The sequence below is a fragment of the Silene latifolia genome, chromosome X (genome assembly GCF_048544455.1).
Source record: "Silene latifolia isolate original U9 population chromosome X, ASM4854445v1, whole genome shotgun sequence".
Lineage (NCBI taxonomy): Eukaryota > Viridiplantae > Streptophyta > Magnoliopsida > Caryophyllales > Caryophyllaceae > Silene > Silene latifolia.
In genome coordinates, this window is record NC_133537.1 from 2,754,678 (window position 1) to 2,898,474 (window position 143,797).

The following is a 143,797-nucleotide window of genomic DNA, read 5'->3' on the forward strand; positions in this document are numbered from 1 at the left end:
TGCATTTACGAGGCAAGCCTTTGACTTTAATATTTACAAAAAAATATTTGTTCAAAAAATATAAAAATTGTACCATTAAACTCCTTACGAAAAACTCTTTCATATGAGTATACATATCATAATATTAATCTTCCGGATTCGTTAATATCGACGACGTTTTAGTAAACGTCGACGACGTTTTTCATAAAAAAGACGCTCACTGCGCCTCATCTCTCACTAGCCATTCTCCCTATTCTCTCTATTCTCTCTACTCAACCTCCAACTTCCACCAACACTCAACACCACCACCACACTGCCACCACAACCACACCGCCACCACACTGCTGCCACCACCACGCCGACCTTGCCGCCTCCACCGCCACCACACTGCTGCCTCCCACGTTGCCAAGTAAGTGTGGTTTTTTTTTTTTTTTTTTTTTTTTTTTTGTTAAATTAGTTTAGAAATTGAAACTAATTGAATTAAACTATGAAATTAAATAGTTTTATTTCCTTTATTGTTATTGTTGATTGATTAAATTGATTGGATTTTGTTTTAGAATTGAATTAGTTAGTAAATTAGGTTATGTGTTAGCTTTTTATTTAAATTAATTGAATTAGTGTAGAATTTGTTAGTTTTTCGATTAAAATTCATGTTAATTAGTTGTTATTATGTAAATTTTGGTATTGTTATATGTTGTTTGCGAAATATAGTTGATTGGGATTGATTTTTGAGTCGAAATTTGTTGTTGTTAATTGGATTGGGAGTGAATTTGTACGGTTTTAGAAGCGAAACCGCGCCAAACGTTGGAAATGGTTGTTGGCCGTGGGTTTAACGTTGGAATGCAACGTTCATCCGTGGTAACGTGGGAATTGGTTGTTTGGCCACGGAGAATTTTTTTATTTTTTATTTTTTAAAAAAAAAAAAAAAAAAAAAATTCTCCGTCTGTAAACAAACGTGGATTCCAACGTTTGGACCACGGCCAACGTTGGTTTCCACGTTTGACACGCAGCAACGTTGATTTCAACGTTTGGTCCATGGTTGAACGTTAGATCTCAAAGTTTGGTCTATGGTTCAATCTTGGGGGTAAAAATTTCAGATTTACGCAAACAATTAACAATATGTTATTTACAAAATTAATGTCATGAACTAATTAGGCTGACATATTGTTAATTGTTGTTGTTGTTTTTTGTTTTTAATTTAGTTGAGTTTGAGAGAAATTTTTTTAGAGAGAGAAAGTCAAAAGGGCAGTCATCGTCTTTTTTATGAAAAACGTCGTCGATATTTACTAAAACGTCGTCGATATAAATCAGCCCCCTTAATCTTATATTTTAAGAGATATTGAAGAGAGAAGGGAATATCTCAAAATATGAGAAAGTCATATATAAAAAAATAGAGGGAGTAATAATTATCTTTTGACGAAGAGATAGAAAGAACACAAAGAATCCAATCCAACCCACATGTTGGTGGCATGATTGTCAAAAATACTCTTAAAAAAATCCCATTAAATAAACAACTACACCTTCCTTCTCCTTCTCCTCATCCTCACTACCGACACTCCCCTTCTCCACTCCTTAAAACAACTTTCCCGCTACATCTCCTTCACATTTCCAACCACCACCCCCAAAACAATTAAATAATAAAATAAAATGTACGGCCGAGATCCATGGGGTGGAGCAATGGAAATCAACGGCGGAGATTCCGCAACAGACGACGACCGTAGTCGTAACCTCCACGAATACGACAGAGCAGCGCTGACGTCATCTCGCCAGCTAGACGAAACACAGCAGAGCTGGCTGCTGGGCCCCAGTGAACAGAAGAAGAAGACGAAGTACGTGGATCTAGGGTGTTTGGTTGTTAGTCGGAAGATATTTGTATGGACAGTTGGATCGATTTTGGGCGTTGGTTTGATTATAGGGTTTATTGCTCTTATTGTTAAGCTTGCGCCTAAACATCATCCTAAAGCGCCGCCGCCGGATAATTATACGATTGCGTTGAGGAAAGCGCTTATGTTCTTCAATGCTCAGAAATGTAAGGTTTTGTTTGATTTGATTTTGTGTGAATTTTGGTGGATTTGATGAGTTTTTTTATTTTTGTTAGGTTTGATCTGATAATTGGAGTTTGAATTGCGAATTTATCTATGAATTTGTTGAATTATAGTTGTAGTTGTAGTGATCGACTGATCGGAGTTGATTTGATGAGTTTAGTTAGGTTTGATCTGGTAATTGGAGTTTGATTGCGGTTTGAATTGCGAAAGGATTGGTGAATTTAATAATTTGTAGTTGTTGTAGACTTGTAGTGCTTGGAGTTGAGCTGATGAATTAGATGAGTTTGTTGATTTTAGTTAGATTTGGAAGTGGTGGTAAAGTTTGATCTGGTGATTGTTGTTGTTTGAGTGTTTGGAGTGATTTGATTGCGATTTTATTTACGTAAGAATTAATGAATTTGAGATTAGGTGAGTTTTAGCTGTAGGATGCTTGGAGTGATTTAATTGTGATTTTATTTGCGAAAGAATTGATGAATTTGATTGATCTGGTGGATCTTAGTTGCTAGGGAACTTGGAGTGTTCAATTGTGAATTTATTTGCGAAGAATTGATGAATTTGATTGATCTGGTGGATTTTAGTTGCTAGGAGCCTAGGATGCTTAGAGTGATTCAATTTTGATTTTATTCGCGGAAGAATAGATGAATTTGATTGATCTGGAGCTACTAGTGAAGTTTGATCTGGTGAATTGTTCTTGTTAGAGGGATTCAAATTGTGATTTGATTAGCAAACAAATTGACGAAGCTGATTGATCTGGAGCTACTTTGATTTTGTGAACTTTGTGTTGGACGTGATGGCTGTAAAGCCAAGTTGGATTGTTCAACTATTCATTAGTTGTCCCACATTGGTAGAATAGTGTGGTTTTCTTGTGTTTATATTAGCTAGTGTACTCCACTAGTTAATTGTGTGGGTCATGGGAGGCTTTTGTAGAAGCTTTGCGAGGTGCTTAATTCGGCTCTTTGCACAGCTGTGCGCGTGCCGAGCCCGAGCCCGGCCCGGCCGGATCCGTGATCGGGATTTGGGATTTGGCAATCGCTGCGGCGGGCTTTGCCTATCTTTTTGGGCGGACCCGTTTGGTTTTGATTTGAAGAGTACAAGAGCTTAGTCTATATGCGATGGGGTTCTTTGTGGGAGTGGTAATGATGCACTTATGCTTCGGTGGAAGTGTTAATCTGCTGGCTCCCCTCCACTTCGTGTTAATCTTTGTTGGCTCCTCTCCACTTTGCTCTTGTGGACTGCTTGGCTCTATTTCTGCTATAAATAGAGCATTACTCTTCGACTTAAACACACAACAAACACTCTCCCTTCTCTCTATTCTCATCTCATCTTCTCTTCTTTCGTCTATAATTTTCGGGTAAAGAAATACATTCGATTGTTCCAAGTCTCACGGTTCGAGTGGGCGGCGAGTTGGAGGCGTAGTGTTATCCTTGGGGAACTACGGCACTAGCCGATCGCCACCACGGTCGCATTGGGAATATAGTTTTCAAGGCGGTGGCTTCCATACCACGTCACTACTATTCGGGTTATCTCTATACTTTTCATTCATTATTCTGCAATTTTCGACTAACAATTTGAAAACTATATTATTTGTTGTTGTAACAATGTCGATTATGTCTAAAAATGCTCCTGATTTGTCTAAAGTCGAACCCTTAGCGGTCATAATTATAACGTTGGGCTCAAAAATTACTAATGTTTTTTGAAAGTATGAAATTGATTACGTTCTATTTTCGACCACTTTGCACACTGTAAACGAAATTACGATGATGTCTGTCGCTTACACCTCGCTATTTACGTAGTAAAGTCAAATGCGAGAGGCTATTGCAAAACATGATAAGGATAATAAAATGTTAGGTTTCACCTCCTTAATCTTATGCATAATACCCTATTTGACTTGTTTATGGTTTACAAATCTGCTAAAACCATGTGGGAATTACTAGAGAAAAAATATGGGGCTGATGATGCTGGTAAAAAGAAGTATGTCGTTGGGAAATGGTGGGGTTCAGGATGGTAGATGACAAACCTATAATGGAACAAGTACATGTTTATGAGAATTTATGTCGACGTAGTGAATGAAGGGATGAAGCTAGATGAGATTTTTCTAGCTAATGTGTTATTGGAAAAATTCCCCCTTCCCGGTCCGACTATAGAAACCATCTTAAGCATAAGAAAAAAGACTTGTCTCTCCAAGAACTTGTAGGACACATGAGGACCGAAGAGGCAAATCGCCTTAAGGACAAACCTATTAGTCAATCTGTTAAATCTTCTAATGTTGATGCTAATTTGGTTGAGTCTGGTGGTCCGTCCTATTTCGAGAAGTTCAAGGGTAAGGGTAAGGCTAAATTGGGTCGGGGGTAAGAACCAGGGTCGGCCAAGAAGAATGGTCCGGGAAAGCACTCCAAACCGGTTCCTAAGATTGAAAACTGCTAAAGGTCCTTTTGTCCGCTATGTTTGCGGAAAACACGGGCACAAAGCCTACCAATGCTCTCGAAAAGAAAACTACCGAAGCCAATGTCAGAATCGATGACATCATTCTTCTTTGTGGTTGTGGAAGCTAATATGGTGGGTAATCTTCTTTGAATGGGTCTTGAATCGGCGCTTCCGACACCTCTGTCTTCAATAAGGGGTTATTTCTTGAGTTCGAGGAAGTAGGCGATGGGGGTTGCGTTTTTATGGGTAACTCTTCATCCGCACCGATCAATGGCAAAGGCAAGATCTTTCTCAAACTCACCTCAGGGAAAACACTTGCTTTAAATAATGTTTTGTATGTTCCCTCGTTACGTCGAAACCTTGTCCTGGAGCCTTATTAAACAAAGTGGGTTGAAGCTTGTGTTTGAGGCCGACAAGGTGGTAATGTCGCGTAATGGGGAATTTGTGGGCAAGGGTTATCTTCTTTGGGGTCTTTTTGTGTTGAACTCGATTCGGTTTTTAATAATATTGCATCTACTTCGCTTATATCGTGAGTCTATTGATATTTGGCATGGTAGATTAGGTCATGTGAATGTTGACTATATTAAAAAACTTAGAACTATGAGTTTAATTCCAAGTTTGACAAGTCAAGAATTCTCTAAATGTGTTAGCGGTGTTGAAGCTAAATTCACAAAGAAACCTAGTAAACCTGTCACAACTAGGAATACGAGTCTTCTTGAGTTAATTCACTCCGACCTGGCTGACTTCAAAAATATTGCAAGTAGAGGTGGAAAGAATTATTATGTCACCTTTATAGACGATTGTTCAAGGTACACCGTGTCTATCTCGCTTAAGACTAAAGATGAAGCGGAACAATCGTTTATAAACTTTAAAAATGAAGTCGAAAATCAACTCGACGGGAAAATTAAAAGGGTAAGGTCTGATAGAGGTGGTGAGTATAAATCTAGTTATCTAGCCGACTTTTGTGCCGCTAACGGTTTAATACATGAGACTAGTCCACCTTACTTACCTCAGTCTAACGGTGTAGTGAACGTAAAAATAGAACCTTAAAAGAGATGATGAATGCTATGCTTTTAAGTTCTGGCCTATCTGACGACATGTGGGGGAAGCAATACTTTACGCTTGTCACATTCTTAACCGTGTACCTCATAAGAAAATTGACAAGACACCCTATGAGATGTGGAAGGGCTATCCTCCTAACCTAAGTTACCTTAGAGTCTGGGGGTGTTTGGCTAAAGTGGGCTTACCTGACTTCAGGAGACCTACCGTTGGATCAAAGACCTATGATTGTGTTTTTATAGGTTATGCTCAAAATAGTTCTGCTTATAGATTCATGTCTTTAAGTGATCGTTCTATATCCGAAGCTAGAGATCTTTGTGTTTTTTGAGCATGTTTTTCCATTACAAAAGAATGTTGATTCATCTCCTAGTTTACCTGTTACATCTATTGATATCTCTTCACTTGCTAGTAGTAGCACTTCTACCGATCATGATCTTTGAACCTAGAAGGAGTAAGAGACCTAGATGTCCAAAGAACTTTGGAGCTGATTTTGTTTCAACTTTCTTTGTCGAACATGGATACACTTGTTTGTGCTAGTGATGAATTTGTTTGACCTTTTTAATAGAAGATGACCCAAAAACGTATAGTGAGGCAATGAAATCCATTGATGCTAATTTTTGGAAAGATGCTATTAAAAATGAACTTGACTCTATTATGTCAAATCAAACTTGGAAGTTGACTGACTTACCTAAAGGTAGTAAACCCATTACAAGTAAATGGATCTTTAAAAGAAAATGAGACTGTGACGGTACAATAGAGAGGTTCAAAGCTAGACTTGTAGTTAGAGGCTTTACACAAAAGAAGGGTATTGATTATTTTGATACTTACTCTCCTGTGACCAAAATCTCGACTATTAGGACTCTTGTCGCCTTAGTCGCTATTCATAACCTTATTATACATCGGATGGATGTTAAAAGCGCTTTTTGAATGGTGAACTAAGGGAAGAGATCTACATGTCTCAACCTGAAGGGTTTGTGATTGAGGGTCAAGAGAGTAAAGTGTGTAAACTGAACAAGTCTCTTTATGGACTGAAACAAGCACCTAAACAGTGGTATGAGAAATTTAACAACACTTTAATAAGTAATGGATATGAGGTTAACCATTCTGATTCATGTGTTTATTCAAAGGTAATAGAATCTGATTGTGTGCTCATATGCCTTTATGTTGATGACATGTTAATACTTGGTACTAATTTAGAGGTAATTATTAGAACCAAAGATTTTTTGTCATCACATTTTGAGATGAAGGACTTAGGAGAAGCTGATGTTATCCTAGGAGTTAAGGTCATCAGAAACTCTAATGGAATCTATCTAAGTCAATCTCATTATGTTGAAAAAGTGTTGAAAAAGTTTAATCGCTTTGATGATGTGCTGCAGAACACCCTATGATTCTAGTGTAGCATTGTGTAAAAACTTGGGCAAGAGTGTTTCCCAAGAAGAGTATGCTAAAATCCTAGGTAGTGTGATGTTTTTAATGAAGCGTACTCGACCGGATATTGCTTATGCGAGTTAGTAGATCGAGTCGTTATACACATAACCCTAGCAATGAACACTGGAATGCTCTTCGTCGTTTACTAAAATACCTGAAGGGAACATTTGACTTATGTTTGCATTATAGTAATTTTCTTTGTGTTAGAGGGATCTTTGTGATGCTCGGGTTGCGGTAACGATGAGATCTGTTCTACTAGTGGTTATGTCTTTACCATGGGTGGAGGTGCTATATCATGGAAGTCTTCTAAACAGACTTGTATTGCACGCTCTACCATGGAATATGAGTTCATAGCTCTTGAGTTGGCGGGCAAGAGGTGAATGGTTGAAAAACCTTTTAGCGATATACCAAGTATGGGGCGGACGGCTAACACCGGTCTCCCGCCTTTGTGACTCATGTGACAATTGGTGTTGCAAAGAACAATGTCTATAATTCGAAAAAGAGACATATTCGAATAAGACACGCTGCAGTTAAACAACTCCAAAACAATGGAGTGATTGCTTTGGACTATGTGAAGTCTGAAAACAATCTTGCTGATCCCTTTACTAAAGGGCTGGCTAGGAGACTAGTCGTTGATACGTCGAGAGGAATGGGGCTTAAGTCCTTAGGTCAAGAGTGAGACTTGACTAGGTCTAAAGCTTCTATTCATATGACGTTGTATGATTCATAAGCCTTAATGGTGGTGCTTTTGAGACGCACTTGATGAATCATACACTAGGTTGGACTTAGATCCTTAATGACTCATGTGAGAAGTGCTATTGAGAAGCACTTGAGTCACCTACGTAGGTGTAACAATCATTAGACTATGAGAAGTCTTCTGAACACATCTATCAGTACCGAGGTAAACGCATAACTCTAAAAGAACGCGTTGCACTTTCGCGGAACGATCATAATCTGAAGGTATGATATGTGTTGTGGGGGGTATCGACCGAAGCTCAGCTAGGAATTCAAATCGCAAGATATTCTCTCGCTGTAAGTAAGTTGTTTCCTCATTTCACTAAAGTGTCAATTCAAATCGAAAGATATTGATACCTAAGTATCCAATCCTTCCTTTACCCAGGAATTTCTCCTCCTTGCTTTTCTTTGCCATCTGTGGGGGATTGTTGGACGTGATGGCTGTAAAGCCAAGTTGGATTGTTCAACTATTCATTAGTTGTCCCACATTGGTAGAATAGTGTGGTTTTCTTGTGTTTATATTAGCTAGTGTACTCCACTAGTTAATTGTGTGGGTCATGGGAGGCTTTTGTAGAAGCTTTGCGAGGTGCTTAATTCAGCTCGCACACGCGCGCGCGCGCGAGCCCGAGCCCGAGCCCGGCCCGGCCCGGATCCGGATCCGTGATCCGGGATTTGGGATTTGGCAATCGCCTGCGGCGGGCTTTGCCTATCTTTTTGGGCCAGACCCGTTTGGTTTTGGACTGAAGAGTACAAGAGCTTAGTCTATATGCAGTGGGGTTGCTGTGGAGCTGGTAATGATGCACTTATGCTTCAGTGGAAGTGTTAATGCTGCTGGCTCCCCTCCACTTCTGTGTTAATGCTGTTGGCTCCTCTCCACTGCTGCTCTTGTGGACCTGCTGCTGGCTCTATTTCTGCTATAAATAGAGCATTACTCTTCAGCTTAAACACACAACAAACACTCTCCCTTCTCTCTATTCTCATCTCATCTTCTCTTCTTTCTGTCTATAATTTCTGGGTAAAGAAATACATTCTGATTGTTCCAAGTCTCACGGTTCGAGTGGGCTAAACCGAGTTGAGAGGCGTAGTGTTATCCTTGGGGAACTACCGGCACTAGCTGATCGCCACCACGGTCGTACCGGAATATAGTTTTCAAGGCAGTGGCTTCCATACCACGTCACTACTATTCGGGTTATCTCTATACTTTCTCATTGTTACTGCAATTTTCGACTAACACTTTGATCTGGTGAATTGTTGTTGTTAGTGTGTTTGGAGTGATTCAATAGCGAAATTGATGAATATGATGGCTTGTAGTTGTAGTGGTCGGAGTTAAAGTTGATAAAATTTTGACGTAGTTTGTTGATTAATACTTGAATTAGAAATTAGTTTTCTAAAATATTACTGTAATTTAATTTAATTTAATCGTAGTCTATTTTAAACTGATGAATTTAATGACTGGTAGTTGTAGTGATTTGAGTTTATTTTAATGAAACTTATCGAGTTTGTTGATTTTATTAAGATTTGATCTATAGCTCACTCTTGATTTTCATTTAGAAAGTAATTTTTAAAATAATAATTTTTAAAATATTCATCTTTTCTTCTTACTAACAATTAAGGATATCCGTAATTCAGGTTTGAAATTGATCCCTTTTAGCAATTGACATTTGCAAGGAGTTGCTAATCATCATTCTAATGGTTATAATTAGTAAATTCCATTGAATCGGGAAAGCTTAGTACACTAGTTGCCTTTTTGCTATATTCATCTGAAATTTGACAAAAAGTATTAATTTGATGGGAAAATTGTCTAAACAAGTTGATTATGTAATTACGTTAATATGTTGGTGGAAATTCTGTTGCTGACGAGGTTGAATTTCTTTTTTAAACAGCGGGTAAATTACCGAAACATAACAATGTTTCATGGAGGGGTAATTCATGTATGAATGACGGCAAATCTGATACTGGTACTATTTTCAAGGATCTGAAGGGCGGATTCTATGATGCTGGGGATGCGATCAAGTTCAATTTTCCTGCCTCTTTTGCTATGACCATGTTGAGTTGGAGTGTGATCGAGTACAGTGCCAAGTATGAGGCAGCTGGAGAGCTCAATCATGTTAAGGAAACTATTAAGTGGGGAACGGATTTCTTTCTCAAGACCTTTAATTCGTCTGCGGATACTATTGATAAGCTTGTAGCACAGGTGCCACCTTGTCATTAATCGCCTTCCTTTTTTCTTTTGGTATCATGATTGTTATTCTTGAACTGAATTGTAGTTTCTCCGTCTGCTCTCTTTATGTAGGATGAGCGGATATATTATTAAAATATTGCTTTCTCTATCCCTTTTTCATTGTCCTCATTTGAGTTTGTAGGTCAAATAATTTGAACTTTAACCAACATTTTTTCATAGTATACACTGTTCAACTCTTAAAAAGTTAAAATATGAAAACCAAATAAAATCAAAAGAACGGTCAAATGGGATAAAGGTGGTAATGTTTGGCCCACAGAGAACAGTCTAGGTGTCATGTTAGGCACACAACACTTAGGTAAATGGTGTGTCGAAGTAATATGGGTCTCGGCTATAGCAACATGATAGATTTCGATTTTGTAGGTGTCTTCTGGTTATAGAATTAATTTTTTTTTGTCAACCTGTTGTCACAGGTTGGGGTTGGTGATACGTCCCATGGGAGCACAACTCCTAACGATCATTACTGTTGGATGCGCCCCGAAGATATTGACTACACACGCCCTGTAACAGAATGTAGCAGTTGCTCAGACCTTGCTGCTGAAATGGCTGCTGCCTTGGCCGCGGCCTCTATCGTTTTCAAGGAGGACAAGCCGTATTCTCTGAAACTTGTGCATGGAGCTAAGACACTATTTGATTTCGGAAGAAGGCAAAGGGGTAGATACAGTGAACGTGGTTCAGATGCTGAAATTTTTTATAATTCTACTATGTACTGGGATGAATTCGTTTGGGGTGGGGCTTGGTTGTATTATGCTACGGGAAACAATACATACCTTTCGCTTGCAACTCATCCAACAATGGCTAAGCATGCTGGTGCATTCTGGGGAGGTCCAGATTATGGTGTGCTAAGCTGGGATAACAAGCTTGCTGGCGCTCAAGTAAGTTTTAATTGCTAGTTACTTCCTTCTATTGCAAGATATTTATAATCGCTTCTTCCTATATCTGGTTTTATTAATTTAGTCTGACTTTCTGAAATCCTTTGGGCGTTGGATGCATATTGTTGATATTTTCTCTTCATTACAACAACTGCCCTCCTCACTGTTAACATATAGCGTTCCCTGTAATGATGCATATGATGGTAAAGACATTGAGGAGTGATACTCATAATATGGGTTTGTATTTGTACCCGTTGGCACAATTGCCCTTGTGGCTATCCCTTAACTGAAAAAGAAAAGCATCATCTGTGGCACGGAGTGTAATTTTTTTATAGATCATAACATAATTCATCCTTGTTACCCGTGGGCATGCTTTCATTGCTCTATAGATATGCTATAGCCAATTTCAGTGTGTGGAAATAAACTTGAATTTTAAGATGTTACGGGAGTAATATTTTGGTTTAGCACTTTCTGGTTCTATAAGCTCTGAGATACACATTGTGTAATGAGTATCATTGTCTCTATTTCAGGTGCTTATGAGTCGTCTGAGATTGTTCTTGAGTCCGGGTTATCCCTACGAAGAAATGCTTCAAGCCTACCACAACCAAACTGGAATTATTATGTGTTCCTACTTGCCGTATTTCAATAGCTTTAACAGAACAAAAGGTTAGTTTTTTCCTCGCTTCAATAGTTGGCCTATTTGTTATTTTGTTCATACAGTCAGTTCATCTATTTTCCTCGAACATTTACAGGGGGTTTGATCCAGCTGAATCATGGGCGACCACAACCTCTTCAGTATGTAGTAAATGCCGCTTTCCTGGCTACCCTGTTCAGTGATTATCTTGATACTTCTGATACGCCGGGCTGGAGATGTGGTCCCAATTTCTATACAAGTGATGTCTTGCGTGAATTTGCTCGGACTCAGGTACTTTAATTTTACTTTTGCTGCAATCATACTCCTTCCATTCATTCGAGTTCACTAAATTTGCTTTTAGACCAAGAGATTTAAATGTATGTGAGAAAAATGGGGCCCACATTTCATGGGAACATTACATGGGAGCTGTGCGTGTTACTCCATATTCATTACCGTTATATCTGTCAAATGGCTTCGTTAAATCGATGACATGGATGTATATGTTGTTTATATTATAATTAAACTATAAACTATGATTAACCAACTCTAATTTCACCTAATCTCCTTCTACACTTCCTTCAACCTAACCTCTTAACCTCCATTACCCAAGGTTTCAATAATCCAATTCACCACTACAATAGACCTTATTTCCTATAAATCAACCACACTACTCATTCGTTCCATTTTCAACCTACAATCTACATTTTAGTAACCAAACTCCAACTCAATCTAGCACCAACCTCCGCTAAATCGTTCGCTTTTAAACCTAAAAAGCACCACAAAAACTTTAATTCGCAACCCAATCAACCATTAATACAAGTTAAAGATAGAGAGGGAAAAATTTGAGAAAAACTAAATAGGGTTTGGTGGAGATGGAAAATTATGGTGTTGAAAAGATTGATGTGATAGAGTTGTCATAGGTAGGAGAAGGATATGGCACTATTACCATGGCGGCTGTTTATAGAGGTAAGGGTTGGGGGTGGGATATTGTTGGTTGGAGATGGAGTGCCATAAGCATATGTCAACAATAATTTTAAGTTTAATTGGTAAGTTAATCATGTGCTTAAATTAAAAGAAAAACTATAAAATCCATGTCATCGCCAACTCATCGTCACGTAAGCTAAAACGATGCCAAATATGCAACCATGTCAGCAATTAACGGCACAAGTTGACAGATATAAGGGTTAGGGTTACGTCTAGTTTTATTAGTAAAAAGTTAGGGGTACTACGGAACTTTTAAAAAGTGAAGGGGCACCATGTAGAAAACGGAAAAACAGAGGGATACTATGTAGAAAAAACCCATTGATTTATTTATCCCAATCATCATGAGAGTGAACCATATTAATGGGTAGTTAATTGCTTATTTGAAGATTTTTGGGTTTTTGGTGGGTAAATGTGTGTATGAATTTGTCTCCCATCATATTGGAACGAGACTCTCTCACAGAGACTAATTGGTTGATTCAAAATTTTATATGTACCAAAAAAAAGAAAATATAGGGAATCCAAATGTGGGAGTATCAGTTTGTCTATTCCAGTGTCGGTTTTCCTAATACATTTATCCTTGACCATCCTGGCAGATCGATTACATTCTCGGCAAGAATCCTAAGAAGATGAGTTATTTGGTTGGCTTTGGTAATCACTATCCAAAGCAGGTGCACCACAGAGGAGCATCTATTCCAAAGAACAAGATCAAGTACAACTGCAAGGGAGGGTGGAAATGGAGGGACAGTAAGAAGTCAAACCCTAACAACATAATTGGAGCCATGGTTGCAGGTCCAGACAATCACGACGGCTTCCATGACGTGCGTATGAACTACAATTACACGGAGCCTACCATTGCTGGAAATGCAGGTTTAGTAGCTTCTCTTGTTGCACTTTCTGGTGATAAAAGTCTCGGAATTGATAAGAATACTATGTTCTCCTCCGTGCCTCCTATGTTCCCAAACCCTCCACCTCCTCCCGCTCCTTGGAAACCTTGATCGGCATGGAATGTTGAAACCTTGATCTTCAGATCATGAAGATACTCAAAAGGAGAAAAGCAATGGTAATGCCGGACTAGAAATGCCCATATTGTTGTAGAAAGTACACGGCTTCACTGCTCCAAGTTAATTGTGACGGAGTGACCTAGGTTTTTTGGGAAGTTCTTTTTTTGATGTTGTAACTTGTAATACTTCAGTGTATATGTACGATATATTCGTTATGTATTCTTTGTAAACAAAAATACTGAACAACTTTAAAGCGATCAACTGATAAAAATTATGGCTGCTCACTGAAAGAAACAAAGTTACTCTTGCTCTTCTGCTGTTGACTTGCTTTTTCCAGATTGAAATTGGTGGGTTTATCTTTCGATTCATTTGAAATGAAGATCAATCGGATTCGTTGGCATGGGTTGACATAGAATTAACCACTGAACTTAAGCTTCCTTGGCCAATTTGCGAGGGTGCGATTTATTTACTACAAGCACCTCGATTTAACCACTAAACTTAAACTTCCTTGGTGAAGACCATTTTGTTACTCAAGTGCCTTTTTACCTGTCTAGGTTATGATTCTTATCTGGGGCATGCGTAATGGCCACGACGACAGACTCACGGTTAATCAATTTGATCACCATGACATTCACCTTCGACGCAGGTATTATACCAATCAATATGGCATAAAACAACGCACACTATTCATCTTAAATTCAACTTGATTCTGTTTGAAAGTGTCTAAAATATGTCCAAATACAATGGACACATGTTCGAGACGTGTCCAAATATCATCGACACGTGCCCAAATAAATGAAAAAAAGTTAAACATGACTTTGTAGGTATCCGAAACGTTTAAGCGTGTGTTCTACGGGTGACGGTGTCTAACACGAGACAGATGATTAAAAGGAGTGTCCGTGCTACCTAGCCTCCCAACAAGTCAACAACTAGTAACACACTCCCACTAGTCCACCACCCCATCCCCCCTACTACTAAGAGAATAAAATTCTCTTAGTATTTTCCCGCCAAAGTGTTTTCTCACTTTGATGAGTCTGCCTTGTGGATTGTAAACAGTACAAAACACGTTCTAATTTGGGCCCTCGACTTAAATTAATTGATTGCATTGATTTGGCATCATTACTAAAATTCTAACGTGATAATTCTTGGAATTTTATACATGGAAAAAAATTATGCTTTGACTTTTCTAATTATACAATCTTATAGAGAAATAAACTATAATTTGCCCTTAAACTATGCAATGCTAACAATATTATTTCGAAAATCTCAAATCACAATATCTCGAATCACAATAAATTACCCCCAATATACAATATCTTATATCAATTCATCAGAGATAAAATCCGAAAAAATAATCTCATATCATTTACTCCTAATATATTATGCAATCTTTATAACATATCAATCCACCTTTATCCCTTATATACTAAAAGATTAATACCCTTAGGAAAATCCCGCTCAACTATTCCCGCTCAACATGAATATTGCGCTCAAGTTGCAAATTATACGGTATATTTCTTTCTAATATTACGCTCAAGCTGCAGGGACCCGCTATTGTATTCTACCGCTCAAATCTTCTCACCACGGCACCACCGCTAATTAGCTATATTAATTTGAAAAAAGAAGTGAAAATGTAATTTAATAATTTGTAAACGTCTTTTAACATCCGTAGTATATCGTTTTTTACCGGTTTACTTTATAAGATTAATACGCGTTTTATTTAGAGATCTGATATCTTACTTAATGTATTATTAATGTACTAAATTAGATGCATGTAATTATTTAACATTATAGGATATTATTAACAGTTTAAGACAAAACAACGTAATTTAATGTGTTCTTTGATGGTAAGTAAACTTTTTTTTTCTATCTCTTAATAATATTACGGAAAATTCATGTGGTACCCTCGAACTTTGCCATTTTGCACGTGGTACCCAACTTTTTAAGTTTGTGTACATGATACCCTCTATGTTTGATTTTCGTGTACAACATGCCATTTTTGTCGCTATAAAAAAACTCAATTGCGCATAACTCCTAGACCGGAATTCAGAATCGGACAATTTTTTTTTCCTAAAATGATTATCTCTTCATAATCTACGAGTTGAGGAAAAAAAAAATTGTCGACTGACATTTTATAGGGTTTTTTAAACGAAAATCTCAAATCAAACATATTTTCGATCTTAAATTTCCGAATGACCATTTTCGTTTTATCAATCTATAGATCGCGAAGAGATAATCAATTTGAAAAAAAAAATTATTCAATTCCGATTTCTGGTCTATGATTTATGCTCAATTAAAAATTTTAAAAACGATAAAATGAGTACATTGTGCTTCAAAATGAAATCTCAAGGATAACATGTGCACAAACTTAAAAAGTTGGGTATCACGTGTAAAATGCCAAAGTTTGAGAGTACCGCGTGAATTTTCCGATAATATTATACTTAATACATTATAACATTAATTAAAAGTACAGTCAAGTTATACAAATAATCTTATTCCAATCTAATAAATACCGTACTATAGTACGGGAACTATACTAGTAAAAAGACAAAAAAAATAAAATCCCCCGTAATGTACGGTCGAGATCTATAGGGAGGAGCAATGGAGATCAACGGCGGAGATTCAGCCACAGACGACGACCGAAGTCATAAACTCTACCAATACGACCAAGCAGCGCTGACGTCATCACGCCAGCTAGACGAAACACCGCAGAGGTGGCTACTGGGCCCCAGTGAACAGAAAAAGAAAATATTTATATGGACAGTTGGATCAATCTTGGCCGTTGGTTTGATTATAGGATTTATTGCGCCGCCACCGGATAATGATACTGTTGCGCTTATTGTTAAGCTTGCGCCGAAACATCATCCTAATGCGCCGCCGCCGGATAATTATACTGTTGCTCTTAGGAAAGCGCTTATGTTCTTCAATGCTCAGAAATGTAAGGTTTTGTTGATTTTGTGTGAATTTTGGTGGATTTGATGAGTTTGTTGCTTTTTGTTACTTTTGATGTGATAATTGGAGTTTGAATTGCGAAATAATCTATGAATTTGATGTTTTTGTTTTTGTTGTTTTGGTTTGATTTGTGAAAATGTTGTTGTTTGAGTGTTTGAAGTGATTCGGTTGCGATTTTGTTTAAGTAGGAAATTGAGGAGTTTGATTGATTTGGAGCTGACTGTGAAGTTTAATCTGGTGAATTGTTGTTGTTTTAATGTTTGGAGTGATTTAATTGTGATTTTATTTGTGAAATAATTGATGAAGTTGATTGATCTAAGGATTTTAGTTGCTAGGGAGCTCGGAGTGTTCATTCGCGGTTTATTTACAAAGGAATCGATGAATTCGATTGATCTGGTGAATTTTAGTTGTTGTTAGAGTGTTTGGAGTGATTCAATTGCGATTTTATTTACTAAAACATTGATGAATTTGATTGATCCGGTGGATTTTAGTTGTAAGAGTGTTTGCTGTGATTTAATTGCGATTTTATTTGAGTAGGAATTGATGAATTTGATTGATCTGGTGAATTGGTTTTGTTAGGGTGCTTGGAGTGATTCAGTTGTGAATTGTGATTGTATTTGCGGAGAATAGATGAATTTGATTGATCTGGAGCTACTAGTGAAGTTTGATATGGTGAATTATTCTTGTTAGAGTAATTCAATTGTGAACATATTGATGAAAATAGGCAATTGATTGATCTGGAGCTACTTGTTAACTTTGACCTGGTGAATTGTTGTTGTTAAGAGTGTTTGGAGTGATTCAATTGCGATTTTATTTGCGAAGGAAATTGATGAATTTGATGTTTGTTGATTTTATTAAGATTTGATTTGTAGGTTACTCGTGATTTTCATTGAGAAAGTAATTTTAAAGTATAAATTTTAATCATATTCAATTTTTCTACTTACTATAGTTAAGGATATCCATTATTCAGGTTTGAAATTTAGACTAATTGATTGCTTTGAACAGATCAGGCAAATGATGTTTGGAAATTGTCTAAAAATGTTGATTATGTATTTACGTTAATGATGTTAGTGGAAATTTGTTGCTGACGAGGTTGAATTTGTTTTTTTTAGTGGGTAAATTGCCGAAGCACAACAATGTTTCATGGAGGGGTAATTCATGTATGAATGACGGCAAATCTGATGCTGGTACTATTTTCAAGGATCTGAAGGGCGGGTTCTATGATGCTGGGGATGCGATTAAGTTCAATTTCCCTGCCTCTTTTGCCATGACCATGTTGAGTTGGAGTGTGATCGAGTACAGTGCCAAGTACGAGGCAGCTGGAGAGCTCAATCATGTTAAGGAAACTATCAAGTGGGGGACGGATTTCTTTCTCAAGACCTTTAATTCGTCTGCCGATACTATTGATAAGCTTGTAGCACAGGTACCACCTTGTCATTAATCGCCTTCGTTTTTTCTTTTGGTATTATGATTGTTATTGTTGAACTGAATTGTCGTTTCTGCATGTGCTCTCTTTATGTAGGAGGATTGGATATATTATTAAATTATTACTTTCTCTATCCCGTTTTCATTGTCCTCATTGAGTTTGTAGGCAAAAAAATATGAACTTTAAACAACATTTTTCATAATATACACTGTGTTCAGCTTTAAAAAGTTAAAACCAGCTGGAATTAAAAAATTAAATGCGAGTAATTTTATGTTGTCTCTATATAAATTGAGTTTCCAATGGGACCAAGTCAAATGGGATGAAGGTGGTAATGTTTTGGCCTCAACTATAGCGACATGATAGATCTCGATTTTGTCGTTGTCTTTTGGTTTTAGTTTTTTTGTCAACTTGTTGTCACAGGTTGGGGTTGGTGATACGTCCCGTGGGAGCACAAATCCTAACGATCATTACTGTTGGATGCGCCCTGAAGATATTGACTACGCACGCCCTGTATCAGAATGTAGCAATTGCTCAGACCTTGCTGCTGAAATGGCTGCTGCTTTGGCCGCGGCCTCTATCGTTTTCAAGGACAACAAGCCATATTCTCTGAAACTTGTGCATGGAGCTAAGACACTATTTGATTTCGGAAGAAGGCGAAGGGGTAGATACAGTAAACGTGGTTCAGATGCTGAAATTTTTTATAATTCTACTATGTACTGGGATGAATTCGTTTGGGGTGGGGCTTGGTTGTATTATGCTACGGGAAACAATACATACCTTTCGCTAGCAACTCATCCTTCAATGGCTAAGCATGCTGGTGCATTCCGGGGAGATCCAGATTATGGTGTGCTAAGCTGGGATAACAAGCTTGCTGGCGCTCAAGTAAGTTTTAATTGCTAGTTACTTCCTTCTATTGCAAGATATTTATAATCGCTTCTTCCTATTTCTGGTTTTATTAATTTATTCTGACTTTCTGAAATCCTTTGGGCGTTGGATGCATATTGGCGACTTTTTTGGCCTTCATTACAACAATTGCCCTCCTCACTGTTAACATATAGCGTTCCCTGTAATGATGCATATGACTCTTTGATGGTAAAGACATTGAGGAGTGATACTCATAATATACGTAGGTTTGTATTTGTACCCGGTTGCACAATTGCCCTTGTGGCTATCCCTTAACTGAAAAAGAAAAACATCATCTGTGGCACCGGAGTGTAAATTTTTTATAGATCATAAGTCATAACATAATTCATCCCTGTTACCCGTGGGCATGCTTTCATTGCTCTATAGTTATACTATAGCCAATTTCACTCGTGTGTGGAAATAAACCTGAATTTTAAGATGTTACGGGAGTAATATTTTGGTTTAGCACTTTCTGGTTCTATAAGCTCTCAGATACACATTGTGTAATGAGTATCATTGTCTCTACTTCAGGTGCTTATGAGTCGTCTGAAATTGTTCTTGAATCCGGGTTATCCCTACGAAGAAATGCTTCAAGCCTACCACAACCAAACTGCAATTATTATGTGTTCCTACTTGCCGTATTTCAATATCTTTAAAAGAACAAAAGGTTAGTTTTTTTCCTCGCTTCAATAGTTGGCCTATTTATTATTTTGTTCATACAGTCAATTCATTTATTTTCCTCAAACATGTACAGGGGGTTTGATCCAGCTGAATCACGGACGACCTCAACCTCTTCAGTATGTAGTAAATGCCGCTTTCCTGGCTACCCTGTTCAGTGATTATCTTGATACTTCTGATACGCCGGGCTGGAGATGTGGTCCCAATTTCTATACAAGCGATGTCTTGCGTGAATTTGCTCGGACTCAGGTACTTGTCTATTTTACTTGGTGCTGATATCATACTCCCTCCATTGAGTTGAGTTCACTACTTTTGCTTTTAGACCAAGAGATTTAGGCTCCGTTTGGCAAGGCATTTCAGATACCTGATTTGGTCAAAGTAGCTTATTTGACCAAAATTTCAGGTACCTTATGTTTTTGAAGGTTTCCGTTTTTTTGGTGGGTAAATGTGTGCATGAATCTGTCTCCCATTATATTGGAACATACTCTCTGACAGAGACTAATGGGTGTGTAAAATTTTATATATACCGGAAAAAAAAAAAAAAATTATAGGGAATCCAAATGTGGGAGTATCAGTTTGTCTACTCCAGTGTCGGTTTTCCTAATACATTTATCCTTGACCATCCTGGCAGATTGATTACATTCTCGGCAAGAATCCTAAGAAGATGAGTTATTTGGTTGGCTTTGGTAATCACTATCCAAAGCAGGTGCACCACAGAGGGGCATCTATTCCAAAGAACAAGATCAAGTACAACTGCAAGGGAGGGTGGAAATGGAGGGACAGTAAGAAGTCAAACCCTAACAACATAATTGGAGCCATGGTTGCAGGTCCAGACAATCACGACGGCTTCCATGACGTGCGTACGAACTACAATTACACGGAGCCTACCATTGCTGGAAATGCAGGTTTAGTAGCTTCTCTTGTTGCACTTTCTGGTGATAAAAGTCTCGGAATTGATAAGAATACCATGTTTTCCTCGGTTCCTCCTTTGTTCCCAAACCCTCCACCTCCTCCCGCTCCTTGGAAACCTTGATTGGCATAGAAGGTTGAAACCTTGATCCGCGGATCATGAAGATACCCAAAGCAGAAAAGCAATGGTTGACATAGAATTAACTCTGAAGTCCGAACTTGCGCGACCTTGGCCAATTCGCGAGGAAATGTACAATTTATTGTACTACAACCTTTTCGATTTAACCACTAAGCTTAAACTTCCTTGGCGAAAGACCATTTGTCACATAAGCGCCTTTTTACCATCTAGATTACGATTCTTTTGTTTGGCACGTGTAATGGCCACGACGACAGACTCTCGATCAATCAATATGTGATACCATGGCATTCACCTTTGACACAGTAATAGAAGAAACAGCAAAATTATAGTTACTTGGGAACTTTGAAGCATTTATACAATCTATTACGGTCTTTCGTACATATACGTATATCTACAGTATTTAGGAGGATCAAATCAAATATGATCTCTCTAATTTGTGTAATTACAACATGAAATGAATATACAGTAGAAAGTGGAAGACCGATGCCAAACCGCGCCAGGGCAAAGGTATTCTATACAGCCTTATACATACATTCCTTTCAGATGACCAGAACTGTATGTATTTACTGTCAGAAGAAGAAAAGCGGCCATAACATACCTGCAGGCTGCAGGGGTTTACCTATAAATCGAAACTATGGCTGTTGAAGTGGAATATCGGATGGTTTTGTTTCCTTCTTAGACTGTGTGACCTGATTTCATGGGCAACGCTCGACTGAAGTGCACCAGGTCCACATACTAAGACACCAACATCAACTGCTCCCCAACGCTCCGACACCATTTCAAATGTTTCTGCAGCAGGAATCAAAAATAGCAGGAATTTCAAATGTTTCTGAAGCAGGAATCAAATACTACGACATAAATTACGGAAGAATCAGACCTACCTTTAAAATCTGGCCTGCAGCCATATCGGACAGTACTCGCATTGACAATAAAATCATCATCTGAAGTTTTTTGTTCCACAGCAACATCATGGAGTGCTGTGTTTGTTTTCTTAGTCTCATGGGCATGGTTTTCCGACTGTGAAGCTGACATTCTTCGCTCCCATAAATGCCACAAGGCTACTGTAAGACCTCCAAAGACGACAACACCAGCGACCATACACACCACCAAGACGAGCCCTTTGTACCACCAAACCTTGATACCATTAGGGTTTATATGATACACATCAAACAGTCCCTGGAAGATTATGAAGCCTATTGTAGAAACAATAATATATATTCCGGCCCATATGTTATCTCCGGTGCCAACCAAACCAGATATTTCTGATCTTTTCGAGATGGGATAGTTGCAGGAGTTCATTGTCCCAAATGTCTTCCCCTCTTCCTGCAAGGAAAATCGACATTAATAAATTATTATGAGACCGTCTCCCTGGAAATTTTCTGACTGTATATTAAGGGAGGTGACAAGTTCAGGACAACTAACCAATTCAGGTTCAGATTGTCGAGTAACATATATCTGAATATCAAGATTAAGGCAATCATACAGAACCGGATCCATGGATTCTGCGTTTATCATCGTCAGAAGGGGCAGCTCATCCGACTTTTTTATGGCCCAAACTATTAAGATATTTCTTGGGATGCAGGGTTTTCCTTCCTTTAGACGATGCATGATATCGCTTAGGATTGCAAGGAAGGGAGAAATCCCGATGCCACCCGCCACTAAAACCAGGTGCTTGTACCTAAGAAAGAGCAGACTATAGGTCAGAAATCGAATATTGAGTATTACAAGATCGACAGAAAACATACAAGTCGTATGATATGGATGCATAAATCAGAGTTTAGGACGTACGTCAAGTGATACGGTGATTCATGTCCATAAGGGCCTTCCACAGAAGCAGTAATAAGAGACTGAAGTTGAGATTGGGACAGTTCCTGGCGTTCTTCATCACGATTGTTCGAGATTTTCCCTTTAAGTTTGTTTGTCCATTTTCCAAGAACTTTGATGAGAACTGACATATGGTTTTTACCATCCATAGGACTAGATGATACACTGAAAGGATGCCACTGCAACCACGACAATTCCCGAATTTGAAGGAAGATAAAGCTCAGAGCATTATACCTGAGACCTGTTGTAATTGAATTGGTGAGACTAGCATATACACCTCCGACATACATACATTCGAGATCATTTGGGTCGGGTCAGTTTAGGTCGGGCCATTTCAGGTCTGTCACATATTTCGGGCCGGGTCGGGTCACTTTCGGATTTCGGGTCACTTTCGGGTAACCTGTTGTCGGGTCATTTCGGGTCGGGTCATTTTCAGGTATGGGTCATTTTGGGTCGGGTTGCTTTTGAGTTAATGGTAAGCACTTAAGTTAGTACTATTTTGATTAAGAAATACTCCCTCCTATTCTACATAAACTTCCCTCTTTCCTTTTTCATTTATTCACAATATCTTCCCTATTTCCTTATTTAGTAAAGTTTTATACTTATTTTAATCATCTTACCCTACAACAATACCCCCATCTCACCCCACAACAATACTTATTTTAATCAACTTACCCCACAACAATACTTATTTTAATCACCACACCCACAATAATACCCCACAATACCTTCACTCTCTCCAATTACCAAACCACACTACAATACTTTATCTTATTTTAATCCATCTCCTTAATTCTAGTGCCCCCATGAATATGGAGGTTTATCTAGAATAGGAGGGAGTACTATTTTGCAAATTTAACTATTTATTAGGGACTGTTGTAACCAATGAAACTTTATTTTGATATATATGTAATATTAATATGACTTAGTACTAGTCGTTTCAGGTCACTTCAAGTCATTTGGGATCGGGTCAATTATGAGTCGGGTTTTTTCGGGTTGGGTCACCTCAGGTCGGGTCAACATTGGGCCAGACAATGCTCGGGTCGGGTCTGGGTCGGGTCAAGCAAGTTCAGGTAATTTTCGGGTCTCGGGTCAGCCTTTCGGGCCGGGTCTAACCCATTTTGCCAGGTCTACATTCGACCCCTTGCTGAATAAGAAGCTACAAAGTTGATTTACTTACTAGCAGGCTTGGATATTACAAGCTCCAGAGTTCCACAAGGAAGAGAGGTAGCGGAAATTATATCAACAGTCTTTCGAGATTGAATAAATCTCAAAAAACGATCAAGCATGAAGAGAAAGATGCCTCCAGCAGCCATGCTGAATACAAAGTCACCAGCATGCAAGGCCAGAAAGACGACAAAGACTACGTAGAGCTGATGGGTGTAGAAAAACAGCTCGAAACTCCATGTTCGTACTCCAGGGAGCGATGTAACCCACATCAGTAATCCCGCTGTAAGGCTTATCACGCCTGCTAGATTTGCTACGCCAATGTCTTTCCATTCCAGTATCTGCAGAAACAATTCCATTAAATATTTAAATTAATTAGAGACAGCACGAGTCGTAGTAAAACTGAGAAAGTTGATTCTGATTTTTAAGCAGGGAGTTACTTCTTTGATAAGTCGGCCCTCCATCGCCCAAGGAATAACATAGAACAGTCCATGGAGAGTGAATAGGACCATCGTAATATGTCCCAACCAGACGTGATATCTGGTAGCATGCTCAAAAGGGATGTCAATGAGACGGAGAAGAATAGAACCCCTCGCAATTGGGAGAAACAGAAGTGCTAAGCAGAATAATCCAATCAGTCCAAGTTTAGCTCCTGTCTCTTCAAGCATGAAACAGCTGAAATTTTCAAATGTAAAGTTATCAGCTTAGCAACTACAGCTGTAAGAGGGCAAAAAATGTACTCCCTCCGTTCTGGTCAATTGTTGTCTTTTGGTTTTGGCACAAAAACCAAGGAAAGAGGAGGGGGCCAATTACTAAATGACAAGTGGACCAAATTGCTCATCAAGTTCATTCTTAAAATAGAAAGGACAACAAATGACCGAGACACCCTAAAAATGGAAAAGGACAACAAATGACCGGGACAGAGGGAGTATACTTTAATTTCTGGAGAATAAGAATAGTACGTTTTGCGGAAGGACGGGAGTTCGAGCCTGGAGGTCAAATCCCAGTTGCTGACAGTGTATTTAGCAGAAGCCCAGAAAATGAAAACAGCTAAGATAAGTATGCCAAGGCATTCTGCAGCTGTGACCACTCCAAATGGTCCGTCCACCAGAACAGGAAATGTCCAGAGCCGGAAACTTGGCCTTTTCGGTATCTTTTTCCTGCAGGTGAATATATCATATTTACTACTCGTTAATCAGCTCATGAACACCATAACTAATATACTGCAGACAACCAGTGTCGGAGCCACATTTTCAACGGGAGCGAAAGGGAAATATTATAAGGGGGTCTTGAAAAAATTCGAAAATTTTAACTAAAAATTTCAAAATTTTCAAACTTCAGCGGCGGCGACCTGCAGACAGCCTTATCAAATCTAACCCATTAAATTATATACTCCGAAATGAATAATTAGGATAATAACCAATAATAACCTAAATTGTGTATTGAAGGAGAATTGAAGTACATACTCTTGAACATCTTCATCCTCTGAGAGGATAAGATACGGAATAGCGAGAAATGCAAGGATAAGAACTGGTCCAGTGAAGACTACAAATAGACTACCTGCAGATTTCGAAACACAAAAACTTTGAACTTATGTTCATCATTTAATCATTGCTGACTTATACACATTGCATAATTCTCACGTTTTCCCATGAAAAAGTGTCAATATGATGCTGACGAGTTTTGAACCCAGGTCATGAGTACCCACCACTCATGACTTTACCATTTAAGCTAACTGACATCTGCCAGTTCATATTTCACACATTTTCCAGCAATCAGGGAAGAATGAAACTACAAGCTAAGTTAATTCAAATTCAACAAACCTGCTATGCCAAAAATCGATCCCTGACTCGCGTAAATCCAACGAGTAACCAAATGATTTACGTAATCCGAAGGATAAAAGAACATCAGAGCAATCCATGCAATGAAAATAACCCACATCAACAATTTCAAAACCCATTTTGCAGTAAATTTTAACAATGATGTTTTCTTATTTTCATAACTTAAGTCTTCAGTTTTTAGTAAAGGTATGTCACCAGAATAATATTCACCCATAATAAATAAATTAAGAACAAATTCTTAGAAGTTTATATTTTATTTTAATTTAAGAACATACAAATTTCAATCCTCCTTTTATAAAAGGAAAAATTGATTCCAGAATTAATGAAGTGAAAATGAACATTGGTGGACCCTACATTTGCTAGCTTAAACCAAGAAAATCTGGTAATGACCACTACAAATTCAACAACCATGTTAATTGTGTGAATTACTATATTGTACTAGGAAAATAAGAACCATAGATGTCTTTGTACAATTGTACATCAAAGGTTGAATAATTGTGGTGATGGGAAAATGCAAACAAAATATGCAATACAATAGGGAACCACAAATTGATTAAAAACAAAACGGTAAGTCTCTCTTAGGATGACAGTATCCGAATTAAGATGAAAATAGGTTATTAAATATGCTCGCACTTGCAGTATACATATGATAAAACTTTTGTTAATATCTAAACATCTTTCTTTTGTCTAATCTATTATAATTTGACCGTTTTAAGTTTAAGACAGATATTACCGTCTTAAATAAAAATTTGGGAAGAACTATAGGATATGAAGGGAATTTGTGTGGTGTTTTTTACAGTTGTGTAGACACCACACAAATTCAACAATCATGTTAATTATGTTGTACTAGAAACATATGAACCATAGATGTCTTTGTACAATTGTACATCAAATGTTAAATACAAACACATGAGTACATGACTACATGAGCAAGTTTAGCACAATAGGGAGCCACATATTGACTAAAAACTTATGTATCTCAAAATAGAGTTGGGCTCTGTTTGGTAAAAATTAACTGAAAAGCTATCTGAAACCTGAAAAGATATTTAAAAACTAAAAAGTTAATTGAAACCTGAAAAGGTAACTGATAAGATAGCTGAAAATTAGTAACTGATAAGGTATCTGATTATATAAAAAAAAATGTTTGGCAAATAAACTGAAAAGATAACTGATCTTGATGAAATGATCTAAAACGATATGATAATTATTTAATAGTATAGATTTAAAGGGTAAAAACGGAAAATCAAACCAAATCAGGTACCTGAAATCTCAAATGCTACTCTAGCTAGCATTTCATTTCAGGTAGCTTATTTGGACAAATAAGCTACCTGTCAAACGCTTACAAAAAAAATAAGGTACCTGAAATTTTGGTCAAATAAGCTACTTTGACCAAATCAGATACCTAAAATGCCTTGTTAAACGGAGCCGTAGCATAAATAATGTAGTCATTGCAGTCCATTTGTTTATTTGGATTCATTGGTTTTTTATTCCAGGTCGTTCGAACCAATTTACTACTCCATTTTTGGTGTATATAAAAATTAAAATATACCATAAAATTTATGAAATGTTTTATATTTGTATGACATGCAAGATTTCCAAGAAATGTACAATTATATGTTAGATTTATGCCTCGAATTTATTTGTCGTCACTTTGAACGACTAGTCTGATCGATTAGGGGTTTCTTAATTTCTAACTGGGCTAGGGTTTCTGTTTGGCCTATCTAAGTGTTCTGTATTGGTCTTAGAAGATATTATATAAATTTCTAAAACGTACTATATCAGTTATGTAGACGTAGCTATCACATTGTTAATAAACCATGTAAATTGTGCGTTGTTTTCTCTCCGTTTTTTTATCTTTCTTGCTTATGTTTTGACAATCGCGTTTATATAAAAGGGACACTCATTTATTGCTATTGATACATTAGTGTTTTTCTTTATACCAACGGGACATCTCACAACATGAGATCGTAATAATTCTATAATTTATTTTAACAAAAACCATTGTAAGGTAGGTAGTAAAATGTACTTTTCTTCTCCATTATTTCTCAACGGTCTATATATTACCCTGAAATGATCTAATGGTCACAACATTAAGTAATGTTTGGTGATATATAGAAGAAATAACATATTAAAATGAACCTATTAAAGATAACACAAAATCTCATTGAAGACGGCACGTATCCGTCACTTTGACCCAAATAGAGGAGAGAGGGAAGCACATGGGGGGTACCTCCACCTTGTCCTCCCTATCCGTTTTGTGAGTGGCATAACCCGTCACTTGTTCCGACCCGTCTTCAGCAAGACTAACTGTAAAGATAATAGACCATTCATTAGTTTTGAGATAATAAAGAAGATCCTAAGTCCTAACTCGAAGTATATGCAAGAAAACATCATGGTCACAAGAAAGTGATACTATAGACTATAGGGGAATTTGTGTGGTGTATAGTCTATTACTTTAGGTATCAGGAAATAAAGTTTTGGTTTCGTGTTAATTAATACAAGAGTGACATATTTTTTTTTTTTGAAAAGACAAGAGTGACATATTATGCATAATACAAAAAGAATAATTGCTATAAGACTGAGGATATTAACACCGTACTTGACTACTTGCTACGGCATATGAGTAGTGAGTCGGTGTGGACTTAGAACCAAAATTTTGGAGTAGCGAATTTTGCTCATGCTGTTTTATACTTATGTTAAGGTTTTATGTTTAAGACTTTTTAGGTAGCAAAAATCGATAATTTTAAATATTTTTTGAAAGTTTGAGGGCAGCGAGTGTTATCCCTAGTTTGGTTCCCCGGCACATATATATTTTCTTTTTGTGATATTCTATGGTGTATCCTCAAGTTTTTCGGTTTTCTATGGTCCCCTATATTTTTGAAATTTTGTGGTGTAACTCTGAACTTTATACATTAATCTATACAATAACCTTTATGATCTATTAAATCATTTATTCAACATTCCAATTACTCGATAGCCTACTCATTTTCTTATTAATTCGCCGAATTACCTATTAACCCACCAAATAGTATACGAATTTAACTAAAAATTAATCAAATCTCCATTATTATTTCCTGAATCATAACTGAGGTTTTTAATAGTAACTTGTGCTTATTAAAAGTGATTCCTAATGTTTTTCACATAGAATGGTGATACGACATTAATGAGTCAAAATAAATGTCAAAATACGAATTATTGATAGTGATAAAGTTAACGGAGATCATGATAGAGAAATAAGTAAGAAATTTAGGGGTATAATGTAGAATATAAAAAATGTAAGGGTATAACATAAAAAACCGAAAAACGTAAGGATACACGGTAGAATATCCCTTCTCTTTTTTTTTTTTTTTTTTGAAAGAAAGCGAAAAATCCCTTAAATTATCAACCACATAAGTGAAATAAGAGGATAATGGGGTCATTATATTAGAAGTGATATTCGAGGGACGACCACAAGTAAATGGGTATCTTGTACGTGAGCTTCACAATTCCACGTTTAGCTGTATATTACCGTAAGCAAATGGGTCAGTTGTAATTGCAAGCGTTAGACAAGCTTCTAATTAATAATTGGATTGCAATTGCTATTTAAGTAATGAAATTTATTCTTTTATGGGATGTAGACTTTCAACTTTTTCATTTTCATGATATCTTTCTTTAAAAAAAAAAACTTTGATCAATAATAAGCTCTTTTCTGTTTTAAGAATACGATAAACTTTTTTTCCAAATTGACCGTTTTTAAGAGGTGTTCTGTTTGAAAAAAAATTCACCGACGTCTCAACTTGTAGACGGGAATTATGGTCGGTCAAAGTTTATTCGTTAAAAAATGTTTGACCAACCATAACTACCGGGTAAGAGTTCAAAAAGCGGTGATTTTTTTTTTTCAAATTGAAGGCCTTGACGAGATAATTGGTTTGAAAAAAAAAATAACCGTTTTCTGAACTCATAACAGAGAATTATTGTCGGTCAAAGTTTTTTTGCGAAAAACGAGGGGTACACCATAGAAAACGAAAAAGTTCAGGGGTACACGGGAGAATATCCCTTCTTTTATTAAAAGGGTGAAAAATGATCGAGTGAGAGTTGAGTTGAATCGAATAGAGCTGAACTGAAATGGAGTAAGCTGAAAATAAACAGCGGCAAAACATGGCCTAAGTTGTTTAACTGTTTAAGTTAGAGGTAAAAGTCGGATTATCTTTCTTAAGTCAGGGGTAATAAAGTCGGACTATCGACGGTCTGTAACAGCTCCCTAATTGGATAAAGTACGAAGTAACAAGGCCCAAGTTCTGTTCAATAACCAAGAAGCCTCAACGTTGTGGGCTTTGATTTGCTTTTGTATCCCCCGCAAGCGTCAAATGACTTTCTTTGTCCGGCCATTGAAATCGGTATCTTTTCGGCCCAACCGCTATTTTCAGCTTAAAAGTTACTCCCTTCGTCTCGGTCAATAGTTATCTATTTCTATTTTGGGGTATATCATTGAATAGTTATCTATTTCCATTTTTGGTAACCTTTTGTAGACTATTTTCCACGTGCACGTGGAGTTAAGTGATTTGTGTGATCCAAATTCATCCATAGTTGTTTTCTTAATTTTTGTGTCAAAAACAATAGATAACTATTGATTGAGACGGAGTACTTTCCTCCAAATAATTTTATATAGAATCGTTGTAAATTGCAAAGAAAAGAAATACAATACCATTCATGTTAAATGCGCCGATAACCTAAGTATATTACGGGGATTAACTATATATAATATGGGCCAATAAATTAGCTTAATGAAGACAACTAGAGATGTCGGACATCTTTGGAAATTTTGAACAAGAGCTTCAGAGTATCGATTATTGAAAGTCACTCGAACTTATTAGTTTGGTGTTAGATTTTTGTTACAACATGTAACTAATTAAATTATGCAGATGTTAATTAGCATAGTTGGTTAAATTATAAGATGTCGTGTTCATGATCTAGTTTCAAATCTCGTCAGCATTACTAAGTTCAAGCTTTACGCATTGCTTTGCATGGAAGAATTACATACTCCCTCCTATTCATTATATTCTTCCCCTTTTTTTTTTGCACAAGAAATAAGAAAGTGAATTTGGACCACACAAAACACACTACCCCACATGCAATTTAATTTGGACCATACAAATCAACCCAAAAAAGGAAATAGGAAAGAAAACCCGAATAATCCGAATAAGGAAATAGGGAAGAAAACCCGAATAATCCGAATAAGGAAATAGGGAAGAATATAGTGAATAGGAGGGAGTACTTATTACATTAGTTCATGGTAGAGTTGTCCATCAGCACGGCCCAACCCGCCTTGTCCCATTATTTTATGCAACTTGGCCCGCGGCTCTGGTCTGGCCCGAATCCTAAAATTTCAGCCCGGGCCGCCCTTGCCCCCCTAAGGCCCTGGCCCGGGTCAAGCATATCCCACTTCGGCCCGACCAAGCTCGCCCCCCTGTCTCGACCTGAGAGAGCGGCCTAGCCCTAGCCCGGCCCGAGTACAGGTCTAGTTCATGGTATCAACCGAGGATTTTCTCATGTGATCATATTGGGGTTTAATAAAGGCAAGTTTCCTAATCTATGACAAATTCTAGCTGATGTTGTATACTTTTTTTCATAATTAATTAACTTAGAAATTAATTTTAATTTCCAAATCTCTGATGGCAGGATGATGATATATAACTCTCCCTAACAATGTATATATATATAACTCTAGAAAATCCGCGATAAAAGCCAAGGAAAAATAGAGATATGATCATGGAGAATAATGAGCAGAACTTGAAAACCCTTCCATTGGAACTGCAATTCGATATACTATCAAGGTTACCGCTTAAACAACTGCTTCGTCTCAAGTGCCTATCAAGGTGGTGGAATGTTGAAATCAGTAGCTCGCGTTTCAGCAAACTCTACCAACAACATCGTAAATGTCTTGATGGTGGCTGCATTATACTGGTGAACCACGCGGTGGCCTTTTGTTTCGACTTTCATTCAAAGATCCTTACAGAGCTGCCTCCTCCTCCTAACATTGATTCAGCCTACATCTTTGGCTCTTCCAATGGTTTGTTATTGTTTGTTGAACCAGACGTTGAAACCCCGGTCTGTGTCCTTTATAACCCGGTGACAGGTGCTTCTGCCCTCTTACCTCCCTTAGTTATTAATCTACCTGATCATCTTGGTCCCAACGTCGCTGTAAGTTATGGGCTACATGTGGGATTTGGTTATGATTCTCAGAGTACGGAAGGTGAAGATTACAAAATACTGAGGTTAATTTCTTATCGTAAACAAGATGAACATCATGTGGTAGCTTACCTTTACAGCACGAAGATGAATTCGTGGAAAAAAATAAAACCAGACGTTCCTAATCAACGTCTGTTTGGCAGTTCTCCGTCAAATGGTTTGGTATATTGTAATAATGCATTTCATTGGATTTCGAAGAACCTCACAGACAGGGTTGGTGAAATAATTATATCAGCATTAAATGTTAGTAGTAGTAGCGGAAGGTATTACGTGTTGCCTGAACCTGATAATGAGGGAGTTTGTTTTGGGAGCCTGGTTGTTTTGAAAGAGCGTTTGCATCTCGTCAATGAAAAATCATTCCATAACTATGATATATGGATAATGAAAGAGTATGGGGTTCAGAATTCTTGGACAAAGTTACTGCATTACACAGAGGATGAACTTCAACAAATTTGTTGTAAGAGTGTCGTCAGTGGATACATAAGGCCGTGGCCATATGCGTATTCAGCTGATGAACAGGAATTACTGGTGGGAATAGAGATATATCATATGATCTTTGTCTGCTATAATTTACAGACTCGAGTAATGCGAAAGGTTCAAGTCACTAATCCCCGGCTTCAAACCTATCTCAACACTATTTCATCTTCAGTGATACCTTGGATGCCTTCACTTGCTTACCCTTATAGCTAATTATATTAGGACAGTAGTATCACGAAATACTAATAAAAGGGTACGGAATGAAGGCTCAATAACTTATTGAAAGACCGTCTCTCCCAAGTTTTTGCGCACTATGAATATGCGTCTCTTGTATTCTAACTGTTCTTGAGGTCTAATGTTATATTATATCTAATAGATATACTGGAATCAGCTATGAAAACTCTTTTATATACTGGAATCATTGTTCAACCGTTTGATTTGACAATAGACAGTAAAGGTAATACTACTAATTACAAGACAAAATTAAGCGATTACGAACAACATTAAGCCAGACAGGCAGACATAGCACTTGGTTTCAACACAAAATATAGACATATCATGTACCATACAGAGTACTTTGCTTCAGCAGAATAGAATCTAGCATTCTGATATCAGTACCAGTTATCACCTCAGCATCTCGCTCCATGTTTGAATCGAGTATTCCCTCGTAAAGCCTTAAGAGTTCCTACTGTTTTGACATAGACAGTAAAGGTAATACTAATTACAAGACAAAATTAAGCCATCACAAGACAACAGTAAGTCAGACAGGCAGAGACCCGACTTAAGAGTACTTTGCTTCAGCAGGATAGAATCTAGCAGCCTGATTTCAGAATGGATAACTTTGCTCCAGGTTTGAATCAAGTATACCCTGACAAAGACTTAAGAGTGCCTGAAGTTCAGTATCAAAGCGTGGGAAATTGTTACTCCTGAGAGATTTTTGTATTACCCTGTAACCAAGATAAGGAAGTGGATAAAAATCAAAGTTCAAGAACTTCTCTAGGCACTGTCCTGCCAGTAATTGCACCTCTCGGGTCCGATAAGACGTGAATATGTTGATCAACTCATCCAACAACTCTTCTAAGGGCTTAATGTGCAATGGATTTTCTGCCTTAGACAAATGAATTAAGCATTGTAGTATGGCAAGCACATAGGGGTCCTTGTCCTTGTCCTTGGACTGTTTGAGAAGTAGGAGCAATCTATCCACCAAAGGAGCCCCCGCCACCCAAATGTTCTCCCCGGGATATAATTTTTCAATAGATGCAATTAGAAAGATTGCTTTGTCTCGGCATTCCACCTTTTCCAGAAGCCTTATTAAGAGAGCACAAAACACATCCTTCACAAGTGGATTGAGTTTCATAAACAATGAATCAATCATTTCTTCTACACCTATGTCTTCACCCGGCTTTGATTTGTGGTTTAGTAGGTCGGCGTATACCGATTGAAACAACAGATTGTACTCCTTGTCACTGCCATATGCATCTACTATTCCTCCTCCTTCTAAGACTTGTGCAAGAATGCCATTGAGTAGTGGCATATGTGAGCTTTGAATATACATCACCAAACAAGCCAAAACTTTCCAAGCCTCGTTGCTCATGCGCTCATCCTCTCCTTTGATGAATGAGACAACTAAATTGCCCCCATTGACCATTCCTTCCCAGCCAACCGCTCCTACGACAACAACTTCTTGCCAATTTTCTATGATGGCTCGAAACTCATTTTGGGCTTTGTCCATCTGTTTTATAAACTCTAAAGTTGGCACCGAGTAGAATGGTTTAGACCCATGAGAGTGTGCGCAGGTCATGTCTTCAGTCATTAACTCCCTCAGTACACTCAAGCTTGTATCCTTCATCAGCTCACAACTACTCTGTGATAATAGAAACAGGCCATACAGTAGACCGATTTGTCTGTCTTCATCAATTCTATGCCAAAAGCTTGTAATGTTTCTCTTTTTGAATGTGAGCAGAAGATAACTAGCAGATTTCTCATTAAACTGCTTGTTATTGAAATCTGATGAGATGAGACACGCGACAATGCTAAGGACACACGTATTTGTGAAGCTTAGCCTTTGCTGGACACGGTTAGGCAAATGGTGAGGGTCATCTGAGAATTGTAACTCATCCCAAATCTGTTCCACTGCATAAACAAATTCATCCCTTAATTGAAACAAACTTTGCAATAAATAAACTACTACGGAGAAATTAAGAAAGGCCGAATGATTATATACAATAATTGTATCGCTTTGTGATTGTCTAATACACAAAAATCAATCGGTCACGAAACAATTCACTTTGAACATGTTAACCACAGCAAGTTCAATTAACCACACAAGCAGATTATTCACTCAAAAAACAACACATGTGTATAATTTTACAGCAGAAGCAAATTATGATACAATTAATTGTAATCAAATGGAAACTAAGAAATACAAGCCGTCTTTAATTGTACGAAAGCAAAATCGAGCCCAGTTTTCATCATCCAATCAAAATATTACTTTCTCAATTACTTCTACCCATTCTAAAATTATCATAAGACCTCTTTACCCCCAAAATATTTAATGCGAATGCGAGTTTTGTATCGTAATAGATCAAACAAACTGAATCTCTATACGATCTTTATACAATTTTGTTATATTATGAATAAACTCGTAATACATACATACGTACAAATCTTTATACAGCAAGCAAGATATTTTGATGTATGAAACAAACAAATACACATATACATAGAGTCATAGATTTTTATACGTTCTACTTTTGTAATACTCTATACTTTTCTACAATATCTTAATCACATTTCTCTCACACATTTAGTAATGAACCGAATTGAAATTTAATTGTCCGTTCGCCAAATTATGTTTTATGAACAAAATTTTACAAAATCTTGAAGAGAAAAACACAAGCATCGTCATAATAATAACATGAGCAAATATCGCGGAAAATCGATCACAATACAAATTGCCGAAAACGAACACACTATCATACTATATCAAAAGAAACACACATTTCAACTTCTTTTCGTCGTCGGAGATCAAATTCTCCTCATCGTTGTTATCTTTAATTGTCCGTTCGCCAAATTATGTTTTATGAACAAAATTTTACAAAATCTTGAAGAGAAAAACACAAGAATCGTCATAATAATAACATGAGCAAATATCGCGGAAAATCGATCACAATACAAATTGCCGAAAACGAACACACTATCATACTATATCAAAAGAAACACACATTTCAACTTCTTTTCGTCGTCGGAGATCAAATTCTCCTCATCGTTGTTATCTTTAATTGTCCGTTCGCCAAATTATGTTTTATGAACAAAATTTTACAAAATCTTGAAGAGAAAAACACAAGAATCGTCATAATAATAACATGAGCAAATATCGCGGAAAATCGATCACAATACAAATTGCCGAAAACGAACACACACAAAAGTATCATACTATATAAAAAGAAACACACATTTCAATTTCTTTTCGTCGTTGGAGATCAAATTCGGAGGTGCCTCATCGTTGTTATCTCTCTCCTCCATTGTTGCTGCTTGCTTGCTCTCTCTGTGTTCTCTTTCTTTTTTTTCTTTTTTTTGAATTGTGGAGGGAAAAAACAACTGGTGAAGGGTGGACTTGTTGAGGTTTGTTACGAACTTAAAACGACGAAACTGCCCCTGGAATCCTTAGACTACTTGAAACGCATTTTTTTATTGAGAGCGGGATAAATTATTATTATTATTATTATTATTATTATTATTTTTTTTTTTTTTTTTTTTTTTATTATTATTATTATTTTTTTTTTTTTATTATAAAATGCGCGCAGCTTTCATTATAATAAAAATAAAAGGTTTACATGAAATTGGTGGGGAGCCGAGAGACAATCTGGGCTCCCACCAAAAGTTTACAGGAAATTGGTGGGTACAAGAGATACAATCTGCGCGCCCACTCCTTTAGTAATAGCAAAGGTAAGTCTAGTGAAAAATTAATTGAGGTCGGCTCGGTTCATATCAGTTCAATTGAGGTTTATTCATTTTAGTTCAGTTAAAATCTATTTAATTTAGTTTAAATAATATCAGTTTAAAAGAATATGACCTAACTGGATATTTTTCGGTAGTTTATGTGACGGTATAAATAGTGTTTGTTGTAAACAACCTCCAATAGTTGTTAAAATTATTGCTTTCCAAAAATAACCAAGTCTTATACTCCTTTCATTTTTTATTGATGTTCTCACTTGTTAAATATATGTGAGGAGTATTAGGCAATTACATAAATAGAATAAGATGAAAATCTTATTAAAAAAAGTTAATTGACGTGTCAATAAGATGTTAAGTATTTAAGTATTATTGAAAAAAGTTTATCAACTTTTTCCATCTTAATAGATTCTTTGCACTTTTGTGATTCATTTGTTAGGAGTAATTTAATAAAATGTATAGAATATGTGGAGACGAAGATAGTATAATGTTAAGTTTTCAAATTGCTTTACATTTAGCTTACAAAATTTCTAAAATGTAATTCATAAACTTAAAAAAACTTATAAAACAATTCATAAATACTCAGTTAGTTAAACTGAAGTCGATTGTCAAGTTACCTTTTTTTTTTTTAATCATTTGCTTGAAAATAAGTTATTACTAACTCTTCTTATTAGGTTGATAATTTAGTTATAAAATACTCCGTGTTATTTAAAACTCCATCATACGAAACATGGTTATGCCACTGGACATGAGGCTAAAGTTTTTTATTAGATTGTTTTTTTTTTTTCGTAAATTAAATTTAAAGTAAACTTATTTTTCTTTAAAATAGTAAACAAACAAATTATATTATCGACACTTCAAGAATATTGAGTTGTTCTTATGTTTTTCAAACCGATTATGGCCTCTCTCGACTTGATTCGTAAAGGAGTCAAACTGAGCTTGACTTGAGCTCAAGTCGCTTACAGAAGTAGTTTTGACCGAGTCAATCTACTCGCCAAATAGAGTTTTTAAAGTGTGTAGATTTAGAGCTTTCGTTCACCCAATATTAGTAGATTTAAAGTGTTTAGATTTAGAGTTTCCGTTCACCCAAGCAGCCTAATCTGATTAACGCGACTCGAAAAGGTTGACCCGAGATCCGAAATTGACACGAACTACATCATCAGAATGTGACCTGAAATCTAAATTGACCTGATCTGAAAATAACTCGATTCGAAACTGACCCGACAAAACATAACTCTAATTGGACTGAAAAGATTTGAAACAACTTTTTCTCTTTTATTCATTGTCCCAAATATGACCCGCTCTTTTATTCATTGTCCCAAATATGACCCGACTCGAAATAACCTGCCCCGCTTGACCCGGCCAACATATCGAATTATATTCTGACCCGCCCCGAACCGAATTAACTCGAAAACAATGAGCGGCCTGAACTAACTTGACTCAACTGATTCAACTCGAACCTGACCCGATTGACTCATTTACTATATCTAGTTAGACGTGTCATTAGTGCGTGAATCAACTCTTACATCCATACAATGACACAAATATCAATGTTTGGATTACGAAAAACATAAATAATTAAATACTCCCTCCTATTCACTCATTTCCTTCCTCATTTCTTTTTGGGTAAGTCGGGTTTTCTTTCCTCTTTCCTTTTTAGGTAACTTTTGTGTGATCCAACTTTAATTATATATGGGGCAGAGTGGAATAGAGTGTTTTGTGTGGTTCAAAATCATTTTCTTAATTCTTGCGCAAAATAAAAGGGGAAGAAATGAGTGAATAAGAGGGAAACTAATACAACACAAATTATCTGGGTAATGTTTAGGTCTGTTTTACACCTTAATTCAATTTTTCATATTTATGGGAGGTAATTGGGTTTGGGTTAGGTGAAGTCGAGTTGGGTCATATTGAGTCAGCTTATTATTTTGGGTCGAGTCTGATTTCAGTCGGGACGAATAATTTCGGCTCAAATGATGTATAAGGTGGGGTTGGGGTAGGGGTTGGGTGAGGTCATTATCAAGTCCGTTACTTTATCACATTAATTCAATTTTTTACCATTAAATTTAGATTATTAACCATTATTTGGTTTAATTAGTTAATTATTAGGTAAATGCATTAATTGAAACACTAAGGCCCTGTTTGGTAAACAGCGGATTAATTTCAGCATAAGCAGATTGCAAAAGCAGATTATAAATGGCAGATTTTATCAGAAGGTTTGACTAGCATATTATAATTAGCAGAATTAATTTGAGTGTTTGGTAATTGGTAGATTACGATTAGTAGATTGTTACTTTTCTTTGTAAAATGGAGAAAAATTTCCTATTTTACAATATGCTAACCAATATCTTTGGGGTAAAGATATTGTAAAAACAAAGATATTGACCCCAAATATCTTTGTTTCAATATCTTGTTCTATAAACACTAAAATTAGCATATTGATTGGTCAAACATGCTAAAACCCTTGAATATGCTAAAAATTGGCCAATATGCTGTTTACCAAACAGCGTCTAAATCAGTTTCATTTTGATAAATCTTAAGCTTAATAATTGTCGGGTCATCAATTTAATCGGGTAAATCCCGGATCCGACAGGGTTCGGGTCACTGATCATTTGGCCTTGTCGGGTTACAGGTCATCATCGAGTCAAGTCAAGACGGTTCCAGTGTGCAAAATTCTCGGGTTCCAGTGGATCGGGTTTGCTCGAGTTCGGATGGGGTCACTCAGGGTCGCGCTATTGAATAAGATAATGGCGATTGGCGATCGACTTCTACACATAGTGGATAAATCAAGCATAAGATAATGGCGATTGGCGATCTTGGTGACGGTAAACACATCCAGAATTCATGTTTCGCCATGGCAAGTGTTCATGCAATTACGATATTGAAACGAGAACTTAAATTGGTATATTTCCAATCCCATTGCTCTATTCTATTACTCCCTGTCTCAGTGAATAATTTACTTTAATTCGTATCGTACAAATTCTATGGTAAGACCGTCTTTTGTATGAGACTACAAGATTACTTTTCAGGCATAACACGGTTATTTTAAATGGTCTCGTACAAAAAGACGGTCTTACCGTAGATTCGCTTCGTCTATTAGGTTTTATTTTTATCTTTTCATCAGTCAAATTCCATTTTTAATTCCTATTTATATTATTTTTAATTCCTAATGTATCAATTTTCACATTGACTGATTCATATCATATGGGCGATGGAAGATTATTTACTGGGTCCGTTATACTGTACAAATTATGCAGTTAGTAAAAGATTAGATTTACATATACTCTCTCCGTAGTCCGTTTTCGTCATTTATTTACCTTTGATTAAAATGTGTCCTGATTGGGGCACATGGAGTATTTGACAATGTTATTTAATGTTGCGAACTTTGATCTTAGAAGATAATGGTGTGTTTAATGATTTAATCCTATATGATATGATTGACCTTGGCTTATGAATGACAGAAATTTGATGCATTTTTTACCCAAGAAAAGGTCAATACTTTGTTAAATAGTGATGGAGGATTATTTGTATACTCCCCTCCGTCCCAATTATTTGGTTACGTTTGATTTAAATGTTCCTATAAAGAAAAAAAATGTAAACAAATGATCGGGACAAAGAAAGTATTTAACCGTGTTAGATAATGGTGTGTTTATCATCCATGATTGACCTTGGCTACTGAATGACAGAAATTTGATGCATTTGTTTTATACCCACTTGGGATTGAGGAAGACTGTTATGTTGGAATTAATAGCATTAGTTCATTGCACATAATCTTGTATTAATGTGAAATAATTTTTTAATAATTATATTTAGGAAGGAAGTAGTCAATGGAAGTGTTGGTGAGCAGCAATCTCCTTTTGGACTCGGTCTGCATTGCTTATTTTAGACTAAATCCATGGAGGTAGGTTTGTTTTGGTAGGCTTTTACTATATACTGCTGTCAACCTGTTCCTGGGGAAAAAAAACTACGTATTTTTGGGGAGTCGAAGCTGTTCATGGGAAGTAAATCTAGTTAAATTAAATATGAGAGTTTTTGTAAGCGTGATGAGATTGAGAGTTTTTGGTAGTCGAATATGGTGTCTGAGATTTGTGCTATTTCTTGCATTCGTTTGTAGCGAAGTTGGGTATGGTGCAGCACAGACAGATAGTCAAGATTGTAAGTCAGGGTGTCTGTGTCCGCCCCTATGAATTAGCAGTCATTGTCTTATGTATTATGCTAGTTTACTGGAGCCTTGAATCTTCTTAACTTGCTGCTGCGTATATATGTTTCTGTAATCTATTTTCATAAGTTCTATAGCTAACCCGATCAGTTTGTTTGATTTATTGTCATTTCATATATGAAAATCATTCTATTAATTGCGTATGTTGCATTTCTCTGCGTTTTGCATCAGTAATTACTTAAGAAAGTGAAGGTGGTTGCTTATAAGAGTGCTGCTCATTCATCATTCGATTGCTCATGAGTCATGCCGACTAGTTCTCAGTGATCAATTTAATGTTGGTAAATAGATACTTTCCGGAAAATGTATTGATGGAGTCAAACTTTGACATATCATCAGATAGTTTAATAGCTTTATGGGTTGATATGATGTTAAATAGATCTCAAGGCTACAAGGATATAGAGCCACGATCTTATAGAGGAGATCTTGTTCAAGTAAGGTCGTCTGTAGTTCCTCATATAAGACTGTACATACGTAGTTTCTGCATGTGGGAATGTAGACCATTACTTGTTTTCGACGATTATGTGCTATTGGATTCTTAAATTAGATTGGTTAATATGTGGATGACTTGGTGTTTGATAACTGTATGCACAAAATGTTGGAGCAGATGCCGCTCTATCAGCCCTCACCAAAGACTGGGGAAATTTGCCCTCGAGCTGGACTGGTGGAGACCCTTGTGGAAGCAAATGGGAAGGAATCACCTGCATCAATTCTCATATCAGTTCAATGTAAGTTCTGTTCTTCTGAAACATAGTTTGAGCGCAGCTTTTTTCAAATATGGAGTATAATTCAATCAATCGTGTTTCAGAACATTATCAAGTGTAGGTGTAACGGGTAAGCTGTCCGGAGACCTTGCATCTTTATCTGATTTGGAGACCCTGTAAGTTTTCGCATCCCAATTAGCTTCAATATTACCTGTAATACTTCCGAAACTGTCTAGATCCTCTAGAGCTGATAACGAACTCTACATTTACCCCTTTTTTTTGGTGTGTGTTTATAATTGCACCTGTAGTTAGCTGACAATCTAGATAGCACTTAAGTTTTTTACTGGTTGTTATCTAATCTCCTGTGATGAATTTATGCAGGGATCTATCATACAATAAAGAACTTACAGGTTCCCTTCCTTCAACTATTGGGAAACTGTCGAAGCTTACAAACTTGTACGAAATTTGATTAATTAGAACTTCGACATTCACAACTTTCATTCTGTTCTGTTCTAAGAAATAATATGTGCTTCTGTATTTTGCATTTTCAAGGATCCTCCTTGGTTGCGGTTTCTCCGGGCCAATTCCAGATTCAATTGGATCACTGTCACAGCTCGTATACTTGTAAGATCTTGCCTATAGCTCTGGTTCTTTCAATGTCATTGCATCATTGCAATATCGGACTTCTTCAGTATTGCCTCTTTATCTTCTAATATTCAAAAACTATGCTTGAGTACCCTGCAGATCTCTGAACTCGAACAAGTTCACTGGAAGTGTGCCTGCTTCTATTGGTAACTTGAAAAAGCTTTATTGGTTGGATTTGTCCGATAATCAGTTAAGTGGAAGCATTCCTGTGTCTGATGGAACCACACCTGGGCTTGATTTGCTACTTGACACAAAACACTTGTATGTAATTCTTTCCTTGTATTAAGGCATTGAGTACTTCCTTTTACCATTGTTTGGATGGAATGATTCGGAGTCAAAGGGAGGGATACAATTTTCCTTTCTTTAATAGGAAGTATGGTTGGAAGGAAAATGTTTCCATTTTTCCCTACTACAAGCCAAATTAAAAGCCTTCCAACATAGGGAATATTCAGAAGGAAAATAGCATTGCTCACGTCCCTCATTTTTTCTGTATCCAAAGTCCAAACAAAGGGTTAGTCTTCACTTTTCTTTTGAAGTTGATCAATTTCTGACTCCTATTAACAATTTCAGTCACTTCGGAATGAATCGTCTCTCGGGGTCAATCCCATCTAGCCTGTTTAGCGCAGACATGACTATGATACATGCGTAAGTTTTGTCTTTAGTACGTTAAGTTTATCGCTTCTTATAAAATCATTTCTGTATCTGAAAATTGTTGTCTTAAAAACATTATGTACTGAAAGTCTTCACTGAGACTTAACCAATAAAGCAGTGTGATTTCTAGTTTGGTTAAGTCAGCATGGTAAATTTGACATGTGAGAATTGAGATTCAAAATTCAGAAACAGTAGTTTAATGGAGTTTGGAAGTCTGCATATTTAATGTGGTCTGAGTAATACTATGTGTTACGAATGAGGCAAAAAATGACTTTAAGAATGTTCAAACCTTTGGGTAACCGCTAGGCTACCTCACCTAAATTTAACATTTGATTTCTAGCCGACAATAGCAATATTATCCTAGTGTCTCAAAGGCTCCTGCACGTGGTGGGAGTAAGGAGGAATCTGATGTACAGAGCATTACCTCTTTGAAAACAACAAGAGAGGTGGTTTCTGGATGACCCATAATGAAATTTGCATGAGAATCACTCTGAATGACAGTGATAATGGTTAATAAAGAATTATATTCCTTAATTTCCATCCCTATAATTCTGCACTTATGCTTACTCTCTTGCAAAGGCATGATGGTAAGAAGCATTCTTTTGTTCAACTGTACTGATATGCAAGCATGTGGAGCCCTCGATTAGTTGTTTCGTTCAAAATGCATTATTTCTCTTAGAATCAAGTTACCAATAAAACCATGATTGATCTATGATTCCTAGATATTAGATATTTGATTCTACCAAAATAAATCTTACGTTTATGTTGTTTTTCACAATTCCTTTGTAATGTTCTCTATATTTATGTTGTTTTTCTATTTTTTTTATTATTTTGCTCTCGTGTATTTTTACTGGCATTAAACAGAATTCGAACGTCAGTATACATGTTCTGTCTGTTTCACCAAGACTCAGTTTCTTATATCTTATCCTTAAGTGAGATTTTACATTGCTGACAGATACTTGACCTTTTCAGGCTTTTCGATAATAATAATCTCACTGGGAGCATTCCATCGACAATAGCTCTTGTCCAGACACTGGAGGCAATGTGAGTTTCACTTCAGACAGTTTTGTTTCAGTTATTAAGGTTCATGTTGGTAATTACTATATATCTTTTTCTGTACCAGTCGTTTTGACAGGAACTCATTAAACGGTACTCTTCCGTCCAACCTCAATGAGCTTACACATGTCAACGAACTGTAAGCAAACTATTATTGACTGCTTTAACTTTAGTAACCTCTAATTGAGTATTGAGTATACAAGTACACATATATTCCATTAATATCTTCTATGTCCTCTGTTGAAAAAAAAATCGCAATCTTTATAGTTTTGATTTGTTTAATCGTTATCCTCTAAACGTTGTTGTCTTATATTTCAGGGTGTTGTCAAATAATGCATTTACTGGTCCTGTGCCTAATCTTACAGACATGAGTAACCTTAACTATCTGTAAGTGTAAATCCAGTGACTCGTTGATACTTTTTCACTTCATGCCACATTTAGTAGCTGTATGTATATGCAATTGGTTTTTCTTCTTGTTATATATCTTTCTTAGAGAACTACTTATCATTGTGCCCGTATCTTTCCTACTCTCGTACTATTGGACTGTACTAGATCACTAGTCTAGCCAGTTTCATGAACGGTCTCAGGGAACATAACTTTCCCTAATCTTCATACTTGAGTCAGATCCTTTGTGTTCGCTCTTAAATTTGCCCATATCAGTCGCAATTTGAGAGTACCAATAATTCTGTTTTTTTTTTTTTTTTTTTTTTTGAAGGCGAGGGTATCAATAATTCCAGTGTGGTGAGTATATAATATGATACTCGTAGTAGTCTTTGGCATTTTAATTAATTTCCATCTTTATGCATAGCTCTGTGCTTCCTCTAGCGGTCTCCAATTTGCTTATGATGATTTTGCATTTCTATATAACTTGATTGTTCCCGCTCCACCCCCACCCACCCCCTCCTATACGACTAAGCACAGTGGGAAGGCTAATATTCCCTCTTTGATGGGTAAACTTCATAGTTTCCTCTCAAGGTGTCTATGATTCCATGAATAAGCTTCTGCATGAAATCTTTGTGTTTTAGTTTGGTCATTTTGGTTTGTGACCCCATATCGTCAACTTTCCTCTTCATCCACATGTTAGTGAGCTTGTGGAAAGAAATTTGAAAGTTTATTCATGAATAGAGGAAGTAACGTTTGCATTTTTTCCCATTGCAAAATGGCTTTAGTTCTACAATTGGTGCACTAATTTAATCTTGATTTGCAGGGACATGAGCAACAATAGTTTTGAAGCCACCAATGTTTCGCAATGGCTTACAACTTTACAGTCCCTAACAACTGTGTATGCCCCTTTTCTCAACCTCTTTGCCATTTATCTACTCTGGCACAGTGGCACCTCTCCATGCCGTTCGTTTCTCCCCCACTTCTATTCCAATAAATCTCCTCACAACTTTTAGAAATTAAAATTTTTTTAGAGAATTGATGCCATCATTTGAGTTTGAAAAAAAAAAAACGTAAAATTGTTTCTGTAACATCCACCAGAAGATTCATACTGCACGTAGCTTTCGACTATGACATGGCTTTAAACTGTGATAATGTGTTATGCTTTCTAGATGATTTGCATTTGTTTTCTCAACTACACTTTTATAGTGGAAATTCGTATGGATTTAAACTGTGTCAAGGAGTCCTACTCTGCAAGTATGGGTTTATAAGGAGGTGGAACAAAAAATGAGCTATTTGTAGGTAGTCTTATTCAGAACAGCTGTTAGATCATGCCAATATTTGGGTAAAGATATCATTCTTACTTGTGTCATAGTGTCGTTCAAAAAGCAAGGATGGGAGGAGGGTCGCCCGTATAGGTTGGTCAGTGTGCCACTCTTATTGTATTGGGCAGTACCATCTGCTTGTAATGTGCTGTTATGTACTTGATTCAAGACACCATAATTTTTCATCAGGTGCAGCTAACTGGTTCACAAATGAACATTATATTTCGATGCCAAATGCTAACGGTCTAATGAAGCACAGTATAGGGCATCATCTAATTATAACTTGTTTAATTTCTGCTTGCCATCTTGAGAGCAACTATTACAATAACAACACCTACTCCACTGCCTTAGGGTCCCCAAAAATGGTGAAGTAAAGGAGTGGGAGGGATGCACTCTCTCCGGTTGTGTGCATGTTTTTTTATAAAGGCTCTCTACTTGTCTCTTTTTTCGCAGAATGATGGAAAGGACCGGACTTGAAGGACAGCTTCCTGTGGAATTCTTCAGCATCCCTCAATTACAAACTGTGTATGTCTCCATTGAGATTTGAAGAGTTAATTTTTATTAAGAAGTAGTAACATATAAAGCCCTTTCTGACACTACTTTTAAAAAAAAAAAGTGTAATGAAGGGCAACCAGCTTAGTGGCGAATTAGACATTGGCAGCACCTACAGCCGTCAACTGGAGCTCATTGATTTACAAAGCAATTCCATTGATGCAGTTACGGTGCCACCTGGATACAACTTCACACTGGTGTAAGCTTCCTGATCTACTCTTGTTCTTCTTGTGGCTGACAATATGTTGCATGGTTCGGTGTTCGATTGGGTTCAGGGAACAGCCCAATGTTCATCAAAATGCTTTTGGGGTCAAACAAAAAGCACTCTGTTGACCTGGCTTGCTAACGAACCCCATTTCTGTATGGACAATTTAGTTGGCTGACCGAACCCCAAACCATGCAATCGTATGGCTGACGTTGGCATTCGAATCTCAGACTTTGGACTGTATAATTCTGTGTTTCTCACTTCTCTTAGGGCTAAACTTTAACTTCACTTCATGTAGGCTAGCTGACAACCCATTATGTGGTGGGGCTACGTTTCCTTACTGCAACAACCAACAGGATCTTGGTTCTCCATATACAACGCCAGTATTTTGTGTTCCTCCTAAGTGTTCCTCTGGCCAAACATCAAGCCCTACTTGTAAATGTGCACATCCTTATACTGGAACTTTGATCTTCCGAGCTCCTTCCTTCTCAGCCTCTGGGAACCCAAAATATTTCACAGACCTCCAACAGTCTCTCTTGAGTAGTTTTGCCAGTCTAAAGCTTCCTGTGGATTCCGTCTCTCTGAGTGATGTAGCTACGGATGCATTTGGTTACCTTAATATGCATTTGGCTATCTTTCCAGCTGGACCAGCATCGTTTAACAAAACAGGAGTTCTATCGCTTGGATTTGTGCTAAGCAACCAGACATACAAGCCCTCCAAAGAATACGGTCCCTATGTATTCATTGCTGATATCTACACAAATGGTGCAAGTCCAAGTGAGTTTTATATGCAACTTCAATGTCATTTTCGATATTTTTTTTCAGTGTCATAGTGTGATTTTCTTTTAGAAATGCATATTCCCACTGTGGAATCATACTCTTCTACGGGATATTTTCACATATTTTGAAGATATGGAATTTTATTTTTTTTCTTGAAACCCTCCTATGTCCTAATTGCTAATAAATCCAGCGTATTCCTCCTTGGCGTACGACTTTCCCCTCTTTTTCCATTTCCAATGAGCCAAATACTTGGTATTCTTTGGTTCTTGATGATGATCGATTGAAGGAAATAGCTCACTAATTTGATTGTATATTTTTATTGTGAAGTTGTTGTCGGTCAATGCAATTATCGATGCATTTTCGTTATGGGTCATCTGGAACACTGGGTAAAGCAGTGTACATCCCAACCCTTTTATCTTGCCATTTGCAGGAACCCGAAAGGCACTGGGATAATAATGTTGTTGTATCTATAGATTTTCCTATATTATATGTCTCATTCTGTTCTCTCAATCCTTAGGAAGTAAGAGTTCATCCGGTGTCATTATTGGTGCGGCTGTAGGAGGTTCTGTTCTAGTGTTATTGTTAATTTGTGCTGGAGGCTATGCATGTTATCAGAAGAGGAGAGCAGAAAAGGCCAAGCAGCAGACTAATTCTTTTGGTAATTACTGAAATTCTAGTTATGATTATCAATTCGGATTCTATAACAGCTGCTCTCATCATTTGTTGTGAAATGCAGTATCTTGGGAGAAACAGCAAACTGATCTAGGTCTTCCTCATATGAAAGGAGCCAGATATTTCTCATTTAAAGAGCTGCAGAAATGTACCAACAATTTCTCAGAAGACAACAACATTGGTGCCGGAGGTTATGGGAAGGTTGAAATTGCTCTCTCCCCCTCACGAATATAGCATACCATTATTATTCCGTTAGCCCTCTCTTCTTTCCAAATGTAAATCGGTTACCATTTTCTGTGAAAAGGGCTCAAGTGAAAATATAGCAGAGACAGTGAGGGGTGACTGTGTGACACCCATTTACGAGTACTAATGAAGGGCAGAGACCCAGAGTCCCATTTACAAAATAAGGGCAGAAAAAAAAAAGGGCAGCCCGGTGCACGATGGCGGCCCCGCTAGGCGAGGGTCCAGGGAAGGGTCCCACCACAAGGGTGTAATATTACATTGGTTAACTGCATTATTTTACAAAATAAGGGCAGAAAGTTAAAAAAAAAAACTAGCTGCATGCACTTACCCGGCCCCATCATGCATTATTTAATCACATTGGTTAAACTTTCGTGTACTTTGCTTTCGTCTTTGGCTCTTTGCTATCTGTTCGTTAGCCTTCTTGCAATGCCATTAATTAGTAGTCTTCACTGTTCTTTAACCTTGTCATAGTCAGCCTAGTTGAGTGGATTCCAGGGAAAGGAGTCTTATATTTTGAAGGTAAACTGGAAGCTTAGGGGTACAAACTGAACTTAGAGTTTCTATTTTGAATCGTCATCTGTCAACATTATAGAATGTCGGGACAGTGAATTTGCTTAAACCCCAAGTAGTTTGCTGTTTGCATCACGAGTATCAATTTATTTTTTTTGCATGAAATATTTAGAATATGGGTATCTACTTTTTTCTCAGGCTTAATTTGAAGAGTACTGTCCTGCAGGTTTACAAAGGTACTCTCGAAGACAATCAGATTGTTGCTATTAAAAGGTCACAGGAAGGATCTATGCAGGGTACTAAAGAGTTTAAAAATGAGATAGAACTTCTATCAAGAGTTCATCATAAGAATCTCGTCAAACTCGTTGGATTTTGCTGCGAACAAGGGGAACAGATGCTTGTTTATGAATTTGTTTCAAAGGGCACTCTGACTGAGAGTCTTTCCGGTAAGTCCTTTAGATGGACGGAAGGTTTCGGTACTGTAATTTCAATGCTTTTACTTTCAGCTTGGCGAAAGGGTATTCACGGATAGAAGGGAAAACTAAGCAGGCCCTGGAGTTGACCCAACCCAAAACTGGCCAGAAAAGAATAATGTAAAGTAGATTGGTATCCGAACTGACCTGCATGAAAAGTTACTCAACCCTGCGCCAAATTCCAGAAAATTGCTATCGTTAAACCATAAGACCCGAAAATGACCTGAACCTGTCACGACTCGCCCAAGTCTATGATCATAGATGCAACAACAACAACAACAACAACAACAACAACATCAGAGCCTTAATCCCAAAATGATTTGGGGTCGGCTGACATGAATCATCCTTTAGAACCGTCCATGGGTGAACGCACACCTCAAAATGCAAAAAAAATAGAAAAGGGAAAAATGAAACTATCCATGAGTGTGCATCTCTTATATTGTCAAGCCAGCGATCTGCATCATAAATAGCATAGTAAAACACTCCGATCAAATGGTTTATCACTGTTCTGTTGATTGATTTATCGGTCATCTTGTTTATGTTGTTTCAATAATGTATGAATGGTGCAGGAAAGAATGGGATTCAACTAGACTGGATAAGAAGACTGATGATAACCCTTGGAGCAGCTAGGGGCTTACACTATTTGCACGAGCTTGCGGATCCACCGATTATACACAGGGATATCAAGTCCACAAACATTCTTCTTGACGAACGTTTGAATGCTAAGGTTGCTGACTTTGGTCTCTCCAAGCTTTTCGGTGACACTGAGAAGGGCCATATGACTACCCAAGTCAAAGGAACAATGGTGAGCTTAGAATTTTCTTAAATGCAGGAAACGTCGTTTGGTCGTGAACACTTTCTGACACAAAGTGCGATCATAGGAACCTTCAAAACATTTAAACTCGTTTGTGATTCAGTGTCGTGGCCCTAATTTAATACCATGACAAAATGCGATCACAAAAACCCATTTTCATCTAATCCCAACTCAGGCCTTGTCTTTACCCATGAAGTTACACGAACTCGTTCAAATTGTTGAAAAAATTGCCTGAATTGATTCTGACTGAACTTTAAAATCTGAATTAAACAAACTTGTTCAAGTCGTCTATTTTGAACTTTGAACAATATATATGTCCACGTCTTGCTGCAGGGATACCTGGACCCGGAGTATTTCATGACAAACCAAGTGACGGAGAAAAGTGACGTTTTCAGCTTTGGAGTAGTCATGATGGAAATGGTAACAGCAAGAATGCCAATACACAAAGGAAAATACGTCGTAAAGGAGATCAAAACAACAATTGACAGGACAAAAGACTTGTACAACCTTGAAGTGCTAATGGACCCTGTGCTCCTTACAACCACAACTCTGCTGGTCGGTCTTGAAAAGTTCGTGGATTTGGCACTAAAGTGCGTGGAAGAAGCTGGAGTCGATAGGCCTACAATGGGCGAGTTGGTTAAAGAAATCGAGAACATTGTGAAACTTGCTGGTTTGAATCCGAATCTTGAATCGGCATCAGTAGCATACTCTGGGTATGAAGGTGTAAGTGGTGAAGATGTCCATATTCCCTACACAAATGATTATATTTTACGATAAACAACCGAAAAACTTGTGTTGGGTAAGGCTGAAAATGGAAGTTGTACACAATGTAAAAAATTTCTCCATTTTTTGTAATGCTCAATTGGTTGCGCGAGCTACTGGTTTTTTGCCCTGAGCAATGAAATATTGTGAGATGTGTAATGAATTTTCTTTTAGTAGGAAATCAATTTTTTTTCGGAATTACTTTTTACTTTTTTCACATACATTTTTTCATTAAATTTCCATCTATTACCCTTCTAACCTAAAATCTAAGAAAAAAGTTTGGGACATCACTCAATTAATCAATAAATCAATCAACAAATCGAACAGATCAATCGGTGATGCAATTACTTGAACCAATATGGACTGAAATTTGCAATCTCGCTTTTGAATGCACTCTCTTCTCAACCTATTCGTTAAAAACCTTACTGGTGATGCTATGTTATCTGGCTATCTAGTGGAATGCGAAGCGGGAGTGTTTGGTTCGAATTGCTGGTGTAAATGCGTTTAAAAGCATCTTGCTTATTGAAAAAGTAAAATCGGTATGTGAAAAAGCACAACCTTTTTTTTTAACCTCTGAGATGTGTAGTAATAAAAATTATCATAATATACATCGTAATTTATTTTCGCAGTACAGATTCTACTATAGTACATTTTCCACCACACTTTCCATTTACTTACTCTTCACTAAAAAAACATCAACTTCATTTTTCTCTTTATTGTCAACACTAACTCTTATCAAAATAACAAATTTCTTCAATTATATATGAAAATTTGGGTGTTGAATGAATATTTAATTTGCTAATACAGTATAATTAATTAAATTAAAGGTTTTTCTTTTTTACAATTTTGATATCTTTTGTAATTAACTTAGGGTTTAGGTTGAAATTGAATTAGGGGTTTTGATAATTAGGTTAACACTCGGTCATCATTATTAACTCTAATACTCTGTAATCAAGTGGTAATAGAATAATAGATCTTTTATTCCAATTAAAAGGTTGAGGGTTCGATTCTTACCAGCGATTCGTTCATCCCTTTAGTCAGTTTTACATTAATTCCGTGTAAAACGGTTTTATACAAGAATTATTGCTGAGAAGAATACACGCAAAACCTTAAAAAATGATCACCCGCTCAAGTCAGTTTCAGCTTGCTTTGCATGCTCAAGAGAAGGTGAGTTTGTCCTTTCTCCCTCTGTTGTACGGAATATTTCTTTATTATTTTCACCATATTCAGTTAATTTATATACCCACTTGCGTTATTAATGTGATAATGTCTAAACTCTAAAGTCATATGATTGTGATTTAATTCGTATTATCAGCTTTTTGTTTAATGAATTTTTGACTGATTCTTGTTAATTTGGTTGGCAACATGCAAGTTGGTGCATGTATTTTTCTCTTAAGATTGTAACGTGCAGATAATCCTTCTGTGTTTATAATTGGATTAACAGACATACTTCTCGTTGACAATTTCTAATTGGGTCCCCTAATTATAATTTAATTGATATGTAGGAAGAATAAATCATCCTGTTGAATTTGAATAGTTTGATGTCATCACTCATCACCCATGTTACTCGGATTTGTTTAGAAGTATTTGACACGGGTGAGTGTCTAAGTGCCGGATTTTGCTACTTTTATGACAAGAACCGCATATTTTGGGTTAAAATGAGGTATCCAAGTGTTTAAATAGTGTCAGACTCGGGTATGCGAGGAAATAAGAATAGTAGGAATTATTTTCCACTAGTGTTTGATGTATTAATTATCTAAAAAAGGGTTGACCCAATGTTGTTAGTTTTGTTAAGTCGTTGAGTTTGGAACTTTGTACCACTTCATCCACAATTCAATAGACAGCCTTAAGTAAGCCTCCTAAAAGAAGCAGGGAAGTTTTGTTGGGTATTCTGGTGACAGTTGCTTTGAACTCGTCTTGCGAAAGGGTTGGGTAGGATGCCAGGATCAATGAGTCTCACAGTTGCATTCTGTCTGTTTCTGATATTCGTTCCGATTCATGTTGTAATCTCAGAGACAGATGGGCAAGATGGTCAGTTTTATGCTTGCATTTCCTTGTCTCTCTTGGTTATTGCCTTGTTTAGAACTCTACATCTGTTAAAGTTTTCGTTCCTGCATATTTATAGCCGTTGGGCATGCAGCTCTGAAATGATATCTAGATTTTCCCTGATTGTTCAGTCATGTAATCTGTTGATATTTGAGAATTGTATTATACTGTGAATGAGTTGAATCATTAATCTTTTTAATCTTTTTTTTCGCGGAAAATTACTCTCTTTATTCTTCATGAAGTTTGAATGTTGTTTAATGGTCTAAATTAGCACAACTTTTGGAAGTTTGAAACTGTTTTCATATCCAATGGAGTCTAAAAGCATTAAACTTTGGTTCTCGATTATGATGGAATGAAGTAAAGCTGATCAGCAAAAACTCGTTATTCTTCTGTTTATTATGAAGTTCTCAACGCAATTTTCATTATGGGTCACTGGGAAACCGACTTCCAGGTAATAGTATAAGACCACGTACATCCGACCCCCTTACACTGCCATTTGAAGGAGGCCCCAAGGCATTGGGATAATGTTATTGCTTGGTAGTTTGAATCTAAAAGTTGGATGGATGGATGCAGTTGTTGCTTTAACTGCTCTGAAGCAACTGTGGAGAAATGAACCACCCACGTGGAATGACTTTGATCCTTGCGGAAATAGCTGGGATGGGATTGTGTGTAATGGTACCAGGGTGATATCTATGTAAGTGACGTCTGGTGTTACCTTTGGATTCGATCACTTATTATCGTATGAGCTGTACAATTCGCTGATCTCTGTGGATGCTTTTAAATTCAGAACTTTATCGAGCATGGGATTGAAGGGCACACTATCTGGTGACATCCAAGGATTATCTGAACTACAAATTCTGTATGCTCCTTACCCGCAATTTTCATTATAGGTTATTTGAAAAAAAAAAAAAAAAAAAAAAAAAAAACCTCGCTAGGACAAGGTTGGGTACATCCGACCAACCTTAGTTGTCCATATGCGGATCCCTGAGGCAATGGTTACTGATAGTGTTGTTACTAAATTGGAGCCTAGACTGATCTTTTTCTTATTTTATTTATGTTAAAGGGACCTGTCCTATAACAAGGGAATGACAGGGGCTCTTCCGCCTGCAATCGGGAAATTAACTAAACTGACTAGCCTGTAAGAACTATCATCTTCTGATTGTAATGTCATTCATCAATTTGGGATCTCAAATGTATTCGCTTAAATTTAATCTGTGTTCCTTGTACTTTAGGATCTTGATCGGCTGCAGTTTTAGTGGAGAACTTCCTGATGCTGTTGGATCTCTCACAAATCTGATCTTCTTGTAAGAAACTTTTATTCTGCGAATTTTATACGTATATATAAAGTTTATGTGGGAAAACTATTTGCTCCGCGAATAATCTCGGCTTGTGTTTTATTTACCTGAGTTCTATGCTCTTGTTCAAATGATATGAAAAGTCATTACTGGGATGCACTGCAGATCATTGAATTCCAATAAATTCAGTGGGAGCATACCAAATACGATAGGGAATCTTTCAAAGCTTTATTGGTTTGATATCGCTGACAACAAGATTAGCGGAACAATCCCTGTCTCCAATGGGACAACGCCTGGTTTGGACATGCTAGTTAACACCAAGCATTTGTATGTCTAAAAACTATACTTTTTGTAGGAGTTCAAATTTTAGACTTTAGACCCTAACAATTACGGATCACCCTCTTCTTGAATACTAGAAGTGCTAATACTCTTCTTTGTTTTGTTTGGTTGATGCTTAGCCACTTCGGAAAGAATCAACTCTCTGGTACAGTTCCACCTCAGCTATTCAACGAAAATATGACATTGATTCATTTGTAAGTACCATGAAAATATTGCAAAGATATATATTTCCTCGTAACATTCTTCTGGTTTGTTTCATGCATGTCATCATATCGAAGTGACTTGTTCCTGTTATGTAACCTTCGACAAATATGTTTTAATGACAGGCTTTTGGACAATAATCAATTTACTGGCAGCATCCCATCGACTTTAGGCCTAGTGAACAAATTGGAAGTCGTGTAAGTATCATATCTCATACACGGCTGATAGTATGTGAAAGTAGAAGTGACCGGAGGTTGTTAATACGTGACTGATGTATACATTTTTTTCACATGTTTTCTTATCAGACGACTTGACTGGAATATGTTTACTGGGTCCGTGCCTTCAAATATCAGCAATCTTACTAGCGTTACTGATATGTAAGTAAATGAAAATGCTTAGTAACTATGAACATATTTTTCTGGACTTTGTGCAGCCTTTAGATCTGTGACTGTAACATTCACAAAATTTGGTTATCTATTTTTTTCTAACAGGCTTCTATCTAATAATCGACTGACGGGGCCCATACCTGATCTTACTGGCTTGAACCTTCTTAGTTACCTGTGAGTATGGTCAAGTTATACTTCTCTGTCAGGCGGGTAACGCTGTAAGACATATATGCATTATAACTTATAATGCTGATTAATTTGTCTGCAGGGACATGAGCAACAATAGCTTTGAGGTCTCAGATATTCCATCATGGTTCTCTGATTTGCCTTCTTTGACAACTTTGTAAACATCTCTCTTAAGTCTTTTTTTTTCAGCGCGTCTTAGGCGAAATGCTTTTACAGTGGGATATGGTTGAGGTTTTAAGGTGGAAAGATTTCAGCTTGGAACCTTGAAAGCACCTCAAAACCTGAATTCCTAACCATACTTTCTTGTTGATCTCTCTTATTTTGGTTCTTCTTGTTAATATATCTCATATTTTGAATCTGTTATCAGAGTAATGGAAAAATCTCAGATGCGAGGCGAAATTCCGGCCCCATTATTCAGCCTTCCTCAGTTGGAGACAGTGTGAGAATGTTATGATTTTTGTGTGATGGATTATGAAGTAGAATGTAGTTTCTACCAATTTACATGTTTGAGTTAATAAAAAAAAGTGTGTATTTGACTATCTGTGGCATGACTGTTTCTCAGGGTAATGAAAAATAATAGACTCAGCGGCACACTGGACCTCGGTGCAAAACACAGCGTACAACTTCGTCGTGTTGATCTACAAATCAATAATATTTCTGCCTACACTCAAAGACCTGAAGACGATAGTCTCCAATTAATGTAAGTTTTAAATTATCTATCTACTTCGTGTTTTCTACTCGCTTCATTCATTTGTATTCACTGCATTTTCTTTTTTTGATGCATTCAAACATAAGAATGTTAATCACGACTTTCTTAGGCCTGTAGTTCTCTACAAAAAGTAATGCCCTGTACATTATTGAAACTTTTACTATAACGATCTTTTCAATTGTTGGAGGTTTGCGGGGAAAATCTGCTTATATGTGTACTTGATGATTTCAGACTCGTTGGTAATCCGATTTGTGTAGAAGCAGTGACAGTACCAAGGTACTGTATTCTTCCTGATTCCAGGCCCCCGTACTCAACACCACGAGACTGTGCTTCTTCTGCCTGTAATTCAAATGAAATCGCCAGCCCGACTTGCCATTGTGGATTTCCATATAGTGGAGTTCTTGAATTTAGAGCCCCTAAATTTTCGGACTTGCAAAACTCTACTTATTTTATAGCTTTGGAGCAGAAACTGATGGCCGTCTTTCAATCAAACAAAGTCGCCGTTGAATCTGTCTCTCTCAGTAACATGAGCAGAGATTCTTCAAACTACCTTGACGTAAACTTGGAAATATTCCCACTCGGCCAAGTTCGGTTTAATAGAACAGCAATTAGGAGCATAGGTTTCATTCTAAGCAATCAGACTTTCAAGCCACCACCTTCTTTCGGACCATTTATCTTCATGGCGGATGAATATCCAATCTTTGCAGGTAATTCCGTGTTTGATAAACACGAATAATATGATTTCTAGATCATCGTTTATTTTCTTCTTTGACCTTGTCTTTTCTTGTAGAGGAACCTGGACTCGTACCTGTATCTGAGTCAACAAGTTCACTCAGTAAAGCTGCTATAATTGGAATTGTGATTGGTATTTGCGCGCTTGTGTTATTATTACTGTGCATTGGTGTATTTTGTTTCTACCGAAAGAGGAGGACTAACATACCCGTGCAGCCTGCCAAATCGACAGGTACTATTATCGTCTGTGGGCACAATTATTAGTTTAACCATATCATTTTAGTTTCATGACATTGTTCCTTTATTTAATTTTTCAACTTCTAGAACTTGCATCATCGGCCAACTGGATGTCACCGGGAAGTACGAGTAGCAGTTTACAAGTAACAGGATCGAGACTGTTCTCTTTCGAAGATGTAAAAAAGATCACTAACAATTTTTCACAGGCTAATCAGATTGGGTCAGGAGCTTATGGGAAGGTATGTCTTGATTCTTGAACACTGCTCTAATTATGTGAAGGTAAATAAGAATGGTTTTGAGAGTGAAAAGTCGTTATAGGTTGACTTCTCGTTTCTCGCCTATTATTCCTTGTGATAAAAGGAAGAGTGCTATGCTAGTTGTAGTCCCTGTCAAAAATATTGTTGTGTTACTACCTTAATACCTTTTGTTCTTGTTTGTGTAAATGTTTGCAATATAACTTGTCATACGTCAAAAGGTTTGTAACACACGAAATTCTGCTTTACAAATTCCTTGCCAGGTTTACAGGGGAACTCTTCCAAATGGACAGCTTGTTGCTGTTAAAAGAGCTGAACAAGGATCAACGCAAGGCGGCCTTGAGTTCAAAACTGAGATCGAGCTTCTATCAAGAGTACATCATAAGAACCTCGTGAGTTTATTGGGTTTCTGCTTGGACAAAGAAGAACTCATACTGATATACGAGTTTGTGCCCAATGGTACCTTAAAAGGAAGTCTCTCAGGTAATATATACGACTCAACACTGTTTAAACCGTTAAATCATTCTCTGTCCAAACAGTTGGAAACTTGAGACAACTGACTTAACCCCAAATAGATTTGCTTTCTGATCATATGAATTGCAATCTGAATCCATAAGAGAGAAATCCATGAAAAGAAATACAATAAAAAAAAAAAAAAAAAAAAAGGAAAAGGATAACACTATAAAAGGATGAAAGGGGGAAAAAAAAAAAGCGCCACCAATGTATCCGTTAATCATTAGTTGTGCGCAGAGTCGCAGACAGTGGTTTGATTTTGCCTGCTGATCTTTTATGCGGGTCTTATGCAGGAGTGTCGGGGATACATTTAGATTGGAGGAGGAGAATCAAGGTAGCCCTAGGTGCTGCAAGGGGTTTGGCTTACCTGCATGAACTTGCTAGCCCACCTATCATACACAGGGACATCAAATCTAACAACATTCTGCTTGACGAAAACTTGAATGCCAAAGTTTCTGATTTTGGTCTATCCAAGTCTTTTACTGATGCTGGAAAAGGTCATATGACAACCGAAGTCAAAGGGACTATGGTACGTGTAATACTGTAATCCTTTCTGAAATCATGTTTTTAGATCTGAAGTTTTCATGGATACTGGCAACATAATACCATCAGTGCAACTTTGCAAGGTTGTCGATGCTTGAACTTTTTTTTTCCTTGAATGTGTCCTGAAATTTTGGAATAGTTATATAGGATTAATGATGGCTCTCATAGCCTTCCAGGAGAAATAGAATAAATGTCATTCTAGGCAGTGACTGCGATATAGCAGAAGTTAGGTCCCTGTCAACAAACAATCGTGCTTTGCTTCTTTTATGTAAACAATCCGGTTAGTCTGAAATTGAATCGGGTAGGACCACAAGGGGTAAGGGCGGTAAAGCTCACCGTCCTTGGTTACAGCACTACTGCATTCATAGTCGAGCCTGAGATCTTTAGCTAAGCTAGATCAAGCCATTCAAGCCAGTCTATTCCATTGCTAACATGTTTTTGTGTTAACAATTTATCCTAATTTTCGTGTTATCAAATTATGAGATTAGTTTAGTCTAATACCCGATTATTCTTTTAACTGTTGCTAATTGCACAACCTTTGCATTGTTTCTCGATTCAGGGATACTTGGACCCAGAATATTACATGACTCAGAGATTGAGCGAAAAAAGTGATGTCTACAGCTTTGGAGTCCTAATGCTGGAACTCATAACCGGGAAGTCACCAATAGATAGAGGGAGATACATAGTTAGAGAAGTGAAAAATGCAATGAATAGAACAGAAGACTTGTATGGTCTTCACGAGCTCCTCGACTCAGATATTGGTCTAGGCACTACACTGAAAGGCTTTGAGAAATATGTCGATGTATCTCTTATGTGTGTGGAAGAATTGGGAGATGATAGACCGGCCATGGGAGAGGTAGTCAAACAGCTCGAGGACATATTGGAGATGGCCGGTCTGAACCCTTATTCTGACTCAGCAAGCTCAACCATGTTTGACCGGAGGCATCCCCGGCATCTCTATGGGGACGAATCTCTAAATCTATACAGTGGCAGTGAAGCAGCCTCGAGAAGAAGCTGAAAACCTCAATCCCATGTTGAATGTAAATGTTCTCTGCGAGGATAATGTGTCGATTTAAATAGCTTTACCACTATTATTTGTACAAGTTTTGATACAGGATTGTGTTCTTAGGGTTAAAAGGCTGAAGCAGTGTATATTTGATACTTGATGATTGATTTAGCATACTCACCTGTACTCCGAAACTCAAAAGTTTGATGTACATTTGTTTGTGTGACGAAACAATTGTTCCGTTATTCATCAAAACAAACTGTCCATCTTTTCATTCTAAGGTCATAGATCATAATGTTGCGGATAGCCGGCTTGGTGATACCCTGGATGTTAACACGGAGGACTTTTCGATGTCGCTTCGCTCCGCCCTTTCCTAGACCCTTTCCTCCATTGCCGCGGCCTGACATTTTGAATTTGTAGAAAGCGGGAAAATAGAGGAAGAGATATTTGAGTTGTGAGAAAATGTGATTTTTGGGTGGTTGGGTTTTGAGGTATTTATATTAGTGGTGAAGTGTGTGGGTTTTGATTTGGACCGTTGGATTGGGTTTTAATCTGACGGTGTGGGATGGTGATCCGTGTGTGTGGTTTTTGAGTTGTGGGGATCGTTGATTTATGTCGATGGACGGATGAGATTAGATTTTGCTTCCGTTTGAGATCGAATTTTTGAATGGATGTTGAGTTGTGTGGTTTTAAAAGGTTGAGAGTATTTGTTAGAGCTATGTATGACTCGATTTCTTTAAAGCAATTTTTGAAACGGTTTTTTTAACGTGTGTTCTAATGTCTAAGTGTCAGAAATATCCGCATAATTTGGCTTAAAATGAGGTATTCGGTATTCCTAACTGTTGACTGTTGGACACGGTTGTGTAAGGAAATAAAAAAGAGTCGGAGTAACATAGATCACCGTTTATAGCATTGTAATTATTTTCCACCAGGGTTGACCCGATGTTGTTAGTTTTGTTAAGTCGTTGAGTTTGGAACTTTGTCCAATTGTCCCACAGCTCCCACTTCCTCCACAATTCAATGGATAGCCTTCAGTAAGACTCCAAAAAGAAGCAGAGAAGTTTTGGGTATTCTGGTGATTATTGCCTCGGATTCGTCTTACGAAAGGGTTGAGTATGTCAATGAGTCTCACAGTTGCATTCTGTCTGTTTCTGGTATTGGCAAGTCCACTTCATGTTGTAATCTCAGAGACAGATAAGGAAGATGGTCAGTTTTATGCTTGCATTTCTTTGTCTTTCTGGTTATTGCCTTGTTAAAGTTTATGTTCCTGAATATATATATTGCCATTGGGTATGCATGTTGAGAATATCGGGCTTACAATATTTCCGTTGCCAAAATTCCAACATAATGTTGTTATTGTTTGGTAGTTTGAATCTAAATGTTAGGATGGATGCATGCAGTTGCTGCTTTAACTGCTCTGAAGCAACTGTGGATAAATGAACCGCCCACGTGGAATAATTTTGATCCTTGCGGAAATAATTGGGACGGGATTGTGTGCAATGGTACCAGGGTGATATCTATGTAAGCAACATCTGGTGTTAACTTTGGAATCGCTCGCTTATTAGTTATTATTGTATAAGCTGTACAATTCCCTGATTTCTGTGGATGCTTTAAACCTCAGAACTCTATCAAGCATGGGATTGAAGGGCACATTATCTGGTGACATCCAAGAATTATCTGAGCTACAAATTCTGTATGTTCCTTACCCACATTTTTCAGTATATGCAGAGGCTTGAGTCACTGGGCCGGTACTGATCAGTTTCTTATTTTATTTATGCTAAGGGATCTGTCCTATAACAAGGGAATGACAGGGGCTCTTCCGCCTGCAATCGGGAAATTAACTAAACTGACTAACCTGTAAGAGCTATCATCTTCTGATTGTAATGTCGTCAATCGTCACTTTGGGATCTCAAATGTATTTCCAGCTCATATTTAATCTGTCTCTCTTGTACTTTAGGATCTTGATTGGCTGCAGTTTTAGTGGAGAACTTCCTGATGCTGTTGGGTCTCTCACAAATCTGATATTCTTGTAAGAAACTATTATTCTGCGAAATTTTTACGTTTATTTTCCTGAGTTCTATGCTCTTGTTCAAATGATGTGAAAAGTCGTTACTGGGATGTACTGCAGATCATTGAATTCCAATAAATTCAGTGGGAGCATACCAAATACGATGGGGAATCTTTCAAAGCTTTATTGGTTTGATATCGCTGACAACATGATTAGCGGAACAATCCCTGTCTCCAATGGGACAACGCCTGGTTTGGACATGCTAGTTAACACCAAGCATTTGTATGTCTCAAAAACTCTACTTTTTGTAGGAATTCAAATTTAAATGCTAATACATTTCTTTGTTTTGCTATTGTTTGATGCTTAGTCACTTCGGAAAGAATCAACTCTCTGGTACAATTCCGCCTCAGCTATTCAACGAAAATATGACATTGATTCATTTGTAAGTACCATGAAAATATTGCAAAGATATATATTTCCTCGAAGCTTGATTATTTGCACCAGCTGTTTATTGAAGTGACTTGTTTCTGTTAACCTTAGACAAATATGTTGTAATGACAGGCTTTTGGACAATAATCAATTTACTGGCAGCATCCCATCGACTTTAGGCCTGGTGAACAAATTGGAAGTCGTGTAAGTATCATATCTCATACACGGCCGATAGTATGTGAAAGTAGAAGTGACCGGAGGTTGTTAATATATTTTCTTATCAGACGACTTGACTGGAATATGCTTACTGGGTCCGTGCCTTCAAATATCAGCAATCTTACTAGCGTTACTGATATGTAAGTAAACGAAAATGCTTAATAACTATGAACATATATTTCTGGAACTTTGTGCAGCCTTTAGATCTGTGACTGTAACATTCACAAAATTCAGCTAACTATTTTTTTAACAGGCTTTTATCTAATAACCGACTGACGGGGCCCATACCTGATCTTACTGGCTTGAACCTTCTTAGTTACCTGTGAGTATGGTCAAGTTCTACTTCTCTGTCAGGCGGGTAACGCTGTAAGACATATATGCATTATAACTTATAATGCTGATTAATTTGTCTGCAGCGACATGAGCAACAATAGCTTTGAGGTCTCAGATATTCCATCATGGTTCTCTGATTTGCCTTCTTTGACAACTTTGTAAACTACTCTCTTAAGTCTTCTTTTTTCAGCGCGTCAGTGGGATATGGTTGAGGTTTTAAGGTGGAAAGGTTTCAGCTTGGAACCTCGAAAGCACCTCAAAACCTGAAACCCTAACCATACATTCTGGTTGATTTCTCTTATTTTGGTTCTTCTTGTTAATATCAAATATTTTGAATATGTTGTCAGAGTAATGGAAAAATCTCAGATGCGAGGCGAAATTCCAGCCCCATTATTCAGCCTTCCCCAGTTGGAGACAGTGTGAGAATGTTATGATTTGCAAATCAACAATATTTCTACCAATTTACATGTTTGAGTTAAGAAAAAAAAAAAAAAAAAAAAAGTGTATCTGACTATCTGTGGCATCTGTGATCTGACTGTTTCTCAGGGTAATGAAAAATAATAAACTCAGCGGAACACTGGACCTCGGTCCAAAACACAGCGTACAACTTCATCGTGTTGATTTGCAAATCAACAATATTTCTGCCTACACTCTAAGACCTGAACACAAAAGTCTCCAATTACTGTAAGTTTTCTACTCCCTTCGTTCATTTGGATTCACTGCATTTACTATTACGATCTTCTCAACTGTTGGAGGTTTGTGGGGAAATCTGATTATATGTTTACTTGATGATTTCAGACTCATTGGTAATCCGATTTGTGAAGAAGGAGGGACAATACCGAGCTACTGTATACATCCTGGTTTCAGGCCCACGTACTCAACACCGCAAGAATGTGCTTCTTCTGCCTGTAATTCAAATGAAATTGCCAGTCCGACTTGCCATTGTGGATTTCCATATAGTGGAGTTCTTGAATTTAGAGCTCCTAAATTTTCGGACTTGCAAAATTCCACTTATTTTGTAGCTTTGGAGAAGAAACTGATGTCCGTCTTTCAATCAAACAAAGTCGCTGTTGAATCTGTCTCTCTCAGTAACATGAGCAGAGATTCTTCAAACTACCTTGACGTAAACTTGGAAATTTTCCCACTCGGCCAAGTTCTGTTCAACAGGACAGCAATTAGGAGCATTGGTTTCATACTAAGCAATCAAACTTTCAAGCCACCGCCTTATTTTGGACCATTTATTTTCATGGCGGATGAATATCCAATCTTTGCAGGTAATTCCGTGTTTGACAAACATGAATTATATGCATTGCTAGATCGTCTATTAGTACTCCGTATTTTTTACCTTCTGTTTTCTTGTAGAGGAACCTGGACTCGTATCTGGATCTGAGCCAACGAGTTTACTCAGCAAAGCTGTTATAGTCGGAATTGCTATAGTAGTCTGTGCACTTGTGTTACTGTTACTGTGCGTTGGTGTGTTCTTCTTTTTCTGCCGAAAGACGAGGACTAACATACCTGTACAGCCTGCCAAATCAACAGGTACAAGCACTGTACAGTCAGTCACTGTATTATTAGTCACATGACATTGTTCCTTTTTTTAATTTTTGAACTTCTAGAACTTGCATCATCTGCCAACTGGATGTCACGGGGAAGCACCAGTAGCGGTTTACAGGTAACAGGATCGAGGGTGTTCCCTTTCGAAGATATAATAAAGATCACCAACAATTTTTCACAGGCTAATCATATTGGGTCAGGAGCCTATGGGAAGGTATGTCTTGAACACTATTCTGATATAGGTTTACGTCTCGCCTATTATTCCTTGTGATTCGGATTTTTTTCCATACATATTATTGTGTTACTACCATAAGACTTTTTGTTCTTGTAACGCGAAATTCTGCTTTACAAATTCTTTACCAGGTTTATAGAGGAACTCTTCCAAATGGACAGCTTGTTGCTGTTAAAAGAGCTGAAAAAGGATCAATGCGAGGCGGCCTTGAGTTCAAAACTGAGTTCAAAACTGAGATCGAGCTTCTGTCGAGAGTACATCATAAGAACCTTGTGAGATTATTGGGTTTCTGTTTGGACAATGAAGAACTCATATTGGTGTATGAGTTTGTGCCCAATGGTACGCTAAAAGGGAGCCTCTCAGGTAATATATATGGACTTACGCAGCAACACTGTGATTCAATTTTGCCTGCTGATTTTTTATTCGGGTCATATGCAGGAGTGTCAGGGATACGTTTAGACTGGAGGAGGAGAATCAAGGTAGCCCTCGGTGCTGCAAGGGGTTTGGCTTACCTGCATGAACTTGCTAGCCCGCCTATCATACACAGGGACATCAAATCTAACAACATTCTGCTTGATGAAAACTTGAATGCCAAAGTTTCTGATTTCGGTCTATCCAAGTCTTTTACTGATGCTGGAAAAGGTCATATGTTGACAGAAGTCAAAGGGACTATGGTGAGTATATATCCTCTCCGAAATCATGTTTTTATGAGAAATTCTTATGTCCTCCCGGAGGACGTCCTCCCTACTCACACAATAATTGGACACAATAATACCATTGGTGCAAGTTTGTCGATGCCTGAATTTTTTCTTTCATGAATGTGCCCTGAAATTTCGCAACAGTTATCGAGGATTACTGATTGCTCGTAGCCTTTCAAGAGAAATAGAATAAATGTGATTCCAGCGGTGACTGCTATATGGTAGGAGTTTGGCCTTTGTCAAACAGAGGCTGATAACCTTTGCATTGTTTCTCGATTCAGGGATACTTGGACCCAGAATATTACATGACTCAGAGATTGAGCGAAAAAAGTGATGTCTACAGCTTTGGAGTCCTAATGCTGGAACTCATAACCGGGAAGTCACCAATAGATAGAGGGAGATACATAGTTAGAGAAGTGAAGAATGCAATGAATAGAACAGAAGACTTGTATGGTCTTCACGAGCTCCTCGACTCAGATATTGGTCTAGGCACTACACTGAAAGGCTTTGAGAAATATGTCGATGTATCTCTTATGTGTGTGGAAGAATTGGGAGATGATAGACCGGCTATGGGAGAGGTAGTCAAACAACTGGAAGACATATTGGAGATGGCCGGTCTGAACCCTTATTCCGACTCAGCAAGCTCAACCATGTTTGACCCGAGGCATCCTCAGCATCTCTATGGGGACGAATCTCTAAATCTATACAGTGGCAGTGAAAAGCTGCCTCGAGAAGAAGCTGAAAACCTCGATATGTCTACATATATGCCTAGTAATCTCCTTTCCAAGTAATCTCCTTTCCGATTTAGTAAAGCTAAAAAACTCAGTAAAGCTATCAATTTGGTAAGCATTGATCAAGCAAATCGCTACAAATATGCCTAGTAATCTCCTTTCCGAGTCTGAGTCTGAGTTCAATGAATATTTGATCGAGTTCTATAATTACTCCGTAGTTGTCACTTTCAGAATTGTATGCTTTGGTTTTTACTGTATATAACTGTAAAAAGGTTTTGTTAATTACCAAAACAGGTACACGGAACCTTAGTAACTAAGGAGTACTCTGTACAATAGGCAGTTACACAATAACACGATTGTGAAACCGCCTTATACAAGTTTTTGTCACCATCAATTAACCTAAAACAGCTACCGCAGCCCTAATTCCCAATGAACGATATCTATATTCGATACCATAACAAATTATTTACCGATATTCTATAATCATTTACAAAAATCACAGCTAGCATTGTGATTAATCATAATAAACCTGAAAATGTCAATTAACTGAAAACAGCAGCAGCAGCAAACCTAAAACAGTGTTCAGTGCGCAGTAACTAATCAAAACATCGAAAATCAAACAAGAAATTGATATTCAAGAGTAACAAAATGCCACATTACATTGAAATCAAACAAGAAATCGAAAACAATTTACACAACACCAATAGTAAGAACCCTAAAACCCTAAAATCAACCTCCAAAACCATAGAGAGTCCTTCCCTGCCTCTTAAGAGCATAAACAACATCCATAGCAGTAACCGTCTTCCTCCTCGCATGCTCAGTATAAGTAACAGCATCACGAATCACATTCTCTAGAAAGATCTTGAGTACGCCACGGGTTTCTTCATAGATAAGCCCGCTGATCCTCTTAACACCACCACGCCTAGCAAGACGGCGGATAGCTGGCTTTGTGATACCCTGGATGTTATCACGGAGGACTTTTCGATGTCGCTTCGCTCCGCCTTTTCCTAGACCCTTTCCTCCTTTGCCGCGGCCTGACATTTTTTGGGGGAAATTTGAATTTGTAGAAAGCGGGAAAAAGAGAGGAGATATTTGAGTGTGTGAAAATGTGTGATTTTTGGGGGTTGGATTTTGAGGTATTTATATTGTTGGTGTAGTGTGTGGGTTTTGATTTTGAGCCGTTGGATTAGGATCTGATCTGACGGTGAAAAATGGCGATCCGTGTGTGGGGATTTGGAGGAGTGAGGATCGTTGATTTATGTTGATGGACGGATGAGATTAGATTGTGTTTTGGTTTGGGATTGAGTTTTGAATGGATATTTTTGCGTTGTTTGAATTTGTATTTTAATTTTTAAAGGGTTGACTTGAGTCTTGGAGAGTATTTGCTAGAGCTAATAAGTAATAAGACAACTTCATATTAAGTTATTCTTATGCCATATCATATTTTATTAGTTCAAATATTTAAGAACTTTTGCTCACAATAGATATATTTGTATAAAGTTCTTAAATAAAAAATATAAAATAAGTAACTGGTCTGCCATATTTTTCAAAGTATGCTTATTAGTTCTCAAATTCCCATGTATGAACAACCAAGTTCTTATTGTGGAACTTAATTCTTAAAATTAAGAACAACATTTTCCTTGTAATATAAAAACTTTTTATTTTGGGTTCTTAGTGATCACCCCAAAACTAAGAACCACTATTGTTATTGCTCTAACTAGTCTAAATCTCGCGCAATAAATGTGCGGTGGTATATGCAGACTTTTTACTTTTGACGATATTGGTTTAATATTTACTTAGTTTTCATTTTTCACTCATTGTTAATATAAAGTTAATCAAGAGAATTGAGTAATTTAAAGAAACGTGTATATTCAAAAAAATATTTTAATATAATGATTTCATTTCATAAATTTTTTCAATTTATTTTAATAAATTCTTTTTTTGTCACGAAATTAATAATAACAGTTTATGTTTTTTTTTGTATGAAATTATACTCATCTTATTCATCCATTTAGGGTATAAGAAAATGAGAAGGTATCTTACAAAGATATCACCACTGAAAAACCACTTAATAAATTAAAAACAATGAACTAAAAACGATTTAATGCCTCCAAGATCTGCTCATAGTCCCCTGATTTTGCACATTTCAGCATACAGATGCTTACTATATACTAGATGTTCTTAATCAAATACGCCGCAGTCCTTGATTGACCCCTAAATAGTCTCATATTCCTGTCTTCCCAAACTACATAAGTATACTATAGCCATGAGGCAACAAATAGCCCATCTACTACGCCAAATCTTTTTCCCCTTAATTAATTTTGCAGAGATCATGGTTGAGATCAATGCCAGTAGAGCAACCACTAGTTCCCAGCCATCTCACAATTCCTCTTTTTATCTCTTGTGAAAATTGGCATCTGAAAAATAAATGCCTATGTGTTTCTCGGGTTATAGTTATGTATGTATACTTTATAGTTTTAAACCAATTTTAATTTATTTTAGTTAAAAGATTATATTTAAAATTGTAATGATGAAAGATTAATTTTTAAATGAAAGATTAGTTTAATTAAAGAAAATCTAACTTGTTTCTATATTTATGTTAGAGTATTTGGAGGGAAAAACTTTTTGAGAATCCTTATTCTCTTAGTAGATAGGAGATGAACTAATGACTAATGACTTGATTTGTTTAAAACAATTTTCGGAACGTTTTTGTTAACGTTTGTTCTAATTGCACATATTAAGGCCTCGTTTGATTGCTATACAGGAATTAATTTCCCATAATTTCTTATGTATTTTGCAATTGTTTCATTTACTCTGAATCATTTAACGAGAGTAATTTATTATAACACTTTATTTTATTTTTAAATAAAGCATATAAAGATTTTCTAATCCTAATTAACCCCAATAGGTCTTGGTATAGACGGGTGGGGCAAACAGACGTGTAAAGACCTCTAATAAAATGGGTAGGGGGACAAGGTGGGGCACCCCCATGTGCTTCCCACTTTATGGCAAATGGATATTTTGTGAGGGAAAATGGTATCCGTCTATACGTATAGACGGATAGTGTCCGTCTATAATGAGAATTTGTGAATTAACCCTCATACTTCATTTCTCTCTTTCAAACTGTCTACTCCAGTCTCCACATACTACCATAGTACCATCAATGCTTGTGTCACTAAAAACAGAAGAGAGAGTAACTTATAAAAACAATGTAAACACGTTGATCGTTTCAATACATTATCATCTATCACAATCATTAGAACAGTATCAAATTTGACTGGTGTTAGTGGTAAGGACTCGCATCTCTTAAACAAGTAGTCAGGGGTTTGATTTCGAACTTTTGCGAATGAAAAAGGCAAGACTTGAGAAAGATCAACCCATTAAATTGGTTTCAGTACCCCGAATAAGATTGTCCCAACTGTCGATAGCGATACCCATAGTCAACACCAAAAAAAAAAAAAACCAATCATTAGAACAGTGGTGCTATCTTTTAATGAGAATAGTATTATTGGTTAATATATAAGCTCTATTGAAATGATAGTTCCTTCAATTGTTATCATTTGCCTTTTGTACATTTACCGATACTTATTTCATTTCGTTAATGTAAGAAGATGATATCAAGACTCAATATCTTTTATCTTTTATTCGATCTCTACTTCACCTCTCAAAATTTCCTCACATTTTAGACAAAACTATACTTGAATCGAGACATATTGTAGTCTAACAATCATCATCAAGTGTTTTTTTTTAAAGGGTGAATACTGAATAATGAATATCTACACAATGTCACTCAATACCAAACTAATACCCCTAGTAATGCATAGCTTTAGTTGTTACTAAGATGTTTCAGTGTAACTTAACAACTAGTCTTGTGTAATGCGTTTTTACACAAAGATAATAATATAAAACGAATTCAAATATAATCATATTAGTAAATAGTAAAAATAGTTAACTAAAAAAATCTGCCATTTACAATTAACTTGTGTAAAACCGCCGTCCTTATACATTTGTGATAGTTTAAACCAAGTAATAAGACTTGTTTTTCATCATAATAATTCTTCTAGAAATAGTGCAGAAATGCTTATATAGGCAACATATAACAACTGTCCGCATTGTTTCAAAACTTTAATATATATCCTCCTTTTAATTTGTTCGGGTGGTTTATTTATATATTCGATACTCCAGTGTCTCAATCATTTCATTTTGTTTCGATTTATTAAGATGTTCGCATGTTGTGTAACCTGTCTCATGTACAAGTTATTATTTCCCACATTCCGTATGTTTAAAAGACTAAAATCACGGTTTATCTCCTCTTTTAATGGTCTTTGACGCAAAAATAAATATATAAACAAATGATCGGGTTGAGGGAGCATAAACCATGCAATAAATAAGTTTGAGCATTATTGCAATTAATTTCGAATTTGTTAATTAATTTAGCTAACACTACAAAAAGTTAAGAATAACAACCAATCATAAACATTACCGCTAAAAATATTCATAACTCATATAAGAAATAAATGTCGATTCTACAATGACATTAACGTGAGACCTCTCAACCAAAGTTGGCTCGTGTGAGCGATAAAAGTTCTCATTTTTTAAACAAGTGATCATGGTTTCGATTACTGACTCGTGCGAATGAAACCAGCTGCCGGTAGCCGGTAGAGGACCTGGTAAAAGAAAGTGAGACCTCTCAAATCACGTGATGGTTAATTATTACGAAGTATTTTATACAAGTTTTACCCTTTTTCTTTTTAATTTTTATTAATTTATTTATCTAGTGTGTTCGCGTCTCATGCAAGCTGAGACGATCTCTAAGAAAACTTAAACAAAATAAACATTGTAAGGGAGGGAAGGTTTGGCCACCTTGCCGACCCCGAGAGATGTCGTTATCGGTATCATAAAAACACACCCTTAGACGCATTACCCCTCTTGTGTTTTTGTAGGCCCTTAGAAAGCTATGTAGATCTTTCTACTTTCTTACTTACTCTTTATCTTTCATTTTCACTCTTCTTTTTTCATCTTTTTCTTCCTCCCCCTTTCTAGATATTCAAGAAATTTGGAAATCTATTTTTTGTCTTTATTTATTGACTTTTTTAATTTCTTATCATATGACTTCCTTCTTATAATTTCACCTTATTACATCATCACTATCTTTCTAGTAGTATCATAAACCCGTTCTGATTAAAACTAACTTTCTAAACGTATGACCTGAATTGAACTTATTAACGGAAACTGAAGTAAAAACCAATTAAATTAAACTGAACTAAACTGAACTGAACTGAACTAATAACTGAATTTAGCTAGCTGGCGGGAACAAGGTGAAGAGTAAAAACAAATTAAATTGAACAAAACTGAACCGAATGAATTGAAATTAAGTCTAAAAGAAGAGAGGGGTCCTAGCTTCAAGTATAAAAGCCTCTTTATTTCCCTTTCTTGCCTTCAACTTAACAATTTTGAAAGGTACATAGATAAAAAAAAACACACTTGATGATAAACTAGCTCTTTTCCCTTTTTGTTTCACTCTCACTTAGTTTGCCTTCAATTTATGGCAATTGCCACAACCATGAATCTAAATACCGTCGATATTAATACCAACACAAACACGAACACAAACACAAACACAGACACAGACACCGGAAATGACAAGCATCATCACATCCAACAAGAGGAGGACCACCATGAGGAAGACGACGATCACAAGCATGACATGGTCATGCCTGGGTTTCGATTTCACCCTACTGAGGAAGAACTTGTTGAGTTTTACCTTCGCCGTAAGGTTGAGGGCAAGCCATTTTGTGTTGAGCTCATCACTTTTCTTGATCTTTATCGCTATGACCCATGGGAACTCCCTGGTATTTAATTTATATTATACTCTTCATTTATATATACACTTAAATTTAATTTAGTATATTGAATTTTTTATGTGTTATTCCATCCCCATTAATTTCAAAATTAATGTCACATATCCAATCATATGCATATTTAATAATAAAAGATGACCTAATTATTTATCACTTTAATTTATATGGAGTAATGTTCATAAAACCGTTTTACAGAAGACTTGCTGATGTTGTTGTTGCAGCTATGGCATCAATTGGGGAGAAGGAGTGGTACTTCTATGTGCCAAGAGACAGGAAGTACAGAAATGGTGACCGGCCTAACCGGGTCACCACATCCGGTTATTGGAAGGCCACGGGTGCAGACCGGATGATTCGAGGGGAGAACTCTCGACCCATTGGCCTTAAGAAAACCCTTGTGTTCTATACCGGTAAGGCTCCTAAAGGTATCCGTACAAGCTGGATCATGAACGAATACCGCCTTCCTCACCATGATACCGAACATTACCAAAAGGTTAGCTCTTCAATTAATCTCTAGGTTCTGTCATTATTGTTGTTAGAATCGCGATCCTACTATTGACCCTCAAAATGAAGAAGAGTCAATAGGCCAGGTTGTATTGGATCGTAGGACCGTAAGATAGGCAACTGATCTAAAGAACATAATTAAGCTAGCTAATAAAAATTTTGTTTAGAAAGTGTGAAAAAATCATTGAACCCTAATTTACTGAGAGTTAAAAAATGAGAAATTTATGACATAAAAATGGAGGCAGCAGAATAGAGGGAGCACAGATTCCAAAGTAGGGTAAGAAATGTAATAAATGAGGACTGTAATTTAGTACTGTGTTCTTGTTGGGGTCACGCAAATGTTGTGAAAGACATGAATGAAGCTTAAATTCTTTCCCTTCTCACAAGATTCTTATGCTATGTTATCATTATTACAAATCCAAAAATTACTACATTTTGTCACAATGTTTGAAAAATCATTAATTGAATATGTTAACAAATAAATTAACGGGTCAGTTCGGGTTCTGTTGATTTACAGGCGGAGATATCATTGTGTAGGGTGTATAAGAGACCCGGTGTGGAAGACCATCCATCAGTGCCACGAGGACCGCCTTCTTCAAGGTTGTCCTCGTCATCATCTGAACGGAGAAACTACCACACCGCGTTTAAAGCACAAACATCGTCATTGCACCAACAAGCTCAACAACTCAATCAGATTGAGAAGGTCAGTGAGACGGATGCAAGTAGTAGCACGGAAGTAGGGACCGCGCTAGGGTTGTCTCATCACAGCTCGTACACTGTGGTGAGTCCACTAGCAGTATCCCAACCAACAACACCACCACTACCACCACCGCCGATCATGGAGGTTGATAGAATGATGCATATGCTGAATCACCAACCTCCCATTTTTTCGGGAATTTCTTCAGCATTTACTACTCCGACTACTACTAGTACTAATACTACTAACAATAATCATCCTCAACCGGGTTTCGAAGAGATACAAAGATTAGTGGAGTATCAACAAGCTTATCTCAATCACCATTTTCATCATCAACAAGAACTACAATTTGAAGCTCTTACTACCAATACTTATACTGCTACTAATATTTATAACCCTCAGCTATTGAATTCGAACTGTGTCATTTCTTCACCACAGCCAACAGTACTTGTCAACAATCCGGAAGCTGGAGTCGCCATGATACCGCCACTAGCTGGAGGGTTTAATGGTGGTATGCATCCTCCTGTCACAACTGCGGCCGCTGGTGCTGCATTGTGGGACTGGATTTCCTTCCCAGAGGCTAATAGAGATCAGTTCAGTATTCAGTAACCTTTTCAAGTAATGTACTTTTGGCAATTTTAATTACTAATAGAAAAATGGAGATAATACATTAATATGATACTCCTACATGAGTTGATTACAGCCCTTACAGGATGGTGAACTAATATATGATTATCATATTTATTTGTATTACTCCCTCTGTCACGGTTATTTTTTGTCTTATTTCATTTTTGGGTGTCTTTTATTGTCCTTTCTATTTAAGAATGAACTTGATGAACAGTTTGATCATTCACACTCAAATTAGTTCACTTATCATTTAGTAATTGGTTCTCTCGTCTTTCCTTGGTCTTTGTGCCAAAACCAAAGGACAATAATTGACCGGCACGGAATGAGTATGTTTTTAGATGTTTGAAGCATAGTTTAGTTCATCTGTGGATTTGGTGGAATTTACATAGTGCAATTTTTTTTTTTGGAGATCGAGTTAGTAGTGCACTTTGTTTTCTAATTTGAGTTGATTGGTGATAATTAGGGTTTGGTAATAATTACTAATTAGGTTATGGCTTAGGAGCCCCAAGGGCACACAATATCGGGGTGATTCAAATCTGTGATTTATTGTTCGCTATACATTCTTCTTAATTACTAGGCTAAGACATATTCTATTGAGATATACGCTTATAAACATGTCATTTTGTCATATTTATTATTTGATTTAGCTATTTAATTATTTAAAAAGATGTTTTCTGAAAAGTCTTGTATAAATAAGACTATCTCACAACAAATTACTATATAACTATGAGTACACATTACACACCTTTTAAGGATCTTTGGCTTGAGTTGGAGAAAACGGTTATGAAATAGTATTGTACTATATATATAAAGCGGGAACTACGAATTTCAATGAATAACATAAATATATCATATACTATATATTAGATTCATAAAAGTTAATAATACTATATAATATATACAAGCCTTATAATATTTTTATAACATTAGGAGAGTAATACTAATATGTCTATAAACTCTATATAGTACGACGTGATAAAATTGAAGAGTTTAGAAAAAAAATAGAGATGAAAAAAAGTATATAAACGACTTTCTTTAATTGAAAATATTAAAATCATTGTGATGTCAATATAATTTTATTTATTTTAATTTTGTCTTATTTCTTACATAAATTTTTGCATTTTAATCCGTGTATAACACATAATATACTATCATGCATGAAACTCTCGAAACTTACTTTAATTTGAGTACAATACTAATGTTAACTATTTCGATGACTATTTAATCCAATATCTAATATTATATATAAGGGCCTTTAATAATCAACATTTGTCATACACTTAGCTTATTGAATGAAACATAAATAATATAAGAAACATGAGAATAATCGGTAGGAAAAATTATTTATTTATTTAAAAATAAAAACTTAATACAATGAGGTAACCAACTGATTACAAATCAAATTTGTGAAAATTAAGTAACTCTATGATTTAAGGGGTGTAAATATGTAATATTTTTATTTAAGTATATAAGTCTGATAAAATTAAATTATTAACAAAACTAAGTATATTAGAACTAAAATAATTGCAAGAACAATAAAGGTAGTGAATATAAAAGTAATGACCGACGTGAGTAGTAAAAATAACTATAATATATAGCAGTGATAGTAATTTAAGTAACATTAATAAGAATGAGAATAATGAAATGAACAGTAGTAGTCGAGGGAGTAGTAAAAGTACAAATATTATTAACAATTCAATAGTGAAAATTACAGTAGTAACAACGTGAATAATGAAAGTAACCAGGGGCGAAGCCAAGATTAAAAGTGTGGGGTAGCGAAAATACTAAGCGTATAATTTTTCCTAGAAAAAGTAGAACTCGTGAGAAAAAATGTGTTGCAACATATAAAAATTCAAAATTGTAAACGCACAATCAACAATCAAATGAACACTCGATAGTCGATACTAACTTAAAATTCTTGTTTTATAATTCACAACTTATCATAATTTTATTTGTGATTACAATTTTGATTATATAGCTTTGTGATATAAAAAAAAATGTGAAACCATTGTTATTGTAATAAGTTAAAATTTTCACATTTTAATTCGACAACTTGTCTTCATTTTATTTTCTGTACACTTTTAATACTTTGCGATTTAGAAAATTTTAACCATTATAACAAATACGGAAAAAGTTGAAAACAAAGTCTCTAAGCCCTAGTACACAATATAATGGATGTAACTAGTAGAGTAATATATAAATATGTCTTATAATCTAGTTGATAAATTTTATCGATTATAATCATAAATTTAAGAAATATTATAATAATAATAGTGGCGTAAGTAATTAAATTAATAGTACTAGTAGAGTAGTAGTAAGAGTAGTGAAAGTAAAGTAATACTTCCTCCCATCCAAACCAAAGGTTACATTTGACTTTATTACGCTTGCCGAGACGCGTTTTGCAACGTGAATATCGTTAGTTACACGTTATTAAAAATTATAAAAACTTGATATTCTTATAGCATTCACGACGATGAATCAAACAAGATCTCGCATGACTATGTTTTCTCTTATACATTACTAATAATACCAAAGATTCTCTACAATTATGAATAGTGCCAAAAAGTCAAATGTAACCTTTGGTTTGGATGGGAGGGAGTAACATCGACGGTAGTGAAAGTAACATCGAGAATAATGAAAGTAACAATTGTGACAATGATGTCTCATAATCTGATTGATAAACCTTTTTATAATCGTAATTTTAAGAAAAGTCAACAAAATCTTATTTCACATATAAAAAAAAATTTAAAAGGTAAATTTAAGTAGATCAGGCATAAGCATACCCGAATATAAAAATTAACGAAGTCCTGTGATTGGTCTTATGTATCCTTTATTATTTTAGGCCGACTAAAGAGACGTATCACAGAGATGTTCGTTCTAAATACCAATGTATATACACTATATTTTATTAGAAAACGACGATAAAAGCATTCATGGAGGAGGGTTGTATACTCATTCATTTGAATATGAAATATATCATGGTCTATGTTACTGTAATTTATACTGTATAAATTTTCAATTCCTTGGCTAGGTCGGCTAAAACGCCTAAACCATTTTCCTAACACAATTTATGCTATCTAATCCCCCTATTTACTAAAAAAATAGGAGAAATTCTCAATTTTTTCGCTTAAAACATATTCCCTAAAATTAAGCTTAATATTTTTAGCATATACTATAAGTATGTGGTGGGTTATTAATGGCACAATCTTTTAAATTGAAATATTGATTTCCAGTCAATATGATAAAAAAAAATTCTTTTTTTTTGTTTAAATATTTTTATGATGGAAATCCATTGACTTAATGATAAGAAGTTGTGCAAAATAATGTATTAGTAAAAAAGAAAAATCTAAAATAACATCATTAGTAAAATTTCAAAACTTTTTAGGATTTTAAATAATACGGAGTGCACTAATGAGAAACATAAAAAATAGGTGAATTGTCAATTTAAAATCCATAAATAATACGGAGTGCACTAATAAGTAAAACTCCACAAATTAATATCGTGCATACATTGCATACGGGATCTAAACTAGTATATTGAGTATGAGAAAATTTATCAAGTAAAATTTATCAAGTACGTTATCTTGGATGGAAAAAATAGTACGAGAGAAAGTCACCTCAAAAATGTCCTCGTGTAAAATAGGATGGAGATGAAAACGCGGAGAGTTATTTAGGATAGTCAGAATGGTGCTTGATTGAAGAAAATCCTTGATGGGCAAGCCAATCGCTAGCACGATTGGCCTATTTGTAAGGGTGCTCTCTAGCTTGATCGGCCATGACTCATTTTTAATCAGCTCTTTGCATCTTTAAATTTGACACTATTGCTTACCAATTGTTCTTCGAGAATGAGTTGGATACACGATTGATTAATTTACTATATAATTGAGACTATATATTGCTTATATTCGGAGTACAAATTTTACTACGTAGTAGTATTCTCTAGTATTATTTACCTCATTAGTTTACAGTATAGTAAGGAGTACTTCCTTTTATTTTATTTTATTTTATTTTATTTTTATTTGTTTGTTCAAAATTGGTAAGGTTTTTTTATTGAATAAAGAAATAAAAAATGAAATAAACGGAGAAAGTATAGAGGGAGTATAATGACAAATTTATTTCTTCCATTCCACTAATTTTAGTCTCTCATGTTCTCATGTAGGGAGTAGTACAAATTCATTGTCCCTTAATCGATACTTTCTCCGTTCCAATCGCTTATTTATATTTACTTTTGAAACAAAGAAGAGGAGAGAGGAGAAAAACCCATGTAGCGGATTTTCAGGTCACATGTTAATAAGTTAATTATAAAAAGTTTGTTGAGAATATTTCACTAATTATAGTAAATGTGAGTTAGTACATCTATTTTTCATGATGGGTTTTTCTAACCTATGCCCACTAGGCATAGGATAAGAAACCAAAAATAGAAAGAAATAAATACATTTTCTTGTAAATAAAAGTAAAATAAGTTGATATTACAATTTCCCATAAAAATATCATTTATTACTTTCCTTTTTGAGTTTCTTATCTTATACCTAGTGGGCATAGATTAGAAAAACCGTTTCATGATTTATTATCAACAAAGTTTCTCTAATTAACTTATTAACATGTGTCCTTAGACGCATGTTAGAAAAAACCCATATCTTGTAGTATTAGCTAATGAATGATAAGTGGATAATATCAACTATTTACTGAATCTGACAATAAAAACATTTTAAAACGGTTGTGTTGACAATTTGTGAAATAGCGACTGACTATCGAATCCGGCAAAAAAAAAATGTTAATGTGAACCCATTCCTAAATCACAAAATTTCATTATAGACGGCACATATTCGTTTATAATTAAAGACGAATCAAATACAATACCACATTTCTAATAGGACAAGCAACAAGTGGAGTGGTAGGGGCAAAAAACGGGGAAGTGGTGATTTACCCCCATAACTTTGTACAATTGTGAAAATTAACTCCCATAACTTTCAATTGGAGTGATTAGGCCCCATAACTTACATAATAAGTGAAATTAAACCTCTTTATCAAAATCTCACGAGAAATTCAATTTATTATATCACAAAAGTAAAAATGGTTATGTTCTTATGAAAAATACGAAATAAAATTTTAAAAAAGTTAATAAAATAAATTACCGTTAATTAGATAAAATAAAATTAAAAATATTTTACAAAAATCAAACCCAACTTATTATTTTTATATAATGTACAGATTTTTCAAATTTTGTTATATAAAGTACAGATATTCCAAATTTTTGTAAAAGAATTTTAATTGCAAATTATTTTGTTAGGTAGTTATGTTAAAATTAGAAGTTGGAATAAAATATTTTCATGACAAAATATATAAAAAATATAATAGAAGGGTAAAAAAAAAATATTTAAATATTTCTATTTTTCAACAATTTTAAAAAACGTTTATACATAAAATTGTTAATTTTTTTTTTCCCAAAAAATCACACCGAATTTTACTATTTCGTATTTTACATAAAAACATAACCATTTTTACTTTTGTGATATGATAAATTGAATTTCTCGTGAGATTTTGATAAAGGAGTTTAATTTCACTTATTATGTAAGTTATGGGGCTTAATCACTCCAATTAAAAGTTGTGGGGGTTAATTTCACAATTGCACAAAGTTATGGGGGTCAATCACCACTTTCCCGGGGCAAAAAATATCACCTCTTTCAAGCTATTTGATCCGTCTTTAGCTATAGACGAATATATCCGTCTACCTATAGCAAGACTAGCTCTTCCCAAATACTGTAGTTTGAAAGCATTCCATTTCCGTACTTGAAACAAAGTTTTCCACTCTTTACGTATTGGTGAGTTAGTAACCATTTTAGTGAAAATCAAACCAACTAATTCCGCTTTTGGAAACTGTTATCCAAATTCCTGAACGGCCGTGTGCTTCTTTTAGTATGTCTCTCGGATTCCCTATTAGTAAAATTGTGAAATTGTTTTTTTAGTACTAATAATGTACTGTATATATTTTTATTAATTCGTACTCCGTGCTTCTTTTTAAGTTGGGGAGCATTTAAATTCTCACGAGTTTGAAATTTCAAGATATATGGTACATTGGGTACGTGTAGGTGCATTATTCGCCTTCGAATATAAAAGGTATTTCCCAGGGTGATAGAGAGTATTATGGCATGTTATTTTGGGCTGAACTGAATTGAGTTGAATGAAGCTGAAATGAATTGAAATTTGTTGAGATGAAATGAGGTGAACTGAACTGAAGTGAGCTGAATCAAAACTAAACTTAAGCCGAAAAGAACAAAGACTCAGTTATAAAACTACTATTAATTAGGTCATATTAAAAACTTTTTAATTGAGATGATATTCTTATAATATACCAACGGTGATCAAAATCATAATCATAGATGCTATTAGAGTACATAGATAATATGAACGCAATCTCAAATGGCCAAATGGGTCCTTGTAAAATAAAGAAATTACTCACAATCTATGTTTGTTTAGTACTACAGTGCAATTATTTACTAGCAAATTTTACAGTCTTCTTTGATGAGACTTTAAAATAACTATATTATGATTGAAAAGTAACTTAACTAGGTTAGACCCGTGCATTAGATGTACGGATTATAAAGTTTATTTTTTATTTATAGTAAATTAGATATATACTAGTGGTATTTTATTAGTTGTTCATTTTTTCTTATCATTGCATTTTGAATTAATGAAGACTCTGTTTGGTAAACAACGGGTTGATATTGGCAGAAGTAGGTTGCAAAATCAGATTACGTATAGCGGATTATATTAGCGGGTTTGATCAAAATATATAATTAGCAGAATTTGTTAACGTGTTTGGTAATCAGAAGTTTCAGATTAGTAGATTGTTTATTTTTTTTTGTAAAATGACTAATATGGACATGAATTAATTATAGGTAACTAGCATAACATATTTTCTCAAGGATAAAAATGTCAATTTAAATATTCTCTAATCTACTGATTGAATATGCTGGTAGGAGCAGCATATTGTAAAATAGTAGATTGCACCTAAAGGCTAAATCTACTATTTCAACATGTTGTCTACCAAACACCCAAAACAGCATATTGACTAGTCAAACATGCTAAAAGGACTCAATATGCTAAAAACTTCTCAATCTACTATTTATCAAACACTCCCTGAAAGAATTGAGTAGCATGTTGAAATGTATTTTTGTAAATAATATTTTTTTATACCGCAAAGCTAATGATTCCAATTTATAATTTTTCTCATTTTTTTGTCTCGAAAGTAATTAAAACGGTTTATAATTTTTTTTTATACATAGTATGAGTCAAGTCATTCTCAAATAATAGAATTAGTAAAAAATTAGTAAATCATAGTTTGATACAATTTTTTTATTAAAATATTTTAATTAAAAGATTATAAATTAGAGTTTAGTCAAAAAATATAATTTGATGAAAAGATTAATTTTAATGAAAAGATAATAAGTTAATGAAATAAATTATTATAATTATTAGTTACCTTACTTAGTTAATGTATACATTATTGTTATTAGCTACCTTATTTAGAAAGATATTTTTTTGAAGGAAAATTTGTGAGATGCCTATTCATTTAGTAGATAAGAAATTCTTAAGTTTGTAAGTTGCTGCTGAATATAATATACTTTGAATCATACGAAAATGACCATTTTAACACTTAAAATATATATAACCGTCTAAGACGAACCGTAAAAACAGTAAAAAGATAGAAATGAGATCCGAAATGAAAGAGAGGATTTGGTCTCACATTGGACGAGGCTGAATATTTGGCTGCTACTTAACATTTACATTGAGACAAGCGTGACATATCATGGCTCTGAAAGTCAGACAGTACTTCCGGAGTTGGCATCTTCTAGTTTTCTGACAATAATATTTACTAGCTTTGCAATAATAACGTGCAACCAACCCATAATAATACACAACCATGGAGGTAAATTTATTGAAAGTCACAGGGAAAAAAACAAGTACGGCTCATGATACATTCCTTTCTATCCTTTTCAATCAAGTAGATCATGAAACTCACACATATATGTCATACATGAAGCATATAATAATCAACACAAATTCTAACTTTAAATGAGTCAAGTAGTATGAGTAAGATAAAAGCAGGATATATGGAGAAAAACAAAAGATTTGTCTTATATATTTAAGCGGAATGATACGTAACCTTGACCTGTTTTAAGGGAAACTAGCTAAATTATCAAATATGAACTGCATGTGATTGAAAATAGTGGCCGATGAAAAAGAAATTATCAATTTGTGTTGATTTTAAAGACATTTGATATATAGGAGACTAGGACTTAACTAGTTTTAAACTCGTGAAATTCACGGTCGGTTTTAAAATTTGTTGATATTTAAATTTTGATAATAAGTAAATATTTTATTTTCAACATATTTACGATTAAAGTTCGGAAAGTTTGACTTTCAAAAAGCAAATGAGTAGGTAAAAATATGGAGGAAGTATTAAATAACGTGAATACGAGTTTTGCAATTAATGTTGTATTTTGTACAATAAATAAATAAATAAAAAATAAAGTTTGATCTTCCCCATTAAGAAAAAAACTAAATATTATTGATCTACATAGTATTATGTAGATCAGTCAAATTGACCAGAATTACAAATTAGTCTGAACCTAAACCATTTTTTCATGGTCATAAACCCTTAAATCTTGACACTATCCAAAACTAAGTTACAACAACTTGCTAATTCACGATCAACTCCTAGAGCTGTTAAATTCTGACCAGGCCTGAAAACCTATCCACCTGATCTAATTTTTCCAGGATCAAAACCCATAAAATCTCAACCCGCGACCCTATTAACCCAGACTCGAAATGACTCGTTAATTTAGATCGAAACCCAACCCGAACGGATTGACCTGTTAGGTTACAGATGATTCCATAATTTTATTAAAATATTAATATTTTTATATTATCTTTGAAATGATAATAATAAAATATTCCTACTTTTAGTAACGAAAATAATTAAAAAATCAATATTATAAATTTTCGTAACCTTTAATAATAAAACAATAATTAAAATAACATAATTTCTATAATTGTGTCAATATAATTAATACTCCTAGCCATTTCATATGATTAAAATATTAATATTAAATATGTTTATTATTTTTAAAAAATATTTTCTCGATTTAATAATAATGTAAAAAAAAAAGGCGTTGGACACAATTTATTCCTCCGTATTCTGACCATAATTCAACCTGTAACCTATATGACTCGACCTGTATTCTGACCCGACCCGTATGACCTGACTTGCGACCCCACTCGTCCGACCAGTTTGACAGGTCTACCAACACCCGTACAACATGTGAGTTCAACCTTATATAAAAAGATTAATGAAAAATATTTATTTGACGCACATAAAATTAATTTAAAGTGATCATAATACCCGTGATTTGCCTGGTGAATCATAATTTCAATAAAATAAAAGGCATTTTCTTGACAATATTAATTAGGATTGGTCTTCTTCCCCAAATAACAAAAGTTACTTTAAAAAAAATTATCTTATACATGTATTTATTCCCAAAAGAAAAGTACTTTATTTTACATCGGTTTTCTTGTATACTGGTTTCAAAGAGATCTTAGTTAGGAACAAATTAGTTTTTGTTTTTTTGTTAGAATAACGTTTTTTTTCCCTAAATAAAATCTACATCTACATTTATTAAAAGTTTGTTATCATACAACGTAATTATTATCAACAATCAATATCATTAAATTGTGAAAGAATTTTAGTAGTATAAATATCTTTTTTTTTTTTTTTTCCTGGTTTAAGTTGCTCTTAGAGAATTAATGTATTAAATTAGGAAAGAAATCTTAAGATGTTCTCATGAAATGTCATGTTATATTAGGTGGAATTGTATGATGTCATATCAACAGTGACTTAGAAGATTAATATATTATATGATAAGGATTGTAATACATTACTATCAATCATTGTCTAAAATGAATACTCTCTCAAATATTGAAGTTCAACATAAGAAGAGTACACTACTACAGATACAGGCTATAACAACGGTTAAAAACCGTTGTTATATAAAAAAGCGGACGTTGTTAAAGCGTCCGTTGTAAAAGGTTTTAACACCGGTTGGTTTTCTTAAGGAACCCGTTGTTAAAACTATTAACAATGGTTTTAAGTATAAAAACCCGTTGTGGAAAGTGTGACTCAATTTTGGTGAGAAAGTTATAACAACGGTTGTAATATACAAAACCGTTGTTATAACTAAAGACAACGGGTTGTTTCTCAATAACCGTTGTTTGTTTTTAAAAAATAAAAAATAAAAAAAAAAAAAAATATTACTAGATGCATGCATAATTACGGCCCGTTATAATTCCGATGCATGCATTATTACTGCCATCCCTGTGCATATGAATGGACAATATGGAATGAGAAGGGTTATAATAAGATTTGAAGCAGCAGAGAGAGATATGATGATGATTATGGCACAACTTCCAAACATATATTAATTAAAAAACAACTCAAACCACACATTAGTTAGTATAAATACATGCATTATCTCAACTACCATTCCATTATCTCACTATCTCCAGACCCTACAACAACAACAACATCAGAGCCTTAATCCCAAAATGATTTGGGGTCGGCTGACAAGAATCATCCTTTCGAACCGTCCATGGGTGAACGCACGCCTCAAAATGCGAATAAAAAATGGGGAGATGAAAAACAAAAAGGGAGAACGAAAATGTAATGGAAAGTCAAGGTGAACTTAGGGGTTTTAAAATTGAATTCCGTCTTTCTTTTATAAAAACTTAAAATTTAAATCGAGAGAAAAGATTAAAACGATTTTTAAAAACCGAAATAGAGTTAAGGATCCGGAATGAACCAGGTAAAATCTATAAGAAAGTGGTTGTTGAAAAAATGTGTAATAAAGGAGAGAAAAATAAATAAATTAATTTCTTTAAATTAAATAAATAAATAAACACTAAATCTGTCAAAAAACATCAAATACTAAAAATCCACGTGTATCCTTTCCCTTCATTGTGCCCTCTCCGTCACCATACTCTCCTCAAGCCCCAGAACTCTCATATCGTGCTCTATCACTCTCAACCATGTCTGTCTCGGTCTTCCTCTGCCTCTAGGGACCTTTTCTGCATTCTCCAAGTCTCCGCCTCTCCTAATCTGGTGCGTCCATAGGTCTCTTTCTCACATGGCCAAACCATCTTAGTCGGTTTTCCATCATCTTGTCCTCTATTGGCACCACTTTTACCTTTTCCCTAATCACCTCATTCCTTAACCGATCTTTCCTTGTATCACTATCTCCAGACCCTAACTGCTAAAAAAAACTCCAAACCCGGAAATCACATAGAAAGTTTCTCGGGTCAGATAAAGCGGCCACGCAAAGTTTGAGCACCAATAACGGAAGACATTTGGGGGTGCAGGTGTGCCACAAACCAGCATTCGCCGAAACTCGGATTATCGTGAAAAATGTGTTTAAGCTCGTTATTTGAGGCTGAAATCGAACAGGTTGATTCCTGAAATGAGCTCGGACGCGTGATTGAAAAACAGGGAGAAAAAGAAACAGGGTCCGGTACGACCTTCCGAACGGCTGAAATTGAATTGTATAATACACGGTTTTTCACGATTCCGGGATCTCGAAACAAAATTCTCCGGAAATCACATAGAAAGTTCCTCGGGTCAGATAAAGCGGCCACGCAAAGTTTGAGCACCAACGGAAGACATTTGGGGGTGCCGGTGTCCCACAAACCAGCATTCGCCGAAACTCGGATTATCGTGAAAAATGTGTTAAAGCTCGTTATTTGAGGTTGAAATCGAACAGGTTGATTCCTGAAATGAGCTCGGACGCGTGATTGAAAAATAGGGAGAAAAAGAAACAGGGTCCGGTACGACCTTCCGATCGGCTGAAATTGATTCACGGTTTTTCGGGATTCCGGAGTCCCGGAACAAAATTATCCAGAAATCACATAGAAAGTTTCTCGGGTCAGATAAAGCGGCCATGCAAAGTTTGAGCACCAACGGAAGACATTTGGGGGTGCCGGTGTGCCACAAACCAGCATTCGCCAATACACCGGCACCCCCAAATGTCTTCCGTTGGTGCTCAAACTTTGCATGTCCGCTTTATCTGACCCGAGGAAAATTTTTTTCCAAGACCCCGGATCCCGAAAAACCGTGTATTATACACTTCAATTTCAACCGCTCAGAAGGTCGTACCGGACCCTGTTTCTTTTTCTCCCTGTTTTTCAATCACGCGTCCAAGCTCATTTCAGAATCAACCCGTTCGATTTCAGAATCAACCCGCTTCGATTTGAGCCTCAAATAACGAGCTTTAACATATTTTTCACGATAATCCGAGTTTTCGGCGAATGCCGTTTTTGTACACCGGCACCGAAATGTCTTCCGTTGGTGCTCAAACTTTGTGTGGCCGCTTTATCCGACCCGAGGAACTTTCTATGTGATTTCAGGAGAATTTTGTTCGAACCCCGAATCCCGAAAACCGTGTATTATACACTTCAATTTCACTGCTCGGAAGGTCGCACGGACCGTTTCTTTTTCTCCCCGTTTTTCAATCACGCGTCCGAGCTCGTTTCAGGAATCAACCTGTTCGATTTCATCCTCAAATAACGAGTTTTAACACATTTTTCACGATAATCCGAGTTTTGGCGAATCTTTGGTTTCAGGCACACCGGCACCCCCAAATGTCTTCCGTTGGTGCTCAAACTTTGTGTGGCCGCTTTATCTGACCCGAGGAAGTTTCTATGTGATTTCCGGAGAATTTTGATCCGCGGCCCCGGAATCCCGAAAAACCGTGTATTATACACTTCAATTTCACTGTTCGAAGGTAAACTAGGACCCTGTTTCTTTTTCTCCAGTTTTTCAATCACGCGTCAGAGCTCATTTTAGGAATCAACCTGTTCGATTTCAGGAATCAACCTGTTCGATTTCAGCCTCAAATAACGAGTTTTAACACATTTTTACGATAATCCGAGTTTCGGCGAATGCTGGTTTGTGGCACACCGGCACTCCCAAATGAATTCGGTTGGTGCTCAAACTTTGCGTGGCCGCTTTATCTGACCCAAGGAACTATCTATGTGATTTCCGGAGAATTTTGTTCCGGGACCCCGGAATCCCGAAAAACCGTGTATTATACACTTCAATTTGACCGTTGCTCGAAGGTAAACCGGACCTGTTTCTTTTTCCCCCGTTGTTCAATCACGCGTCCGAGCTCGTTTGGGAATCAACTGTTCGATTTGCCTCAAATAACGAGCTTTAACACATTTTTCACGATAATCCGAGTTTTGGCGAATCTTTGGTTTGTGGCACACCGACACCCCCAAATGTCTTCCGTTGGTGCTCAAACTTTGCGTGGCCGCTTTATCTGACCTGAGAAACTTTCTATGTAATTTCCGAAGAATTTTGTTAAAGGGACCGGAATCCCGAAAAACCGTGTATTATACATTTCAATTTGGTAGTTCGGAAGGTCGCAGGACCCTATTTTTTTCTCCTGTTTTTCAATCTCGCGTCGAACTCATTTCGGGAATCAAGTGTTCGATTTGGGAATCACTGTTCGATTTGACCTCAAATATCGAGCTTTAACACATTATTCACGATAATCAGAGTTTAGCGAATCTTTGGTTTGTGGCAGCACCGGCACCCCAAATGTCTTCCGTTGGTTCTCAACCTTTGCGTGGCCGCTTTATCTGACCGAGGAACTTTCTATGTGATTTCCGGAGAATTTTGTTAGGGACCTGGAATCCAGAAATACCGTGTATTATACACTTCAATTTACCCGTTAGGAAGGTAAATCTAGGACCCTGTTTCCTTTTCTCTTTGTTTTTCAATCACGCGTCCGAGCTCATTTCAGGAATGAAACCATTCGATTTTAGGAATCAACTTTGTTCGATTTGACCTCAAATAACGAGCTTTAACACATTCTTCACGATAATCCGAGTTTCGGCGAATCTTTGGTTTTGCACACCGGCACCTCAAATGGCTTCGTTGGTGCTCAAACTTTGCGTGGCCGCTTTATCGACCGGGGGAACTTTCTATGTGATTTCTCGAGAATTTTGTTCGGGACCCGAAATCTGAAAAACGTGTATTATACACTTCAATTTCAACCGTTCGGAAGGTAAACCGGACCCTGTTTCTTTTTCTCCTTGTTTTTCAATCACGCGTCGGAGCTCATTTCGGGAATCAACTTTGTTCGATTTTGACCTCAAATAACGAGTTTTAACACATTTTCCACGATAATCGAGTTTTTGAATTGTAGTTTATGGCACCGGCACCCCCAAATGTCTTCCGTTGATGCTCAAACTTTGCGTGGCGAATTATCTCGACCCGAGGAACTTTCTATGTGATTTAGGAGAATTTTGTTCCGGTTCGAATACCGAAAAACCGCGTATTTATACACTTCAATTTCGGCCGTTCGGAAGGTCGAGGACCTGTTTTTTTTCTCCTGTTTTTCAATCACGCGTCCGAAGTTCATTTCAGGAATCAACCATTCGATTTGAGAATCAACCTGATTTACGCTTCAAATAACGAGTTTTAACACATTTTCACGATAATCAGAGTTTCGGCTAATCTTTGGTTTGTGGCACACGGCACCTCAAATGTCTTCGTTGGTGCTCAAACTTTGCATGGCCTCTTTATCGACCGAGGAACTTTCTATGTGATTTCGGGGAAAATTTTGTTCAGGACCGGAATCCGAAAAAGTGTATTATACACTTCAATTTTAGCCCGTTCGGAAGGTAAATGCAGGACCACTGTTTCTTTTTCTCCTGATTTTTCAATCACGCGTCGAGCTCATTTGAGGGAATCAACACATTCGATTTGACCTCAAATAATGAGTTTTAACACATTTTTCACGATAATCCGACTTTCGGCGAATAGTGGTTTGTGGCACACAGGCACCCCCAAATGTCTTCCGTTGGTGCTCAAACTTTGCGTGTCCGCTTTATCTGACCCGAGGAACTTTCTATGTGATTTCCGGAGAATTTTGTTCTAGGTTCCCGGAATACCGAAAAACCCCGATTTATACACTTCAATTTCAGCCGTTGGGAAGGTCGTATCTGACCCTGTTTTTTTTCTCCCTGTTTTTCAAAAACAGGTTGATTCTTGAAATGAGCTCGGACGCGTGATTGAAAAACAGGAAGAAAAAGAAACAGGGTCCGATACGACCTTCTGAACGGTTGAAATTGAAGTGTATAATACACGGTTTTTCGGGATTCCGGGGTCCCGGAACAAAATTCTCCGGAAATCACATAGAAAGTTCTCGGTCGATAAAGCGGCCACTTAAAAAGTTTGAGCACCAACGGAAGACATTTGGGGGTGCCGTTGTGCCACAAACCAAAGATTCGCCGAAACTCCTGATTATCGTGAAAATGTGTTAAAGCTCGTTATTTGAGGTCGAAATCGAACGTATTGATTCCGAAATCAAACAGTTGATTCTTGAAATGAGCTTGGACGCGTGATTGAAAAAAACAGGAGAAAAAGAAACATGGTCCGGCACGACCTTCCGAACGATCGAAATTGAAGAGTATAATACACGGTTTTTCGGGATTCGGGTCCCGAACAAAATTCTCGGAAATCACATAGAAAGTTCCTCGGGTCAGATAAAGCGGACACGCAAAGTTTGAGCACCAACGGAAGACATTTGGGGGTGCCGGTGTGCCACAAACCAAAGATTCGCCGAAACCCTGATTATCGTGAAAATGTTTTAAAGCTCGTTATTTGAGGTGAAATCGAACAAAGTTGATTCCTGAAATGAGCTCGGACGCGTGATTGAAAAACAGGGAGAAAAAGAAACAGGGTCCGATACGACCTTCCGAACGGTTGAAATTGAAGTGTATAATACACGGTTTTTCGGGATTCCGGAGTCCCGAAACAAAATTCTCCGAAAATCACATTGAAAGTTCCTCGGGTCAGATAAAGCTGCCACGCAAAGTTTGAGCACCAACGGAAGACATTTGGGGTGCTTGTGTGCTACAAACCAAAGATTCGCCGAAACTCTGATTATCGTGAAAATGTGTAAAAGCTCGTTATTTGAGGTCAATTCGAACAGATTGATTCCCGAAATAAAACAAGGTTGATTCTTGAAATGAGCTTGGAAGCGTGATTGAAAAAAAGGGAGAAAAAGAAACATGGTCCTAAGCACGACCTTCCGAACTACCGAAATCAAGTGTATAATACACGGTTTTTTGATTCGGGTCCCGGAACAAAATTCTCCGGAAATCACATAGAAAGTTCTCGGGTCAGATAAAGCTGCCACGCAAAGTTTGAGCACCAACGGAAGATATTTGGGGGTGCCGGTGTGCCACAAACAAGCATTCGCCGAAACTCGGATTATTGTGAAAAATGTGTTAAAGCTCGTTATTTGAGGCTGAAATCGAACATATTGATTCCTGAAATCAAACAGGTTGATTCTTGAAATGAGTTTGGACGCGTGATTGAAAAAAAGGGAGAAAAAGAAACATGGTCCGGTACGACCTTCCGAACGGCTAAAGATGAAGTGTATATAATACACGGTTTTTCGAGATTCCGGGGTCCCGGAACAAAATTCTCCGGAAATCACATTGAAATTTCCTCGGGTCAGATAAAGTTGCCACGCAAAGTTTGAGTACCAACGGAAGACATATGGGGGTGTTGGTGTGCCACAAACCAGCATTCGCCGAAACTCGGATTATCGTGAAAAATGTGTTAATGCTCGTTATTTGAGGCTGAAATCGAACAGCTTGATTCCTGAAATCAAACAGGTTGATTCCTGAAATGATCTCGGACGCGTGATTGAAAAACAGGGAGAAAAAGAAACAGTGGTCGCACGACCTTCCGAACTATTTGAAATTGAAGTGTATAATACACGGTTTTTCGGGATTCCGGGGTCCCGGAACAAAATTCTCTGGAAATCACATAGAAAGTTCCTCGGTTCAGATAAAGCGGCCACGCAAAGTTTGAGCACCAACGGAAGACATTTGGGGGTGCCGGTGTGCCACAAACTAGCATTCGCCGAAACTCGGATTATCGTAAAAAATGTTTTAAAGCTCGTTATTTGAGGCTGAAATCGAACAGGTTGATTCCTGAAAAGAGTTCGGACGCGTGATTGAAAAACAGGGAGAAAAAGAAACAAGGTCCGATACGACCTTCCGAACGGTTTAAATTGAAGTGTATAATACACGGTTTTTCGGGATTCCGGGGTCCCGGAACAAAATTCTCCGGAAATCACATTGAAAGTTCCTCGGGTCAGATAAAGCTGCCACGCAAATTTTGAGCACCAACGGAAGACATTTCTGGGTGCCGGTGTGCCACAAACCAGCATTCTTCGAAACTCGGATTATCGTAAAAAAATGTTTTAAAGCTCGTTATTTGAGGCTGAAATCGAACAGGTTGATTCCTGAAAAAAGCTCGGACGCGTGATTGAGAAACAGGGAGAAAAAGAAACAGGGTCTGGGACGACCTTCCGAACGGCTGAAATTGAAGTGTATAATACACGATTTTTCGGGATTCCGGGGTCCCGGAACAAAATTCTCCGGAAATCACATAGAAAGTTCCTCGGGTCAGATAAAGCGGCCACGCAAAGTTTGAGCACCAACGGAAGAGATTTGGGAGTGCCGGTGTACCACAAACCAGCATTCGCCGAAACTCGGATTATCGTAAAAAATGTTTTAAAGCTCGTTATTTGAGGCTGAAATCGAACAGGTTGATTCCTGAAATGAGCTCGGACGCGTGATTGAAAAACAGGGAGAAAAAGAAACAGGGTCCGATACGACCTTCCGAACGGTTGAAATTGAAGTGTATAATACACGGTTTTTCGGGATTCCGGGGTCCCGGAACAAAATTCTCCGGAAATCACATTGAAAGTTCCTCGGGTCAGATAAAGCTGCCACGCAAATTTTGAGCACCAACGGAAGACATTTCTGGGTGCCGGTGTGCTACAAACCAAAGATTCATTAAAATCGGATTATCGTGAAAAATGTGTTAAAGCTCGTTATTTGAGGTCGAAATCGAATGATTGATTCCCGAAATCGAACAGGTTGATTCTTGAAATGAGCTTGGATGCGTGATTAAAAAACAGGGAGAAAAAGAAACATGATCCGGTACGACCTTCCGAACGGCTGAAATTGAAGTGTATAATACACGGTTTTTCGGGATTCCGGGGTCCCGGAACAAAATTCTCTGGAAATCACACTGAAAGTTCTTCGGGTCAGATAAAGCTGCCACAACTTCTAGAGGTGATCATGGGCCGGGCCAATGCGGGCTTGGGCCGAGCCTTTTTAAAAAAAGCGGCCCATTTTTGTGGGTCGGGCCGGGCTGGGCCAAGTGCGTGGGCTTATTTAGCAAGCCCAAACCCGACCCTTATGGGCTAATGCGGGCTTTTGGGCCTAAATGGGCTTTTTTGGGCCCTAAAATATACGACTTACCCTAGAAAATAATTAGCGCAATACCTTCAGTTACAACTTTTAAAATATACATAGTGTATAAAATTGTACAAAATATGATGAAATGCATATGAATTGCTCTCTAAAATAAAATAAAGACAAACATCGCCACTTTAGAATGCTTAATCATGCATTCGTAGATATGATTTATGTTATGTATACCTTGTTTTATAAATCTAAAAAAATATATTTGAGTTTGTAAAGAGTTGGGTATAACTTTAACGCTACTTTAATAGGTTTTATTAGAAACAATATTCATTATTAATAAATATGGACCGGGCCGGGCCAAAATTTGGGCCAAATGTTTGGCCCAAACCCGGCCCCAAAATATTTTGGGCCTTTTTAGGCCGGCCCATGTGCTGTTTTGGGCCAAAACTAAAGGCCCAAGCCCTTCAAAAAAGAGGGCCGGGCTGGGTAGGGCCAATGGGCTTGGGCCATTTGATCAGCTCTAGCAAAGTTTGAGCACCAACGCAAGACATATGGAGGTGCCGGTGTGCCACAAACCAGCATTCGCCGAAACTCGGAATATCGTGAAAAATGTGTTAAAACTCGTTATTTGAGGTTGAAATCAAACAGGTTGATTCTCGAAATCAAACAAAGTTGATTCTGAAATGAGCTCGGACGCGTGATTGAAAAACAGGGAGAAAAAGAAATGGGTCCGGTACGACCTTCCGACTATTGAAATTGAAGTGTATAATACATGGTTTTTTTCGGGATTCGGGTCCCGAACAAAATTCTCCGTAAATCACATTGAAAGTTCCTCGGGTCGATAAAGCGCCACGCAAAGTTTGAGTACCAACGGAAGACATTTGGGGTGCCTTGTGTACAAACCAAAGATTCGCCGAAACTCGATTATCGTGAAAATGTGTTAAAACTCGTTATTTGAGGTGAAATCGAGCAGATTGATTCCTGAAATCGAACAAAGTTGATTCTTGAAATGAGCTTTGACGCGTGATTGAAAAACGGGGGAGAAAAAGAAACATGGTCATGCACGACCTTCTGAACGGCTAAAATTGAAGTGTATAATACACGGTTTTTCGGGATACCGGGGTCCCTGAACAAAATTCTCCGTAAATACATAGAAAGTTCCTCGGGTCAGATAAAGCGAACACGCAAAGTTTGAGCACCAACGGAAGACATTTGGGGGTGCCGGTGTGCCACAAACCACTTTCACAAAACTCGGATTATCGTGAAAAATGTGTTAAAGCTCGTTATTTGAGGCCGAAATCGAACAGATTGTTTCCTGAAATCGAACAGGTTGATTCTTGAAATGAGCTTGGACGCGTGATTGATAAACAGGGAGAAAAAGAAGCATGGTCCGGTACAACCTTCCGAACGGCTGAAATTGAAGTGTATAATACACGGCTTTTCGGGATTCCGGGGTCCCGGAACAAAATTCTCCGGAAATCACATTGAAAGTTCCTCGGGTCAGATAAAGCTGCCACGCAAAGTTTGAGCACCAACGGAAGACATTTGGGGGTGCCGGTGTGCCACAAACCAGCATTCGCCGAAACTCGGATTATCGTAAAAAATGTTTTAAAGCTCGTTATTTGAGGCTGAAATCGAACAGGTTGATTCCTAAAATGAGCTCGGACGCGTGATTGAAAAACAGGAAGAAAAAGAAACAGGGTCCGATACGACCTTCCGAACGGTTGAAATTGAAGTGTATAATACACGGTTTTTCGGGATTCCGGGGTCCCGGAACAAAATTCTCCGGAAATCACATAGAAAGTTCCTCGGGTCAGATAAAGCTGCCACGCAAAGTTTCAGCACCAACGGAAGACATTTGGGGGTGCCGGTGTGCCACAAACCAGCATTCACCGAAACTCGGATTATCGTGAAAAATGTGTTAAAACTCGTTATTTGAGGATGAAATCGAACAGATTGATTCCTGAAATCGAACAGGTTGATTCTTGAAATGAGCTTGGACGCGTGATTGAAAAACAGGGAGAAAAAGAAACATGGTCCGGTACGACCTTCTGAACGGCTAAAATTGAAGTGTATAATACACGGTTTTTCGGGATTTCGGGGTCCCTGAACAAAATTCTCCGGAAATACATAGAAAGTTCCTCGGGTCAGATAAAGCGGCCACGCAAAGTTTGAGCACCAACGGAAGACATTTGGGGGTGCCGGTGTGCCACAAACCAGCATTCGCCGAAACTCGGATTATCGTGAAAAATGTGTTAAAGCTCGTTATTTGAGGCTGAAATCGAACAAATTGATTCCTGAAATAAGCTTGGACGCGTGATTGAAAAACAGGGAGAAAAAGAAGCATGGTCTGGTACGACCTTCCGAACGGCTGAAATTGAAGTGTATAATACACGGCTTTTCGGGATTCCGGGGTCCCGGAACAAAATTCTCCGGAAATCACATTGAAAGTTCCTCGGTCAGATAAAGCTGTCACGCATAGTTTGAGTACCAACGGAAGATATATGGGGGTGTCGGTGTGCCACAAACCAGCATTCGCCGAAACTCGGATTATCGTGAAAAATGTGTTAAAGCTCGTTATTTGAGGCTGAAATCGAACAGATTGATTCCTGAAATCAAAAAGGTTGATTCTTGAAATGAGCTTGGACGCGTGATTGAAAAAAAACAGGAGAAAAAGAAACATGGTCCGCACGACCTTCCGAACGGTCAAGATGAAGTGTATATAATACACGGTTTTTCGGGATTTCGGGGTCCCGGAACAAAATTCTCCGGAAATCACATTGAAATTTCTTCGAGTCAGATAAAGCTGCCACGCAAAGTTTGAGCACCAACGGAAGACATATGGGGGTGCCGGTGTGCCACAAACCAGCATTCGCCGAAACTCGGATTATCGTGAAAAATGTGTTAAAGCTCGTTATTTGAGGCTGAAATCGAACAGATTGATTCCTGAACTCAAAAAGGTTGATTCTTGAAATGAGCTTGGACGCGTGATTGAAAAACAGGGAGAAAAAGAAACATGGTCCATGCACGACCTTCCGAACGGTCAAGATGAAGTGTATATAATACACGGTTTTTTGGGATTCCGGTCCCGAACAAAATTCTCCGGAAATCACATTGAAATTTCTTCGAGTCAGATAAAACTGCCACGCAAAGTTTGAGCACCAACGGAAGATATATGGGGGTGCCGGTGTGCCACAAACCAGCATTCGCCGAAACTCGGATTATCGTGAAAAATGTGTTAATGCTCGTTATTTGAGGCTGAAATCGAAGGTTGATTCCTGAAATCAAACAGGTTGATTTCTGAAATGAGCTCGGACGCGTGATTGAAAAACAGGGAGAAAAAGAAACAGGGTCCGGTACGACCTTCCGAACGACTGAAATTGAAGTGTATAATACACGGTTTTTCGGGATTCGGGGTCCCGGAACAAAATTCTCCGGAAATCACATAGAAAGTTCCTCGGGTCAGATAAAGCGGCCACGCAAAGTTTGAGCACCAACGGAAGAGATTTGGGGGTGCCGGTGTACCACAAACCAGCATTCGCCGAAACTCGGATTATCGTAAAAAATGTTTTAAAGCTCGTTATTTGAGGCTGAAATCGAACAGGTTGAATCCTGAAATGAGCTCGGACGCGTGATTGAAAAACAGGGAGAAAAAGAAACAGGGTCCGATACGACCTTCCGAACGGTTGAAATTGAAGTGTATAATACACGGTTTTTCGGGATTCCGGGGTCCCGGAACAAAATTCTCCGGAAATCACATTGAAAGTTCCTCGGGTCAGATAAAGCTGCCACGCAAATTTTGAGCACCAACGGAAGACATTTCTGGGTGCCGGTGTGCCACAAACCAAAGATTCGAAAAATCGGATTATCGTGAAAAATGTGTTAAAGCTCGTTATTTGAGGCTGAAATCGAACAGATTGATTCCTGAAATCGAACAGGTTGATTCTTGAAATGAGCTTGGATGCGTGATTAAAAAACAGGGAGAAAAAGAAACATGGTCCGGTACGACCTTCCGAACGGCTGAAATTGAAGTGTATAATACACGGTTTTTCGGGATTCCGGGGTCTCGGAACAAAATTCTCCGGAAATCACACTGAAAGTTCTTCGGGTCAGATAAAGCTGCCACGCAAAGTTTGAGCACCAACGCAAGACATATGGAGGTGCCGGTGTGCCACAAACCAGCATTCGCCGAAACTCGGAATATCGTGAAAAATGTGTTAAAACTCGTTATTTGAGGTTGAAATCGAACAGGTTGATTCCTGAAATCAAACAGGTTGATTCCTGAAATGAGCTCGGACGCGTGATTGAAAAACAGGGAGAAAAAGAAATGGGTCTGGTACGACCTTCCGAACAGCTGAAATTGAAGTGTATAATACATGGTTTTTCGGGATTCCGGGGTCCCGGAACAAAATTCTCCGTAAATCACATTGAAAGTTCCTCGGGTCAGATAAAGCTGCCATGCAAAGTTTGAGCACCAACGGAAGACATTTGGGGGTGCCGGTGTGCCACACAAACCAAAGATTCGCCGAAACTCGGATTATCGTGAAAATGTGTTAAAACTCGTTATTTGAGGCTGAAATCGAACAGATTGATTCCGAAATCGAACAAAGTTGATTCTTGAAATGAGCTTTGACGCGTGATTGAAAAACAGGGAGAAAAAGAAACATGGTCCGGTACGACCTTCTGAACGGCTAAAATTGAAGTGTATAATACACGGTTTTTCGGGATCCGGGGTCCCTGAACAAAATTCTCCGGAAATCACATAGAAAGTTCCTCGGGTCAGATAAAGCGACCACGCAAAGTTTGAGCACCAACGGAAGACATTTGGGGGTGCCGGTGTGCCACAAACCAGCATTCGCCGAAACTCGGATTATCGTGAAAAATGTGTTAAAGCTCGTTATTTGAGGCCGAAATCGAACAGATTGTTTCCTGAAATCGAACAGGTTGATTCTTGAAATGAGCTTGGACGCGTGATTGATAAACAGGGAGAAAAAGAAGCATGGTCCGGTACAACCTTCCGAACGGCTGAAATTGAAGTGTATAATACACGGCTTTTCGGGATTCCGGGGTCCCGGAACAAAATTCTCCGGAAATCACATTGAAAGTTCCTCGGGTCAGATAAAGCTGCCACGCAAAGTTTGAGCACCAACGGAAGACATTTGGGGGTGCCGGTGTGCCACAAACCAGCATTCGCCGAAACTCGGATTATCGTGAAAAATGTGTTAAAGCTCGTTATTTGAGGCTGAAATCGAACAGGTTGAATCCTGATATGAGCTCGGACGCGTGATTGAAAAACAGGGAGAAAAAGAAACATGGTCCGGTACGACCTTCCGAACGGTTGAAATTGAAGTGTATAATACACGGTTTTTCGGGATTCCGGGGTCCCGGAACAAAATTCTCCGGAAATCACATTGAAAGTTCCTCGGGTCAGATAAAGCTGCCACGCAAAGTTTGAGCACCAACGGAAGACATTTGGGGGTGCCGGTGTGCCACAAACCAGCATTCGCCGAAACTCGGATTATCGTGAAAAATGTGTTAAAACTCGTTATTTGAGGCTGAAATCGAACAGATTGATTCCTGAAATCGAACAGGTTGATTCTTGAAATGAGCTTGGACGCGTGATTGAAAAACAGGGAGAAAAAGAAACATGGTCCGGTACGACCTTCCGAACGGCTGAAATTGAAGTGTATAATACACGGTTTTTCGGGATACCGGGGTCCCGGAACAAAATTCTCCGGAAATACATAGAAAGTTCCTCGGGTCAGATAAAGCGACCACGCAAAGTTTGAGCACCAACGGAAGACATTTGGGGGTGCCGGTGTGCCACAAACCAGCATTCGCCGAAACTCGGATTATCGTGAAAAATGTGTTAAAGCTCGTTATTTGAGGCCGAAATCGAACAGATTGTTTCCTGAAATCGAACAGGTTGATTCTTGAAATGAGCTTGGACGCGTGATTGATAAACAGGGAGAAAAAGAAGCATGGTCCGGTACAACCTTCCGAACGGCTGAAATTAAGATGTATAATACACGGTTTTTCGGGATTCTGGGGTCCCGGAACAAAATTCTCCGGAAATCACATAGAAAGTTCCTCGGGTCGATAAAGCGCCACGCAAAGTTTGAGCACCAACGGAAGACATTTGGGGGTGCCGGTGTGCCACAAACCAGCATTCGCCGAAACTCGGATTATCGTGAAAAATGTTTTAAAGCTCGTTATTTGAGGCTGAAATCGAACAGGTTGATTCCTGAAATGAGCTTGGACGCGTGATTGAAAAACAGGAAGAAAAAGAAACATGGTCCGGTACGACCTTCCGAACGGTTGAAATTGAAGTGTATAATACACGGTTTTTCGGGATTCCGGGGTCCCGGAACAAAATTCTCCGGAAATCACATAGAAAGTTCCTCGGGTCGATAAAGCGCCACGCAAAGTTTGAGCACCAACGGAAGACATTTGGGGGGGTGCCGGTGTGCCACAAACCAAGATTCGCCGAAACTCGGATTATCGTGAAAATGTGTTAAAACTCGTTATTTGAGGATGAAATCGAACAGATTGATTCCTGAAATCGAACAGGTTGATTCTTGAAATGAGCTTGGACGCGTGATTGAAAAACAGGTAGAAAAAGAAACATGGTCGGCACGACCTTCCGAACGGCTAAAATTGAAGTGTATAATACACGGTTTTTCGGGATCGGGGTCCCGAACAAAATTCTCCGGAAATACATAGAAAGTTCCTCGGGTCAGATAAAGCGCCACGCAAAGTTTGAGCACCAACGGAAGACATTTGGGGGTGCCGGTGTGCCACAAACCAAGATTCGCCGAAACTCGGATTATCGTGAAAAATGTGTTAAAGCTCGTTATTTGAGGTGAAATCGAACAGATTGATTGATTCGAACAGGTTGATTCTGAAATGAGCTTGGACGCGTGATTGAAAAACAGGAGAAAAAGAAACATGGTCCGCACGACCTTCCGAACGGTGAAATTGAAGTGTATAATACACGGTTTTTCGGGATTCCGGGGTCCCGGAACAAAATTCTCCGGAAATCACATTGAAAGTTCCTCGGGTCAGATAAAGCTGTCACGCATAGTTTGAGTACCAACGCAAGACATATGGGGGTGTCGGTGTGCCACAAACCAGCATTCGCCGAAACTCGGATTATCGTGAAAAATGTGTTAAAGCTCGTTATTTGAGGCTGAAATCGAACAGATTGATTCCGAAATCAAAAGGTTGATTCTTGAAATGAGCTTGGACGCGTGATTGAAAAACAGGTAGAAAAAGAAACATGGTCCCGCACGACCTTCCGAACGGTGAAGATGAAGTGTATATAATACACGTTTTTCGGGATTCGGGGTCCCCGAACAAAATTCTCCTGAAATCACATTGAAATTTCTTCGAGTCGATAAAGCTGCCACGCAAAGTTTGAGCACCAACGGAAGACATATGGGGGTGTCGGTGTGCCACAAACCAAAGATTCGAAACTCGGATTATCGTGAAAAATGTGTTAAAGCTCGTTATTTGAGGCTGAAATCGAACAGATTGATTCCTGAAATCAAAAAGGTTGATTCTTGAAATGAGCTTGGACGCGTGATTGAAAAACAGGGAGAAAAAGAAACATGGTCCGGTACGACCTTCCGAACGGCTGAAGATGAAGTGTATATAATACACGGTTTTTCGGGATTCCGGGGTCCCGGAACAAAATTCTCCGGAAATCACATTGAAATTTCTTCGAGTCAGATAAAGCTGCCACGCAAAGTTTGAGCACCAACGGAAGACATATGGGGGTGCCGGTGTGCCACAAACCAGCATTCGCCGAAACTCGGATTATCGTGAAAAATGTGTTAATGCTCGTTATTTGAGGCTGAAATCGAACAGGTTGATTCCTGAAATCAAACAGGTTGATTCCTGAAATGAGCTCGGACGCGTGATTGAAAAACAAGGAGAAAAAGAAACAGGGTCTGGTACGACCTTCCGAACGGCTGAAATTGAAGTGTATAATACACGGTTTTTCGGGATTCCGGGGTCCCGGAACAAAATTCTCCGGAAATCACATACAATGTTCCCCGGGTCAGATAAAGCGGCCACGCAAAGTTTGAGCACCAACGGAAGACATTTGGGGGTGCCGGTGTGCCACAAACCAGCATTCGCCGAAACTCGGATTATCGTAAAAAATGTTTTAAAACTCGTTATTTGAGGTGAAATCAACAGATTGATTCCGAAATCGAACAGGTTGATTCTTGAAATGAGCTTGGACGCGTGATTGAAAAACAGGTAGAAAAAGAAACATGGTCCGCACGACCTTCCGAACGGCTAAAATTGAAGTGTATAATACACGGTTTTCGGGATAGGGGTCCCCGAACAAAATTCTCCGGAAATACATAGAAAGTTCCTCGGGTCGATAAAGCGGCCACGCAAAGTTTGAGCACCAACGGAAGACATTTGGGGGTGCCGGTGTGCCACAAACCAAAATTCGCCGAAACTCGGATTATCGTGAAAAATGTGTTAAAGCTCGTTATTTGAGGTCGAAATCGAATCGATTGATTCTGAAATCGAACAAAGTTGATTCTGAAATGAGCTTGAACGCGTGATTGAAAAACAGGGAGAAAAAGAAGCATGGTCCGAGCACGACCTTCCGAACGGTGAAATTGAAGTGTATAATACACGGTTTTTCGGGATTCCGGGGTCCCAGGACAAAATTCTCCGGAAATCACATAGAAAGTTCCTCGGGTCGATAAAGCGCCACGCAAAGTTTTAGCACCAACGGAAGACATTTGGGGGTGCCGGTGTGCCACAAACCAGCATTCGCCGAAACTCGGATTATCGTAAAAAATCTTTTAAAGCTCGTTATTTGAGGCTGAAATCGAACAGGTTGATTCCTGAAAAGAGCTCGGACGCGTGATTGAAAAACAGGGAGAAAAAGAAACAAGGTCCGATACGACCTTCCGAACGGTTGAAATTGAAGTGTATAATACACGGTTTTTCGTGATTCCGGGGTCCCGGAACAAAATTCTCCGGAAATCACATTGAAAGTTCCTCGGGTCAGATAAAGCTGCCACGCAAATTTTGAGCACCAACGGAAGACATTTCTGGGTGCCGGTGTGCCACAAACCAGCATTCTTCGAAACTCGGATTATCGTAAAAAAATGTTTTAAAGCTCGTTATTTGAGGCTGAAATCGAACAGGTTGATTCCTGAAAAAAGCTCGGACGCGTGATTGAAAACAGGAGAAAAAGAAACATGGTCCTGGGACGACCTTCTGAACGGCTGAAATTGAAGTGTATAATACACGGTTTTTCGGGATTCCGGGGTCCCGGAACAAAATTCTCCGGAAATCACATAGAAAGTTCCTCGGGTCAGATAAAGCGGCCAAGCAAAGTTTGAGCACCAACGGAAGAGATTTGGGGGTGCCGGTGTACCACAAACCAGCATTCGCCGAAACTCGGATTATCGTAAAAAATGTTTTAAAGCTCGTTTTTTGAGGTGAAATCGAAAATTGATTCGAAATCAAACAGTTGATTCTTGAAATGAGCTCGGACGCGTGATTGAAAAACAGGGAGAAAAAGAAACAGGGTCCGATACGACCTTCCGAACGGTTGAAATTGAAGTGTATAATACACGGTTTTTCGGGATTCCGGGGTCCCGGAACAAAATTCTCCGGAAATCACATTGAAAGTTCCTCGGGTCAGATAAAGCTGCCACGCAAATTTTGAGCACCAACGGAAGACATTTCTGGGTGCCGGTGTGCCACAAACCAGCATTCGCCGAAAATCGGATTATCGTGAAAAATGTGTTAAAGCTCGTTATTTGAGGTCGAAATCGAAGCAGATTGATTCCGAAATCGAAATCGAACAGGTTGATTCTTGAAATGAGCTTGGATGCGTGATTAAAAAACTGGGAGAAAAAGAAACAAGGTCCGGTACGACTTTCCGAACGGCTGAAATTGAAGTGAATAATATATGGTTTTTCGGGATTCCGGGGTCCCGGAACAAAATTCTCCGTAAATCACATTGAAAGTTCCTCGGGTCAGATAAAGCTGCCACGCAAAGTTTGAGCACCAACGGAAGACATTTGGGGGTGCCGGTGTGCCACAAACCAGCATTCGCCGAAACTCGGATTATCGTGAAAAATGTGTTAAAACTCGTTATTTGAGGCTGAAATCGAACAGATTGATTCCTGAAATCGAACAGGTTGATTCTTGAAATGAGCTTTGACGCGTGATTGAAAAACAGGGAGAAAAAGAAACATGGTCCGGTACGACCTTCTGAACGGCTAAAATTGAAGTGTATAATACACGGTTTTTCGGGATATCGGGGTCCCTGAACAAAATTCTCCGGAAATACATAGAAAGTTCCTCGGGTTAGATAAAGCGACCACGCAAAGTTTGAGCACCAACGGAAGACATTTGGGGGTGCCGGTGTGCCACAAACCAGCATTCGCCGAAACTCGGATTATCGTGAAAAATGTTTTAAAGCTCGTTATTTGAGGCTGAAATCGAACAGGTTGATTCATGAAATGAGCTTGGACGCGTGATTGAAAAACAAGGAGAAAAAGAAACATGGTCCGGTTTGACCTTCTGAACGGCCAAAATTGAAGTGTATATTACACGGTTTTTCGGGATTCCGGGGCCGCGGATCAAAATTCTCCGGAAATCACATAGAAACTTCCTCGGGTCAGATAAAGCTGCCACGCAAAGTTTGAGCACCAACGGAAGACATTTGGGGGTGCCGGTGTGCCACAAACCAGCATTCGCCGAAACTCGGAATATCGTGAAAAATGTGTTAAAGCTCGTTATTTGAGGCTGAAATCGAACAGATTGATTCCTGAAATCGAACAGGTTGATTCTTGAAATGAGCTTGGACGCGTGATTGAAAAACAGGGAGAAAAAGAAACATGGTCCGGTACGACCTTCTGAACGGCTAAAATTGAAGTGTATAATACACGGTTTTTCGGGATACCGGGGTCCCTGAAAAAAATTTTCCGGAAATACATAGAAATTTCTTCGGGTCAGATAAAGCGGCCACGCAAAGTTTGAGCACCAACGGAAGATATTTGGGGGTGCCGGTGTGCCACAAACCAGTATTCGCCGAAACTCGGATTATCGTGAAAAATGTTTTAAAGCTCGTTATTTGAGGGTGAAATCGAACACGTTGATTCCTGAAATGAGCTCGGACGCGTGATTGAAAAACAGGGAGAAAAAGAAACAGGGTCCGATACGACCTTCCGAACGGTTGAAATTGAAGTGTATAATACACGGTTTTTCGGGATTCGGGGTCCGGAACAAAATTCTCCGGAAATCACATTGAAATTTCTTCGGTCGATAAAGTGCCACGCAAAGTTTGAGCACCAACGGAAGACATATGGAGGTGCCGGTGTGCCACAAACCAGCATTCGCCGAAACTCGGATTATCGTGAAAAATGTGTTAATACTCGTTATTTGAGGCTGAAATCGAACATGTTGATTCCTGAAATCAAACAGGTTGATTCCTGAAATGAGCTCGGACGCGTGATTTAAAAACAGGGAGAAAAGAAACAGGGTCCGGTACGACCTTCCGAACGGCTGAAATTGAAGTGTATAATACACGGTTTTTCGGGATTCCGGGGTCCCGGAACAAAATTCTCCGGAAATCACATAGAAAGTTTCTCGGGTCAGATAAAGCGGCCACGCAAAGTTTGAGCACCAACGGAAGACATTTGGGGGTGCCGGTGTGCCACAAACCAGCATTCGCCGAAACTCGGATTATCGTGAAAAATGTTTTAAAGCTCGTTATTTGAGGCTGAAATCGAACAGGTTGATTCATGAAATGAGCTTGGACGCGTGATTGAAAAACAAGGAGAAAAAGAAACATGGTCCGGTTTGACCTTCTGAACGGCCAAAATTGAAGTGTATATTACACGGTTTTTCGGGATTCCGGGGTCCCTGAACAAAATTCTCCGGAAATACATAGAAAGTTCATCGGGTCAGATAAAGCGGCCACGCAAAGTTTGAGCACCAACGGAAGACATTTGAGGGTGCCGGTGTGCCACAAACCAGCATTCTTCGAAACTCGGATTATCGTAAAAAAATGTTTTAAAGCTCGTTATTTGAGGCTGAAATCGAACAGGTTGATTCCTGAAATTGAACAGGTTGATTCTTGAAATGAGCTCGGACGCGTGATTGAAAACAGGAGAAAAAGAAACATGGTCCGGGGACGACCTTCTGAACGGCTGAAATTGAAGTGTATAATACACGGTTTTTCGGGATTCCGGGGTCCCGGAACAAAATTCTCCGGAAATCACATAGAAAGTTCCTCGGGTCAGATAAAGCGGCCAAGCAAAGTTTGAGCACCAACGGAAGAGATTTGGGGGTGCCGGTGTACCACAAACCAGCATTCGCCGAAACTCGGATTATCGTAAAAAATGTTTTAAAGCTCATTTTTGAGGAAATCGAAATCGAACAGGTTGATTCTGAAATGAGCTCGGACGCGTGATTGAAAAACAGGGAGAAAAAGAAACATGGTCCGGTACGACCTTCCGAACGGCTGAAATTGAAGTGTATAATACACGGTTTTTCGGGATTCCGGGGTCCCGGAACAAAATTCTCCGGAAATCACATAGAAAGTTCCTCGGGTCGATAAAGCGCCACGCAAATTTTGAGCAGCAACGGAAGACATTTCTGGGTGCCGGTGTGCCACAAACCAGCATTCGCCGAAAATCGGATTATCGTGAAAAATGTGTTAAAGCTCGTTATTTGAGGCTGAAATCGAACAGATTGATTCCTGAAATCGAACAGGTTGATTCTTGAAATGAGCTTGGATGCGTGATTAAAAAACTGGGAGAAAAAGAAACAAGGTCCGGTACGACTTTCCGAACGGCTGAAATTGAAGTGAATAATATATGGTTTTTCGGGATTCCGGGGTCCCGGAACAAAATTCTCCGTAAATCACATTGAAAGTTCCTCGGGTCAGATAAAGCTGCCACGCAAAGTTTGAGCACCAACGGAAGACATTTGGGGGTGCCGGTGTGCCACAAACCAGCATTCGCCGAAACTCGGATTATCGTGAAAAATGTGTTAAAACTCGTTATTTGAGGCTGAAATCGAACAGATTGATTCCTGAAATCGAACAGGTTGATTCTTGAAATGAGCTTGGACGCGTGATTGAAAAACAGGGAGAAAAAGAAACATGGTCCGGTACGACCTTCTGAACGGCTAAAATTGAAGTGTATAATACACGGTTTTTCGGGATACCGGGGTCCCGGAAAAAAATTCTCCGGAAATCACATAGAAAGTTCCTCGGGTTAGATAAAGCGGCCACGCAAAGTTTGAGCACCAACGGAAGACATTTGGGGGTGCGGTGTGCCACAAACCAAAGATTCGCCGAAACTCCGGATTATCGTGAAAATGTTTTAAAGCTCGTTATTTGAGGCTGAAATCGAACAGGTTGATTCATGAAATGAGCTTGGACGCGTGATTGAAAAACAAGGAGAAAAAGAAACATGGTCCGGTTTGACCTTCTGAACGGCCAAAATTGAAGTGTATATTACACGGTTTTTCGGGATTCCGGGGTCCCTGAACAAAATTCTCCGGAAATCACATAGAAACTTCCTCGGGTCAGATAAAGCGGCACGCAAAGTTTGAGCACCAACGGAAGACATTTGGGGTGCCGGTGTGCCACAAACCAGCATTCGCCGAAACTCGGATTATCGTGAAAAATGTGTTAAAGCTCGTTATTTGAGGCTGAAATCGAACAGATTGATTCCTGAAATCGAACAGGTTGATTCTTGAAATGAGCTTGGACGCGTGATTGAAAAACAGGTAGAAAAAGAAACATGGTCCGGTACGACCTTCCGAACGGCTAAAATTGAAGTGTATAATACACGGTTTTTCGGGATTCCGGGGTCCCTGAAAAAATTTTCCGGAAATCAGATAGAAAGTTCTTCGGGTCGATAAAGCGGCCACGCAAAGTTTGAGCACCAACGGAAGATATTTGGGGGTGCCGGTGTGCCACAAACCAAAATTCGCCGAAACTCGGATTATCGTGAAAATGTTTTAAAGCTCGTTATTTGAGGCTGAAATCGAACACGTTGATTTCAGGTTGATTCTTGAAATGAGCTTGGACGCGTGATTGAAAAACAGGGAGAAAAAGAAACATGGTCCGGTACGACCTTCCGAACGGCTGAAATTGAAGTGTATAATACACGGTTTTTCGGGATTCCGGGGTCCCGGAACAAAATTCTCCGGAAATCACATTGAAAGTTCCTCGGGTCAGATAAAGCTGCCACGCAAAGTTTGAGCACCAACGGAAGACATATGGAGGTGCCGGTGTGCCACAAACCAAAGATTCGCCGAAACTCCTGATTATCGTGAAAAATGTGTTAAAGCTCGTTATTTGAGGTGAAATCGAACATGTTGATTCTGAAATCAAACAAAGGTTGATTCTGAAATGAGCTGGACGCGTGATTTAAAAACAGGAGAAAAAGAAACATGGTCCCAGACGACCTTCCGAACGGTTGAAATTGAAGTGTATAATACACGGTTTTTCGGGATTCCGGGTCCCGGAACAAAATTCTCCGAAAATCACATAGAAAGTTCTCGGGTCAGATAAAGCGGCCACGCAAAGTTTGAGCACCAACGGAAGACATTTGGGGTGCCGTGTGCCACAAACCAAAGATTCGCCGAAACTCTGATTATCGTGAAAATGTTTTAAAGCTCGTTATTTGAGGTCGAAATCGAAGATTGATTCCCGAAATCGAACAAAGTTGATTCATGAAATGAGCTTGGACGCGTGATTGAAAAACAAGGAGAAAAAGAAACATGGTCCGGTTTGACCTTCTGAACGGCCAAAATTGAAGTGTATATTACACGGTTTTTCGGGATTAAGGGGTCCCGAACAAAATTCTCCGGAAATACATAGAAAGTTCATCGGGTCAGATAAAGCGGCCACGCAAAGTTTGAGCACCAACGGAAGACATTTGGGGTGCCGGTGTGCCACAAACCAAAGATTCGCCGAAACTTGGATTATCGTGAAAAATGTGTTAAAGCTCGTTATTTGAGGCTGAAATCGAACAGATTGATTCCTGAAATCGAAAAGGTTGATTCTTGAAATGAGCTTGGACGCGTGATTGAAAAACAGGGAGAAAAAGAAACATGGTCCGGTACGACCTTCCGAACGGATGAAATTGAAGTGTATAATACACGGTTTTTCGGGATTCCGGGGTCCCGGAACAAAATTCTCCGGAAATCACATAGAAAGTTCCTCGGGTCAGATAAAGCTGCCACGCAAAGTTTGAGCACCAACGGAAGAGATTTGGGGGTGCCGGTGTGCCACAAACCAAAGATTCGCGGAAACTCGGATTATCGTGAAAATGTGTTAAAGCTCGTTATTTGAGGCTGAAATCGAACAGATTGATTCCTGAAATCAAAAAGGTTGATTCTTGAAATGAGCTTAGACGCGTGATTGAAAAACAGGGAGAAAAAGAAACATGGTCCGGTACGACCTTCCGAACGGCTGAAGATGAAGTGTATATAATACACGGTTTTTCGGGATTCCGGTCTCGGAACAAAATTCTCCGGAAATCACATAGAAATTTCTTCGGTCGATAAAGCTGCCACGCAAAGTTTGAGCACCAACGGAAGACATTTGGGGGTGCCGGTGTGCCACAAACCAGCATTCGCCGAAACTCGGATTATCGTGAAAAATGTGTTAAAGCTCGTTATTTGAGGCTGAAATCGAACAGATTGATTCCTGAAATCAAACAGGTTGATTCTTGAAATGAGCTTGGACGCGTGATTGAAAAACAGGGAGAAAAAGAAACATGGTCCGGTACGACCTTCCGAACGGCTAAAATTGAAGTGTATAATACACGGTTTTTCGGGATTCCGGGGTCCCGGAACAAAATTCTCCGAAAATCACATAAAAAGTTCCTCGGGTCAGATAAAACGGCCACGCAAAGTTTGAACACCAACGGAAGACATTTGGGGTGCCGGTGTGCCACAAACCAAAGATTCGCCGAAACTCCTGATTATCGTGAAAAATGTTTTAAAGCTCGTTATTTGAGGTGAAATCGAACAAATTGATTCCCGAAATCGAACAGGTTGATTCTTGAAATGAGCTTGGACGCGTGATTGAAAAACAGGTAGAAAAAGAAACATGGTCGAGACGACCTTCCGAACGGCTAAAATTGAAGTGTATAATACACGGTTTTTCGGGATTCGGGGTCCCGAAACAAAATTCTCCGGAAATCACATAGAAAGTTCTTCGGGTCGGATAAAGCGGCCACGCAAAGTTTGAGCACCAACGGAAGACATTTGGGGGTGCCGGTGTGCCACAAACCAAAATTCGCCGAAACTCCTGATTATCGTGAAAATGTTTTAAAGCTCGTTATTTGAGGTGAAATCGAACAGTTGATTCCTGAAATCGAACAGGTTGATTCTTGAAATGAGCTTGGACGTGTGATTGAAAAACAGGGAGAAAAAGAAACATGGTCCGGTACGACCTTCCGAACGGCTGAAATTGAAGTGTATAATACACGGTTTTTCGGATTAGGGGTCCCGGAACAAAATTCTCCGGAAATCACATAGAAAGTTCTCGGGTCAGATAAAGCTGCCACGCAAAGTTTGAGCTCCAACGGAAGACATATGGGGGTGCCGATGTGCCACAAACCAGCATTCGCCGAAACTCGGATTATCGTGAAAAATGTGTTAAAACTCGTTATTTGAGGTTGAAATCGAACAGATTGATTCCTGAAATCGAACAGGTTGATTCTTGAAATGAGCTTGGACGCGTGATTGAAAAACAGGGAGAAAAAGAAACATGGTCCGGTACGACCTTCCGAACGGCTGAAATTGAAGTGTATAATACACGGTTTTTCGGGATTCCGGGGTCCCGGAACAAAATTCTCCGGAAATCACATAGAAAGTTCCTCGGGTCAGATAAAGCGGCCACGCAAAGTTTGAGCACCAACGGAAGACATTTGGGGGTGCCGGTGTGCCACAAACCAGCATTCGCCGAAACTCGGATTATCGTGAAAAATGTGTTAAAGCTTGTTTTTTGAGGCTGAAATCGAACAGATTGATTCCTGAAATCAAACAGGTTGATTCTTGAAATGAGCTTGGACGCGTGATTGAAAAACAGGGAGAAAAAGAAACAGGGTCCGATACGACCTTCCGAACGGTTGAAATTGAAGTGTATAATACACGGTTTTTCGGGATTCCGGGGTCCCGGAACAAAATTCTCCGGAAATCACATTGAAAGTTCCTCGGGTCAGATAAAGTGGCCACGCAAAGTTTGAGCACCAACGGAAGACATTTGGGGGTGCCGGTGTGCCACAAACCAGCATTCGCCGAAACTCGGATTATCGTGAAAAATGTGTTAAAGCTCGTTATTTGAGGTCGAAATCGAATCAAGATTGATTCCTGAAATCAAACAGGTTGATTCTTGAAATGAGCTTGGACGCGTGATTGAAAAACAAGGAGAAAAAGAAACATGGTCCGGTACGACCTTCCGAACGGCTAAAATTGAAGTGTATAATACACGGTTTTTCGGGATTCCGAGGTCCCTGAACAAAATTCTCCGGAAATCACATAGAAAGTTCCTCGGGTAAGATAAAGCGGCCACGCAAAGTTTGAGCACCAACGGAAGACATTTGGGGGTGCCGGTGTGCCACAAACCAGCATTCGCCGAAACTCGGATTATCGTGAAAATGTGTTAAAGCTCGTTATTTGAGGCTGAAATCGAACAGATTGATTCCGAAATCGAAACAGGTTGATTCTTGAAATGAGCTTGGACGCGTGATTGAAAAACAGGGAGAAAAAGAAACATGGTCCGTTACGACCTTCCGAACGGCTGAAATTGAAGTGTATAATACACGGTTTTTCGGGATTCCGGGGTCCCGGAACAAAATTCTCCGGAAATCACATAGAAAGTTCCTCGGTCAGATAAAGCTGCCACGCAAAGTTTGAGCACCAACGGAAGACATTTGGGGGTGTCGGTGTGCCACAAACCAAAGCATTCGCCGAAACTCGGATTATCGTGAAAAATGTGTTAAAGCTCGTTATTTGAGGCTGAAATCGAACAGATTGATTCCTGAAATCAAAAAGGTTGATTCTTGAAATGAGCTTGGACGCGTGATTGAAAAACAGGGAGAAAAAGAAACATGGTCCGGCACGACCTTCCGAACGGCTGAAATTGAAGTGTATAATACACGGTTTTTCGGGATTCCGGGGTCCCGGAACAAAATTCTCCGGAAATCACATAGAAAGTTCCTCGGGTCAGATAAAGCGGCCACGCAAAGTTTGAGCACCAACGGAAGACATATGGGGGTGCCGGTGTGCCACAAACCAAAGATTCGCCGAAACCCTGATTATCGTGAAAATGTGTTAAAGCTCTCGTTATTTGAGGTCGAAATCGAACAGATTGATTCCTGAAATCAAACAGGTTGATTCTTGAAATGAGCTTGGACGCGTGATTGAAAAACAGGGAGAAAAAGAAACATGGTCCGTTACGACCTTCCGAACGGCTGAAATTGAAGTGTATAACACAATTTTTTTCGGGATTCGGGGTCCCGAACAAAATTCTCCGAAAATCACATAGAAAGTTCCTCGGGTCAGATAAAGCGGCCACGCAAAGTTTGAGCACCAACGGAAGACATTTGGGGGTGCCGGTGTGCCACAAACCAGCATTCGCCGAAACTCGGATTATCGTGAAAAATGTGTTAAAGCTCGTTATTTGAGGTTGAAATCGAACAGATTGATTCCCGAAATCGAACAGTTGATTCTTGAAATGAGCTTGGACGCGTGATTGAAAAACAGAGAGAAAAAGAAACAGGGTCCGGTACGACCTTCCGAACGGCTGAAATTGAAGTGTATAATACACGGTTTTTCGGGATTCCGGGGTCCCGGAACAAAATTTTCCGGAAATCACATAGAAAGTTCTTCGGGTCAGATAAAGCGGCCACGCAAAGTTTGAGCACCAACGGAAGACATTTGGGGGTGCCGGTGTGCCACAAACCAGCATTCGCCGAAACTCGGATTATCGTGAAAAATGTGTTAAAGCTCGTTATTTGAGGCTGAAGATTCCTTAAATCGAACAGGTTGATTCTTGAAATGAGCTTGGACGCGTGATTGAAAAACAGGGAGAAAAAGAAACATGGTCCAATACGACCTTCCGAACGGCTGAAATTGAAGTGTATAATACACGGTTTTTCGGGATTCCGGGGTCCCGGAACAAAATTCTCCGGAAATCACATTGAAAGTTCTTCGGGTCAGATAAAGCTGCCACGCAAAGTTTGAGCACCAACGGAAGACATTTGGGGGTGCCGGTGTGCCACAAACCAGCATTCGCCGAAACTCGGATTATCGTGAAAAATGTGTTAAAGCTCGTTATTTGAGGCTGAAATCGAACAGATTGATTCCTGAAATCGAACAGGTTGATTCTTGAAATGAGCTTGGACGCGTGATTGAAAAACAGGGAGAAAAAGAAACATGGTCCGGTACGACCTTCCGAACGGCTAAAATTGAAGTGTATAATACACGGTTTTTCGGGATTCCGGGGTCCCTGAACAAAATTCTCCGGAAATCACATAGAAAGTTCCTCGGGTCAGATAAAGCGGCCACGCAAAGTTTGAGCACCAACGGAAGACATTTGGGGGTGCCGGTGTGCCACAAACCAAAATTCGCCGAAACTCCTGATTATCGTGAAAATGTGTTAAAGCTCGTTATTTGAGGCTGAAATCGAACAGATTGATTCCGAAATCAAACAGTTGATTCTTGAAATGAGCTTGGACGCGTGATTGAAAAACAGGTAGAAAAAGAAACATGGTCCGATACGACCTTCCGAACGGTTGAAATTGAAGTGTATAATACACGGTTTTTCGGGATTCGGGGTCCCTAAACAAAATTCTCCGGAAATCACATAGAAAGTTCCTCGGGTCAGATAAAGCGGCCACGCAAAGTTTGAGCACCAACGGAAGACATTTGGGGGTGCCGGTGTGCCACAAACCAGCATTCGCCGAAACTCGGATTATCGTGAAAAATGTGTTAAAGCTCGTTATTTTTCGAAGATTGATTCCTGAAATCGAACAGGTTGATTCTTGAAATGAGCTTGGACGCGTGATTGAAAAACAAGGAGAAAAAGAAACATGGTCCCATTTACGACCTTCCGAACGGCTAAAATTGAAGTGTATAATACACGGTTTTTCGGGATTCCGGGGTCCCTGAACAAAATTCTCCGGAAATCACATAGAAAGTTCCTCGGGTCAGATAAAGCGGCCACGCAAAGTTTGAGCACCAACGGAAGACATTTGGGGGTGCCGGTGTGCCACAAACCAGCATTCGCCGAAACTCCTGATTATCGTGAAAATGTGTTAAAGCTCGTTATTTGAGGCCGAAATCGAACATTGATTCCCGAAATCGAACAAAGTTGATTCTTGAAATGAGCTTGGACGCGTGATTGAAAAACAGGGAGAAAAAGAAACATGGTCCGGTACGACCTTCCGAACGGCTAAAATTGAAGTGTATAATACACGGTTTTTCGGGATTCCGGGGTCCCGGAACAAAATTCTCCGGAAATCACATTGAAAGTTCCTCGGGTCAGATAAAGCTGCCACGCAAAGTTTGAGCACCAACGGAAGACATTTGGGGGTGCCGGTGTGCCACAAACCAGCATTCGCCGAAACTCGGATTATCGTGAAAAATGTGTTAAAGCTCGTTATTTGAGGTGAAATCGAAAGATTGATTCTGAAATCAAAAAGGTTGATTCTTGAAATGAGCTTGGACGCGTGATTGAAAAAAACAGGAGAAAAAGAAACATGGTCCGGTACGACCTTCCGAACGGCTGAAATTGAAGTGTATAATACACGGTTTTTCGGGATTCCGGGGTCCCGGAACAAAATTCTCCGGAAATCACATTGAAAGTTCTTCGGGTCAGATAAAGCTGCCACGCAAAGTTTGAGCACCAACGGAAGACATTTGGGGGTGCCGGTGTGCCACAAACCAGCATTCGCCGAAACTCGGATTATCGTGAAAAATGTGTTAAAGCTCGTTATTTGAGGCTGAAATCGAACAGGTTGATTCCTGAAATCAAACAGGTTGATTCTTGAAATGAGCTTGGACGCGTGATTGAAAAACAGGGAGAAAAAGAAACATGGTCCGGTACGACCTTCCGAACGGCTGAAATTGAAGTGTATAATACACGGTTTTTCGGGATTCCGGGGTCCCGGAACAAAATTCTCCGAAAAATCACATGAAAGTTCCTCGGGTCAGATAAAGCGGCCACGCAAAGTTTGAGCACCAACGGAAGACATTTGGGGTGCCGGTGTGCCACAAACCAAAGATTCGCCGAAACTCCTGATTATCGTAAAAAATGTTTTAAAGCTCGTTATTTGAGGCTGAAATCGAACACATTGATTCCTGAAATCGAACAGTTGATTCTTGAAATGAGCTTGGACGCGTGATTGAAAAACAGAGAGAAAAAGAAACAGGGTCCGGTACGACCTTCCGAACGGCTGAAATTGAAGTGTATAATACACGGTTTTTCGGGATTCCGGGGTCCCGAAACAAAATTCTCCGGAAATCACATAGAAAGTTCTCGGGTCAGATAAAGCGGCCACGCAAAGTTTGAGCACCAACGGAAGACATTTGGGGGTGCCGGTGTGCCACAAACCAGCATTCGCCGAAACTCCTGATTATCGTGAAAATGTTTAAAGCTCGTTATTTGAGGTGAAATCGAATGATTGATTCCGAAATCGAACAGTTGATTCTTGAAATGAGCTTGGACGCGTGATTGAAAAACAGAGAGAAAAAGAAACATGGTCCGATACGACCTTCCGAACGGCTGAAATTGAAGTGTATAATACACGGTTTTTCGGGATTCGGGGTCCCGAAACAAAATTCTCCGGAAATCACATAGAAAGTTCCTCGGGTCAGATAAAGCTGCCACGCAAAGTTTGAGCACCAACGGAAGACATTTGGGGGTGCCGGTGTGCCACAAACCAGCATTCGCCGAAACTCGGATTATCGTGAAAATGTGTTAAAGCTCGTTATTTGAGGCTGAAATCGAACAGATTGATTCCTGAAATCGAACAGGTTGATTCTTGAAATGAGCTTGGACGCGTGATTGAAAAACAGGGAGAAAAAGAAACATGGTCCCATTTACGACCTTCCGAACGGCTGAAATTGAAGTGTATAATACACGGTTTTTCGGGATTCCGGGGTCCCGAAACAAAATTCTCCGGAAATCACATAGAAAGTTCTCGGGTCAGATAAAGCTGCCACGCAAAGTTTGAGCACCAACGGAAGACATTTGGGGTGCCGGTGTGCCACAAACCAAAGATTCGCCGAAACCTGATTATCGTGAAAATGTGTTAAAGCTCGTTATTTGAGGCCGAAATCGAACAGATTGATTCCTTAAATCAAAAAGTTGATTCTTGAAATGAGCTCGGACGCGTGATTGAAAAACAGGTAGAAAAAGAAACAGGGTCCGGTACGACCTTCCGAACGGCTGAAATTGAAGTGTATAATACACGGTTTTTCGGGATTCCGGGGTCCCGGAACAAAATTCTCCAGAAATCACATAGAAAGTTTCTCGGGTCAGATAAAGCTGCCACGCAAAGTTTGAGCACCAACGGAAGACATTTGGGGGTGCCGGTGTGCCACAAACCAGCATTCGCCGAAACTCGGATTATCGTGAAAAATGTGTTAAAGCTCGTTATTTGAGGTCGAAATCGAACAATTGATTCCTGAAATCGAACAGGTTGATTCTTGAAATGAGCTTGGACGCGTGATTGAAAACAGGAGAAAAAGAAACATGGTCCGCACGACCTTCCGAACTAAAATTGAAGTGTATAATACACGGTTTTTCGGGATTCCGGGTCCCGGACAAAATTCTCCGGAAATCACATAGAAAGTTCCTCGGTCAGATAAAGCGCCCACGCAAAGTTTGAGCACCAACGGAAGACATTTGGGGGTGCCGGTGTGCCACAAACCAAAGATTCGCCAAAACTCTGATTATCGTGAAAAATGTGTTAAAGCTCGTTATTTGAGGCTGAAATCGAACAGATTGATTCCTGAAATCAAACAGGTTGATTCTTGAAATGAGCTTGGACGCGTGATTGAAAAAAAGGGAGAAAAAGAAACATGGTCCGGTACGACCTTCTGAACGGCTGAAATTGAAGTGTATAATACACGGTTTTTCGGGATTCCGGGGTCCCGGAACAAAATTCTCCGGAAATCACATAGAAAGTTCCTCGGGTCAGATAAAGCGGCCACGCAAAGTTTGAGCACCAACGGAAGACATTTGGGGTGCCGGTGTGCCACAAACCAAAGATTCGCCGAAACTCCTGATTATCGTGAAAATGTGTTAAAGCTCGTTATTTGAGGCCGAAATCGAACATGTTGATTCCTGAAATCAAACAAAGTTGATTCTTGAAATGAGCTTGGACGCGTGATTGAAAAACAGGGAGAAAAAGAAACAGGGTCCGATACGACCTTCCGAACGGTTGAAATTGAAGTGTATAATACACGGTTTTTCGGGATTCCGGGGTCCCGGAACAAAATTCTCCGGAAATCACATAGAAAGTTCCTCGGGTCAGATAAAGCGGCCACGCAAAGTTTGAGCACCAACGGAAGACATTTGGGGTGCCGGTGTGCCACAAACCAAAGATTCGCCGAAACTCTGATTATCGTGAAAATGTGTTAAAGCTCGTTATTTGAGGCCGAAATCGAACAGATTGATTCCTGAAATCGAACAGGTTGATTCTTGAAATGAGCTTGGACGCGTGATTGAAAAACAGGTAGAAAAAGAAACATGGTCCAAGACGACCTTCCGAACTCTAAAAATTGAAGTGTATAATACACGGTTTTTCGGGATTCCGGGTCCCGAAACAAAATTCTCCGGAAATCACATAGAAAGTTCTCGGGTCGATAAAAGCTGCCACGCAAAGTTTGAGCACCAACGGAAGACATTTGGGGTGCCGGTGTGCCACAAACCAAAGATTCGCCGAAACCTGATTATCGTGAAAATGTGTTAAAGCTCGTTATTTGAGGCCGAAATCGAACATGTTGATTCCGAAATCAAACAGTTGATTCTTGAAATGAGCTTGGACGCGTGATTGAAAAACAAGGAGAAAAAGAAACATGGTCCGGTACGACCTTCCGAACGGCTGAAATTGAAGTGTATAATACACGGTTTTTCGGGATTCCGGGGTCCCGAAACAAAATTCTCCGGAAATCACATTGAAAGTTCCTCGGGTCAGATAAAGCTGCCACGCAAAGTTTGAGCACCAACGGAAGACATTTGGGGGTGCCGGTGTGCCACAAACCAGCATTCGCCGAAACTCGGATTATCGTGAAAAATGTGTTAAAGCTCGTTATTTGAGGCTGAAATCGAACAGATTGATTCCTGAAATCAAACAGGTTGATTCTTGAAATGAGCTTGGACGCGTGATTGAAAAACAGGGAGAAAAAGAAACATGGTCCGAGCACGACCTTCCAACGGCTAAAATTGAAGTGTATAATACACGGTTTTTCGGGATTCGGGGTCCCTGAACAAAATTCTCCGGAAATCACATAGAAAGTTCCTCGGGTCAGATAAAGCGGCCACGCAAAGTTTGAGCACCAACGGAAGACATTTGGGGGTGCCGGTGTGCCACAAACCAAAGATTCGCCGAAACCTGATTATCGTGTAAAAATGTGTTAAAGCTCGTTATTTGAGGCTGAAATCGAACAGATTGATTCCTGAAATCGAACAGGTTGATTCTTGAAATGAGCTTGGACGCGTGATTGAAAAACAGGGAGAAAAAGAAACATGGTCCGGTACGACCTTCCGAACGGCTGAAATTGAAGTGTATAATACACGGTTTTTCGGGATTCCGGGGTCCCGGAACAAAATTCTCCGGAAATCACATTGAAAGTTCCTCGGGTCAGAATAAAGCGCCACGCAAAGTTTGAGCACCAACGGAAGACATTTGGGGGTGCCGGTGTGCCACAAACCAGCATTCGCCGAAACTCGGATTATCGTGAAAAATGTGTTAAAGCTCGTTATTTGAGGCTGAAATCGAACAGATTGATTCCTGAAATCGAACAGGTTGATTCTTGAAATGAGCTTGGACGCGTGATTGAAAAACAGGGAGAAAAAGAAACATGGTCCGGTACGACCTTCCGAACGGCTAAAATTGAAGTGTATAATACACGGTTTTTTCGGGATTCGGGGTCCCGAACAAAATTCTCCGGAAATCACATAGAAAGTTCCTCGGGTCGATAAAGCGGCCACGCAAAGTTTGAGCACCAACGGAAGACATTTGGGGGTGCCGGTGTGCCACAAACCAAAATTCGCCGAAACTCCTGATTATCGTGAAAATGTGTTAAAGCTCGTTATTTGAGGCTGAAATCGAACAGATTGATTCCTGAAATCAAACAGGTTGATTCTTGAAATGAGCTTGGACGCGTGATTGAAAAACAGGGAGAAAAAGAAACAGGGTCCGATACGACCTTCCGAACGGTTGAAATTGAAGTGTATAATACACGGTTTTTTGGGATTCCGGGTCCCGTAACAAAATTCTCCGAAAATCACATAGAAAGTTCCTCGGGTCAGATAAAGCGGCCACGCAAAGTTTGAGCACCAACGGAAGACATTTGGGGGTGCCGGTGTGCCACAAACCAGCATTCGCCGAAACTCGGATTATCGTGAAAAATGTGTTAAAGCTCGTTATTTGAGGTGAAATCGAACAATTGATTCCGAAATCGAACAAGGTTGATTCTTGAAATGAGCTTGGACGCGTGATTGAAAAACAGGGAGAAAAAGAAACATGGTCCGCACGACCTTCCGAACGGTTGAAATTGAAGTGTATAATACACGGTTTTTCGGGATTCCGGGGTCCCGGAACAAAATTCTCCGGAAATCACATAGAAAGTTCCTCGGGTCAGATAAAGCGGCCACGCAAAGTTTGAGCACCAACGGAAGACATTTGGGGTGCCGGTGTGCCACAAACCAAAGATTCGCCGAAACTCTGATTATCGTGAAAAATGTGTTAAAGCTCGTTATTTGAGGCTGAAATCGAACAGATTGATTCCTGAAATCGAACAGGTTGATTCTTGAAATGAGCTTGGACGCGTGATTGAAAAACAGGGAGAAAAAGAAACATGGTCCGGTACGACCTTCCGAACGGATAAAATTGAAGTGTATAATACACGGTTTTTCGGGATTCCGGGGTCCCTGAACAAAATTCTCCGGAAATCACATAGAAAGTTCCTCGGGTCAGATAAAGCGGCCACGCAAAGTTTGAGCACCAACGGAAGACATTTGGGGTGCCGGTGTGCCACAAACCAAAGATTCGCCGAAACTCCTGATTATCGTGAAAATGTGTTAAAGCTCGTTATTTGAGGCTGAAATCGAACAGATTGATTCCTGAAATCAAACAGGTTGATTCCTGAAATGAGCTCGGACGCGTGATTGAAAAACAGGGAGAAAAAGAAACAGGGTCCGATACGACCTTCCGAACGGTTGAAATTGAAGTGTATAATACACGGTTTTTCGGGATTCGGGGTCCCGAAACAAAATTCTCCGGAAATCACATAGAAAGTTCCTCGGGTCAGATAAAGCGCCACGCAAAGTTTGAGCACCAACGGAAGACATTTGGGGTTGCCGGTGTGCCACAAACCAAAGATTCGCCGAAACTCTGATTATCGTGAAAATGTTTTAAAGCTCGTTATTTGAGGTGAAATCGAACAGATTGATTCCTGAAATCGAACAAAGTTGATTCTTGAAATGAGCTTGGACGCGTGATTGAAAAACAAGGAGAAAAAGAAACATGGTCCGCACGACCTTCCGAACGGCTAAAATTGAAGTGTATAATACACGGTTTTTCGGGATTCCGGGTCCCCGAACAAAATTCTCCGGAAATCACATAGAAAGTTCCTCGGGTAAGATAAAGCGGCCACGCAAAGTTTGAGCACCAACGGAAGACATTTGGGGTGCCGGTGTGCCACAAACCAAAGATTCGCCGAAACTTGATTATCGTGAAAATGTGTTAAAGCTCGTTATTTGAGGCTGAAATCGAATGAATTGATTCCTGAAATCGAACAGTTGATTCTTGAAATGAGCTTGGACGCGTGATTGAAAAACAGAGAGAAAAAGAAACATGGTCCGGTACGACCTTCCGAACGGCTGAAATTGAAGTGTATAATACACGGTTTTTCGGGATTCCGGGGTCCCGGAACAAAATTCTCCGGAAATCACATTGAAAGTTCCTCGGGTCAGATAAAGCTGCCACGCAAAGTTTGAGCACCAACGGAAGACATTTGGGGGTGCCGGTGTGCCACAAACCAGCATTCGCCGAAACTCGGATTATCGTGAAAAATGTGTTAAAGCTCGTTATTTGAGGCTGAAATCGAACAGATTGATTCCTGAAATCGAAAAGGTTGATTCTTGAAATGAGCTTGGACGCGTGATTGAAAAACAGGGAGAAAAAGAAACATGGTCCCACGACGACCTTCCGAACGGATGAAATGAAGTGTATAATACACGGTTTTTCGGGATTCCGGGGTCCCGAACAAAATTCTCCGGAAATCACATAGAAAGTTCCTCGGGTCGATAAAGCTGCCACGCAAAGTTTGAGCACCAACGGAAGACATTGGGGGTGCCGGTGTGCCACAAACCAAAGATTCGCCGAAACTCCTGATTATCGTGAAAATTTGTTAAAGCTCGTTATTTGAGGCTGAAATCGAACAGATTGATTCCTGAAATCAAACAGGTTGATTCTTGAAATGAGCTTGGACGCGTGATTGAAAAACAGGGAGAAAAAGAAACATGGTCCGGTACGACCTTCTGAACGGCTAAAATTGAAGTGTATAATACACGGTTTTTCGGATTCCGGGTCCCCCGAACAAAATTCTCCGAAATCACATAGAAAGTTCCTCGGGTCGATAAAAGCGCCACGCAAAGTTTGAGCACCAACGGAAGACATTTGGGGGTGCCGGTGTGCCACAAACCAAAGATTCGCCGAAACCCTGATTATCGTAAAAAATGTTTAAAGCTCGTTATTTGAGGTGAAATCGAAAGATTGATTCCTGAAATCGAACAGTTGATTCTTGAAATGAGCTTGGACGCGTGATTGAAAACAGGAGAAAAAGAAACATGGTCCGATACGACGACCTTCCGAACGGCTAAAATTGAAGTGTATAATACACGGTTTTTCGGGATTCCGGGTCCCGGACAAAATTCTCCGGAAATCACATAGAAAGTTCCTCGGGTCAGATAAAGCTGCCACGCAAAGTTTGAGCACCAACGGAAGACATTTGGGGTGCCGGTGTGCCACAAACCAAAGATTCGCCGAAACCTGATTATCGTGAAAAATGTGTTAAAGCTCGTTATTTGAGGCTGAAATCGAACAGATTGATTCCTGAAATCGAACAGGTTGATTCTTGAAATGAGCTTGGACGCGTGATTGAAAAACAGGGAGAAAAAGAAACATGGTCCGGTACGACCTTCCGAACGGCTGAAATTGAAGTGTATAATACACGGTTTTTCGGGATTCCGGGGTCCCGGAACAAAATTCTCCGGAAATCACATTGAAAGTTCCTCGGGTCAGATAAAGCTGCCACGCAAAGTTTGAGCACCAACGGAAGACATTTGGGGGTGCCGATGTGCCACAAACCAGCATTCGCCGAAACTCGGATTATCGTGAAAAATGTGTTAAAGCTCGTTATTTGAGGCTGAAATCGAACAGATTGATTCCTGAAATCGAACAGGTTGATTCTTGAAATGAGCTTGGACGCGTGATTGAAAAACAGGGAGAAAAAGAAACATGGTCCGGTACGACCTTCCGAACGGCTAAAATTGAAGTGTATAATACACGGTTTTTCGGGATTCCGGGGTCCCGGACAAAATTCTCCGGAAATCACATAGAAAGTTCCTCGGGTCGATAAAGCGGCCACGCAAAGTTTGAGCACCAACGGAAGACATTTGGGGGTGCCGGTGTGTGCCACAAACCAAAGATTCGCCGAAACTCTGATTATCGTGAAAATGTGTTAAAGCTCGTTATTTGAGGTCGAAATCGAAACAGATTGATTCCTGAAATCGAACAGTTGATTCCTGAAATGAGCTTGGACGCGTGATTGAAAAACAGGGAGAAAAAGAAACAGGGTCCGATACGACCTTCCGAACGGTTGAAATTGAAGTGTATAATACACGGTTTTTCGGGATTCCGGGGTCCCGGAACAAAATTCTCCGGAAATCACATTGAAAGTTCCTCGGGTCAGATAAAGCTGCCACGCAAAGTTTGAGCACCAACGGAAGACATTTGGGGGTGCCGGTGTGCCACAAACCAGCATTCGCCGAAACTCGGATTATCGTGAAAAATGTGTTAAAGCTCGTTATTTGAGGTGAAATCGAATGATTGATTCCGAAATCGAACAGGTTGATTCTTGAAATGAGCTTGGACGCGTGATTGAAAAACAAGGAGAAAAAGAAACATGGTCCGCACGACCTTCCGAACGGCTAAAATTGAAGTGTATAATACACGGTTTTCGGGATTCCGGGGTCCCGAACAAAATTCTCCGGAAATCACATAGAAAGTTCCTCGGGTAAGATAAAGCGGCCACGCAAAGTTTGAGCACCAACGGAAGACATTTGGGGTGCCGGTGTGCCACAAACCAAAGATTCGCCGAAACTCTGATTATCGTGAAAATGTGTTAAAGCTCGTTATTTGAGGCCGAAATCGAACAGATTGATTCCGAAATCGAAAGTTGATTCTTGAAATGAGCTTGGACGCGTGATTGAAAAACAGGGAGAAAAAGAAACAGGGTCCGGTACGACCTTCCGAACGGCTGAAATTGAAGTGTATAATACACGGTTTTTCGGGATTCAGGGGTCCCGAAACAAAATTCTCCGGAAATCACATAGAAAGTTCCTCGGGTCAGATAAAGCTGCCACGCAAAGTTTGAGCACCAACGGAAGACATTTGGGGGTGCCGGTGTGCCACAAAACAAAGATTCGCCGAAACTCTGATTATCGTGAAAATGTGTTAAAGCTCGTTATTTGAGGCTGAAATCGAACAGATTGATTCCCGAAATCAAACAGGTTGATTCTTGAAATGAGCTTGGACGCGTGATTGAAAAACAGGGAGAAAAAGAAACATGGTCCGCTACGACCTTCCGAACGGATGAAATGAAGTGTATAATACACGGTTTTTTGGGATTCGGGGGTCCCCGAACAAAATTCTCCGGAAATCACATAGAAAGTTCTTCGGTCAGATAAAGCGGCCACGCAAAGTTTGAGCACCAACGGAAGACATTTGGGGGTGCCGGTGTGCCACAAACCAGCATTCGCCGAAACTCGGATTATCGTGAAAAATGTGTTAAAGCTCGTTATTTGAGGCTGAAATCGAACAGATTGATTCCTGAAATCAAACAGGTTGATTCTTGAAATGAGCTTGGACGCGTGATTGAAAAACAGGGAGAAAAAGAAACATGGTCCGGTACGACCTTCTGAACGGCTAAAATTGAAGTGTATAATACACGGTTTTTCGGGATTCTGGGGTCCCTGAACAAAATTCTCCGAAAATCACATAGAAAGTTCCTCGGGTCGATAAAGCGGCCACGCAAAGTTTGAGCACCAACGGAAGACATTTGGGGTGCCGGTGTGCCACAAACCAAAGATTCGCCGAAACTCTGATTATCGTGAAAAATGTTTAAAGCTCGTTATTTGAGGTCTGAAATCGAACAGATTGATTCCTGAAATCGAACAGTTGATTCCTGAAATGAGCTCGGACGCGTGATTGAAAAACAGGGAGAAAAAGAAACAGGGTCCGGTACGACCTTCCGAACGGCTGAAATTGAAGTGTATAATACACGGTTTTTCGGAATTCCGGGGTCCCGGAACAAAATTTTCCGGAAATCACATAGAAAGTTCCTCGGGTCAGATAAAGCGGCCACGCAAAGTTTGAGCACCAACGGAAGACATTTGGGGGTGCCGGTGTGCCACAAACCAGCATTCGCCGAAACTCGGATTATCGTGAAAAATGTGTTAAGCTCGTTATTTGAGGCTGAAATCGAACAGATTGATTCCTGAAATCGAACAGTTGATTCTTGAAATGAGCTTGGACGCGTGATTGAAAAACAGAGAGAAAAAGAAACATGGTCCGGTACGACCTTCCGAACGGCTGAAATTGAAGTGTATAATACACGGTTTTTCGGGATTCCGGGGTCCCGAAACAAAATTCTCCGGAAATCACATTGAAAGTTCTTCGGTCGATAAAGCTGCCACGCAAAGTTTGAGCACCAACGGAAGACATTTGGGGGTGCCGGTGTGCCACAAACCAAAGATTCGCGAAACCCTGATTATCGTGTGAAAATGTGTTAAAGCTCGTTATTTGAGGCTGAAATCGAACAGATTGATTCCTGAAATCGAACAGGTTGATTCTTGAAATGAGCTTGGACGCGTGATTGAAAAACAGGGAGAAAAAGAAACATGGTCCGGTACGACCTTCTGAACGGCTAAAATTGAAGTGTATAATACACGGTTTTTCGGGATTCCGGGGTCCCTGAACAAAATTCTCCGGAAATCACATAGAAAGTTCCTCGGGTCGATAAAGCGCCACGCAAAGTTTGAGCACCAACGGAAGACATTTGGGGTGCCGGTGTGCCACAAACCAAAGATTCGCCGAAACTCCTGATTATCGTGAAAATGTGTTAAAGCTTGTTTTTTGAGGCTGAAATCGAACAGATTGATTCCTGAAATCAAACAGGTTGATTCTTGAAATGAGCTTGGACGCGTGATTGAAAAACAGGGAGAAAAAGAAACAGGGTCTGATACGACCTTCCGAACGGTTGAAATTGAAGTGTATAATACACGGTTTTTCGGGATTCCGGGGTCCCGGAACAAAATTCTCCGGAAATCACATTGAAAGTTCCTCGGGTCAGATAAAGCTGCCACGCAAAGTTTGAGCACCAACGGAAGACATTTGGGGGTGCCGGTGTGCCACAAACCAAAGATTCGAAACTCTGATTATCGTGAAAAATGTTTTAAAGCTCGTTATTTGAGAAATCAGATTGATTCCCGAAATCAAAACAGGTTGATTCATGAAATGAGCTTGGACGCGTGATTGAAAAACAAGGAGAAAAAGAAACATGGTCCGGTACGACCTTCTGAACGGCCAAAATTGAAGTGTATATTACACGGTTTTTCGGGATTCCGAGATCCCTGAACAAAATTCTCCGGAAATACATAGAAAGTTCATCGGGTAAGATAAAGCGGCCACGCAAAGTTTGAGCACCAACGGAAGACATTTGGGGGTGCCGGTGTGCCACAAACCAGCATTCGCCGAAACTTGGATTATCGTGAAAAATGTGTTAAAGCTCGTTATTTGAGGTGAAATCGGAACAGATTGATTCCTGAAATCGAACAGGTTGATTCTTGAAATCAGCTTGGACGCGTGATTGAAAAACAGGTAGAAAAAGAAACATGGTCCCATTACGACCTTCCGAACGGGCTAAAATTGAAGTGTATAAATACACTTTTTTTTCGGGATTCCGGGGTCCCGGAACAAAATTCTCCGGAAATCACATTGAAAGTTCCTCGGGTCAGATAAAGCTGCCACGCAAAGTTTGAGCAGCAACGGAAGACATATGGGGGTGTCGGTGTGCCACAAACCAGCATTCGCCGAAACTCGGATTATCGTGAAAAATGTGTTAAAGCTCGTTATTTGAGGCTGAAATCGAACAGATTGATTCCTGAAATCAAAAAGGTTGATTCTTGAAATGAGCTTGGACGCGTGATTGAAAAACAGGGAGAAAAAGAAAGATGGTCCGGTACGACCTTCCGAACGGATGAAGATGAAGTGTATATAATACACGGTTTTTCGGGATTCCGGGGTCCCGGAACAAAATTCTCCGGAAATCACATTGAAATTTCTTCGGGTCAGATAAAGCTGCCACGCAAAGTTTGAGCACCAACGGAAGACATTTGGGGTGCCGGTGTGCCACAAACCAAAGATTCGCCGAAACTCCTGATTATCGTGAAAAATGTGTTAAAGCTCGTTATTTGAGGCTGAAATCGAACAGATTGATTCCTGAAATCAAACAGGTTGATTCTTGAAATGAGCTTGGACGCGTGATTGAAAAACAGGGAGAAAAAGAAACATGGTCCGGTACGACCTTCCGAACGGCTGAAATTGAAGTGTATAATACACGGTTTTTCGGGATTCCGGGGTCCCTGAACAAAATTCTCCGAAAATCACATAGAAAGTTCCTCGGGTCAGATAAAACCGCCACGCAAAGTTTGAACACCAACGGAAGACATTTGGGGGTGCCGGTGTGCCACAAACCAGCATTCGCCGAAACTCGGATTATCGTAAAAAATGTTTTAAAGCTCGTTATTTGAGGCTGAAATCGAACAGATTGATTCCTGAAATCGAACAGGCTGATTCTTGAAATGAGCTTGGACGCGTGATTGAAAAACAGGGAGAAAAAGAAACATGGTCCGGTACGACCTTCTGAACGGCTAAAATTGAAGTGTATAATACACGGTTTTCGGATTCCGGGTCCCCGAACAAAATTTTCCGGAAATCACATAGAAAGTTCTTCGGGTCAGATAAAGCGCCACGCAAAGTTTGAGCACCAACGGAAGACATTTGGGGGTGCCGGTGTGCCACAAACCAAAATTCGCCGAAACTCCTGATTATCGTGAAAAATGTTTTAAAGCTCGTTATTTGAGGTGAAATCGAAAGGTTGATTCCGAAATCGAACAGGTTGATTCTTGAAATGAGCTTGGACGCGTGATTGAAAAACAGGTAGAAAAAGAAACATGGTCCGGCACGACCTTCCGAACGGCTGAAATTGAAGTGTATAATACACGGTTTTCGGGATTCGGGTTCCCGGAACAAAATTCTCCGGAAATCACATAAAAAGTTCTTCGGGTCGATAAAGCTGCCACGCAAAGTTTGAGCACCAACGGAAGACATTTGGGGGTGCCGGTGTGCCACAAACCAAAATTCGCCGAAACTCGGATTATCGTGAAAAATGTGTTAAACTCGTTATTTGAGGTGAAATCGAACAGATTGATTCCGAAATCGAACAGGTTGATTCTTGAAATGAGCTTGGACGCGTGATTGAAAAACAGGTAGAAAAAGAAACATGGTCCCAGACGACCTTCCGAACGGCTAAAATTGAAGTGTATAATACACGGTTTTTCGGGATTCGGGGTCCCGAAACAAAATTCTCCGGAAATCACATAGAAAGTTCCTCGGGTCGATAAAGCGGCCACGCAAAGTTTGAGCACCAACGGAAGACATTTGGGGGTGCCGGTGTGCCACAAACCAAAATTCGCCGAAACTCGGATTATCGTGAAAAATGTGTTAAAGCTTGTTTTTGAGGTGAAATCGAAGATTGATTCCCGAAATCAAACAGGTTGATTCTTGAAATGAGCTTGGACGCGTGATTGAAAAACAGGGAGAAAAAGAAACAGGGTCCGATACGACCTTCCGAACGGTTGAAATTGAAGTGTATAATACACGGTTTTTCGGGATTCCGGGTCCCGGAACAAAATTCTCCGGAAATCACATTGAAAGTTCCTCGGGTCAGATAAAGCTGCCACGCAAAGTTTGAGCACCAACGGAAGACATTTGGGGGTGCCGGTGTGCCACAAACCAAAGATTCGCCGAAACTCTGATTATCGTGAAAATGTTTTAAAGCTCGTTATTTTTTGAAATCGAACAGATTGATTCCGAAATCGAACAGGTTGATTCATGAAATGAGCTTGGACGCGTGATTGAAAAACAAGGAGAAAAAGAAACATGGTCCCATTTACGACCTTTGAACGGCCAAAATTGAAGTGTATATTACACGGTTTTTCGGGATTCCGAGATCCCTGAACAAAATTCTCCGGAAATACATAGAAAGTTCATCGGGTAAGATAAAGCGGCCACGCAAAGTTTGAGCACCAACGGAAGACATTTGGGGGTGCCGGTGTGCCACAAACCAGCATTCGCCGAAACTCGGATTATCGTGAAAAATGTGTTAAAGCTCGTTATTTGATTATGAAATCGAACAGATTGATTCCGAAATCGAACAGGTTGATTCCTGAAATGAGCTCGGACGCGTGATTGAAAAAAACGGAGAAAAAGAAACAGGGTCCGGTACGACCTTCCGAACGGTGAAATTGAAGTGTATAATACACGGTTTTTTCGGGATTCCGGGGTCCCGGAACAAAATTCTCCGGAAATCACATTGAAAGTTCCTCGGGTCGATAAAGCGCCACGCAAAGTTTGAGCACCAACGGAAGACATTTGGGGGTGCCGGTGTGCCACAAACCAAAATTCGCCGAAACTCGGATTATCGTGAAAAATGTGTTAAAGCTCGTTATTTGAGGTGAAATCGAACAGTTGATTCCGAAATCAAACAGTTGATTCTTGAAATGAGCTTGGACGCGTGATTGAAAAACAGGTAGAAAAAGAAACATGGTCCGGTACGACCTTCCGAACGGCTAAAATTGAAGTGTATAATACACGGTTTTCGGGATTCCGGGGTCCCGGAACAAAATTCTCCGAAAATCACATAGAAAGTTCCTCGGGTCGATAAACGCCACGCAAAGTTTGAGCACCAACGGAAGACATTTGGGGGTGCCGGTGTGCCACAAACCAAAATTCGCCGAAACTCGGATTATCGTGAAAAATGTGTTAAAGCTCGTTATTTGAGGTCGAAATCGAACAGGTTGATTCCTGAAATCGAACAGTTGATTCTTGAAATGAGCTTGGACGCGTGATTGAAAACAGGAGAAAAAGAAACATGGTCCGCATTTACGACCTTCTGAACGGCTAAAATTGAAGTGTATAATACACGGTTTTTCCGGATACCGGGGTCCCTGAACAAAATTTTCCGGAAATACATAGAAAGTTCTTCGGGTCAGATAAAGCGGCCACGCAAAGTTTGAGCACCAACGGAAGACATACGGGGGTGCCGGTGTGCCACAAACCAGTATTCGCCGAAACTCGGATTATCGTGAAAAATGTTTTAAAGCTCGTTATTTGAGGCTGAAATCGAACAGGTTGATTCCTGAAATCGAACAGGTTGATTCTTGAAATGAGCTTGGATGCGTGATTGAAAAACAGGGAGAAAAAGAAACATGGTCCGGTACGACCTTCTGAACGGCTAAAATTGAAGTGTATAATACACGGTTTTTCGGGATACCGGGGACCCTGAACAAAATTCTCCGGAAATACATAGAAAGTTCCTCGGGTCAGATAAAGCGGCCACGCAAAGTTTGAGCACCAACGGAAGACATTTGGGGGTGCCGGTGTGCCACAAACTAGCATTCGCCGAAACTCGGATTATCGTGAAAAATGTGTTAAAGCTTGTTTTTTGAGGCTGAAATCGAACAGATTGATTCCTTAAATCAAACAGGTTGATTCTTGAAATGAGCTTGGACGCGTGATTGAAAAACAGGGAGAAAAAGAAACAGGGTCTGATACGACCTTCCGAACGGTTGAAATTGAAGTGTATAATACACGGTTTTTCGGGATTCCGGGGTCCCGGAACAAAATTCTCCGGAAATCACATTGAAAGTTCCTCGGGTCAGATAAAGCTGCCACGCAAAGTTTGAGCACCAACGGAAGACATTTGGGGGTGCCGGTGTGCCACAAACCAGCATTCGCCGAAACTCGGATTATCGTGAAAAATGTGTTAAAGCTCGTTATTTGAGGCTGAAATCGAACAAGTTGATTCCTGAAATCGAACCGGTTGATTCCTGAAATGAACTCGGATGCATGATTGAAAAACAGGGAGAAAAAGAAACAGGGTCCGGTACGACATTCCGAACGGCTGAAATTGAAGTGTATATAATACACGGTTTTTCGGGATTCCGGGGTCCCGGAACAAAATTCTCCGGAAATCACATAGAAAGTTCCTCGAGTCAGATAAAGCGGCCACGCAAAGTTTGAGCACCAACGGAAGACATTTGGGGGTGCCGGTGTGCCACAAACCAAAGATTCGCCGAAACTCGGATTATCGTGAAAAATGTGTTAAAGCTCGTTATTTGAGGCTGAAATCGAACAAGTTGATTCCTGAAATCGAACAGGTTGATTCCTAAAATGAGCTTGGACGCGTGATTGAAAAACAGGGAGAAAAAGAAACAGGGTCCGGTACGACCTTCCGAACTACATTTGAAATTAAAATGTATAATACACGGTTTTCGGGATTCGGGGTTCCGGAACAAAATTCTCCGGAAATCACATTGAAAGTTCCTCGGGTCAGATAAAGCGGCCACGCAAAGTTTGAGCACCAACGGAAGACATTTGGGGGTGCCGGTGTGCCACAAACCAGCATTCGCCGAAACTCGGATTATCGTGAAAAATGTGTTAAAGCTCGTTATTTGAGGCTGAAATCGAACAGATTGATTCCTGAAATCAAACAGGTTGATTCTTGAAATGAGCTTGGACGCGTGATTGAAAAACAGGGAGAAAAAGAAACATGTCCGTACGACCTTCAACTATGAAATTGAAGAGTATAATACACGGTTTTTCGGGATTAGGGGTCCCGGAACAAAATTCTCCGGAAATCACATAGAAAGTTCCTCGGGTCGAATAAAGCGGCCACGCAAAGTTTGAGCACCAACGGAAGACATTTGGGGGGCCGGTGTGCCACAAACCAAAGATTCGCCGAAACTCGGATTATCGTGAAAAATGTGTTAAAGCTCGTTATTTGAGACTGAAATCGAACAGATTGATTCCTGAAATCGAACAGGTTGATTCTTGAAATGAGCTTGGATGCGTGATTGAAAAACAGGGAGAAAAAGAAACATGGTCCGGTACAACCTTCCGAACGGCTGAAATTGAAGTGTATAATACACGGCTTTTCGGGATTCCGGGGTCCCGGAACAAAATTCTCCGGAAATCACATTGAAATTTCTTCGGGTCAGATAAAGCTGCCACGCAAAGTTTGAGCACCAACGGAAGACATATGGGGGTGCCGGTGTGCCACAAACCAGCATTCGCCGAAACTCGGATTATCGTGAAAAATGTGTTAATGCTCGTTATTTGAGGCTGAAATCGAACATGTTGATTCCTGAAATCAAACAGGTTAATTCCTGAAATGAGCTCGGACGCGTGATTGAAAAACAAAGAGAAAAAGAAACAGGGTCCGATACGACCTTCTGAACGGTTGAAATTGAAGTGTATAATACACGGTTTTTCGGGATTCCGGGGTCCCGGAACAAAATTCTCCGGAAATCACATTGAAAGTTCCTCGGGTCAGATAAAGCTGCCACGCAAATTTTGAGCACCAACGGAAGACATTTCTGGGTGCCGGTGTGCCACAAACCAGCATTCGCCGAAAATCGGATTATCGTGAAAAATGTGTTAAAGCTCGTTATTTGAGGCTGAAATCGAACAGATTGATTCCTGAAATCAAACAGGTTGATTCTTGAAATGAGCTTGGACGCGTGATTGAAAAACAGGGATAAAAAGAAACATGTTCCGGTACGACCTTCAACGGCTGAAATTGAAGAGTATAATACACGGTTTTTCGGGATTCCGGGGTCCCGGAACAAAATTCTCCGGAAATCACATAGAAAGTTCCTCGGGTCAGATAAAGCGGCCACGCAAAGTTTGAGCACCAACGGAAGACATTTGGGGTGCCGGTGTGCCACAAAAACCAAAGATTCGCCGAAACTCGGATTATCGTGAAAAATGTGTTAAAGCTCGTTATTTGAGGCTGAAATCGAACAGATTGATTCCTGAAATCGAACAGGTTGATTCTTGAAATGAGCTTGGATGCGTGATTGAAAAACAGGGAGAAAAAGAAACATGGTCCGGTACAACCTTCCGAACGTCTGAAATTGAAGTGTATAATACACGGTTTTTCGGGATTCCGGAGTCCCGAAACAAAATTCTCCGGAAATCACATTGAAAGTTCTTCGGGTCAGATAAAGCTGCCACGCAAAGTTTGAGCACCAACGGAAGACATTTGGGGGTGCCGGTGTGCCACAAACCAGCATTCGCCGAAACTCGGATTATCGTGAAAAATGTGTTAAAACTCGTTATTTGAGGCTGAAATCGAACAGATTGATTCCTGAAATCGAACAGGTTGATTCTTGAAATGAGCTTGGACGCGTGATTGAAAAATAGGGAGAAAAAGAAACATGGTCCGGTACGACCTTCTGAACGGCTAAAATTGAAGTGTATAATACACGGTTTTTCGGGATACCGGGGTCCCTGAACAAAATTCTCCGGAAATACATAGAAAGTTCCTCGGGTCAGATAAAGCGGCCACGCAAAGTTTGAGCACCAACGGAAGACATTTGGGGGTGCCGGTGTGCCACAAACCAGCATTCGCCGAAACTCGGATTATCGTGAAAAATGTGTTAAAGCTCGTTATTTGAGGCTGAAATCGAACAGATTGATTCCTGAAATCAAACAGGTTGATTCTTGAAATGAGCTTGGACGCGTGATTGAAAAACAGGGAGAAAAAGAAACATGGTCCGGTACGACCTTCCGAACGGCTGAAATTGAAGTGTATAATACACGGTTTTTCGGGATTCCGGGGTCCCGGAACAAAATTCTCCGGAAATCACATTGAAAGTTCCTCGGGTCAGATATAGCTCCCACGCAAAGTTTGAGCACCAACGGAAGACATTTGGGGGTGCTGGTGTGCCACAAACCAGCATTCGCCGAAACTCGGATTATCGTGAAAAATGTGTTAAAACTCGTTATTTGAGGCTGAAATCGAACAAGTTGATTCCTGAAATCGAACCGGTTGATTCCTGAAATGAACTCGGATGCATGATTGAAAAACAGGGAGAAAAAGAAACAGGGTCCGGTACGACATTCCGAACGGCTGAAATTGAAGTGTATAATACACGGTTTTTCGGGATTCCGGGGTCCCGGAACAAAATTCTCCGGAAATCACATAGAAAGTTCCTCGAGTCAGATAAAGCGGCCACGCAAAGTTTGAGCACCAACGGAAGACATTTGGGGTGCCGGTGTGCCACAAACCAGCATTCGCCGAAACTCGGATTATCGTGAAAAATGTGTTAAAGCTCGTTATTTGAGGCTGAAATCGAACAAAGTTGATTCCGAAATCAAACAAGGTTGATTCCTAAAATGAGCTGGACGCGTGATTGAAAAACAGGAGAAAAAGAAACATGGTCCGTACGACCTTCCGAACAATTTGAAATTAAAATGTATAATACACGGTTTATCGGGATTCCGGGGTTCCGGAACAAAATTCTCCGGAAATCACATAGAAAGTTTCTCGGGTCAGATAAAGCGGCCACGCAAAGTTTGAGCACCAACGGAAGACATTTGGGAGTGCCGGTGTGCCACAAACCAGCATTCGCCGAAACTCGGATTATCGTGAAAAATGTTTTAAAGCTCGTTATTTGAGGCTGAAATCCTGAAATGAGCTCGGACGCGTGATTGAAAAAGAGGGTGAAAAATAAACATGGTCCGGTACGACCTTCCGAACGGCTGAAATTGAAGTGTATAATACACGGCTTTTCGGGATTCCGGGGTCCCGGAACAAAATTCTCCGGAAATCACATTGAAAATTCCTCGGGTCAGATAAAGCTGCCACGCAAAGTTTGAGCACCAACGGAAGACATATGGGGGTGTCGGTGTGCCACAAACCAGCATTCGCCGAAACTCGGATTATCGTGAAAAATGTGTTAAAGCTCGTTATTTTGAATTGATTCCGAAATCGAACAGGTTGATTCCTGAAATGAGCTCGGACGCGTGATTGAAAAACAGGGAGAAAAAGAAACAGGGTCCGATACGACCTTCCGAACGGTTGAAATTGAAGTGTATAATACACGGTTATTCGGGATTCCGGAGTCCCGGAACAAAATTCTCCGGAAATCACATTGAAAGTTCCTCGGGTTAGATAAAGCTGCCACGCAAAGTTTGAGCACCAACGGAAGACATTCGGGGGTGCCGGTGTGCCACAAACCAGCATTCGCCGAAACTCGGATTATCTTGAAAAATGTGTTAAAGCTCGTTATTTGAGGCTGAAATCGAATGATTGATTCGAAATCAACAGTTGATTCTTGAAATGAGCTCGGACGCATGATTGAAAAACAGGAAAAAAGAAAATGGTGGTCCGATACGACCTTCCGAACGGTTGAAATTGAAGTGTATAATACACGGTTTTTCGGGATTCCGGGGTCCCGGAACAAAATTCTCCGGAAATCACATTGAAATTTCTTCGGGTCAGATAAAGCTGCCACGCAAAGTTTGAGCACCAACGGAAGACATATGGGGGTACCGGTGTACCACAAACCAGCATTCGCCGAAACTCGGATTATCGTGAAAAATGTGTTAATGCTCGTTATTTGAGGCTGAAATCGAACGTGTTGATTCCTGAAATCAAACAGGTTGATTCCTGAAATGAGCTCAGATGCGTGATTGAAAAACAGGAGAAAAGAAACATGGTCCCATTTACGACCTTCCGAACGGTTGAAATTGAAGTGTATAATACACGGTTTTTCGGGATTCCGGGGTCTCGGAACAAAATTCTCCGGAAATCACATAGAAAGTTCCTCAGGTCAGATAAAGCGGCCACGCAAAGTTTGAGCACCAACGGAAGACATTAGGTGGTGCCGGTGTGCCACAAACCAGCATTCGCCGAAACTCGGATTATCGTAAAAAATGTTTTAAAGCTCGTTATTTGAGGCTGAAATCGAACAGGTTGATTCCTGAAATGAGCTCGGACGCGTGATTGAAAAACAGGTTGAAAAAGAAACAGGGTCCGATACGACCTTCCGAACGGTTGAAATTGAAGTGTATAATACACGGTTTTTCGGGATTCCGGGGTCCCGGAACAAAATTCTCCGGAAATCACATTGAAAGTTCCTCGGGCCAGATAAAGCTGCCACGCAAATTTTGAGCACCAACGGAAGACATTTCTGGGTGCCGGTGTGCCACAAACCAGCATTCGCCGAAACTCGGATTATCGTGAAAAATGTGTTAAAGCTCGTTATTTGAGGCTGAAATCGAACAGATTGATTCCTGAAATCAAATAGGTTGATTCTTGAAATGAGCTTGGACGCGTGATTGAAAAACAGGGATAAAAAGAAACATGTTCCGGTACGACCTTCAACGGCTGAAATTGAAGAGTATAATACACGGTTTTTCGGGATTCCGGGGTCCCGGAACAAAATTCTCCGGAAATCACATAGAAAGTTCCTCGAGTCAGATAAAGCGGCCACGTAAAGTTTGAGCACCAACGGAAGACATTTGTGGGTGCCGGTGTGCCACAAACCAAAGATTCACGAAACTCCGGATTATCGTGAAAAATGTGTTAAAGCTCGTTATTTGAGGTCGAAATCGAACAGGTTGATTCCTGAAATCGAACAGGTTGATTCTTGAAATGAGCTTGGATGCGTGATTGAAAAACAGGGAGAAAAAGAAACATGGTCCCAGCACGACCTTCCGAACGGCAGTGAAATTGAAGTGTATAATACACGGTTTTTCGGGATTCCGGGGTCTCGGAACAAAATTCTCCGGAAATCACATAGAAAGTTCCTCAGGTCAGATAAAGCGGCCACGCAAAGTTTGAGCACCAACGGAAGACATTAGGTGGTGCCGGTGTGCCACAAACCAGCATTCGCCGAAACTCGGATTATCGTAAAAAATGTTTTAAAGCTCGTTATTTGAGGCTGAAATCGAACAGGTTGATTCTGAAATGAGCTCGAAATGAGCGCGTGATTGAAAAACAGGGAGAAAAAGAAACAGGGTCCGATACGACCTTCCGAACGGTTGAAATTGAAGTGTATAATACACGGTTTTTCGGGATTCCAGGGTCCCGGAACAAAATTCTCCGGAAATCACATTGAAATTTCTTCGGGTCAGATAAAGCTGCCACGCAAAGTTTGAGCACCAACGGAAGACATATGGAGGTGCCGGTGTGCCACAAACCAGCATTCGCCGAAACTCGGATTATCGTGAAAAATGTGTTAAAGCTCGTTATTTGAGGCTGAAATCGAACAGATTGATTCCTGAAATCAAACAGGTTGATTCTTGAAATGAGCTTGGACGCGTGATTGAAAAACAGGGATAAAAAGAAACATGTTCCGGTACGACCTTCAACGCCTGAAATTGAAGAGTATAATACACGATTTTTCGGGATTCCGGGGTCCCGGAACAAAATTCTCCGGAAATCACATAGAAAGTTCCTCGGGTCAGATAAAGCGGCCACGCAAAGTTTGAGCACCAACGGAAGACATTTGGGGGTGCCGGTGTGCCACAAACCAGCATTCGCCGAAACTCGGATTATCGTGAAAAATGTGTTAAAGCTCGTTATTTGAGGTCGAAATCGAACAGGTTGATTCTGAAATCGAACAGGTTGATTCTTGAAATGAGCTTGGATGCGTGATTGAAAAACAGGGAGAAAAAGAAACATGGTCCGGGACGACCTTCCGAACGGCTGAAATTGAAGTGTATAAATACACGGTTTTTCGGGATTCCGGGGTCCCGGAACAAAATTCTCCGGAAATCACATTGAAAGTTCCTCGGGTCAGATAAAGCTGCCACGCAAATTTTGAGCACCAACGGAAGACATTTGGGGGTGCCGGTGTGCCACAAACCAGCATTCGCCGAAAATCGGATTATCGTGAAAAATGTGTTAAAGCTCGTTATTTGAGGCTGAAATCGAACAGATTGATTCCTGAAATCAAACAGGTTGATTCTTGAAATGAGCTTGGACGCGTGATTGAAAAACAGGGAGAAAAAGAAACATGGTCCGGTACGACTTTCTGAACGGCTAAAATTGAAGTGTATAATACACGGTTTTTCGGGATTCCGGGGTCCCGAAAAAAATTCTCCGGAAATCACAAAGAAAGTTCCTCGGGTCAGATAAAGCGGCCACGCAAAGTTTGAGCACCAACGGAAGACATTTGGGGGTGTCGGTGTGCCACAAACCAAAGATTCGCGAAACTCGGATTATCGTGAAAAATGTGTTAAAGCTTGTTATTTGAGGCTGAAATCGAACAGATTGATTCCTGAAATCAAACAGGTTGATTCTTGAAATGAGCTTGGACGCGTGATTGAAAAACAGGGAGAAAAAGAAACAGGGTCTGATACGACCTTCCGAACGGTTGAAATTGAAGTGTATAATACACGGTTTTTCGGGATTCCGGGGTCCCGGAACAAAATTCTCCGGAAATCACATAGAAAGTTCCTCGAGTCAGATAAAGCGGCCACGCAAAGTTTGAGCACCAACGGAAGACATTTGGGGGTGCCGGTGTGCCACAAACCAGCATTCGCCGAAACTCGGATTATCGTGAAAAATGTGTTAAAGCTCGTTATTTGAGGTCGAAATCGAACAAAGTTGATTCCGAAATCAAAAACAGTTGATTCCTAAAATGAGCTTGGACGCGTGATTGAAAAACAGGGAGAAAAAGAAACATGGTCCAGTACGACCTTCCGAACTACTGAAATTAAAATGTATAATACGCGGTTTATCGGGATTTAGGGGTCCCGAACAAAATTCTCCGGAAATCACATAAAAAGTTTCTCGGGTCGGATAAAGCGGCCACGCAAAGTTTGAGCACCAACGGAAGACATTTGGGAGTGCCGGTGTGCCACAAACCAAAGATTCACGAAACTCGGATTATCGTGAAAAATGTTTTAAAGCTCGTTATTTGAGGTGAAATCGAAACATGTTGATTCTGAAATGAGCTCGGACGCGTGATTGAAAAATAGGGAGAAAAAGAAACATGGTCCGCATTTACGACCTTCCGAACGTTGAAATTGAAGTGTATAATACACGGCTTTTCGGGATTCCGGGGTCCCGGAACAAAATTCTCCGGAAATCACATTGAAAATTCCTCGGGTCAGATAAAGCTGCCACGCAAAGTTTGAGCACCAACGGAAGACATATGGGGGTGTCGGTGTGCCACAAACCAGCATTCGCCGAAACTCGGATTATCGTGAAAAATGTGTTAAAGCTCGTTATTTGATCCTGAAATCGAACAGGTTGATTCTTGTAATGAGCTTGGACGCGTGATTGAAAAACAGGGAGAAAAAGAAACACGGTCCGGTACGACCTTCCGAACGAGTGAAATTGAAGTGTATAATACACGGTTTTTCGGGATTCCGGGGTCCCGGAACAAAATTCTCCGGAAATCACATAAAAAGTTCCTCGGTCGATAAAGCGAGCCACGCAAAGTTTGAGAACCAACGGAAGACATTTGGGGTGCCGGTGTGCCACAAACCAAAGATTCTAAACTCGGATTATCGTGAAAAATGTGTTAAAGCTCATTATTTGAGGCTGAAATCGAACCGATTGATTCCTGAAATCAAACAGGTTGATTCTTGAAATGAGCTTGGACGCGTGATTGAAAAACAGGGAGAAAAATAAACACGGTCCGGTACGACCTTCCGAACGGCTGAAATTGAAGTGTATAATACACGGTTTTTCGGGATTTCGGGGTCCCGGAACAAAATTTTCCGGAAATCACATAGAAAGTTCCTCGGGTCAGATAAAGCGGCCACGCAAAGTTTGAGCACCAACGGAAGACATTTGGGGTGCCGGTGTGCCACAAACCAGCATTCGCCGAAACTCGGATTATCGTGAAAAATGTGTTAAAGCTCGTTATTTGAGGCTGAAATCGAACAGATTGATTCCTGAAATCGAACAGGTTGATTCTTGAAATGAGCTTGGACGCGTGATTGAAAAACAGGGAGAAAAAGAAACATGGTCCGGTACGACCTTCCGAACGGCTGAAATTGAAGTGTATAATACACGGTTTTTCGGGATTCCGGGGTCCCGGAACAAAATTCTCCGAAAATCACATAGAAAGTTCCTCGGGTCAGATAAAGCTGCCATGCAAAGTTTGAGCACCAACGGAAGATATTTGGGGGTGCCGGTGTGCCACAAACCAGCATTCGCCGAAACTCGGATTATCGTGAAAAATGTGTTAAAGCTCGTTATTTGAGGCTGAAATCGAACAGATTGATTCCTGAAATCGAACAGGTTGATTCTTGAAATGAGCTTGGACGCGTGATGGAAAAACAGGGAGAAAAAGAAACATGGTCCGCATTTACGACCTTCCGAACGACTGAAATTGAAGTGTATAATACATGGTTTTTCGGGATTCCGGGGTCCCGGAACAAAATTCTCCGGAAATTACATTGAAAGGTCCTCGGGTCAGATAAAGCTTCCACGCAAAGTTTGAGCACCAACGGAAGACATTTGGGGGTGCCGGTGTGCTACAAACCAAAGATTCGCCGAAACTCGGATTATCGTGAAAAATGTGTTAAAGATCGTTATTTGAGGCTGAAATCGAACAGATTGATTCCTGAAATCGAACAGGTTGATTCTTGAAATGAGCTTGGACGCGTGATTGAAAAACAGGGAGAAAAAGAAACACGGTCCGGTACGACCTTCCGAACGAGTGAAATTGAAGTGTATAATACACGGTTTTTCGGGATTCCGGGGTCCCGGAACAAAATTCTCCGGAAATCACATTGAAAGTTCCTCGGGTCAGATAAAGCTGCCACGCAAAGTTTGAGCACCAACGGAAGACATATGGGGGTGCCGATGTGCCACAAACCAAAGCATTCGCCGAAACTCTGATTATCGTGAAAAATGTGTTAAAGCTCGTTATTTGAGGTTGAAATCGAACAGGTTGATTCTGAAATCGAACAGGTTGATTCTGAAATGAGCTCGGACGCGTGATTGAAAAACAGGGAGAAAAAGAAACAGTGTCCGTACGACCTTCCGAACGGCTAAAATTGAAGTGTATAATACACGGTTTTCGGGATTCCGGGTCCCGGAACAAAATTCTTCGGAAATCACATAGAAAGTTCCTCGGGTCGATAAAGCGCCACGCAAAGTTTGATCATCAACGGAAGACATTTGGGGTGCGGTGTGCCACAAACCAAAGATTCGCCGAAACTCGGATTATCGTGAAAAATGTTTTAAAGCTCGATATTTGAGGTGAAATCGAACAAAGTTGATTCCTGAAATCAAACAGGTTGATTCTGAAATGAGCTCGGACGCGTGATTGAAAAACAGGGAGAAAAAGAAATGGGTCCGGTACGACCTTCCGAACTATTTGAAATTGAAGTGTATAATACACGGTTTTTGGGATTCCGGAATCCCGGAACAAAATTCTCCGGAAATCACATAGAAATTTCCTCGGGTCGGATAAAGCGGCCACGCAAAGTTTGAGCACCAACGGAAGACATTTGGGGGTGCCGGTGTGCCACAAACCAAAATTCGCCGAAACTCGGATTATCGTGAAAAATGTGTTAAAGCTCGTTATTTGAGGAAATCGAACAGATTGATTTGAAATCGAACAGGTTGATTCTGAAATGAGCTCGGACGCGTGATTGAAAAACAGGGAGAAAAAGAAACATGGTCCGATACGACCTTTCCGAACGGTTGAAATTGAAGTGTATAATACACGATTTTTCGGGATTCGGGGTCCCGGAACAAAATTCTCCGGAAATCACATAGAAATTTCCTCGGGTCGAGATAAAGCGCCACGCAAAGTTTGAGCACCAACGGAAGACATTTGGGGTTGCCGGTGTGCCACAAACCAAAGATTCAGAAACTCGGATTATCGTGAAAAATGTGTTAAAGCTCGTTATTTGAGGTAGAAATCGAACAGATTGATTCCACGAAATCAAACAGGTTGATTCTGAAATGAGCTCGGACGCGTGATTGAAAAACAGGGAGAAAAAGAAACAGGGTCCGATACGACCTTCCGAACGGTTGAAATTGAAGTGTATAATACACGGTTTTTCGGGATTCCAGGGTCCCGGAACAAAATTCTCCGGAAATCACATTGAAATTTCTTCGGGTCAGATAAAGCTGCCACGCAAAGTTTGAGCACCAACGGAAGACATATGGAGGTGCCGGTGTGCACAAACCAAAGATTCGCCGAAACTCGGATTATCGTGAAAAATGTGTTAAAGCTCGTTATTTGAGGTCGAAATCGAACAGGTTGATTCCTGAAATCAAACAGGTTGATTCTTGAAATGAGCTTGGACGCGTGATTGAAAAAAACAGGATAAAAAGAAACATGTTCCGGTACGACCTTCAACGCCTGAAATTGAAGAGTATAATACACGATTTTTCGGGATTCCGGGGTCCCGGAACAAAATTCTCCGGAAATCACATAGAAAGTTCCTCGGGTCAGATAAAGCGGCCACGTAAAGTTTGAGCACCAACGGAAGACATTTGTGGGTGTGCGGTGTGCCACAAACCAAAGATTCGCCGAAACTCGGATTATCGTGAAAAATGTGTTAAAGCTCGTTATTTGAGGTGAAATCAATGCAGATTGATTCCTGAAATCGAACAGGTTGATTCTTGAAATGAGCTTGGATGCGTGATTGAAAAACAGGGAGAAAAAGAAACATGGTCCGGTACGACCTTCCGAACGGCTGAAATTGAAGTGTATAATACACGGTTTTTCGGGATTCCGGGGTCCCGGAACAAAATTCTCCGGAAATCACATAGAAAGTTCCTCGGGCCAGATAAAGCGCCACGCAAATTTTGAGCACCAACGGAAGACATTTGGGGGTGCCGGTGTGCCACAAACCAGCATTCGCCGAAAATCGGATTATCGTGAAAAATGTGTTAAAGCTCGTTATTTGAGGCTGAAATCGAACAGATTGATTCCTGAAATCAAACAGGTTGATTCTTGAAATGAGCTTGGACGCGTGATTGAAAAACAGGGAGAAAAAGAAACATGGTCAGTACGACTTTCGAACGACTAAAATTGAAGTGTATAATACACGGTTTTTCGGGATTCCGGGGTCCCTGAACAAAATTCTCCGGAAATCACATAGAAAGTTCCTCGGGTCAGATAAAGCGGCCACGCAAAGTTTGAGCACCAACGGAAGACATTTGGGGGTGCCGGTGTGCCACAAACCAAAGATTCACGAAACTCGGATTATCGTGAAAATGTGTTAAAGCTTGTTATTTGAGGTCGAAATCGAACAGATTGATTCCTGAAATCAAACAGGTTGATTCTTGAAATGAGCTTGGACGCGTGATTGAAAAACAGGGAGAAAAAGAAACATGGTCCGGTACGACCTTCCGAACGGCTGAAATTGAAGTGTATAATACACGGTTTTTCGGGATTCCGGGGTCCCGGAACAAAATTCTCCGGAAATCACATTAAAAGTTCCTCGGGTCAGATAAAGCTGCCACGCAAAGTTTGAGCACCAACGGAAGACATTTGGGGGTGCCGGTGTGCCACAAACCAGCATTCGCCGAAAATCGGATTATCGTGAAAAATGTGTTAAAACTCGTTATTTGAGGCTGAAATCGAACAAGTTGATTCCTGAAATCGAACCGGTTGATTCCTGAAATGAACTCGGATGCATGATTGAAAAACAAAGAGAAAAAGAAACAGGGTCCGGTACGACATTCCGAACGGCTGAAATTGAAGTGTATAATACACGGTTTTTCGGGATTCCGGGGTCCCGGAACAAAATTCTCCGGAAATCACATAGAAAGTTCCTCGAGTCAGATAAAGCGGCCACGCAAAGTTTGAGCACCAACGGAAGACATTTGGGGGTGCCGGTGTGCCACAAACCAGCATTCGCCGAAACTCGGATTATCGTGAAAAATGTGTTATAGCTCGTTATTTGAGGCTGAAATCGAACAGGTTGATTCCTGAAATCAAACAGGTTGATTCCTAAAATGAGCTCGGACGCGTGATTGAAAAAAAGGGAGAAAAAGAAACAGGGTCTGGTACGACCTTCCGAACGGCTGAAATTAAAATGTATAATACGCGGTTTATCGGGATTCCGGGGTTCCGGAACAAAATTCTCCGGAAATCACATAAAAAGTTTCTCGGGTCAGATAAAGCGGCCACGCAAAGTTTGAGCACCAACGGAAGACATTTGGGAGTGCCGGTGTGCCACAAACCAGCATTCGCCGAAACTCGGATTATCGTGAAAAATGTTTTAAAGCTCGTTATTTGAGGCTGAAATCGAACATGTTGATTCCTGAAATGAGCTCGGACGCGTGATTGAAAAAGAGGGAGAAAAAGAAACATGGTCCGGTACGACCTTCCGAACGATGAAATTGAAGTGTATAATACACGGCTTTTCGGGATTCCGGGGTCCCGGAACAAAATTCTCCGGAAATCACATTGAAAATTCCTCGGGTCAGATAAAGCTGCCACGCAAAGTTTGAGCACCAACGGAAGACATATGGGGGTGTCGGTGTGCCACAAACCAGCATTCGCCGAAACTCGGATTATCGTGAAAAATGTGTTAAAGCTCGTTATTTGAGGCTGAAATCGAACAGGTTGATTCCTGAAATGAGCTCGGACGCGTGATTGAAAAACAGGGAGAAAAAGAAACAGGGTCCGATACGACCTTCCGAACGGTTGAAATTGAAGTGTATAATACACGGTTATTCGGGATTCCGGAACAAAATTCTCCGGAAATCACATAGAAAGTTCCTCGGGTCAGATAAAGCTGCCACGCAAAGTTTGAGCACCAACGGAAGACATTTGGGGGTGCCGGTGTGCCACAAACCAAAGATTCGCGAAACTCGGATTATCGTGAAAAATGTGTTAAAGCTCGTTATTTGAGGCTGAAATCGAACACGTTGATTCCTGAAATGAGCTCGGACGCATGATTGAAAAACAGGGAGAAATAGAAACAGGGTCCGATACGACCTTCCGAACGGTTGAAATTGAAGTGTATAATACACGGTTTTTCGGGATTCCGGGGTCCCGGAACAAAATTCTCCGGAAATCACATTGAAATTTCTTCGGGTCAGATAAAGCTGCCACGCAAAGTTTGAGCACCAACGGAAGACATATGGGGGTACCGGTGTACCACAAACCAGCATTCGCCGAAACTCGGATTATCGTGAAAAATGTGTTAATGCTCGTTATTTGAGGCTGAAATCGAACGTGTTGATTCCTGAAATCAAACAGGTTGATTCCTGAAATGAGCTCAGATGCGTGATTGAAAAACAGGGAGAAAAGAAACAGGGTCCGGTACGACCTTCCGAACGACTGAAATTGAAGTGTATAATACACGGTTTTTCGGGATTCCGGGGTCTCGGAACAAAATTCTCCGGAAATCACATAGAAAGTTCCTCAGGTCAGATAAAGCGGCCACGCAAAGTTTGAGCACCAACGGAAGACATTAGGTGGTGCCGGTGTGCCACAAACCAGCATTCGCCGAAACTCGGATTATCGTAAAAAATGTTTTAAAGCTCGTTATTTGAGCTGAAATGAAATCGAAACAGAGGTTGATTCTGAAATGAGCTCGGACGCGTGATTGAAAAACAGGGAGAAAAAGAAACAGTGTCCGATACGACCTTCCGAACGGCTGAAATTGAAGTGTATAATACGGGGTTTTTCGGGATTCGGGGTCCGGAACAAAATTCTCCGGAAATCACATTGAAAGTTCCTCGGGCCAGATAAAGCTGCCACGCAAATTTTGAGCACCAACGGAAGACATTTCTGGGTGCCGGTGTGCCACAAACCAGCATTCGTCGAAACTCGGATTATCGTGAAAAATGTGTTAAAGCTCGTTATTTGAGGCTGAAATCGAACAGATTGATTCCTGAAATCAAACAGGTTGATTCTTGAAATGAGCTTGGACGCGTGATTGAAAAACAGGGATAAAAAGAAACATGTTCCGGTACGACCTTCAACGGCTGAAATTGAAGAGTATAATACACGGTTTTTCGGGATTCCGGGGTCCCGGAACAAAATTCTCCGGAAATCACATAGAAAGTTCCTCGGGTCAGATAAAGCGGCCACGTAAAGTTTGAGCACCAACGGAAGACATTTGTGGGTGCCGGTGTGCCACAAACCAGCATTCGCCGAAACTCGGATTATCGTGAAAAATGTGTTAAAGCTCGTTATTTGAGGCTGAAATCGAACAGATTGATTCCTGAAATCGAACAGGTTGATTCTTGAAATGAGCTTGGATGCGTGATTGAAAAACAGGGAGAAAAAGAAACATGGTCCGGTACGACCTTCCGAACGGGTGAAATTGAAGTGTATAATACACGGTTTTTCGGGATTCCGGGGTCCCGGAACAAAATTCTCCGGAAATCACATTGAAAGTTCCTCGGGCCAGATAAAGCTGCCACGCAAATTTTGAGCACCAACGGAAGACATTTCTGGGTGCCGGTGTGCCACAAACCAAAGATTCATTAAAAATCGGATTATCGTGAAAAATGTGTTAAAGCTCGTTATTTGAGGTCGAAATCGAAGCAGATTGATTCCTGAAATCAAACAGGTTGATTCTTGAAATGAGCTTGGACGCGTGATTGAAAAACAGGGAGAAAAAGAAACATGGTCCGGTACGACTTTCTGAACGGCTAAAATTGAAGTGTATAATACACGGTTTTTCGGGATACCGGGGTCCCTGAACAAAATTCTCCGGAAATACATAGAAAGTTCCTCGGGTCAGATAAAGCGGCCACGCAAAGTTTGAGCACCAACGGAAGACATTTGGGGGTGCCGGTGTGCCATAAACCAGCATTCGCCGAAACTCGGATTATCGTGAAAAATGTGTTAAAGCTTGTTATTTGAGGCTGAAATCGAACAGATTGATTCCTGAAATCAAACAGGTTGATTCTTGAAATGAGCTTGGACGCGTGATTGAAAAACAGGGAGAACAAGAAACAGGGTCTGATACGACCTTCCGAACGGTTGAAATTGAAGTGTATAATACACGGTTTTTCGGGATTCCGGGGTCCCGGAACAAAATTCTCCGGAAATCACATTGAAAGTTCCTCGGGTCAGATAAAGCTGCCACGCAAAGTTTGAGCACCAACGGAAGACATTTGGGGGTGCCGGTGTGCCAAAAACCAGCATTCGCCGAAACTCGGATTATCGTGAAAAATGTGTTATAGCTCGTTATTTGAGGCTGAAATCGAACAGGTTGATTCCTGAAATCAAACAGGTTGATTCCTAAAATGAGCTCGGACGCGTGATTGAAAAACAGGGAGAAAAAGAAACAGGGTCTGGTACGACCTTCCGAACGGCTGAAATTAAAATGTATAATACACGGTTTATCGGGATTCCGGGGTTCCGAAACAAAATTCTCCGGAAATCACATAGAAAGTTTCTCGGGTCAGATAAAGCGGCCACGCAAAGTTTGAGCACCAACGGAAGACATTTGGGAGTGCCGGTGTGCCACAAACCAGCATTCGCCGAAACTCGGATTATCGTGAAAAATGTTTTAAAGCTCGTTATTTGAGGCTGAAATCGAACAGATTGATTCCTGAAATCGAACAGGTTGATTCTTGAAATGAGCTTGGACGCGTAATTGAAAAACAGG

The 143,797-nt window shown here is 39.4% G+C and overlaps 9 protein-coding genes across 10 annotated transcripts; 7 read left to right on the forward strand and 2 right to left on the reverse strand.

Annotated features, from left to right (window-relative positions):
* Positions 1-1,405: 1,405 nt before the first annotated feature.
* LOC141622243 (endoglucanase 25-like) lies at positions 1,406-13,714 on the forward strand. Its single transcript, XM_074438290.1, has 6 exons — positions 1,406-2,008; positions 9,554-9,864; positions 10,323-10,784; positions 11,312-11,447; positions 11,534-11,706; positions 12,993-13,714. Exons 1-6 carry the CDS (start codon positions 1,627-1,629, stop codon positions 13,392-13,394), a joined length of 1,866 nt encoding a protein of 621 aa, XP_074294391.1. The 5' UTR covers positions 1,406-1,626; the 3' UTR covers positions 13,395-13,714.
* Positions 13,715-15,924: 2,210 nt separating this feature from the next.
* On the forward strand, positions 15,925-20,787 carry LOC141622244 (endoglucanase 25-like). Its single transcript, XM_074438291.1, has 6 exons — positions 15,925-16,338; positions 17,465-17,775; positions 18,199-18,660; positions 19,213-19,348; positions 19,436-19,608; positions 19,991-20,787. The coding sequence occupies exons 1-6, from the start codon at positions 16,002-16,004 to the stop codon at positions 20,390-20,392; spliced, it is 1,821 nt and encodes a 606-aa protein (XP_074294392.1). The 5' UTR covers positions 15,925-16,001; the 3' UTR covers positions 20,393-20,787.
* Positions 20,716-25,626, reverse strand: LOC141622242 (ferric reduction oxidase 7, chloroplastic-like). Its single transcript, XM_074438289.1, has 9 exons — positions 25,222-25,626; positions 24,865-24,958; positions 24,361-24,558; positions 23,839-24,073; positions 23,412-23,739; positions 22,196-22,472; positions 21,830-22,085; positions 21,289-21,730; positions 20,716-21,196 (listed from the first exon to the last, which is right to left on the reverse strand). Exons 1-9 carry the CDS (start codon positions 25,451-25,453, stop codon positions 21,027-21,029), a joined length of 2,232 nt encoding a protein of 743 aa, XP_074294390.1. The 5' UTR covers positions 25,454-25,626; the 3' UTR covers positions 20,716-21,026.
* Positions 25,627-30,987: 5,361 nt separating this feature from the next.
* Positions 30,988-32,157, forward strand: LOC141622942 (F-box protein CPR1-like). The gene has a single exon (XM_074438972.1). The coding sequence runs from the start codon at positions 30,988-30,990 to the stop codon at positions 32,155-32,157; it is 1,170 nt and encodes a 389-aa protein (XP_074295073.1).
* A 7,709-nt stretch (positions 32,158-39,866) lies between these two features.
* On the forward strand, positions 39,867-50,077 carry LOC141622245 (leucine-rich repeat receptor protein kinase HPCA1-like). The gene is made up of 19 exons (XM_074438292.1): positions 39,867-40,050; positions 40,719-40,839; positions 40,920-40,991; positions 41,197-41,271; positions 41,368-41,439; positions 41,560-41,721; positions 42,031-42,105; positions 43,084-43,155; positions 43,235-43,306; positions 43,486-43,554; positions 44,375-44,449; positions 45,327-45,398; positions 45,490-45,624; positions 45,929-46,407; positions 46,928-47,068; positions 47,147-47,283; positions 48,062-48,281; positions 48,878-49,113; positions 49,456-50,077. The coding sequence occupies exons 1-19, from the start codon at positions 39,918-39,920 to the stop codon at positions 49,897-49,899; spliced, it is 2,862 nt and encodes a 953-aa protein (XP_074294393.1). The 5' UTR covers positions 39,867-39,917; the 3' UTR covers positions 49,900-50,077.
* Positions 50,078-50,724: 647 nt separating this feature from the next.
* On the forward strand, positions 50,725-58,590 carry LOC141622248 (leucine-rich repeat receptor protein kinase HPCA1-like). Of its 2 annotated transcripts, none has more exons than XM_074438295.1 (19): positions 50,725-51,051; positions 52,504-52,624; positions 52,718-52,789; positions 52,994-53,068; positions 53,163-53,234; positions 53,391-53,552; positions 53,684-53,758; positions 53,891-53,962; positions 54,071-54,142; positions 54,257-54,325; positions 54,420-54,494; positions 54,705-54,776; positions 54,900-55,037; positions 55,278-55,753; positions 55,837-56,010; positions 56,103-56,254; positions 56,533-56,752; positions 57,076-57,311; positions 57,885-58,590. In XM_074438295.1, exons 3-19 carry the CDS (start codon positions 52,731-52,733, stop codon positions 58,341-58,343), a joined length of 2,658 nt encoding a protein of 885 aa, XP_074294396.1. In that variant the 5' UTR covers positions 50,725-51,051; positions 52,504-52,624; positions 52,718-52,730; the 3' UTR covers positions 58,344-58,590. The 2 variants fall into 2 exon arrangements, with proteins under 2 accessions (XP_074294396.1, XP_074294395.1); XM_074438294.1 differs by lacking the exon at positions 50,725-51,051 and adding an exon at positions 51,677-51,915.
* Positions 58,591-59,262: 672 nt separating this feature from the next.
* LOC141622247 (leucine-rich repeat receptor protein kinase HPCA1-like) lies at positions 59,263-64,849 on the forward strand. The gene is made up of 19 exons (XM_074438293.1): positions 59,263-59,537; positions 59,732-59,852; positions 59,953-60,024; positions 60,114-60,188; positions 60,289-60,360; positions 60,460-60,621; positions 60,707-60,781; positions 60,901-60,972; positions 61,053-61,124; positions 61,238-61,306; positions 61,401-61,475; positions 61,665-61,736; positions 61,864-62,001; positions 62,116-62,591; positions 62,680-62,856; positions 62,934-63,085; positions 63,235-63,466; positions 63,542-63,777; positions 64,083-64,849. The coding sequence occupies exons 1-19, from the start codon at positions 59,447-59,449 to the stop codon at positions 64,590-64,592; spliced, it is 2,949 nt and encodes a 982-aa protein (XP_074294394.1). The 5' UTR covers positions 59,263-59,446; the 3' UTR covers positions 64,593-64,849.
* Positions 64,850-65,140: 291 nt separating this feature from the next.
* Positions 65,141-65,640, reverse strand: LOC141622249 (histone H4). Its single transcript, XM_074438296.1, has one exon. The coding sequence runs from the start codon at positions 65,571-65,573 to the stop codon at positions 65,262-65,264; it is 312 nt and encodes a 103-aa protein (XP_074294397.1). The 5' UTR covers positions 65,574-65,640; the 3' UTR covers positions 65,141-65,261.
* A 4,321-nt stretch (positions 65,641-69,961) lies between these two features.
* LOC141622970 (uncharacterized) lies at positions 69,962-72,200 on the forward strand. Its single transcript, XM_074439006.1, has 3 exons — positions 69,962-70,384; positions 70,615-70,883; positions 71,412-72,200. Exons 1-3 carry the CDS (start codon positions 70,078-70,080, stop codon positions 72,198-72,200), a joined length of 1,365 nt encoding a protein of 454 aa, XP_074295107.1. The 5' UTR covers positions 69,962-70,077.
* The last annotated feature ends 71,597 nt before the right edge of the window (positions 72,201-143,797 follow it).

Excerpts from the sequence above, each read along its gene's own strand:
- LOC141622249 (XM_074438296.1), bottom strand. The coding sequence starts at position 65,573 with ATGTCAGGCCGCGGCAAAGGAGGAAAGGGTCTAGGAAAAGGCGGAGCG.
- LOC141622942 (XM_074438972.1), top strand. The coding sequence starts at position 30,988 with ATGGAGAATAATGAGCAGAACTTGAAAACCCTTCCATTGGAACTGCAA.
- LOC141622244 (XM_074438291.1), top strand. The coding sequence starts at position 16,002 with ATGGAGATCAACGGCGGAGATTCAGCCACAGACGACGACCGAAGTCAT. Across the intron at positions 16,339-17,464 it reads GTTCTTCAATGCTCAGAAAT|TGGGTAAATTGCCGAAGCAC; the intron begins GTAAGGTTTTGT and ends TGTTTTTTTTAG. Across the intron at positions 19,609-19,990 it reads GTGAATTTGCTCGGACTCAG|ATTGATTACATTCTCGGCAA; the intron begins GTACTTGTCTAT and ends CCATCCTGGCAG.
- LOC141622245 (XM_074438292.1), top strand. The coding sequence starts at position 39,918 with ATGAGAGTTTTTGTAAGCGTGATGAGATTGAGAGTTTTTGGTAGTCGA. Across the intron at positions 40,051-40,718 it reads ACAGACAGATAGTCAAGATT|ATGCCGCTCTATCAGCCCTC; the intron begins GTAAGTCAGGGT and ends ATGTTGGAGCAG. Across the intron at positions 41,722-42,030 it reads CTACTTGACACAAAACACTT|TCACTTCGGAATGAATCGTC; the intron begins GTATGTAATTCT and ends TAACAATTTCAG.
- LOC141622243 (XM_074438290.1), top strand. The coding sequence starts at position 1,627 with ATGTACGGCCGAGATCCATGGGGTGGAGCAATGGAAATCAACGGCGGA. Across the intron at positions 2,009-9,553 it reads GTTCTTCAATGCTCAGAAAT|CGGGTAAATTACCGAAACAT; the intron begins GTAAGGTTTTGT and ends TTTTTTAAACAG. Across the intron at positions 11,448-11,533 it reads TAGCTTTAACAGAACAAAAG|GGGGTTTGATCCAGCTGAAT; the intron begins GTTAGTTTTTTC and ends GAACATTTACAG.
- LOC141622247 (XM_074438293.1), top strand. The coding sequence starts at position 59,447 with ATGTCAATGAGTCTCACAGTTGCATTCTGTCTGTTTCTGGTATTGGCA. Across the intron at positions 60,025-60,113 it reads TTATCTGAGCTACAAATTCT|GGATCTGTCCTATAACAAGG; the intron begins GTATGTTCCTTA and ends ATTTATGCTAAG. Across the intron at positions 61,737-61,863 it reads CTTCCCCAGTTGGAGACAGT|GGTAATGAAAAATAATAAAC; the intron begins GTGAGAATGTTA and ends ACTGTTTCTCAG.
- LOC141622248 (XM_074438294.1), top strand. The coding sequence starts at position 51,822 with ATGCCAGGATCAATGAGTCTCACAGTTGCATTCTGTCTGTTTCTGATA. Across the intron at positions 53,069-53,162 it reads TTAACTAAACTGACTAGCCT|GATCTTGATCGGCTGCAGTT; the intron begins GTAAGAACTATC and ends CTTGTACTTTAG. Across the intron at positions 55,754-55,836 it reads TGAATATCCAATCTTTGCAG|AGGAACCTGGACTCGTACCT; the intron begins GTAATTCCGTGT and ends CTTTTCTTGTAG.
- LOC141622242 (XM_074438289.1), bottom strand. The coding sequence starts at position 25,453 with ATGGGTGAATATTATTCTGGTGACATACCTTTACTAAAAACTGAAGAC. Across the intron at positions 23,740-23,838 it reads AGGGCCGACTTATCAAAGAA|ATACTGGAATGGAAAGACAT; the intron begins GTAACTCCCTGC and ends TTGTTTCTGCAG. Across the intron at positions 21,197-21,288 it reads CTGCAGGCCAGATTTTAAAG|AAACATTTGAAATGGTGTCG; the intron begins GTAGGTCTGATT and ends TTCCTGCTGCAG.
- LOC141622970 (XM_074439006.1), top strand. The coding sequence starts at position 70,078 with ATGGCAATTGCCACAACCATGAATCTAAATACCGTCGATATTAATACC. Across the intron at positions 70,385-70,614 it reads TGACCCATGGGAACTCCCTG|CTATGGCATCAATTGGGGAG; the intron begins GTATTTAATTTA and ends TTGTTGTTGCAG. Across the intron at positions 70,884-71,411 it reads ATACCGAACATTACCAAAAG|GCGGAGATATCATTGTGTAG; the intron begins GTTAGCTCTTCA and ends GTTGATTTACAG.